Genomic DNA, 136931 nt, shown 5'->3' with positions numbered 1-136931 from the left:
TTTTACTTTACAATTCTGTATTGGTTTTGCCATACATTGACATGAATCCACCACGGGTGTACATGCGTTCCCAAACATGAACCCCCCTCCCACCCCCTTCCCCACAACATCTCTCTGGGTCATCCCCGTGTACTAGCCCCAAGCGTGCCGTATCCTGCATCGGACATAGACTGGCAATTCGATTCTTACATGATATTATACATGTTTCAATGCCATTCTCCCAAATCATCTCACCCTCTCCCTTTCCCTCTGAGTCCAAAAGTCCGCTATACACATCTGTGTCTTTTTTGCTATCCTGCATACAGGGTCATCATTGCCATCTTTCTAAATTCCATATATATGTGTTAGTATACTGTATTGGTGTTTTACTTTCTGGCTTACTTCACTCTGTATAATCGGCTCCAGTTTCATCCATCTCGTCAGAACTGATTCAAATGTATTCTTTTTAACAGCTGAGTAATACTCCATTGTGTATATGTACCACTGCTTTCTTATCCATTCATCTGCTGATGGACATCTAGGTTGTTTCCATGTCCTGGCTATTATAAACAGTGCTGCGATGAACATTGGGGTACATGTGTCTCTTTCAATTCTGGTTTCCTCAGTGTGTATGCCCAGCAGTGGGATTGCTGGGTCATATAGCTGTTCTATTTGCAATTTTTTAAGGAATCTCCACACTGTTCTCCATAGTGGCTGTACTAGTTTGCATTCCCACCAACAGTGTAGGAGGGTTCCCTTCTCTCCACACCCTCTCCAGCATTTATTGCTTGCAGATTTTTGGATCGCAGACATTCTGACTGGTGTGAAGTGGTACCTCATTGTGGTTTTGATTTGCATTTCTCTAATAATGAGTGATGTTGAGCATCTTTTCATGTGTTTGTTAGCCATCCGTATGTCTTCTTTGGAGAAATGTCTATTTAGTTCTTTGGCCCATTTTTTGATTGGGTCGTTTATTTTTCTGGAATTGAGCTGCAGGAGTTGCTTGTATATTTTTGAGATTAGTTGTTTGTCAGTTTCTTCATTTGTTATTATTTTCTCCCATTCGGAAGGCTGTCTTTTCACTTTGCTTATATTTTCCTTTGTTGTGTAGAAGCTTTTAATTTTAATTAGGTCCCATTTGTTTATTTTTGCTTTTATTTCCAGAATTCTGGGAGGTGGATCATAGAGGATCCTGCTGTGGTTTATGTCGGAGAGTGTTTTGCCTATGTTCTCCTCTAGGAGTTTTATAGTTTCTGGTCTTACATTTAGATCTTTAATCCATTTTGAGTTTATCTTTGTGTGTGGTGTTAGATGTATATAATCTTAACTGCTTTTTTCCAAGTAAACTCTCATTAGCAGGTTCCCCTGTCATAATAAATAATTTTTAAACACCCAAAAAGACAGCTAGTGATAGGTAAAGGTCATAAAAAGATAAATTCTTCTTTCTGAATTGATAGTAAGGGAAGAAATAGTGATAGTTAAAGCAACATTGCTATTTTAAGAGAGTAAAAGTCATAACATTAAATACAAGGAAATGGAGATTGTTATATGATGATAACTAGCTTATCATCTCAACCAATACAGAGTTTCCAAGGGAACTTTTTTCACTGGATATGTTTCCTCTGGTGCAGTATGTTGCATTTAATACAGAACTGGTGTGAAATAAGCCCCTTGTTTGAAGGTAGGAATAGGAAGTGTAACATTTCATTCTCTGTATTTTCAAGTTTGACAATGGAAAATGCATATACAACTACTATCTTTTGCTTGAGATGTTAGAAAAAAAACCCACTAAAACATGCTTGGGCTTCACATTTATAACGATTAAATGAACAAAAAATTCCAGTTCAATTCTTATTCAATGTCTTAGTCTGCTCAGGCTTCCAAAACAAAACAACATAGACAAGTTGGCTTAAACAACAAAAATTTATTTTCTCACAGATCTGGGGACAATAAGATTCAGATTAAGGTGCCAGCATAGGAGGTTTCTGGTGGAAACTCTCTTCCTATATTGTAGACATCTGCTTTCTCACTGTATGTCCTTAAATGGGAGAGAGAGACAGAGACAGAGACAGAGACAAGAAAGGGAGGGAGGGGGAAAGAGATATCCTTATGCTGTCTCTCCTTATAAAGGCACTAACTCCATCTTGAGAAATCTGTATGCAGGTCAGGAAGCAACAGTTAGAACTGGACATGCAACAACAGACTGGTTCCAAATAGGAAAAGGAATATGTGAAGGCTGTATATTGTCACCCTGCTTGTTTAACTTCTATGCAGAGTACATCATGAAAAACGCTGAGCTGGAAGAAACACAAGCTGGAATCAAGATTGCCGGGAGAAATATCAATAACCTCAGATATGCAGATGACACCACCCTTATGGCAGAAAGTGAAGAGGAACTAAAAAGCCTCTTGATGAAAGTGAAAAAGGAGAGTGAAAAAGTTGGCTTAAAGCTCAACATTCAGAAAATGAAGATCAGGGCATCCGGTCCCATCACTTCATGGGAAATAGATGGGGAAACAGTGGAAACAGTGTCAGACTTTCTTTTTTGGGCTAAAAAATCACTGCAGATGGTGACTGCAGCCATGAAATTAAAAGATGCTTACTCCTTGGAAGAAAAGTTATGACCAACCTAGATAGCATATTCAAAAGCAGAGACATTACTTTGCCGACTAAGGTCCATCTAGTCAAGGCTATGGTTTTTCCAGTAGTCATGTAAGGATGTCAGAGTTGGACTGTAAAGAAGGCTGAGCGCCGAAGAATTGATGCTTTTGAAGTGTGGTGTTGGAGAAGACTCTTGAGAGTCCCTTGGACTGCAAGGAGATCCAACCAGTCCATTCTGAAGGAGATCAGCCCTGGGATTTCTTTGGAAGGAATGATGCTAAAGCTGAAGCTCCAGTACTTTGGCCACCTTGTGTGAAGAGTTGACTCATTGGAAAAGACTCTGATGCTGGGAGGGATTGGGGCCAGGAGGAGAAGGGGATGACAGAGGATGAGATGGCTGGATGGCATCACGGACTCGATGGACGTGAGTCTGAGTGAACTCCGGGAGTTGGTGATGGACAGGGAGGCCTGGCATGCTGCAATTCATGGGGTCACAAAGAGTTGCACACAACTGAGCAACTGAACTGAACCCCATCATGAAGGCCCCACCATCATGACCTTTTGTAAACTTCTTTTCTAAAGGCCTCATCTCCAAATACCATCATATTGAGGTTGTTGTTGTTGGGAGAGGGGACACAATTCATTCCACAGCATTCAGGAATATAAAAATCACCAAGACATTAAAGAATTGGTTTGTCATTTGGCATTTATTGTTTGTTTTAGTATTTCTCATTTTGACCCCATTATAGAGTATGGGTTTATTGTTTATTGTTTTCCTCACAGGCATCCCTGAGAAAATGGGCCTGTATTTCCTGTGTGGTGTCTCTGGAGGCCTTATCTTTCTATTATGCATCTTTACTTCCAAAATGACCTTTGTCCAAGAAATGAAAGAAGTTTCCGGGTGTATAAATTCCAAGTTGGGCAAGAAAAAGCTACAGGACCAGGAAGAAGAAGAAAACCACAATGATGACAGTTCTTCTGGTTCCTCTTTCCATCACTTTATGCACACCTATCCATCCTTGAATAGCATAGTTTGCCCTGATCTGACTGCAGCTTTAGAGCATGCAGCTAAGGGAAGAAACCAAGAAAGAGATGAAATCTGGATAGCCAAAGAACCTAGTCCTTATGCTATTTACAAAATCAAAACTGTCACAAAATAAAATGAAACACAATGTGCGATTTACCTAGTTTCCAGATATAAAGACATGATTCTATACGTTAAATACAGAAATGCCCCAAAGTACTGGGTAATATGGATGGAAATGTATTATTGTTAATATATTAGTTTTCAATTGTCTCAATTAGACCATGAGTTTTCAGTTTACAGTAAGGCCCCAGAAGCTATGTTGCTGTTCAGGTAGTCAGTCACATCTGACATTTTGCAACCACATGGACAGCAGCACGTGAGGCTTCCCTGTCCTTCAGTATCTCCCAGAATTTGTTCAAACTCATGTCCATTGAGTTGATGATACCATTCAACCATCTAATCCTCTTTTGTCCTCTTCTCCTCCTGCCCTCCATCTTTCCTAACATCAGGATCTTTTCCAATGAGTTGGCTCTTCGCATCAGGTGGTCAAAGTATTGGATTTTTAGCTTCAACATCAGTCCTTCCAATGAATATTCAGTATTGATTTCCTTTAGGATAGACTGGTTTGATCTCCTTGCAGTCCAAGGGACTCTCAAGAGTCTTCTGCAACACCACAGTTTGAAAGCATCAATTCTTCCACACTCTCCTTCTTTAGGGTCCAACTCTCACATCTGTACATGACTACTGGAAAAACCCACAGCTTTGACTATACATAGGACCTTTGTCAGCAAAGTGATGTCTCTACTTTTTAATACACTGTCTAGGTGTGTCATAGCTTTTTGTCCAAGGAACAAGTGTCTTAATTTCATTGCTGTAGTCACCATCCACAGTGGAGCCCAAGAAAATAAAATCTGTCAATGTATCCATTGGTTCCCCATCTATTTGCATGAAATGATAGGACTAGGTGCCATGATCTTAGCTTTTTGAATGTTCAGTTTTAAGCCAGATTTTTCACTCTTCTCTTTCACTTTCATCAAGAGACTTTTTAATTTCTCTTCACTTTGTGCCATTAAAGTGGTATCATCTACATATCTGAAGTTGTTTATATTTCTCCTGGCAATCTTGATTCCAGCTTGTGACTTATCCGGCATGGCATTTTGCATGATGTACTCTGCATAGAAATTAAATAAGCAGGGTGAAAATATATAGCCTTGGCGTACTCCTTTTCCAATTTAGAACTAGTCCATTGTTCCACGTCCAGTACTAACTGCTGCTTCTTGTTCTGCATACAGGTTTCTCAGGAGGAAGGTCCAGTGGTCTGGTATTCCCATCTCTGTTAGAATTTTCCACAGTTTGTTGTGATCCATGCAGTCAAATGCTTTGGCATAGTCAATGAAGCAGAAGTAGATTTTTTCTTGGAATTCCCTCACTTTTTCTATGATCCAGTAGATGTTGGCAATTTGATCTCTGGTTCCTCTGCCTTTTCTAAATCCAGTTTGTACATCTGGAAACTCTTGGTTTGTGTACTGCTGAAGCCTAACTTGAAGGATTTTGAGCATAATCTTGCTAGCATGTGAAATGAGTGCAATTGTATGGTAATTTGAACATTCTTTGCCATTGCCCTTCTTTGGGATTGGAATAAAAACTGACCTTTTCCAGTCCTGTGACCACTGCTGAGTTTTCCAGGTTTGCTGGCATAGTAAGTGCAGCATGTTAACAGCATCATCCTTTAGGATTCGAAATAGTTCAACTGGAATTCCATCACCTCCACCAGCTTTGTTTGTAGTAATGCTCCCTAAGGCCTACTTGATTTCACAATCCAGGACACCTGGCTCTATCTGAGTGATCACACCATCGTGGTTATCCAGGTCATTAAGGCCTTTTTTGTAAAGTTCCTCTGTGTATTCTTGCCACCTCTTCTAAATCTCTTCTGCTTCTGTTAAGTCCATACAGTTTCTGTCCTTTATTGTGCCCATCTTTCCATGAAATATTCCCTTGGTATCTCTAATTTTCTTGAAGAGATCTCTAGTCTTTCCTGTTGTATTGTTTCCCTCTATTTCTTTGCACTGTTCACTTAAAAAGGCTTTCTTATCTCTTGCTGTTCTCTGGAACTCTGCATTCAGTTGGGTGTATCTTTCTCCTCCCTTTCCTTTTGCTTCTCTTCTTTTTCTCACCTATTTTTAGGGCCTTCTCTGACAACCACTTTGCCTTATTATGTTTCTTTTTTGGGGGGATGGTTTTGGTCACCACCTCCTGTACAATGTCATGAAGCTCTATGCATAGTTCTTCAGGCACTCTGTCTACCAGATCTAATTCCTCTCTATAATCATAAGGGATTTGATTTAGAGTTTTTTCCTACCCTCTTTATTATTGTTGTTATTATTATCTTGTGATGATGTTTAGCAGAAGATCTACCCTTTTAGTAAAATTTAAAGTATACAGTACCGTATTTTTAATTATAAGCTATATGCTCTATAGTAAATCTCAAGAACTAATGCATTTTGTATAGCTGAAACTCTGTATTTTTTGTCCTTTGAGACCCATATGATGTGAATGTTAGAACACCTGATGTTGCTCCAGGGTTCTTTTAAACTATCTTCATTTTATCAAATTCCTTTTTTCTCTGTTTCTCTTCAGTTAGATGATTTCCACTGCTATGCCTTCCAGCTCATAGATCCATTCCTCTGTTTCATCTACTCTTTTGTTGATTCCTTCTAGCATATTTTAATTAGGTTTTCCTGGTGGCTCCACTGGTAAAGAATCTGCCTGCAATCCAAGAGACCTGGGCTTGATTCCTGTGCTGGGAAGATCCCCTGGATAGGGATAGGCTACCACTCCAGTATTCTTGGGCTTCCCTGATGGCACAGCTGGTAAAGAATCTGCCTGCCATGTGGGAGACCTGAGACTCTGTATCATTTACTCTTCTGCTGATTCCTTCTAGAGTATTTTAACATTTCAGTTATGGTATTTTTCATCTTTATTTGGTTCTGCTTTATAGTTTTTAACTCTGTTAAAATTCTCACTATGTTCATTAATTCTTCTCTCAAACTCATTGAGCATCTTTATGATCATTACCTTGAAATCTTTACAGGATAGATTATGTCCAGTTTGTTTAGTTATTTTTCTGCTATTTTGTCTTGTTCTTCATGTGGAACACATTTATCTTTCTCTTCACTTTGCCTGAATCTCAGTGTTTACTTCTATGTATTAAGTAGGTCAGTTACATTTCCTGATCTTGGAGAAGTGCTCTCATGTAGGAGACACCTTATGGGCCCCAGCAGTACACTACCTACTAGTTATCAGTGATAAGAGGTATGGAGGTGTCCCTTATGTGTACTTCATGGATGTTTCTGTTGTAGCAAGGTGGATTACTGTGGGTATAATTGTAGGCTGGACTGTCCTGGGTTTAACTTCATAAAGGCTGTGTTGTACAGAGTGACTGCTAGCCCACTGATCAGTGGACCACATCCAGGAAGCTGGGAACAGGGCACATAGGGTTCCAGTGTCTTTCAAAAGAGGCTTCACTGAAAGTACTTACATGTATGATTCCATTGCTTGAAGTTCTAAAACAGGCAAAACCAACATGTGGTGAAAAACATAAGAACAGTGGTTGCCTCTAGGGCATGAGAACGAGGCTAATTGCGAAGAGACCTGAAAAACCTTTTCGTATGATCCAGTCGTCCAACTCCTGGGCATATACCTTAGAGAAATGAAACTTTATGTTCATATAAAAACTTATCCATGAATGTTCATATCTGCTTTATTCAACTTTGCCGAAAACCTGGAAACAACCAAAATGTCCTCCAATAGGCCGAGGTTTGAACAAACTGTGGTACGTCCACACAATGGAATACTACTCAACAATAGAACATAACTATTGAAACACACAACAATCTTGATGAACCTCAAAAGCAGTATGTTTAGTGATAGCAGCCAGCCTCAAAAGCTGACAGACTTAATGAATCTACTTACAAGACACATGGGAAAGGTAGTTTTTTAAGAGATGGAGACCAGAGCAGTGGTTGTCAAGGATTAGGTCTGAAGAAAGAGTTTGACAACTATTGAGAGTTTCAAGTACTCTATAATATTGTGTTCTTTTTGCAACCACAGGCCGGCCCCTCATTGATTGGGCGCACCTCTGTGACAGGTAGACCTCCTGAGGTCACTGTTTTCCCATGCCCCCCACCTTACCCCACCCCTCGCAGGCCTGGCTTGTGAAGAAATGGTGCTTGCAGAATCCTGCTCACCCTGCCCATTGGACCCTCTCTTTATTGGAACTCTCCCTTTCCACTGGATGGGACCTTTGTACAGAGAAGGCAGCAGACCACCCAGTGGCATCAAGTATACACTGGTGGTGCTGGGCCACCATCATCATTGTGTCTAGTTCCAAAACATTGGCACCACCACAAAGAGAAACCCCTGTACCAGCCAGGCAGTCACTCCCCACTGCCCCTCCTGCAGTTTCTCCCACCCTACCCTCATAAACCTCAGGCAATCTCTCATCAGCTTCCAGTCCATAGCCCTTTGCCTATTCTGGAGACTTCCCAGAGATGGAAGCATACAATAAAAGGCCTTCTGTGTCTGACTGCTGTCACTGAGCATAGAGTCCACACCCGTGGTAGCACAAATCAGTACTTCTTTCCTTTTCCTGGCTGAATAGTATTCCACTGTTTGGCTAGACAACTCATGTTTTGTATCCACTCAGCAGTGGATGGACATTTGGGTGCCTTCTCCCTTGTGCCTACTGTAGTGGACATTCTTCTATGGGGTTCTGTGTGAATGCCTGTTTTCAACTCTTTGGGATGTATGTCCATGAATAGATTTATGGGTTTATTTCCAGACTCTTAATTCTATTCCACTGGTCTATGTGTCTATCCTTATGCTAGTCCACACAGCTTTGATAGCTGTAGTTTTGGAATAAGTTTTGAAATCCAGAAGTAGGTGTCCATCATGTCTCAGTACACTGTCCCAAAATATATATTGTTAGTCTGTTTCCTGGCCTTCCTGAAAGAGACCTAGAGGTTTTTAGTGAGTGTGATTTTAAATTATGAGAATACCTTTTGGGGCCTATTGGACACTGGCTCTGATCTCACACTAATTCCAAGATGCCCCAAGTGTCACTATGGTCCATCAGTCATAGTAGGAGCTTATGGAGGTCAAGGGATCAATGAAATTTTAGCTTAGGCCCACCTCCATTGGGTCCAGTGTGAACCCAAACCAATCCTGTGCTTATCTGCACAGTTCTGGAATGCAAAATTAGGATAGACATATTCAGCAGCTGGCAGAGTCCACAACTCATTTGCTCCCTGACCTGCAGAGTGAGGGCTTTTTTGGCATGGATGGCGAAATGGAAGCAATTAGAATTGCCTCTATCTAGAAATATAGTAAACCAAATCGTTGCACATACCTGTGTGGATTTCAGCAATTTGCAGTACCATCAAGGGCTACAAACATGCAGAAGTGATGATTTCCTCCATATCCCCATTAAAGTAGCCTATTTGGCCCGTGCAGAAAACAGATGGTCTTGGAGAATGAGAGTGGGTTTTCATTAGCTTGACCAGGTGGTGATTTCAATTTTAGGTACTGTACCAATGTAGTTTCATTGCTTGAGCAAATTGACATCTCCAGTGCCATGCTACCTGCCCCCTTCATGGATCACAGCCTTGTCATGGTGAAAGTGCTTGCATAACTTAATGAAGCTATGAGCCATGCCATGCAGGCCCACTGAAGATGGATCAGTCATATTGGAGAGTTCTGACATATCATGGTCCACTGAAAGAGTAAATGGCAACCCAGTTCAGTATTCTGCCTTGAGAACTCCATGGACAATAGGAAAAGATAAAAAGATGACACTGAAAGATGAGCTCCCCAGGTTGGAAGGTGTCCAATATGCAACTGGCAAAGAGTGAAGGTCAATTCAGATACCATTATATCTACTATGTGGCCAAGAATCCCTTAGAAGAAATGGACTAGCCCTTATAGTCAACAAAAGAGACTAAAATGGAATTCTTGTGTCCAATCTCAAAAATGACAGAATGATTTCAGTCTGTTTCCAAGCAAACCATTCAACATCATAGTAATCCAAGTCTATGTCCCAACCACTGATGCCTAAGAAGCTGAAGTTGAACGGTTCTATGAAGACCTAAAACACCTTCTAGAACTAACACCCCCCCCAAAAAAGATGTCCTTTTCATCATAGGGGACTGGAATGCAAAAATAAGAAGTCAAGTGACACCCAAAATAACAGGCAAATTTGGCCTTGGAGTACAAGATGAAGCAGGGCAAAGGCTAACAGAGTTTTGCCAAGAGAATGCACTGGTCATAGCAAACACCTTCTTTCAACAACACAAGAGACAACTCTACATATGGACATCGTCAGATGATCAATGCCTAAATCAGATTGATTATATTTTCTGCAGCCAAAGATGCAGAAGTTCTATACAGACAGCAGAAACAAGATGTGGAGCTGACTGTGGCTCAGATCATGAGCTCTTGATTGCAAAATTCAGGCATACAGGTAGAATGGAAGGGAATAATGTAGGGAAATAATGGGAAAGAAGAATGTAGTGAATGAATATACAGGAAGAATGTAGGGAAAACCAATAGGTCATTCAGGTATAACCTAAATCAAATCCCTTATGATTATACACGGAGGTGATGAATAGATTCAAGTGATTAGATGTGGTAGACAGAGTGCCTGAAGGACTATGGATGGGGGTTCATAACATTGTACAGTAGGCAGTGACCTAAACAATCCCCCCAAAAGAGGAATGCAAGAAGGCAAAGTGGTTGTCTGAGGAGGTTTTACAAACAACTGAGCAAAGCAGAGAATCAAAAGGCAAACAGGAAAGGGAAAGATATACCCAAGTGAATGCAGAGTTCCAGAGAATAGCATGGAGAGATAAGGAAGACTTATTAAAAGAACAATGCAAATAAACAGAGGAAAACCACAGACTGTGTGGATCACAGCAAACTGTGGAAAATTCTTAAAGGGATGGGAAACCATATCAGACCACCTTACCTGTCTCCTGAGAAACCTGTATGCAGGTCAAGAAGCAACAGTTAGACTGGGACATGGAACAACATACTGGTTCCATATTCAGAAAGGAGTATGACAAGACTGTATATTGTCATCCTGCTTATTTATCTTGCAGAGTATCTTCATGCCAAGTGCTGAGCTGAATGAATCAAAAGCTGGAATCAAGATTGCTGATACCACTCTAATGTCAGAAAGTGAAGAGGAACTATGAGCCTCTTGAGGGTGAAAGAAGAGAGTGAAAGATCTGGCTTAAAACTCAACATTCAAAAACCTACATTAATGGCATCTGGTCCCATCACTTCATGGCAAATAGAAGGGGAAAATGTGGATGTAGTGATAGATTTTGTCTTCTGGGGCTCCAAAATCACTGCGTATGGTGACTGCAGCCATGAAATTAAAAGACGCTTGCTCCTTGGAAGAAAAGCTGATGACAAACCTAGACAGTGTGTTGAAAAGCAGAGAAATTGCTGACAAAGTTCTGTATAGTCAAGGCTATGGTCTTCCCAGTGCTCATGTACCGTGGTGAGATCTTTACTGTAAATTTGGCAGAACACCAAAGAATTGATGCCTTCAGACTGTGGTGGTGGAGAAGACTCCAGAAAGTCCCTTGGACAGCTAGATCAAACCAATAAGTCTTAAGGAAATCAATCCTGAATACTTGTTGGAAGAACTGATGCTGAAGCTCCAGTATTTTGGTCATCTGATGGAACAGTCAACTCATTGGAAAAGCCCCTGATGCTTGGAAAGATTGAGGGTAGAAGGAGAAGAAGGCATCAGAGGATGAGATGTCTGGATGGCATCACCAGTGCAATGGACATGAAATTGGGAAAACTTCAGGAGATGGTCAGGGACAGGGAGGCCTGTTGTGCTGCAATCCATGGGGATCACAGAGTCAGACATGACTGGGTGACTGAACAACACCACAATGGTAATTCTATGTTTCTTTTATTGAGGAACTGCCCACCTCACTGATTTCCACAGTGGTCTGCCATTTTTGCATTCCCAACAAGCAGTGAATAAGGGTCCCAGTTTGTCCACATCTTCTCCAAACTTGCTATTTTTTGTTTGTTTTGCTTGTAATAACCATTGTAGTGGGTGTGAAGTGGTATCTCATGGTGATTTTTATTTGCATTTCTTTAATGGCTAAATATCAATAACCTCAGATATGCAGATGACACCAGCCTTATGGCAGAAAGTGAAGAACTAAAGAGCCTCTTGATGAAAGTGAAAGAAAAGAGTGAAAAAGTTGGCTTAAAGCTCAACATTCAGAAAACTAAGATTATGGCATCTGGTCCCATCACTTCATGGCAAATATATGGGGAAACAGTGAAAACAATTGTTGACTCTTTTTTGGAGGGCTCCAAAATCACTGCAGATGGTGACTGCAGCCATGAAATTAAAAGACGCTTACTCCTTGGAAGAAAAGTTATGACCAAACTAGACAGCATATTAAAAAGAAGAGACATTACTTTGTCAACAAAGGTTCGTCTAGTCAAGGCTATGGTTTTTCCAGTGGTCATGTATGGATGTGAGAGTTAGACTATAAAGAAAGCTGAGTGCTCAAGAGTTGATGCTTTTGAAATGTGGTGTTGGAGAAGACTCTTGAGAGTCCCATGGACTGCAAGGAAATCCAACCAGTCCATTCTGAAGGAGATCAGTCCTGGGTGTTCATTGGAAGGACTGATGTTGAAGCTGAAACTCCAATACTTTGGCGACCTCATGTGAAGAGCTGACTCATTTGAAAAGACCCTGATGCTGGGAGGGATTGGGGGCAGGAGAAGAAGGGGATGACAGAGGATGAGATGGCTGGATGGCATCACTGACTCAATGGGCATGGGTTTGGGTGGACTCTGGGAGTTAGTGATGGACAGGGAGGCCTGGTGTGCTGTGGTTCATGGGGTCGCAAAGAGTTGGACATGACTGAGCGACTGAGCTGAACTGAATGGCTAAAGAATTTGAGCATCTTTTCTTGTGCTTCTTGGACATTTGCACATCTGCTTTGGAGGAATGCCTATTCAAGTCCTTTGCCTGTTGTTTAATTAGGTTGCTTATCTTTTTATTGTTAACTGGTAACGGTTCTTTATGCATTCTGGAAAGTACACTCTTATCAGATTTGCAAATGTTTCTCCCATCGTGTGGATTGTCTTTTCAATTTCTTTTATTTTTAAGTCAGACAGAAAGGAGAAATATTGTATGACATCCTTTATAGGTGAGATCTAAAATGACACAAACGAACTTACTTACAAAACAGAAAGAGACTCACAGACTTAGAAAATTAACTTATGGTTGCTGAGGGGAAGGGATAGTCAGGAACTTTGGGAAGGTAATGTACACACCACTATATTTAAAATGGATCAGCAACAAGGACCAACGGTGTAGCACAGGGAACTCTGCTCAATGTCATGTGGCAGCCTGGATAAGAGGGGAGTTTGGGGGAGAATGGATACATGTACATGTATGGCTGAATTCCTTTAATGTTCACCTGAAACTACCACACAATTGTTACTCAGTTATATACCAATACAAAGTAAAAAGTTTAAACTTTGGGAAAAAAAAAATGTTAAAAACAGATTTTTCTACTTTTCATACCCTCTCCTGATTTTCCCTCTTTTCCCCCCCAGTTTTTTCTATATCTACATTGTCAGTATATAGAGATATTACATACTACACACTATCTACTTTATAACCATAATTTAGCCTCAGTTCTTAATTGTAATTTTTTATTTATTTTTAATTGGAGGAGAATTGCTTTACAATGTTGTGTTGGCTTCTGCCATACATCAACATGAATCAGCCATAAGTATAGGTATGTCCCCTCCCTCTTGATCCTCTGATCGTCCTTCCCACTTCCCACTCCATCTCACCCCTCTAGGTTGTACAGAGCACCAGATTTGAGCTCCCTTTGATATACAGTAAATTTCCACTGGCTATCTGTTTTACATGTGGTAATGTATATATTTCTATGCTACTATCTCAATTCATCCCACCCTCTCCTTCCCCCACTGTGTACATAAGTCTGTTCTCTATGTTCGCATCTCCATTTGTCATTGTTCAGTCACTCAGTGGTGTCCCACTCTTTGCGACCCCATGAACTGCAGCACAACAGGCTTCTCTGTCCTTCACCATATCCTGGAGTTTGCTCCAACTCATGTCCAATGAGTCGGTGATGCCATCCAACCATCTCATCCTCTGTCATCCCCTTCTTCTCCTGCCTTCAATCTTTTCCAGCATCAGGGTCTTTTCCAATGAGTCAGCTCTTTGCATCAGGTGGCCAAAATACTGGAGCTTCAGCTTCAGCATCAGTGCTTCCACTGAATATTCAGGGTTCATTTCCTTTAGGATGGACTGGTTGGATCTCCTTGCAGTCCAAGTGACTCTCAAGAGTATTCTCTAACACCACAGTTCAAAGGCATCAATTCTTCGGTGCTCAGCTTTCTTTATAGTCCAACTCTCACATCCATACATGACTAATGGAAAAACCATAGATTGACTAGACAGAACTTTGTTGGCAAAGTAATGTCTCTGCTTTTTAATACACCACATAAGTTTGTCATAGATTTTCTTCCAAGGAGCAAGTCTTTTAATTTCATGGCTGCACCATGAAAATATAGCCATCACCATCTGCAGTGACTTTGGAGTCCAAGAAAATAAAGCCTGTCACTGTTTCCATTGTTTCCCCATCTATTTGCCATGAAGTGATGGGACTGGCTGCCATGATGTTAGTTTACTGAATGAAAAAAATGGAGATCCTCTGTCCCCACAGCAGGTCAATGCTGACTCATGCTTCTGCAGGAGACCCTGAGACACTCAAAGGAAGGTCTGGCTCAGTCTCTTGTGAGGGTCACTGCTCCTTTTCCTTAGTCCTGGTGCATCTTTATTGCTGCCCTGCAAATAGGTTCATCAGTACCATCTTTCTAGATTCCATATGCATGCATTAATATATAATATTGATTTTTTCTTTCTGATTTACTTCATTGTGTAATAGTCCCTAGGTTCATCCATCTCATTAGGACTGACTCAAATGTGTTCTTTTTAATGGCTGAGTAATATTCCATTGTATATATGTACCACAACTTCTTTATCCATTCATCTGTTAATAGACATCTAGGTTGCTTCCATGTCCTAGTTATTGCAAATAGTGCTGCAATTCACATTGGGTTACATGAATCTCTTTCAATTATGGTTCTCAATTTCTAGATAGAATTCTTTGATGCACAAAAGTTTTTGATTTGAATAGTGTCAAATTTTTCTTTTGTGCTTGTGTTTTTGCTGTCATATTTATGTAACCATTGCCTAATTCAAAGTCATGGAGATTTACATGTTTTATTACAAGCATTTTATAGTTTCAGCCCTTTACATTTCAGTCTGTGATCCATTTAGTGTTAATTTTCTTTTACATAATGTGAGATTAGGGATCTAAATTAATTCTTTTGTTTATGGATATCCTCTCATCTCACCAGCATTTCTTGAGGAGTTTAGTCATTCCTCCACTGAATGATCTTGGCATCCTTATAGAAAATCAACTATTTACAGACACATGGATTAATTTTTTATTTGAAATCCTGAAACATTGGCCTATATGACTGCCATTATGTCAGCACCACACTTTTTAGAATTGCTATAGTCTTGTTGGAAGTTCTTAAATTAGGAAGTGTGTGTTCTCCAACTTTGTTCTTCTTTCTCAAGATTGTTTTGGCTATCTGCCTTCCTTGCATTTCCATATGAATTTTAGGACCAGCTTTTCAGTTTTTACAAATAAGCCAGGTTAGATTCTAACAGGCATAGCACTGAATCTGTATATTGCCTGTGGAATTATGGCCATTTTAACAATATTATATGTTCAATCCACTTACATGGGATGGGTTTACATTTCCTTGGGGCCTCTTTCATTTCTTTCAGCAACATTTTGCAGTTCTTAGAGTACAAGACTTGCACATTTTCTGTTAAATTTATTTCTCAGTATTTTATTACTTTTGACAATACTGTAAAATGAATTACTTTCCTTAATTCATTTTTATTTGTTCATTGCTAGCATATAGAAAGAAGCATAATTGATTATTGCACATTGGTCTTGGATTCTGCAACTTTGCTGAGCTCATTGCATATTTGAATAGGTTTTTGTGGGTTTTTGGTGGATTCTTTATTGTTTTTAATATACAAATAGAGATAATTTTCCTCATTCCTTTCTAGTCCGGATCCCTTTATTTTTCCTGCCTAATTTCCCTGACTAGAGCTTTGAATACAATATTGAATAGAAGTGACAATAACAGACATCCTTGTCTTGTTCCTGATGCTAGAGGGAAGCCATCTACTCTTTTACCATTAAGTATGATGCTATTTGTGATTTTTCCATTAGGTGCTCTCTATCAGGTTGAGGAAATTCCCTTCTATTCCTATTTTGTTGAATTCATTTTTATGAAACGGGTGTTGAATTTTGCTGAATTCATTCTTATGCAACAGGTGTTGGATTTTGTCAAATGCCCTCCCTTCCCCCACATACATCTATGAGATGATCATGAGTGCCTTCTCCACATTCTATAAATATGGTGTATTACATTAATTGATTTCCATGTGTTGAACCAACATTATATTCAAGGAATAAATCTCACTTGATCATCATGTATGTGCTGTGCTTAGTCACTCAATTGTGCCCAAGTTTGTGCAACCCCATGGACTGTAGCCTGTCCAGCTCATAGGTCCATGGGGTTTCTCCAGGCAAGAATACTGGAATGGGTTGCCATGTGCTCCTCCAGGGTATCTTCCCAACCCAAGGATCGAACCCAGGTCTCCCGCATTGCAAGTGGATTCTTTGCCGTCTGAGCCGCCAATTCTGATTCTTTTCTTTCACCACCTGAGAAGTATCATGCCAGTTCCTTCTGGCCTCAGTGGTTTCTGATGTGAAATCCATGTAACTCTGTTTTCCTCATACGTGGAAGACATTGTTTCTCTCTTGCTGCTTTCAAGACTTTTTTCTAGGCCTTTAGTTTTCAGAAGTTTGACTTTAGTGTATCTTGATGTGGATTTCTTTGGGTTTATTCTATTTAGGATTCACTCAACTTCTTCAATCTGTAGGTTTATGTCTTTTGCTACACAGAAAATTTTCGGCCAGTTTTTCTTTGAATACTTTCCAGTCCCACCTTCTTTCTCCTGTCCTATAGCACACCAATGAGAAAAACCTCAACCCTTTTTTTATATGCCTACAGGTCCCCAAGGCTCTGTTTATTTTTCCCCTACTCATTTGTGTCCCAGACACATGTTGTGACTAGCCCTGTATGGTTTGTGGCCTCAATGTAGTTCTATTTTCAAAGACTTTGCAATGCTATTCAGTTTGGATTCTTTCCCATTATAGTTTATTGCAAGATATGGAATATAGTTCCCTGTGCAGTTAGTAAGCTCATATATGGTAGTATGTATCTTTATTCCTCCTCCCTTTCCCCTTTGGTAACCATAATTTTGTTTTCTATGTAAGTCTGTTTCTGTTTTGTAAATAAGTTCTTTCTTTTTTCTTTTTTTAAGATTCCTCATATAAGTGATATCATATACTTGTTCTGGAGAACAGAAAAATGGAATCCTTGCCAGCAGAGCAAAGTAGATACTCTACACTATTACTATTATAATGATTTAGACTAGATATCTTGTGAGTGGGGGACAGATTGTAACAGATGTGGAGGATTTCATAATTATAGTAAAGGGCTTCCCAGGTGGCACAGTGGTAAAGGATCCACTTGCCAGTGCAGGATACATAAGATACATGAGTTTGTTCCCTGGGTCAGGAAGATTCCCTGGAGGAGAGCATGGCAACCCACTCCAGTATTCCTGGAGAACCCCATGGACAGAGGAGCCTGGTGGGCTACAGTCCGTGGGGTTTCAAAGAGTCAGACACCACTTAGTGACTAAACAACAACAAATACTCTTTAATACATGAACTTAATCATCAATCCTTTGACCTAAGAGGAAAACACTTTTTATTGAAGACCCCTAAGGATTCCTATGTAGTACAATTAAAATGCAGAAATATTTGAGAACATAGTTTTGTGCCTTGGATGGGTCAAAAAAATAATGTATAAATTGTTAAATGTGAACTAAGAACTTTCTATAAGCATCAGATTGGCTCTATTCCCTGTCAGAGGATACTGACTTTGATTTGTAACTTCTATCCTCACTAATAATGCTTTTTTCCTCTTACATACATCCTGGCCTGGATTGTCTTACATCATTCTATAGCAGTCAATGTGGTTATTGAAAAACTTCATTTTCAATGAAAGCCAAGAGAAAATAAATCTCACACCTATCCTTCTGTCTGTTTTTCCCTCTCTCTCTCCACATATAAAGGAAAATCATTAAAAATAAAAAACAAAGAATACTTAACCCAGTCAAATCTTGGCAGTTGACATGTATAATATTTTAAGACAGAAAAAGAGAGCAGCAGAAATGGAGGAAAATATTGCATCCTAAATTCCTTCAAAAATTAAAATGCAAGTTTGGATAGTAATCTCCACTTACTGTGCTTTGTGTGCATGCACATGCATGTGTGTGTGTGTGTGTGCATGTGTGAATTATCATATGGAACCTCAGAAATCTCTAAAACCTTTGTACAATTATCCCTCACAGAATTACCAAACTGATGGGTTTGTTCCATAGGAACTATTGTGATTTCTTAGTTTTACTCCTCGAGAGATGATTTAGAAGAGATAATTCTTCTCACAAGATAAAATACTATGTATTCAGTTCCCACTTTATTATTGAGCTTGTGCTATGAAGCAATTCCTACAATATCTATAGTTCTAGGAGACCACAGAGAAAAATTTAAGGTTTCAGTTAAACCAAGGGGTCCCTAACCAGGCGAGGAACCAGGCCACATAACAGCAGGTGAGCAGTGGGTGAGTGAGCAAAACTTCCTAAGTATTTACAGCCTTTCCTCATTGCTGTACTTGAATTGTCTCCAAACCACACACCCCGACTCCCACCATCCTGGCCCAGTTCTTGGAAAAATTGTCTTCCATGAAACCAGCCCCTGGTGCCCAAAAGCTTGGGGACTGCTGCTCTGGGCCACTGGTTCTCAAAAGTATAAAGACACCTGGAGCAGTCCCTGAGATTCTTTTAGTGGGTCTATATATTATTAATAAAATAGTTTTAATAATATTAAGATGATATTGCCTTTTCCATTTAATTATCTAATGAATGTACAGAAGACTTTTCCAGAGGCTATATGACATGTGATGAAGTCATCTCTCTGATGGATGTATACTTTTTTATTCTTAAATTTTAAACATTTCTAAGTCTTCATATCTAATATAATTATTAGCAATAGATATAACCCACATCTAAGCACCTTTTGGTGTCCTCAATAACATTTACATGTTTGGATGTCTTAAGTCCAAAAAATGTTGCAAATTTCTGCTCTAGTTAGACTGTGTTATTCCTATAATGCTCTTCTTTCTGACAGATCCTGTTGAAACAAATTTTTACCTAGTGACTATTATTGATTCTCATCAATGTGATGATTATATTTCTGAAGAAGATAGACCAAAATTACATCAAAAGATCTAACAACCAAATGAGTCCATGTTGTAACCTGGGGAAGAGAGATTCCATATGAGATGGCCTATCTCTAAGGTTTTCCTTACTAGAAAAAGGGGAGGCTTTAGTTTCATGTGATGACATGAGGAGACAATTTGAAGTCGGTACTGACATATTATTCTGCTGATATGAAATGAAATTCTGATAGCCAGGGTGTCAGGTATGTTCATAATCTCAATGCCATCAATTTTAAGCCTGAAGGCCCAAGAGACGAGCAGTGTTTAATACATCATCCCTTGTTAAATAGCAGCCACAGAGTTGGCGGTAGCCTGTGAAGGATTCCCTGCCATGTAGGACACGCCAGTTGTCTATAAATAGGACCTGTGAACAGGGGGAAAAAAAGAGAGAGGAAAAATACTCAGAACAAGTGCGGACCACAGGAATCATAAATCAGAAGAGATCATTTAAAATAAAAACTTTAGGTTGTTCTCTGATTATATTAAATGAGATTTTTTTTTTCTTTTGAGATTAAGTAAAGATTTGACTCCAGTACTCTTGCCTAGAAAATTCCATGGATGGAGAAGCCTGGTGGGCTATAGTCCATGGAGTCACAAAGAGTCAGACACGACTGAGTGGCTTCACTTTCTTTCTTTCTTTAAACATTTGACAACTAGGAAGTACATAGCTCTGTATTAGGCTAAATGGAAATAACAAAGGCAACAGTAGGTAACAGGCCCTGTATCTGGAGAGGTTATATTTCTTGAGTAATTGTTCTTTTATCAAAGCAAACCAGATCATTGGTTTCTTTTGTTCTTTTCTCTCTCTCAAAGAGTTAAACTGTTTCACTGTCTTATGCTAAGCTAGAGATATTCTTTATCCAGAGGAAATATGAAGAGCAAAACAAAAGATGGACCCTTAGGGACTATCAAGTTCAACTCCTTCATCATACAAATAGAATCACTGATGGGTAGATACTCGGGGGAGCCTGCTTCTGGGTCATTCGGTTAGTGAGTGGTAGGACCAGGGCCAATACCCAGGACTCTCTTCTTTTTTTTCCTTTGTAACATTTTGACTCACATATTCAATAAGTCCTCATTCTTCACTGCTTAAGTGACATCTATTGAGCTTGGCACCCACCTTGCCAGGCTTGAGTTTGACCCAAAACTCATTCTCAGGTCTCCTCAACTCTCTGGTTAAAGTCCGGTGTGCTGTATACCAACGATGGACAACATCATAAGGTACAGTATTTATGACAGCCCGGTCATAGTTGTTGTACCTAAGGTGAAATTGTGAGAAAGAAAGATTTTCCCCAAAACATGTTAAAACATCTGTTGCTAATGGGGCAATTTTATATAAGGCTTTCCCTATATTCATTACTTGTCCCATGATGATGTGGCAATAATAAGCTAATGTTCTCTCAAGACTATAAGGTTTTAGAGAAGAGTTCCATTGCCTGTTGACCATATTTTTTTTTCCTTTGAAAAATCTGAGGGTAGGGGATAGAAGAAAGTTCTAGCTGGTTTCTACCATCTTAGAATATTATGTTTTGTTTGTTTTTATATATTTTTTGGCCATGCCACATGGCATGTCTCTCACCTCACCCAAGGATAACTGTTATACCATCATGACTTCTGCCACCACAGGTTAGTTTTGCTTATTTATAAAACTTTATATAAATGGAATACCATAGTATGTACTCTTCTGTGTCTGGCTTCTTTCATTTAATGTTATATTTAGAAGATTTATCATTATTGTACTTCATGTCAATAGTTCATTCATCCTTCATGTTGAACAGAATTTTATTGTGGGACTATACCACAATATATTCATCCATTCAAGGTTTCCCTTGTGGCTCAGCTAATAAAGAATCTGCCTGCAGTGTGAGAGACCTGGGTTTGATCCCTGGGTTGGGAAGATCCTCTGGAGAAGGGAACGGCTACTCACTCCAGTATTCTGGCCTGGAGAATTCCATGGGCTGTACAGTCCATGGGGTCACAAAGAGTTGGACACGACTGAGGGACTTTCGGACATAACTGAGGGGCTTTTACCCATTCATCCATTCTATTGATAGATGTGTAAGTAATTTCCAGTTTGTAACTATTACAAATACTGCTGGAGGTTCTGGTCCATGATAGAAACAAATCTACAGTTACACAGAGAACAATTTCCTATGAAAAAAAATCTGGAAACTGAGTGACTCCTACATATTGGTGAATGAGAAATAAAAAACATACCAAAATGGATAGGAAAGGCTGAGACAGCTCAATAATGAAAAGACAATCCAGTGACAAAGTGGGCAAAAGATCTAACTAGTTACTTAGCAAAAGAAGATATATGAATGGCCAATATGCACATGGAAATACGCTCAACATCATCAGTCACCAAAAAAAACACATTAGAACACCAAGGAGATATTCAATATAGTGGCTACAATTGATGACTGAAAACACCAAGTATTAGCAAAGATATGGAGAAGCTACAACTTTCGTATATTGTTGATAACTGTAAAATGGAACACATTAGTAATTGCTAATGAAACTAAAAAGTCACGTACATCTATGATCCAGCAGTTCCACTCTTAGGTATTTATATGTGTGAAATGAAAACACATATCTACAAAGATAGTTTTACATGAACATTGATGGCAGCTTTATTCGTAATAATCCCAAACAGGAAATAGCCCAGGTGTTTATTCATAAAAGAATAGATTTGTTCCAGGATGTGAATTTCTAGAACAGGCAAAACAAATCTATGGTGGTAAAAAATAAAAACAGATGTTTCCTCTGTGTGCGTGTGTAGGGTTGGGCTGACAAGGGGTATAAAGGTACTTTCTGTAGTGATGGTAATAGTCTATATCTTGACAGGCATTTGGGTTACATAGGTGTACGCAGTTTTAAAAACTTAGCAAGTGTATATTCAATATTTATACCAACATTGTATGTATATTTTATATCAAAATTAAACATCTGTAAACAAATAGTGAATTTTAGACTTAAAGTTATAAATGTTGAAGTATATTGGGAGACATATACCTTCAATGTTCTGTGCAATGTATCAAAAATAAGATTAATTTATAAACAGAAGGATAGAAAGATAGGTAACAAAGCAAGTATGTGCTGCACTGTGCTTAGTCACTCAGTCATGTCTGACTCTTTGCAACCCCATGGACTGTAGCCTGCCAGGTTCCTCTGTCCATGGGGATTCTCCAGGCAAGAATACTGGAGTGGGTAGCCTATCCCTCCTCTAGGGGATCTTCCCCACTCAGGAATCGAGCCGGGGTCTCCTGCATTGCAGGTGGATTCTTTATCAGCTGAGCTACCAGGGAAGCCCAAAGCAAGTATAGTAATATCTTAATGGTAGAATCTCGGTGGTAGGTATACAAGTTTTCCTTGTAAATGCTTTAAACTTTTTTGTATTTAAAAGTGGCCATAATAAAATGTTGGGGAAAATATTGAGCACCTACTCGTTCTAGGCAATTGAGATACAAGAGACGACAGAGGGAGAGTTTTCCAGTGGAGCTTATCCCAGGGAAGTGATTTAAGATTTATGTAGTTCCTAATACAATACAGGGGCAACAATTTATTTTTATCTTCACAATTGTGTGTGAAGGAGCCGGCTTGAAATGAGTGGAGATGACAAGTTCAGTTTTGGATATGATATGCTTTATGACTGTACAAGATACTAGGTGGCAATATACACAGGTCAGGAGAAATGCATAAATCTGGACAAGAGTCAAATTTTGTGGCTATCATGCCTTTAGGCACACTAGCTGCTTGATCACTGAGCACAATTTAATAACTGTTTTTGTTTGTTTGTTTTAAAAGTGTTTTCATTTTTAAATGTCACATGAAATATCTGCCCCTCTAATCTAGTGTTCCTTGGCTGTTGGCCTATTTATTATTCCATGGGAATTTTAATAAGAATAGAAATTGTATTAATAAAAAGTTATGGAATACCAATATTAAAATGTGACAGATATAGGATCTTAGGGATTTTCATTACATTAGAAAACTAATATCTGGCAAATATATTACATTGAGGGATAGTTCTTTGGTACTCACCTGATCAAATAGAGCTCTTTATTCCATGGGTAGATATTTAAGACTGGTCCAACCCCAATCATGTGGTTTTGACATTCTCCAACATTTTCAATATATTCATGCTTCAATGGCACTTTACTGAGGAGTTCAAATTCCTCAGGTGCCTTTTGAAGTACCTGTTCTGCTGCATAGAATCCATCAACTAGCAGTGTCCTGCCACCTGTTCCTTCATGCTTAAGACAGTGAAACACTTGAATGCTAAAGAAGGGAAAAATTAAATTACTCTGTTCGCTGGAGAAAAGAGAATACATCAAACTTTTAGAAAAAAATATATAAAATGATTACTGATTCTACTTGTGTCATTTTCTTTTCATTAAGGAATAAATAGCATTCCCAATTGTCTTCCAGTTGTACTTTTTTGTGTACTTTGCCATATTAATGCCACTAAGGGTTCCTTCTAAACATATTTAATATGTACTGAAACCTATATGTGTCAGACATGGGCAATACAGGCATGAATAAGATATAGTCTCTCTTTTAAAGAAGACCATAGTCTATCTAGAAGAATGAACCAAGTAAGTACTGATAAAATATGATAGGCACTGTAATAAAGTTGTATACAAGACAGTGGAGCCATAAAGAGAGGAAATTATTGTAGTGGGATGTTGTATAGATAAATTTTTTGAGATGTGGATGAGAATGATTTTGCTTAGTTTTAAAGAATGAGCAAGACTTGGGCTGGAATGAGATTGAGGTGAGGAGAGGACATTTCAGGCAGGAAAAATGACAATGTAGAACAGCAAGGTATATTCAAGGAAGAGAGTGATAAGTTCCTGTTGGCTTAGCACAGAGAATCACAGGATTTTAAACTAAGATGCAAGATTAACTGGTAAGAAGCAAGATGACAAAACCATGAAAAACAACATGGATAACTGCAACTGAAGAGAAAAATACTGAGAACTTGGGCTTACAGAAAAGAGGACACATCTAAGAAATAAATGATTATATGTGGAGGATGAAGAATAGGCAAAAATCTAGAATGACTGTAGGTTTTTCCTCCGGGGAACTTGACAAGTAATAATGCCCATTTGCCAAGAGAATGAGGCAGATGCATAATTGGATGGTAATAAGGGGCTGTGAAGGGTTGAGGAAGACATTCAGTTTAGGGACATTTTGAAATAACTAAGTTACATATGACTGAAAAATTAATAGGAAAAGGCAAGTCAATTATTAATGGACTAGAAACCTAAAGTAATAATTTCAAATTAACAAGGGAAAAATAAAATCAATAGTAATTTAGGAAAAAAAGCAAAAATAAGGAAAAGTAAACGACGAAGTAAAATAAGTGATAAACATAAATAAAGGTAGAAGGAATAAAATCAAGGAGAATGTAGGGTAAATACAATTAAAATGAGTAAGGTCAGTTCTGGCTATGTTGAGCTTTCTGCAAAATTTCTAGGTTAGGATTATTTAGTAGCCAGTTGAAGATGTTTATCTTAGAAGAGAGGGAGATTTTGTAGCTGTCTGTGAAGTGAAGTGAAGTCACTCAGTTGTGTCTGACTCTTTGTGACCCCATGGACTGTAGCCCACCAGGCTCCTCCGTCCATGGGATTTTCCAGGTAAGAGTATTGGAGTGAGTTGCTGTTTCCTTCTCTAGGAGATCTTCCTGACCTAGGGATTGAACCCAGGTCTCCTGCATTATAGGAAAATGCTTTACTGTCTGAGCCACCAGGGAAGTCCTATCTGTAGCTGTCTGTAGGTGACAGCTAAAGCCAAGAGCATAGCAGTCATTTGGAGAGATAATTTCAAGCAAGAAAAAGAGGAGAAAATTTTGAGGAACAACAATATTTATGACACAGACAAAAGAAAATAAGCCAGCATAGAAGACTGGGGAAAACTGACTATAGATGTAGAAGGAAAACTAGAAAAGAAAGGCTATTCAAGAAGAGGTAGAGGTAAATGGCCCCAGGATTCAAATAAGATAAAGACTGAAATGTACATACTAGGGATGGCAATAAGTTACTTGCTGGTGACTTTGGAGAGAGTAATTTTAATTGAGAGGGGGTTGGATAAAATAGCTGATTACAGGTTTGAAGAGTGAATAAGAAGTGAGAATGAAAAGATACCAAATGAAGATAATTATTTTAATAAGTCTAGCTGTGAGGGTGATGAATAAGGAATAAGTAGAGGAAGACAGAGTCAAAGGAAGTGTACAAAAGTAGAGGTTTAAGAACTGAGAAGTTGATAGGCAGGAGAAATCCCCAAGGAGGTTGGAAAGAATAAAATCCTGAGCAAAGGTAACTTTAGAAAGCATAACGCATAAAACAATGATAATGATGATGACAATGACTAAAATGATAAGAACAATAACTAGCATTTATTGAACACCTCATATGTTCCAGGAAGTATCCAAGTGCTTTAAATACATCATGTAACTTAATCCCTGCGTGTGTGCTAAGTCACTTCAGTGGTGTCTGACTCTTTGTGACCCCATGTGCTGTAGCCTGCCAGGCTTCCCTATCTATGGGATTCTCCAGGCAAGAATACTGGAATGGATTGCCATTCTTTCCTCCAGGGGATCTTCCTGACCCAGGGATCGAACCCATGGCTCTTATGTCTCCAGCATTGGCAGGTGAGTTCTTTACCACTAGGGCCATCTGGAAGCCCAACTTAATCCCTAAGCAATACTAATGGGCAGGTTTTATTACTAGTCCCATTCTACAGATGAAAAAACTGAGGTACTGAGAGGTTCTTTTCCAAGTTCACAAAGCTAATGTATGTTCCAGCTGGGATGCAAATCCAGGTCTGGTTGATGCCATAGCCTGAACTCAACCACTCTCACTGTACTGCTAATGTATTAGGCTCTCCCCATTGACTAGAAAGGGTTAAATTAAAGGCACAGCCAACTGTGTATCTACAGTAGTGGTCAGAGAGAAAAGAGCTAGTCAATATTTGAACCTCAACCCCTGTCCAACTGTTTCTCATCCCATTTCCTCGTATTCTTCCTTCTGTGTCCCAGAGAATGAGAATGCAGGGCTGTGGGTGGTTTTGTATATTGATAACATTGAGCCAGACATCTAAGAGATGTTTTATTCTTCCTTTTCTGAAGCAAACATTCTTAGGTTCCAATCCTCAAAGGAAATCAGAGTAACTACAATCAATTGGATATTATCATCCTCTCATATTGTCTTTATAAATTCATGCATGCGTGTGTGCTAAGTCATTTCAGTCCTGTCTGACTCTGTGCTACCCCATGGACTGTCGCCCACCAGGCTCCTCTGTCCATGGTATTTTCCAGGCAAGAATACTGGAGTGGGTTGCCATGCTCTACTCTGCTGGGAGCCAGTGTGAGGAACTCCGCCCGTGGCAAAGGTCTTGAGGAAGGAGGCTGGGCATACGCAAAGGTGGGATTGAGCCTCAGGAGACCCCCTGTTCTCAAGCATCTACCCCGAAAACCAGAGTCTGCCCACTTTACTGCTTTATGCTCTCACCTACACCTCTGACTTTATGGGGGGCTATCCCCCACCACCTCTCTCTGTAAAGGAGTTAACTTAGGACTCCAGATAATAAATCTCCTGGGCATGACAAGGGTGTCTCAGGTCAAACCTCTCTGCTGGCAGACTAGCTTGTGTGACAGGATTATCCACACTCTTGCTACTACGTACATGATTGTTTACAATCTCTCAATCATAAATAGCACAGAGAGTTTGGAGTATTTTGAAAGTCTTAGTTAGCATAGGGTTTTCCTAAAGATAAAAATCATGTTGGTGCAGGGTTTCATTGCTGAGTTAATGATTGCCGCCAGGCCTCCATATCCTTAGGCACCTGGGAGTATGTTAATCAATGTAATTGGAATGTAGAAAAAGAAATATAGTAGTTTTGATGTTAGCAATACTAGACTTTTCGAGTTAATGAATTTTCTCTTTTGTTATAGATCACTGTGCTCCTCTTTCTTTGTTATAAATCCTTGTGTTCTTGCTATGTAAGAATGTAACTTTACCACTATCTTAAGACTAAGTAGATCTTAAGGGGCAACAAGTTTTCTGATCGACTAACCTTTATCAATAGAAAGTAAGGTGGGGCCATAAAATGTTGATCGGTCTCCAGACCAGAAGATATTGTGAACAAATGTAAGACCCTTGTAAGAACAAAGATATGCTGATAAGGGTCAGAGCAGCTGACCCTGTGTGACTCTGTTTCTCACATTTATCTCTATGTATAACTAAAAGTATGAAAGTGGACCTGGGAAATAAAGAAATGGGATCAGTTCCTGGAAAGACTGATTCCCCCGTGTCGTTCTTTCTTGTTCTCCGTTTTTCTGGCTGAATCCCCATCTGGAGCGTGGAGGCTCGCCATGTATACTTACTTGCCTGGCTTCTAAGACCCACGTGAGAGGGAGCCCAAGGTGGGGCACCCTCCACTATTCAAGCGGGTGCCGGGGGCCTACGTAGGTGGTGCAAACTTCTTGTCTTGGAGTTTTATTGGCTTTCCACGTAAACCAAGTTATTCAGCATCTTTTCTCCACTTATTTTCCTACTACACTATTCTTTCCTAATCTCTCTTCATATCTATAATTAAATAGTTCTTTTCAGGACACCGACTACAGTCCCGCTTCGAATTCCCTGGATCCACCAGGGTTGAACCCAACACTACTCCAGGGCATCTTCCCAACCCAGGGATTGAAGTTGCATCTCTTATGTCTCCTACATTGGCAGGTGCGTTCTCTACCACTAGTGCCACCTGGAAAGCCCATATGAATTCATACTTATGCACATTTTACTCATATATTTGTGCCTTGGGTTCATTATCTATATGTAGAAGATGAACAAACAACAGCAATAGCAGCTACAAAATAACCACAGAGGCACCTCTAATAAGTGGCAAATGGTAGGACACTTAAGTATGGTATCTATCATATCAAGAAATTACCATTTCTTCTCTGTGATGAGAAAGATCTAGTCTCTCTTAGCTACTAGTGGTGATCATACTGCAGTACATAACTGTATCAAATCAACACAAGTACACCTCATATTTACAAAATGTTATACATGAAATATATCTCAATAAAGCTGGAAAAAAGTATGCTGTGTATTATCTTTGGGTCAATAGCCACTGAGTCCACAAAGGTTATTTTTCGACCTAGAATAAAAAAGAGTCAATATATAGTGAATAATGCAACAAATGAGATCAAAAACACTCTGGAGGGAACCAACAGTAGAATAATGGAGACAGAAGATAGGATAAACGAGGTAGAAAATAGAATAGTAGCAATAAATGAAGCAGAGACGAAAAAAGAAAAAAGAATTAAAAGAAATGAGAACAACCTCAGAGACCTCGGGGTCAATGTTAAATGCACCAATGTTCGAATCATACTTCTCTGGAGTCCCAGACGAAGAAGACAAAAAGAAAAACCATGAGAAAATACTTGAGGAGATAATAGTTGAAAACTTCCCTAACATGGGGAAGGAAATAGTCACCCAAGTCCAAGAAACCCAGAGAGTCCCAAACAGGATAAACCCAAGGCAAAACACCCCAAGACACATATTAAACACATTAACAAAGATCAAACACAAAGAACAGACATTAAAAGCAGCAAGGGAAAAACAACAAATAACACACAAGGGGATTCCCATAAGGATAACAGCTGATCTTTCAATAGAAACGCTTCAGGCCAGAAGGGAATGGCAGGACATACTTAAAGTGATGAAAGAGAAAAACCTACAACCCAGATTACTGTACCCAACAAGGATCTCATTCAAATATGAAGGAGAAATCAAAAGCTTTACAGACAAGCCAAAGCTTCGAGAGAATTCAGCACCACCAAACCAGCTCTCCAACAAATGCTAAAGGATCTTCTCTAGACAGGAAGCACAGACAGGGTTTTTAAACTCAAGCCCAAAACAACAAAGTAAATGGCAACGGGATCATACTTATCGATAATTGCCTTAAACATAAATGGGTTGAATGCCCCAACCAAAAGACAAAGACTGGATGAATGGACACAAAAACAAGACCCCTATATATGTTGTCTACAAGAGACCCACCTCAAAACAAGGGACACATACAGACTGAAAGTGAAGGACTAGAAAAAGATACTCCATGCAAATAGAGACCAAAAGAAAGCAGGAGTAGCAATACTCATATCAGATCAAATGGACTTTGAAATAAAGGCCATGAAAAGAGACAAAGAAGGACACTACATAATGATCAAAGGATCAATCCAAGAAGAAGATATAACAATTAAAATATATATGCACCGAACATAGGAGCACCACAATGTGTTAGGCAAATGCTAACAAGTATGAAAGGGGAAATTAACAATAACACAATAATAGTGGGAGACTTTAATACCCCACTCACACCTATGGATAGATCAACTATACAGAAAATTAACAAGGAAAAACAAACTTTAAATGATACAATAGACCAGTTATACCTAATTGATACCTATAGGACGTTTCAGCCCAAAACAATGAATTTCACCTTTTTCTCAACTGTACATGGAACCTTCTCCAGGATAGATCACATCCTGGGCCATCAATCTAGCCTTGGTAAATTCAAAAAAATTGAAATAATTCCAAGCATCTTTTCTGACCACAATGCAGTACGATTAGATGTCAATTATAGGACAAAAACTATTAAAAATTCCAACACATAGAGGCTGAACAACACACTGCTCAATAACCAACAAATCACAGAAGAAATCAAAATGTGCATAGAAACAAATGAAAATGAAAACACAACAACCCGAAACATATGGGACACTGTAAAAGCAGTGCTAAGGGGAAGGTTCATAGCAATACAAGCTTACCTCAAGAAACAAGAAAAAAGTCAAATAAATAACTCTACACCTAAAGCAACTAGAAAAGGAAGAAATGAAGAACCCCAGGGTTAGTAGAAGGAAAGAAATCTTAATTAACCTCCAATTAAAAATTTTATTTAAAAATATTAGGGCATAAATAAATGCAAAAGAAACAAAAGAGACCATAGCAAAAATCAACAAAGCCAAAAGCTGGTTCTTTGAGAAGATAAATAAAATTGACAAACCATTAGCCAGACTCATCAAGAAACAAAGGGAGAAGAATCAAATCAACAAAATTAGAAATGGAAATGGAGAGATCACAACAGACAACACAGAAATATGAAGGATCATAAGAGACTACTATCAGCAACTATATGCCAATAAAATGGACACCATGGAAGAAATGGACAAATTCTTAGAAAAGTACAACTTTCCAAAACTGAACCAAGGAGGAATGGAAAATCTTAACAGACCCATCACAAGCACGGAAATTGAAACTGTAATCAGAAATCTTCCAGCAAACAAAAGTCCAGGACCCGAGGCTTCACAGCTGACTTCTACCAAAAATTTAGAGAAGAGCTAAGACCTATCCTACCCAAACTCTTCCAGAAAATTGCAGAGGAAGGTAAACTTCCAAACTCATTCTATGAGGCTACCATCACCCTAATACCAAAACCAGACAAAGATGCCACCAAAAAAGAAAACTACAGGCCAGTATCACTGATGAACATAGACGCAAAAATCCTTAACAAAATTCTAGCAAACAGAATCCAACAACGTATTAAAAAGATCATACATCATGACCAAGTGGGCTTTATCCCAAGGATGCAAGGATTCTTCAATATCTGCCCACAAATCAATCAACGTAATACACCACTTTAACAAATTGAAAGATAAAAGCCATATGATTATCTCAATAGATACAGAGAAATTTGACAAAATTCAACATCCATTTATGATAAAAACCCTCCAGAAAGCAGGAATAAAAGCAACATAGCTCAACATAATAAAAGCTATATATGACAAACACACAGCAAACATTATCAATGGTGAAAAATTGACAGCATTTCCCCTAAAGTCAGGAACAAGACAAGGGTGTCCACTCTCACCACTACTGTTCAACATAGTTTTGGAAGTTTTGGCCACAGCAATCAGAACATAAAAAGAAATAAAAGGAATCCAGATGGAAAAGAAGTAGTAAAACTCTCACTGTTTGCAGATGACATGATCCTCTACACAGAAAACCCTGAAGACTCCACCAGAAAATTACTAGACCTAATCAATGAATATAGTAAAGTTGCAGGATATAAAATTAACACAGAGAAATCCCTTGCATTCCTATACACTAACAATGAGAAAACAGAAAGAGAAATTAATGAAACAATTCCATTCACCATTGCAACAAAAAGAATTAAATACTTAGGAATATATCTACCTAAAGAAAAGAAAAAGCCCTATATATAGAAAACTATAAAACACTGATGAAAGAAAGCAAAGGGGACACAAATAGATGGAGAAATATGCTATGTTCATGGATTGTAAGAATCAATATAGTGAAAATGAGTGTACTACCCAAAGCAATCTATAGATTCAATGCAATCCCTATCAAGCTACCAATGGTATTTCTCACAGAACTAGAACAAATAACCTCACAATTTGTATGGAAATACAAAAAGCCTCGAATAGCCAAAGCAATCTTGAGAAAGAAGAATGGAACTGGAGGAATCAACCTGCCTGACTTCAGGCTCTACTACAAAGCTACAGTCATCAAGACACTATGGTACTGGCACAAAGACAGAAATATAGATCAATGGAACAAAATACAAAGCCCAGAGATAAATCCACACACCTATGGACACCTTATCTTCGACAAAGGACGCAAGAATATACAATGGAGAAAAGACAATCTCTTTAACAAGTGGTGCTGAGAAAACTGGTCAACCACTTGTAAAAGAATGAAACTAGAACACTTTCTAACATCATCAGTTCAGTTCAGTCAGTTCTGTCACTCAGTCATGTCCGACTCTTTGCCACCCCATGAATCGCAGCACGCCAGGCCTCCCTGTCCATCACCAACTCCCGGAGTTCACTCAGACTCACGTCCATCGAGTCCGTGATGCCATCCAGCCATCTCATCCTCTGTCGTCCCCTTCTCCTCCTGCCCCCAATCCCTCCCAGCATCAGAGTCTTTTCCAGTGAGTCAGCTCTTCGTATGAGGTGGCCAAATTACTGGAGTTTCAGCTTTAGCATCATTCCTTCCAAGGAAATCCCAGGGTTGATCTCCTTCAGAGTGGACTGGTTGGATTTCCTTGCAGTCCAACACCATACACAAAAATAAACTCAAAATGGGTTAAAGATCTAAACATAAGACCAGAAACTATAAAACTCCTAGAGGAAAACATAAGCAGAACGCTCTCCAACATAAACCACAGCAGGATCCTCTATGACCCACCTCCCAGAGTAATGGAAATAAAGCAAAAATAAACAAATGGGACCTAAATAAACTTAAAACCTTTTGCACAACAAAGGAAACTATAAGCACGGTGAAAAGACAGCCTTCAGAATGGGAGAAAATAATAGCAAATGAAGCAACTGGCAAAGAATTAATCTCAAAAATATACAAGGAACTCCTGCAGCTCAATTCCAGAAAAATAAGCGACCCAATCAAAAAATGGGCCAAAGAACTAAACAGACATTTCTCCAAAGAAGACATAGAGATGGCTAACAAACACATGAAAAGATGCTCAACATCACTCATTATCAGAGAAATGCAAATCAAAACCACAATGAGGTGCCATTTCACGCAAGTCAGAATGGCTGCCATCCAAAAGTCTACAAACAATGAATGCTGGAGAGGGTGTGGAGAAAAGGGATCGCTCTTACACTGTTGGTGGAAATGCAAACTAGTACAGCCACTATGGAGAACAGTGTGGAGATTCCTTTAAAAACTGGAAATAGATCTGCCATATGACCCAGCAATCCCACTGTTAGTCATACAAACTGAGGAAACCAGAACTGAAAGAGACACGTGTACCTCAATGTTCATCGCAACACTGTTTATAATAGCCAGGATATGGAAGCAACCTAGATGTCCATCAGCAGATGAAAGGTTAAGAAAGCTGTGGTACATATACACAATGGAGTATTACTCAGCCATTAAAAAGAATACATCTGAATCAGTTCTAATGAGGTGGATGAAACTGGAGCCTATTATACAGAGTGAAGTAAACCAGAAGGAAAAAATCCAATACAGTATACTAACACATATATATGGAATTTAGAAAGATGGTAACTGTAACCCTGTATGCGAGACAGCAAAAGAGACACAGATGTATAGAACAGTCTTTTGGACTCTGTGGGAGAGGGTGAGGCTGGGATATTTTGGGAGAATGGCATTGAAACTTGCATATTATCATATGTGACACGAATGGGATGGGATAGTGAGGGAGGTGGGAGGGGTGGTCAGGATGGGAACACATGTACACCCGTGGCGAATTCATGTCAATGTATGGCAAAAACGCTACAATTTTTAAAGTAATTACCCTCTAACTAAAATAAATAAATTTATGTATTTGTTTTAAAAATGGTTCGTCTAGTCAATGCTCTGGTTTTCTAGTAGTCATATATGAATGTGAGAGTTGGACTATAAATAAAGCTGAGCATTGAAGAATTGATGCTTTAACTGTGGTGTTGGAGGAGACTCTTGAGAGTCCCTTGGACTACAAGGAGATCCAACCAGTCAATCCTAAAGGAAATCAGTCCTGAATATTCATTGGAAGGATCAATGCTGAAGCTGAAACTTCAATACTTTGTCCACCTGATGCAAAGAACCAACTCATTGAATAAGACCTTGATGTTCGAAAGATTGAGGGCAGGAGGAGAAGGCGATGACAGAGGATGAGATGGTTGGATGGCATCACTGACTCAATGGACATGAGTTTGATTAAGCTCTGGTAGTTCATGATGGACAGGGAAACCTGGCATGCTGCAGTCCATGGGGTTGCAAAGAGTCAGACACGACTGAGCAACTGAACTGAACTGATACTAGAAGTGGACACCTAGAAACTTGTGCCTGGTTCTTTCTGCACTCAGCCCTATGTACCTTTTCCCTTTGTTGATTTCAATCTGTATCCTTTAACTCTAATAAACCTTAACTGGACTATAACAGCTGTTTAAAAAAGAAAGAAAGCATACCATAGAAAGGTTTAAAAAAAAAACTGACTTTGCAAAATATTTGTAAAATATATGATTATATGTGTGTGTGTGTGTGTGTGTGTGTGTGTGTGTGTGTGTGTGTGTGTGTGTGTATAGTGCTATTAGTGTTCCAATAGAAAAATGTGAGAAAGAAGTGAACGATAATTAAACCACAAGTCAGGAAACATTCTGTAAAAGGCCAGCTAGTAAAGATTTTTAATCTTTTTTGAGTACACTGTATCTGCACAACGATTCAGTTCTTTGGTAGTAGTGTAGAAACAGCTATAGAAAATACGTACTACACAGCAGATGTTAGAAAAACAATTCTGGGCAGGTTTGGCCACTAGCTCAGTTTGGTAACCCTTGCATGTAAAAAATATAGATGTCTAACAAATGTTCTTCTTCATCTTAAATAACTTAAATTTATTATAATAAGATGAGTTTTATTTACCAAATTAGAAACAAAAACGTTTAAAAAATAAGAATACTCAATTTTGATGGGCATGCATATATGCATATATTGTTGGAGGGGATGAAAATCGGTAGACTTTCTAGAAAGTAATCTAGTTATATGTATCAAAACTTTTAAAAATTTGTGTCTTTGGATTTAACAATTCTACCTTCTGTGTGTCTATTTTAAGAAAATTATCAGAAAAATGGACAAGGATGATCACTATTAAATAATAGGGAAACTTTCCAAAAATACAACTACATGCCCTGGGAGAACAAACTGGTTAGGTAAATCTTGGTAGTCCATATTCTGAAAATTATAGAAATTAATTTTTTAAAGCCTTAATTTTTTAATGATAAAATTATTCTTAAAATTTAAGTGACAAAGGCAGGGTGCAAACTGATATATATTTTCACAATATGTTATGTAAAGTAAAAGTATGCATACAAAAAACTAGAAGGAATGATTTTTGCAAGCTGTAGATAGTGGTTTCATGTAGATAATCAAATAAGTTTATCTGACCTTTTCATTTCCTCATACTTTTTTATGCTTTCCAAATTCTTTATGATACTTTTACTATAATAGTGTAGAAATTTGAAAGAGAGAAACAGAGACAGAGAGGTAGAAAGAAAAGGAGAGAGAAAATGTCAGGATAACCTTTCACTCCTCTTGCTGTATCCTTTGCTTACTCATTTGCTTATCCTGAATATTTTCTAAAACATTTTAGGAGCTGGCTTTTTGACTTTTTGTAGAGCAGCGGGTGAAGTTATCATTTACTGATATCATATCATTAGACCAAACTGACCTAATTCATTTACAAGAGGGAGATCGAGGCCCTTTACTATGTAGCTAAGTTTCATAAACTTATTTACCTGCTGGGAAGATTTATTTGTTCATTTATTCACTTATTAATTTATACTACTCAACTGACAAATATTTCTGTCTCAGGAACATTCTAGGCATTCATTTGAATTTGGTCTCATAAACAATACATATGTGCTTGTGTGCTAAGTCACTTCAGTCATGTCCAACTCTTTGAGACTCCATGGACTGTAACACACCAGGCTCCTCTATCCATAGGATTCTCTAGGCAAGAATACTGGAGTGGGTTGCCATGCATTCCTCTAGGGGATCTTCCCAACCCAGGAATCGAACCTGCATCTCTTATGTCTCCTGTATTGGCAGGCAGTTTCTTTACCACTAGTGCTACCTGGGAAACCCCATAAACAATACCATACTGGGTAATTGGTTGCTGAAAATAATATTCTTAACCAGTAAATTATTGGCAGTATATATAATTATTATTTTAATACCTTTTTTTTTCCTAAAAAGGGCCAGATGGTCATGTGACTAGATATGATTTGGATTGGCTCGTGAAAAACAGCTATGAAGGGCAGAAACAAAAGGTCATCCAGCCTAGAATCTTATGGAATGCTGAAATCTACCAGAAAGCCCAAGTTCCAGCTGTAGATTTCCAGACGTTCTTAGAAACGAAGGAGGGACTGAAGAACTTTCTGCAGAGCTTTCTGCTCTATGGAATTGCTTTTGTGGAAAATGTCCCTCCTACTCAGAAACACACAGAGAAGGTGGCAGAAAGGATCAGCTTGATCAGGTGAGTCATTAGTTTTCTGATATGTGCAGAAGTTAATTTCCAGAGCATGAATATCAGTAAAATAAAATGACAGGTATAGTCACTCTTGTTTTTCCAGAATATTCTGTGGCCCGAATAAGGAGATTACCATTTATAGTGCTTTATCTGAAGCCCAGATTTCTAATCTCTAAAGACACTTACATGTTAAATATAATGACTTCAAAGTTGTTGTCTTTTCTCAAGCCCAGTGACACTCAAAGTAAGAGTTATTCATTGTATGCTAGGAAGAGCACTACTGAGTAAAGAGAGCCAGATTGTAGTCTCAGTTCTCCCATCAAGCAGTTGGATAAACATACATTCCTACCCACAATTGCTGTCCCTGTCACCTCTATTTTCCCATCTGATCAGTAAAAGGATTGAATAAGATGGTATCTAAAGATATCTACTTTTGACCTATTATTCCTAAGGCTTAATTCACACACTGGTTGTTAATAATACTGAGTCCAAAATGCAGTACTTGGATGCAATCTCAAAAACAACTGAATGATCTCTGTTCGTTTCCAAGGCAAACCATTTCAATATCACAGTAATCCAAGCCTATGCCCGAACCAGTAATGCTGAAGAAGCTGAAATTGAACAGTTCTATGAAGACCTACAAGACCTTTTAGAACTAACACCCAAAAAAGATGTCCTTTTTATTATATGGGATTGGAATGCAAAAGTAGGAAGTCAAGAAACACGTGGGGTAACAGGCAAATTTGGCCTTGGAATACGGAATGAAGCAGGGCAAAGGCTAATAGAGTTTTGTGAAGAGAACACACTGGTCATAGCAAACACCCTCTTCCAACAGCACAAGAGAAGACTCTACACATGGACATCACCAGATGGTCAACACTGAAATCAGATTGATTATATTCTTTGCAGCCAGAGATGGAAAAGCTCTATACAGTCAGCAAAAACAAGACCAGGAGTTGACTGTGGCTCAGACCATGAACTCCTTATTGCCAAATTCAGACTTAAATTGAAGAAAGTGGGGAAAACCACTAGACCATTCAGGTATGACCTAAATCAAATCCCTTACAGTGGAAGTGAGAAGTCGTTTTAAGGGACTAGATCTGATAGAGTGCCTGATGAACTATGGACGGAGGTTCGTGACATTGTATAGGAGATAGGGATCAAGACCATCCCCATGGAAAAGGAAAAAAAGAAAAATGGCAGTCTGGGAGGTCTTACAAATAGCTGTGAAAAGAAGAGAAGTGAAAAGCAAAGGAGAAAAGGAAAGATATAAGCATCTGAATGCAGAGTTCCAAAGAATAGCAAGGAGAGATAAGAAAGCCTTCCTCAGTGATCAATGCAAAGAAATAGAGGAAAAGAACAGAATGGGAAAGACTAGAGATCTCTTCAAGAAAATTAGAGATACCAAGGGAACATTTCATGCAAAGATCGGCTAAAGGACAGAAATGGTATGGACATAACAATTGCACACATCTCACACGCTAGTAAAGTAATGCTCAAAATTCTCCAAGCCAGGCTTCAGCAATACGTGAACCATGAACTTCCTGATGTTCAAGCTGGTTTTAGAAAAGGCAGAGGAACCAGAGATCAAATCGCCAACATCTGCTGAATCATCGAAAAAGCAAGAGAGTTCCAGAAAAACTTCTATTTCTGCTTTATTGACTATGCCAAAGCCTTTGACTGTGCAGATCAGAATAAACTGTGGAAAATTCTGAAAGAGATGGGAATACCAGACCACCTGACCTGCCTCTTGAGAAACCTGTATGCAGGTCAGGAAGCAACAGTTAGAACTGGACATGCAACAACAAACTGGTTCCAAATAGGAAAAGGAGTACGTCAAGGCTGTATATTGTCACTCTGCTTATTTAACTTCTATGCAGAGTACATCATTAGAAACGCTGGGCTGAAAGAAGCACAAGCTGGAATCAAGTTTGCCAAGAGAAATATCAATAACCTCAGATATGCAGATGACACTACCCTTATGGAAGAAAGTGAAGAGGAACTAAAGATCCTCTTGATGAAAGTGAAAGAGGAGAGTGAAAAAGTTGGCTTAAAGTTCAACATTCAGAAAACGAAGATCATGGCATCTGGTCCCATCACTTCATGGGAAATAGATGGGGAAACAGTGTCAGACTTTATTTTGGGGGGCTCCAAAATCACTGCAGATGGTGATTGCAGCCATGAAATTAAAAGACGCTTACTGCTTGGAAGAAAAGTTATGACCAACCTAGACAGCATATTAAAAAGCAGAGACATTACTTTGCCAACTAAGGTCCGTCTAGTCAAGGCTATGTTTTTTCCAGTGGTCATGTATGGATGTGAGAGTTGGACTGTGAAGAAGGCTCAGTGCTGAAAAATTGATGCTTTTGAAGTGTGGTGTTGGAGAAGACTCTTGAGAGTCCCATGGACTGCAAGGAGATCCAACCAGTCCATTCTAAAGGAGATCAGTTCTGGATGCTCATTGGAAGGACTGATGCTGAAGCTGAAACTCCAATACTTTGGTACCTCATGCGAAGAGTTGACTCATTTGAAAAGACCTTGATGCTGGGAGGGATTAGGGGCAGGAGGAGAAGGGGACGACAGAGCGTGAGATGGCTGGATGGCATCACCGACTCGATTGACATGAGTTTGAGTGAACTCCGGGAGTTTTTGGTGAACAGGGAGTCCTGGCATGCTGCGATTCATGGGGTTGCAAAGAGTCGGACACTTCTGAGCGACTGAACTGAACTGAACCAAACTGATACTGTACAGCATTTAACCAGCATATTCACATCAATGATTTCAATTGTTTAGTATAGTTGTCCTAATAAGCATGTATTTTATCTCCTGTTCTACTAATGAGGCACTCGAGGATCAGATGTGTTAAGTGCCTTGACCAGAATTGCTCTGCTAGTAAGCAGTAGAACTGGAATTCAAGAGAGCTCGGGTTTTCTGATCTTAAGTACAAAGTTCTTTCCATTGCATTTCTAGGTTTATCTTCTGTAGTATTACATGATTTGTAAACTGACTTTTTCATAGTTAATACTTTCCTTTTACTTCATAAGAAACAGATATAGCTGATTGTGTAGCAGATGGTATGCTGGGTCATTTGCCCATGATGTATATATCTCAAGGAGAGATACAGTGATACAGCAAGTCTCACTAAATACTTGCTAATATAAACTTTTCTTTTCTCTCTTTTTTATTCTTCCAAGTCTAAAAGGTGGCTGAAGATCTACATTAATCAGTTCTAAAAGCAGCTACCCAAAACCATCTTTTTTATGTGAGGAAGGTGAGTGCAGGACAGAAATGTGAACCTGAAAGCTGTTCAAAGCAGACACATAAACAGAGTGAGATGGTTCCCTATTTTCTGACTACATTATCCTTCCACTAATTCCCCGCAGCTTCCTAGAATATTACTCAGTGGCGGGATCATTAAGATGGGTGATAAGTTCAACTGATTTCTTTACTTTATAGTTTGATATCTGAACCAAAAAAATTGTTTTTATCTGTAAATAAAAAAAGTATTGGAAAGAGTCTTGAATGACAAGAATGAAAATTTCAAATAGCTAAAAGGTCTTCCTCTGCTACATTTGACAGAGAAACCATCTATGGAAGGATGTGGTTTTTCACTTCAGACTTCTCCAGAGGTGACACTGCATACACCAAGCTAGCTCTGGATCGGCACACTGACACCACCTATTTTCAAGAGCCCTGTGGGTAAGTGGATTAAAATTTTCCAAAGTGAGATCATTACATGTGATGGTCTTAAATAATTTCTTAATCATTTTCTGTTTTATTTGAACCAAGATCATATCTGCTGCTACTTACTTATATAATTATCTCTCTTCTCCTTAGAAATATGACCATTTTTAAAGACTCATAGGAATAAAAATTTTTCAAATGATTGAAAATCTACCTTACTACAGGAATGGATCTTAATTTTGTTTAATTTACATTTTTATCAAAGTGATTGCAAATAATTTACAAAAAATGTATTGATTAACCATTGGTTTGGGAATTTGTACAGTTTTTTGTGTTTAGTTATGATATTGCAAGTTCAGTTCAGTTCAGTCACTTAGTCGTGTCTGACTCCTTGTGATCCCATGGAGTGCAGCATGCCAGGCCTCCCTGTCCATCACAACTCCCAGAGTTTACTCAAACTCATGTCTATGAGTCTGTGATGCCAACCAACTATTTCATCCTCTGTCGTCCCCTTCTCCTCCCACCTTCAATCTTCCCCAGCATCAGGGTCTTTTCAAATGAGTCAGCTCTTAGCATCAGGTGGCCAAAGTATTGGAGTTCCAGCTTCAACCTCAGTTTTTCCAATGAATATTCAGGACTGATTCCCTTTACGATAGACTGGTTGGATCTCCTTGCTGTTGCAGGATCTCCTTGCAATTATATTCCAAAAGGGTCCATAGTCTAAACACAGCTGCTTTGGGTATGGTATTAAGAGGAATTTGAATCCAGTTTACAAGAAGTTGGAGGGAAAAACTGAATTAAAAATAACCTTTTTTAAATAAATTCATTCATTTTAATTGGAGGCTAACTATGTTAAAACATTGTAGTGGTTTTGCCATACATTGACATGAATTTGCCATGGGTGTACATGTATTCCCCATCCTGAAACCCCCTCACACCTCCCTCCCCAACACATTCCTCTGGGTCATCCCAGAGCACGAGCCCCAAGCACCCTATCCCATGCATCGAACCTGGACTGGTGATCCATCCCACATATGATAATACACACGTTTCAGAGCCATTCTCCCAAATCATCCCACCCTCGCCCTCTCCCACAGAGTCCAAAAGACTGTTCTATACATCTGTGTCTCTTTTGCTGTCTCACAAATAGGATTACTGTTACCATCTTTCTAAATTCCATATATATGCGTTAGTATACTGTATTGGTGTTTTTCCTTCTGGCTTACTTCACTCTGTATAATAGGCTCCAGTTTCATCCACCTCATTAGAACTGATTCAGATGTATTCTTTTTAATGGCTGAATAATATTCCATTGTGTATATGTACCACAGCTTTCTTAACCTTTCATCTGCTGATGGACATCTAGGTTGCTTCCATATCCTGGCTATTATAAACAGTGTTGCGATGAACATTGAGGTACACGTGTCTCTTTCAGTTCTGGTTTCCTCAGTTTGTATGACTAACAGTGGGATTGCTGGGTCATATGGCAGATCTATTTCCAGTTTTTAAAGGAATCTCCACACTGTTCTCCATAGTGGCTGTACTAGTTTGCATTTCCACCAACAGTGTAAGAGCGATCCCTTTTCTCCACACCCTCTCCAGCATTCATTGTTTGTAGACTTTTGGATGGCAGCCATTCTGACTTGCGTGAAATGGCACCTCATTGTGGTTTTGATTTGCATTTCTCTGATAATGAGTGATGTTGAGCATCTTTTCATGTGTTTGTTAGCCATCTCTATGTCTTCTTTGGAGAAATGTCTGTTTAGTTCTTTGGCCCATTTTTTGATTGGGTCGCTTATTTTTCTGGAATTGAGCTGCAGGAGTTCCTTGTATATTTTTGAGATTAATTCTTTGCCAGTTGCTTCATTTGCTATTATTTTCTCCCATTCTGAAGGCTGTCTTTTCACCGTGCTTATAGTTTCCTTTGTTGTGCAAAAGGTTTTAAGTTTATTTAGGTCCCATTTGTTTATTTTTGCTTTATTTCCATTACTCTGGGAGGTGGGTCATAGAGGATCCTGCTGTGGTTTATGTTGGAGAGCGTTCTGCTTATGTTTTCCTCTAGGAGTTTTATAGTTTCTGGTCTTATGTTTAGATCTTTAACCCATTTTGAGTTTATTTTTGTGTATGGTGTTGGACTGCAAGGAAATCCAACCAGTCCACTCTGAAGGAGATCAACCCTGGGATTTCCTTGGAAGGAATGATGCTAAAGCTGAAACTCCAGTAATTTGGCCACCTCATACGAAGAGCTGACTCACTGGAAAAGACTCTGATGCTGGGAGGGATTGGGGGCAGGAGGAGAAGGGGACGACAGAGGATGAGATGGCTGGATGGCATCACGGACTCGATGGACGTGAGTCTGAGTGAACTCCGGGAGTTGGTGATGGACAGGGAGGCCTGGCGTGCTGCGATTCATGGGGTGGCAAAGAGTCGGACATGACTGAGTGACAGAACTGACTGAACTGAACTGATGATGTTAGAAAGTGTTCTAGTTTCATTCTTTTACAAGTGGTTGACCAGTTTTCTCAGCACCACTTGTTAAAGAGATTGTCTTTTCTCCATTGTATATTCTTGCGTCCTTTGTCGAAGATAAGGTGTCCATAGGTGTGTGGATTTATCTCTGGGCTTTGTATTTTGTTCCATTGATCTATATTTCTGTCTTTGTGCCAGTACCATAGTGTCTTGATGACTGTAGCTTTGTAGTAGAGCCTGAAGTCAGGCAGGTTGATTCCTCCAGTTCCATTCTTCTTTCTCAAGATTGCTTTGGCTATTCGAGGCTTTTTGTATTTCCATACAAATTGTGAGGTTATTTGTTCTAGTTCTGTGAGAAATACCATTGGTAGCTTGATAGGGATTGCATTGAATCTATAGATTGCTTTGGGTAGTACACTCATTTTCACTATATTGATTCTTACAATCCATGAACATAGCATATTTCTCCATCTATTTGTGTCCCCTTTGCTTTCTTTCATCAGTGTTTTATAGTTTTCTATATATAGGGCTTTTTCTTTTCTTTAGGTAGATATATTCCTAAGTATTTAATTCTTTTTGTTGCAATGGTGAATGGAATTGTTTCATTAATTTCTCTTTCTGTTTTCTCATTGTTAGTGTATAGGAATGCAAGGGATTTCTCTGTGTTAATTTTATATCCTGCAACTTTACTATATTCATTGATTAGGTCTAGTAATTTTCTGGTGGAGTCTTCAGGGTTTTCTGTGTAGAGGATCATGTCATCTGCAAACAGTGAGAGTTTTACTACTTCTTTTCCATCTGGATTCCTTTTATTTCTTTTTATGTTCTGATTGCTGTGGCCAAAACTTCCAAAACTATGTTGAACAGTAGTGGTGAGAGTGGACACCCTTGTCTTGTTCCTGACTTTAGGGGAAATGCTGTCAATTTTTCACCATTGATAATGTTTGCTGTGTGTTTGTCATATATAGCTTTTATTATGTTGAGCTATGTTGCTTTTATTCCTGCTTTCTGGAGGGTTTTTATCATAAATGGATGTTGAATTTTGTCAAATTTCTCTGTATCTATTGAGATAATCATATGGCTTTTATCTTTCAATTTGTTAAAGTGGTGTATTACGTTGATTGATTTGTGGGCAGATATTGAAGAATCCTTGCATCCTTGGGATAAAGCCCACTTGGTCATGATGTATGATCTTTTTAATACGTTGTTGGATTCTGTTTGCTAGAATTTTGTTAAGGATTTTTGCGTCTATGTTCATCAGTGATACTGGCCTGTAGTTTTCTTTTTTGGTGGCATCTTTGTCTGGTTTTGGTATTAGGGTGATGGTAGCCTCATAGAATGAGTTTGGAAGTTTACCTTCCTCTGCAATTTTCTGGAAGAGTTTGGGTAGGATAGGTCTTAGCTCTTCTCTAAATTTTTGGTAGAAGTCAGCTGTGAAGCCTCGGGTCCTGGACTTTTGTTTGCTGGAAGATTTCTGATTACAGTTTCAATTTCCGTGCTTGTGATGGGTCTGTTAAGATTTTCCATTCCTCCTTGGTTCAGTTTTGGAAAGTTGTACTTTTCTAAGAATTTGTCCATTTCTTCCATGGTGTCCATTTTATTGGCATATAGTTGCTGATAGTAGTCTCTTATGATCCTTCATATTTCTGTGTTGTCTGTTGTGATCTCTCCATTTCCATTTCTAATTTTGTTGATTTGATTCTTCTCCCTTTGTTTCTTGATGAGTCTGGCTAATGGTTTGTCAATTTTATTTATCTTCTCAAAGAACCAGCTTTTGGCTTTGTTGATTTTTGCTATGGTCTCTTTTGTTTCTTTTGCATTTATTTATGCCCTAATATTTTTAAATAAAATTTTTAATTGGAGGTTAATTAAGATTTCTTTCCTTCTACTAACCCTGGGGTTCTTCATTTCTTCCTTTTCTAGTTGCTTTAGGTGTAGAGTTATTTATTTGACTTTTTTCTTGTTTCTTGAGGTAAGCTTGTATTGCTATGAACCTTCCCCTTAGCACTGCTTTTACAGTGTCCCATATGTTTCGGGTTGTTGTGTTTTCATTTTCATTTGTTTCTATGCACATTTTGATTTCTTCTGTGATTTGTTGGTTATTGAGCAGTGTGTTGTTCAGCCTCTATGTGTTGGAATTTTTAATAGTTTTTGTCCTATAATTGACATCTAATCGTACTGCATTGTGGTCAGAAAAGATGCTTGGAATTATTTCAATTTTTTTGAATTTACCAAGGCTAGATTGATGGCCCAGGATGTGATCTATCCTGGAGAAGGTTCCATGTACAGTTGAGAAAAAGGTGAAATTCATTGTTTTGGGCTGAAACGTCCTATAGGTATCAATTAGGTATAACTGGTCTATTGTATCATTTAAAGTTTGTTTTTCCTTGTTAATTTTCTGTATAGTTGATCTATCCATAGGTGTGAGTGGGGTATTAAAGTCTCCCACTATTATTGTGTTATTGTTAATTTCCCCTTTCATACTTGTTAGCATTTGCCTAACACATTGTGGTGCTCCTATGTTCGGTGCATATATATTTTAATTGTTATATCTTCTTCTTGGATTGATCCTTTGATCATTATGTAGTGTCCTTCTTTGTCTCTTTTCATGGCCTTTATTTCAAAGTCCATTTGATCTGATATGAGTATTGCTACTCCTGCTTTCTTTTGGTCTCTATTTGCATGGAGTATCTTTTTCTAGTCCTTCACTTTCAGTCTGTATGTGTCCCTTGTTTTGAGGTGGGTCTCTTGTAGACAACATATATAGGGGTCTTGTTTTTGTGTCCATTCATCCAGTCTTTGTCTTTTGGTTGGGGCATTCAACCCATTTATGTTTAAGGCAATTATCGATAAGTATGATCCCGTTGCCATTTACTTTGTTGTTTTGGGCTTGAGTTTAAAAACCCTGTCTGTGCTTCCTGTCTAGAGAAGATCCTTTAGCATTTGTTGGAGAGCTGGTTTGGTGGTGCTGAATTCTCTCGAAGCTTTGGCTTGTCTGTAAAGCTTTTGATTTCTCCTTCATATTTGAATGAGATCCTTGTTGGGTACAGTAATCTGGGTTGTAGGTTTTTCTCTTTCATCACTTTAAGTATGTCCTGCCATTCCCTTCTGGCCTGAAGCGTTTCTATTGAAAGATCAGCTGTTATCCTTATGGGAATCCCCTTGTGTGTTATTTGTTGTTTTTCCCTTGCTGCTTTTAATGTCTGTTCTTTGTGTTTGATCTTTGTTAATGTGTTTAATATGTGTCTTGGGGTGTTTTGCCTTGGGTTTATCCTGTTTGGGACTCTCTGGGTTTCTTGGACTTGGGTGACTATTTCCTTCCCCATGTTAGGGAAGTTTTCAACTATTATCTCCTCAAGTATTTTCTCATGGTTTTTCTTTTTGTCTTCTTCGTCTGGGACTCCAGAGAAGTATGATTCGAACATTGGTGCATTTAACATTGACCCCGAGGTCTCTGAGGTTGTTGTCATTTCTTTTAATTCTTTTTTCTTTTTTCCTCTCTGCTTCATTTATTGCTACCATTCTATTTTTTACCTCGTTTATCCTATCTTCTGTCTCCGTTATTCTACTGTTGGTTCCCTCCAGAGTGTTTTTGATCTCATTTGTTGCATTATTCACTATATACTGACTCTTTTTTTAATTTCTTCTAGGTCCTTGTTAAACATTTCTTGCATCCTCTCAATCCTTGTCTCCAGGCTATTTATCTGTACCTCTATTTTTTTTTTCACGATTTTGGATCAGTTTTACTATCATTATTCAGAATTCTTTATCTGGTAGATTCCCTATCTCTTCCTCTTTTTTTTTTTTTTTTTGTTTGGTGGGCATTCATCCTGTTCCTTTATCTACTGAGTATTTCTCTGCCTTTTCATCTTGTTTATATTGCTGTGTTGGGGTGGAGTTTCTGTATTTTGGCAGTTTGTGGTTCTTCTTTATTGTGGAGGTTCCTCGCTGTGGGTGGGGTTGGACGGGTGCCTTGTAGAGGTTTCCTGGTTAGGGAAGCTTGTGTGAGTGTTCTGGTGGGTGGAGCTGGATTACTTTTCTCTGGAGTGGAAGGAAGTGTGCAGTAGTGAGTTTTGAGATGTCAGTGGGTTTGGTGTGACTTTGGGCAGTCTGTATATTGAAGCTCAGGGCTATGTTCCTGTGTTGCTGGAGAATTTGCATGGTATGTCTTGCTCTGGAACTTGTTGGCTCTTGGGTGGTGATTGGTTTCAGTGTAGGTATGGAGCCTTCTGATGAGTTCCTGTTGATTAATGTTCCCTGGAGTCAGGAGTTCTCTGGTGTTCTCAGGTTTTGGACTTAAACCTCCTGCCTCTGGTTTTCAGTGTTATTCTTACAGTAGCATCAAGACTTCTCCGCCTATACAGCCCTGATGATAAAACATCTTGGTTAATAATGAAAAGTTTCTCCACAGTGAGGGACACCCAGAGAAGTTCACAGAGTTATATGGAGAAGAGAAGAGGGAGGAGGGAGATAGAGGTGACCAGAGGAGAAGAGGGGGAATCAAAAGGGGAGAGAGTAAGCTAGCCAGTAATCACTTCCCAATGTGCTCTCCACAGTCTGGACCCCTCAAAGATGTTCATGGAGTTACACAGAGAAGAGAAGAGGAAGGAGACAGAGGTGGCCAGTAGGATAAAAGGGGGAATCAAAAGGAGAGAAACAGATCCAGCCAGTAATCAGTTTCCTAAGTGTTCTCCACAGCCCAGAACACACAAAGAGATTCACAGAGTTGGGTAGAGAAGAGAAGGGCAAAGGAGGAGATGGAGGTGACCTGGTGAAGAAAAAGGAGAGTCAAAAGTGAGAGACAGCAATCAAGCCAGTAATCTCACTCCCAAGAAAAAATGGGTACTGAAGATTGGGTTCTTAAAGGTACAAAATTGATAATAAATACCAAAAAAGCAAAGATTAAAAATCTAGCATAGAGGTTAGATTCTCAAAAGTACAACGTTAAAAAAACAAAACAAAGTCACAAAAATTATAAAATATATATATGAAGTTTGCTTTAAAAATAGGGTCTTTCTTTTGTAAAGTAATGATAGGTTATAAAAATGAAAATTAAAGGAGTAATAGATGACAAAATTAAAAAAATTAAAAATTAAAAAAAAATGATAATAGTAAAATGTATCTAGGACTTTCTCTGGAGTTGTTGTGGATAGTGTGGGGTCAGTTCATTTTCAGATAGTTTCTTGAGCTGGTTTATACTTCTCAAGATCTATAGTCCACTTCCTATGTAGTCGGTGCTAAGTACAGTGTCTTAATCTATTGCACCTGTCACTTCCAAAGCAGTTCCCTCTGTTTATATTAGCTTCTTCTGTTTCCTGGTCTCTTCAGTGTCTGATTTCTGCCCTGACACAAGGGGGTGCTGGTGGTCACTTTTTTAGGCTCACTTGTTCAGTAGTGCTGTGGGGAGTGAGGAACACTGCAACCAAATATTACTGGCATGTGTGGGGAGTGCTCACAATGTTTCAGCCACACTGGATTTGCCCCTGCTCACAGCGTGTGTACTTTCCCAGTCTACACCGCTCAGACTCTAGGTTCCTCTGCTGGGAACTGTCTGATGCGGGCCCTGGTTTGCCTGCACTTCCCAGGTCTAAGCCCCTCAGGTTCAGGTCCTCTGATACTCCACAAAGGCGCAGATTTCTTTGGGCCTGTGTTTTGTGCCATCCCAGGTCTGAGCAGCTCAGGTGACCAGGTGCTTGGCGCATGTAGTCACCCCCAGTTGAAGGCTGCAACTTATCCCTTCCCCTGTCCCAGCCGCTGGGTTTTCTGGGTGTGTCTCTTCTGGGGAGGTGATCTCTGGCTGCGACCCTCCTGGCAGATGTCGACTGTCCAGAAACCCAAAAAGTCTTGGTTAGCAATGAAGCCTGCTTGCAGTTTAGTAGAGGATGCCTCTCTGGGGCCGCAATTGCCCCCTTCCGGCTCTGGCTGCTCTTGCCTGCCTGTCTCCTGCAGGGGATGGGCCGGTCCGCAGCCGGCTAGCTCTGCTCAGTCCTTTGCTCTGTGAGCAGGCCCGACAGTGTCTTAGGTTAGGGCTTTTCATGGGATAGCGAAAAAGTCTGGGTTGCTATCTCAAGGCAGCTCCCTTAGATTGCCCTTGGGGGATTCAGGCTCGGTCCTTACCATAAGCAATGCAGCCTGTGCCTCCCTGTCCAGCCCCCTCTTGCTAGTGGTGGATGCAAGTGTCTGGGCTGCTTCTCTGCTGGGAGTTGCGATTAGGCATGTAATCTGTGGGTTTTATTTATTTATTTTTCCTCCCAGTTATGTTGCCCTCTGAGATGCCAAGACTCGCCACTGACCTGCCAGTGAGAGTGTTTCCTAGTGTTTGGAAACTTCTCTCTTTTTAAGACTCCCTTCCTGGGATGGATCTCCATCCCTACCTCTTTTGTCTCTCTTTTCATCTTTTATATTTTTTCCTACCTCCTTTCAAAGACAATGGGCTGCCTTTCTGGGTACCTGATGTCCTCTGCCAGCATTCAGAAGTTTTTTTGTGGAATTTGCTCAGTGTTCAAATGTTCTTTCAATGAATTTGTGGGGGAGAATGTGGTCTCCCCATCCTATTCCTCCACCATCTTAGGACTGCCCCTCTAGATGAACCTTTGTTGACAAAGTAATGTGTCTGCTTTTTAATATGATGTCTAGGTTAGTCATAGCTTTTTCTCCAAGGAGCAAGCATTTTTTAATTTCATGGCTGCAATCACCATCTGCAGTGATTTTGGAGACCCCCAAAATAAAGTCTCTCACTGTTTCCATTGTTCCCCCATCTATTTGTCATGAAGTGATGGGACCAGATGCCATGATCTTGGTTTTCTGAATGTTGAGATTTAAGCCAACTTTTTCACTCTCCTCTTTCACTTTCATCAAGAGGCTCTTTAGTTCTTCTTTGCTTTGTTCTATAAGGGTAGTGTCATCTGCATATCTGAGGTTATTGATATTTCTCCCAGTAATCTTGATTCTAGCTTGTGCTTCCTCCAGCCCAGTGTTTCTCATGATGTACCCTGTATATAAGTTAAATAAGCAGGGTGACAATATACAGCCTTGATGTACTCCCTTCCCTATTTGGAACCAGTCTGTTGTTCCATGTCCAGTTCTAAGTCTTGCTTTTTGACCTGCATACATATTTCTCAGAAGGCAGGTTACCTGGTCTGGTATTCCTATCTCTTGAAGAATTTTCAACAGTTTGTGGTGATCACACAATCAAAGGCTTTGGCATAGTCAACGAAACAGAAGTAGATGATTTTCTCTCTTGCTTTTTCGATGATCCAATGGATGTTGGCAATTTGATCTCTGGTTCCCTGCCTTTTCTAAATCTAGCTTGAACATCTGGAAGTTCACAGCTGATATACTGTTGAAGCCTGGCTTGTATAATTTTGAGTATTACTTTGCTAGTGTGTGAGATGAGTGAAATTGTGCAGTAGTTTGAACATTCTTAAGCATTCACTTTCTTTGGGATTGGAATGAAAACTGACCTTTTCTAGTCCTGTGGCCACTGCTGAGTTTTCCAAATTTGCTGGCATATTGAGTACAGTACTTTAACAGCATCATCTTCCAGTATACTTGCTGGAAAAGTTAAGTGTTATTTATGGTATGTTTTTTTTTCATTGTAGAAAAATCAGTAGTAAAATGTACTCAAATAAATATTTCTTCTTCAAATACTGTTTTGTTATTTTGAAATACAGATTCACAGAAAGTCACAAAGAAATATATAAAAGAGGTCTCATACACCCTTCCCTGAGCCTTCTCCAATGTTTAACATCTTGTACAACCACAGTACAATATCAAAACCTAGAAAGTGATATTGATACAATCCATAGAGCTCATTCAGATCTCGTGAGTTATATACATAATTATTTCTGTGTGTGTGCGTGTGTGTACTCAATGCAGTGTTATTACATGTGCAGCTTTATGTAACCACAACTATAGTCAAAATATTCCAATGTGTCATTACCACAAGACTCCTTCATGTTACCTCTTTAAAGCCACACCATTCTTCCTCTCTTCCTGGCAACTGCTAATCTGTTCACTATCTCTATAATTCTGTTATTTCATGAATGTTACATAAATGGAATCATGCAGTTATGTTTTTCCTTCACTGTTATTCCTTTGTGCTTTCCCCAAGTTATCATGCATATCAATCTTTCATTCTTTTTTAATTACTGAATAGTTTTTCATTATGTGGATGATTTGTTTAACACTTCACACATTGGAGGATATTAAAGTAGTTTCCAGTTCTTGGCTGTTACAAATAAGGCTGCTGTGAACATTAATGTACACGTTTTTGTGTGAACATAAGTTTTCATTTCTCTGGAATAAATGCCTATCAATTCAATTGCTGGTTGTATAGTACATGCTTCCCAGGAGGCTTCCCAGGTGGCTCAGTGATAAAGAATCTGCCTGTGAATGCAGGAGACCCAGGTTCAATCCCTGGGTCAAGAAGATCCCCTGGAATAGGAAATGGTAACCCACTCCAGTATTCTTGCCTGAGAAATTCTATGGACAGAGGAGCCTGGCAGGCTACAGTCCATAGGGTCACAAAGAGTCAGACACAAATTGAGTGACTGAGCACACACACATGGTTACTTGCATGTTTAGTCTTTTTTTTTTTTTTTAATAAGCGGGCAAACTGTTTTCCAGAGTGTGTGTGTGTGTGAAAGTTGTTCAGTCGTGTCCAACTCCTTGTGACCCCATGGACTATACAGTCCATGGAATTCTCTAGGCCAGAATACTGGAGTGGGTAGCCGTGTCCTTCTCCAGGGGATCTTCCCATCCCAGAGATCGAACCCAGGTCTACTGCATTGAAGGCAGATTCCTTACCAACTGAGCCATCAGGGAAGCCTAAAGTAGCCATACCATTTTATACTCTCAGCAGCAGTGTATAACTGATAGAATTTTTCCAAATCTTTTATAGCATTTTGTGTTATCACGATTTTTTTTTAAAATTTTAGTCATTCTGCTAGGTATATAGTGAAATTTTACTGTGCTAATAACTTTTGTTTCTCTAATGGCTTATAATGCTGAACATATTTGCAAATGTTTATCTGCCATTTGTACATCCCGTTCAGTGAAACGTCTGTGCATGTCTTTTATTCATTGTCTAATTGTATTGTTTTTCTTATATTGAGTTTTGAAAGTTAATTAGTTCTAGTGCCAGTCACTACCTAGGTCAAGGCTTTGAAGATGTTCTCCTATATTCTTCTCTAGAAGTTTTGTAGCTTTATGTTTACATTTAAGTCCATGATCTATTTTGAGTTAATTTTTGTATAAAGTGTGAAATTTTGGTTGAAGTTATTTTTTTTTACTTTTGCCTATGAGTGTCCAATTATCTCAGCATCATTACTTAAAAAGATTATCCTCCTTCATTGACTGGCTCTTGCACCTTTGTCAAAGATCAGTTTACTATATTTGTGTGATTCTATTTCTCAGTTTCTTTTTCTGTTCTATTGGTCTACATATCTATCCCTCCATCAAAATCACAAATATATAGTTTTATTTCTTTCATTCTAATATATATGAATTTTATTTCTTTTCTTGCCTTATTGTAATGACTAGAAGTTCCAGAACTGTGTTAAATAAGAATGAAAGTGAAATGTTAAATGTGTTCAGCCTCACCATTATAGATGATGCTAGTTGAAAAGATGCTAAATATCTCTAATTGTCAGGGAAATGCAAATCAGAGATACCACCTCCAATCTGTCAGAATGGCTATTATCAAAAAGACAACATAGGCAGAAATTAACACAACATTTAATTATCTTCAAATTAAAAATAAAGAAAAAAATAAACTCAAATGTCACTACCCTCCTCAAAAAAAGAAAGACAACATACAACAAATGTTGGTGAGGGTGTGGAGAGAAGAGACTTCTCCTATACTGTTGATGGGAGTTTAAATTGGTGTAGCCACTTTGGAAAAAAATTAAAAATGAAAGAACCATATCATCCAACAATCCCTCTTCTGAGCATATATCCAAAGGAAACAAAATCAATGTTTCAAAAAGATACATGCACCCTAATGTTCATAGCTGCACAATTTATAATAGCCAAGATGTGGAAACAACCTAAGTGTTCATTGATGCATAAATAGACAAATAAAATGTGGTATATGAATACAGTGGAATATTATTTAGCCATAAAATGAAGGCATTCCTGCAATTTGCAACAACATTGATAGATAGACCTTGAGTGTATTACATAAAGTAAGTCAGACAGAGAAAGATAAATACTGTCTACAGAGAGTAGATTGATGGTTGCCTGAGGCTATGGGTTTGAAGAAATGGGAGATGTTCATCAATGCTACAATTTTCATGTTATAAGAGGAATAAGTTCTGGAGATCTAATGTATAGCACAGTGATATACTTAACAATACTGTATTGTATACTTGCAAGTTACTAAGATAGTAAATTGTTAATACTCTAGCCACACATGCAAATGTGCTAATTATGTGAGGTGATGAATGTGTAAACTAAGCTTATTGTGGTCATCATTTCACAATATATACAGATATGTCAAATATATCTCAATAAAGGTGGAAAAATATTTTTCAAAACTATGATGTTAGTTGTAGATTATAACAATTTAATTTAAGAAGAAAAATAGAAGGTGCACAAAAGAAATGCTGCCAAAGAAAGGAAAAAGGAAGAGTAAATAAAAGAATATCCTACTTTGTAAAGGGGCAAACCATTTTTTATAAAACAATTGTTCTTTAAAGAAGTACCCAAAGAAGACCATGTCTCCTGTCCACTCACAAGTGAAAAAGAGTGTGGTCTCATCCAGATGAATGGTCTTTGGCTGGATACATAAATCCACGCTGGCAGTGTCTAGGCTGCGCTGGTGAGTCTTAGAGTTGTAGCAAGACGCTGAGCGGCAGTGGTCTCGAAGCCAGACATAATCAAAGCGCATCACATTGTTAGCATATTGCAGTTCTAGGGAAAAGATCATATTCTTTTATTAGCATTTATTATATTATTTATTCTATAAAAATGAATAAAATATTTAGGAAAACTAAAAAATCTGGATTCAGAAAACTCCATTCAAAAATTCTTCTACCAACAAATGAACGAGAGCAATGTGAGGAATACTGGCCCCCTACTATTAAAATACAGCATGGAACTTCTACAATTAAAATAGTGTGATGTTGGTATAGGAATAGGCAGACAAAACAACAGAAGAGTATAAAAAGTCAAAAAATATACATGAATGCACATAGAAATTTGGTTAGTAAAAACTGACACACATCATCACTGTGGAAAATATGACTTTTTAAGTAAATGGTGTTGGGACAACTGATAATCATTCAGAAAACTATAAAATCGAGTCCATACCTTATATTGTCACCAGGTTTCCAAGATAAACTCAAAACAGATTAGAGTTCTAAATTTGGAAAATGAACATGGCTGGAGGATATAAAGGAGGTCCTTGTACTATACTTACAACTTTCCTGTTAGCTTGAAGATGTATCGAAAGAAAAAGTTACCAAAAAATATCAAACATTTTATCAGATTATTCATTTAGACAGGGTAAATTAAAATGAGTTCAAATTTATAACAGGAATAAAAACTATAAAGTATCTGGAAATAAATGAAAATGTAAAAGATAACTATGGAGAAATTCTGAAGGACTTGAAGGAAACTTGAATGGAAAAATATGCTCACAGTTGGGCAGATTCAAAAATGAAAAGACAGAAATTCTTCCATAAATTAATACACAAAACTCCATGTACTTCCAACCCAAATCCCCGTGAAAATTTTCATGTACTGGACAGACTAATTCCAAGAATTAACAAAGTAATAATTTTGACAAGAAAAAGAAAGGCTTGGAAGGGAAGTCTTACTAGGTATAAAAATATATTATAATGCTATAGTCATTTAAAAAGTATGATATTCATGCAGAATGGACTAAGAAATCAAGGGAACAGAATAGTCCCAAAATAGACCTAAGTGTATATGGAAATATGGTATACATTAAAGGTGGCATTTTGCAATAGTGGTAAAATGATAGATTTTTTCGATCATTAGTTTTAGAAAAATGAATATTTGAAAAAATTGATTCTAGATTCACATCAGCTTCAACAGTAAATTATGGATACAGTAAAATATAAAACATAAAACTATTATATATTGACAAATTTGAAGAAGAAAAAGTATTTTAATATGACACACAAAGCATAAAAGATAATTTGTGTATGTGAAAATAAAAAACTTCTGTTTTGCAAAGTGTAAACAAGTTAAAATACAACAGGAAAAATATTTTAACATAAAAGGATTAATACCCAGTATATTGAATAAATCCTTATAATCATTAGGATAAAAACTGAGTAGAAAAACAACTGAAGGATATCAATAGGAAAGTCACCAGTGGTGAACAGTAAATGCATGCACTCCTCTAACTTTAGGAGTAATAAGAGAAATGGGTATTAAGATATCATTTTTTATTCATCAGAGTAACAAATTTTTTAAAGTTTGATTAAAACATGTGTTTTCAAATGATGTGGGGAAATGCATGCTCTCAAACATTGGTAATGTGAATATAAATTGATGATGACTCACTGAATGGTAATCTGGAAGTTTCTATGAAAATAATAAAAAAAATATGTATATTACTTTCTTGACTGAGAAATTCACATCTCAGTACTTACCTTATGAAAACTGTCACATGCAAGGAGGTATGCACAAGGATATTCATAATAGTTTTGTTTACAATAGCAAAATAGAAAATAAGATTGTCTATCAGTGGGGCAGTGAAGGAACAGCTAAATAAACTGTGGTATATCCTTACTGAGAAACTAATCAACAGTTTAAAAATGCAGTATATCTATACTCCTCAAATTGACTTTGTACAATGTTGCAATTCTCTTTTTAAGGAACAGAAACTAAAGCTCAGAGATGTTAAATTAATTTGTAAGATCATATAATGATTAGGTGTGGAGGTAGGACAAGAATTCAAGTTGTCCAACCCCAAAGTCCTATGCTAGTGTTACTCAAAATGTAGTCTTAGGAATCTGAGGTTGAGACTTCAGAAAAGGCAGGGTAAGGAGCTTAGAAAATCTTCTGCCCCAATAACAATGATAAAACTGGGCAAAATTATCAATAACAACCATTTTTGGACCCTGGAAATTGACCAAAGGCCTCCAGCAAATTAAAAAGCATTTAGTCAAGAAAGATGATTGAATCTTGGGTAAGAACAGTAGGGATCTGAGTGCTTTAGCTTGAGGTGTTTTTACCCCTACTTTACCCCCAGCAGCTCCATCAGCATTAGGTGTAGCAGGACAGGAAAACCAGGAAAGCCAGCTGGCATACTGGTTAGGGCAAGGAATAGACCAGCAGAACAATCAAGAATCTATGAAGGGGATCAGCTATAGTGGTCCTGGGAAAGCCCCCTCACACGCCCAGTGTTCAGCAAGGCTGTATACACATGTAGGGCTGTGTGCATACTTAGGAGAGACTGGAACAGGCCTTAGTTATCTACATGTCCCTGGAGGAATGTAAGGCCCTCTGCCAGCACAATGGAAACATATAATGTGTGGCAGAAACTGAAAGCCAAGGCAAACTTATGAAAAGCCTAAACTTTGTGTGCCCCAATCCACATACAGTTGCAATGGCAAAGGGTGGAAACCTCATTGACTAAAGGTTTTTAGCTTAACCTCTGTCCAATTGTTAGAAGTGAAGTCGCTCAGTCGTGTCCAACTCTGCGACCCCGTGGACTGTAGCCTACCAGGCTCCTCCCTCCATGGGATTCTCCAGGCAAGAGTACTGGAGTGGGTTGCCATTTCCTTCTCCAGGGGATCTTCCCGACCCAGGGATCGAACCTGGGTCTCCTGGATTCCAGGCAGACACTTTAACCTCTGAGCCACCAGGGAAGTCACTAACCACCCATTCATGGATCATAGCCTTGTTGAGGTGAAGGGGCTTGTCTAACTCAATGAGCTATGCTGTGCAAGGCCACCCAAGATGGACAGGTCATAGTGGAGAATTCTGACAAAATGTGGTCCACTGGAGGAGGACATGGCAAACCACTCCAGTATTCTTGCCTCAAGAACTCCATGGACAATATGATAAGGCAAAAAGATATGACACTGAATGATGAGCCCCCCAGGTCAGGAGCTGTCCAACAAGCTACTGGGGAAGAGTAGAGGGCAATTACTAATAGCTCCAGAAAGAATGAAGAGGTTGGGCCAAACCAGAAATGATGCTCAGTTGTGGATGTGTCTGGTGGTGAAAGTAAAGTCCGATGCTGTAAATAACAATATTGCATAGGAACCAGGAAGGTTAGGTCTATGAATCAAGGTAAATTGAATGTGGTCAAGCAGGAGATGGCAGGCACATCAAAATCTTAGGAATCAGTGAACTAAAATGGACAGGAATGGGCAAATTTAACTCAGATGACCATTGTATCTTCTACTGTGGGCAAGAATCCCTTAGAAGAAATGGAGTAGCCATCATAGTCAACAAAAGAGTTTGAAATGCAGTACTTGGGTACAATCTCATAAATGACAGAATGATTTCAGTCTGTTTCCAAGACAAACCATTCAACATCACAGTGATCCAAGTCTATGCCTCAACCACTAATGCCAAAGAAGCTGAAGCTGACTGGTTCTATGAAGACCTACAAAACCTTCTAGAACTAACACCCCCATAAAATGTATTTTTCATCAAAGGGGATTGGAATGTAAAATTAGGAAGTCAAGAGATACTTGGAATCACAGGCAAGTTGGACCTTCGAGTTCAAAATGAAGCAGTGCAAAGGCTAAGAGAGTTTTGCCAAGAGAATGCACTGCCCATAGCAAACACCCTCTGCCAACAACACAGGAGACCACTCCGTACATAGACATAATTGGAGATCAATACCAAACTCAGATGATTATGTTCTTTGCAGTCAAAGATAGAGAAGCTCTATAGAGTCAGTAAAAACAAGACGTGGAGCTGACTGTAGCTCAGATCATGAGATCCTTATTACAAAATTGAGGCTTAAACTGAAGAAAGTAAGGAAAACCACCAGACCATTTAGGTATGACCTTAATCAAACCCTTATTATTATACAATGGAGGTGAGGAATAGATTCAACAGATTAAATCTGTTAGACAGAGTGCCTGAAGAACTATGGACAGAGGTTTGTAACTATGTATGAGAGTCAGTGACCGAAACCATCACAAAGAAAAAGTAATGCAACAAGTCAAAATGGTTGTCTGAGGAGGCTTTACAAATAGCTGAGGAAAGAAGAAAAGCAAAAGGCAAAGGAGAAAGGGAAAAATATACCCAACTTAATTTAGAGTTCCAGAGAGCAACAAGGAGAGATAAGAAAGCCTTCTTAAGTGAATAATGCAAAGAAATAGAAGAAAACAATAGAATGAGAAAGACTAGAGATCTCTTCATGAAAATTAGAGATACCAAGGGAATATTTAACATAAGGATAACATGATTAAAGGACAGAAAGAGGTAAGGACCTAACAGAAGCAGAAGATATTAAGAAGAGGTGCCAAGAATACATAGAAGAACTATACAAAAAAGGTCTTAATGACCCAGATAACCAGGGTGGTGTGGTCACTCACTTAGAGCCAGACATCCTGGAGTGTGAAGCCAAGTGGGCCTTATGAAGCATTACTACAAACAAAGCTAGTGGAGGTGATGGAATGCCAGCTGAGCTCTTGCAAATCCTTAAGATAATGCTGTTAAAGTGCTGCACTCAATATGCCAGCAAATACGGAACACTCAGCAGTGGCCACAGGACTGGAAAAGGTCAGTTTTCATTCCAATCCCAAAGAAGGGCAATGCCAAAGAATGTTCAAACTACCACATAATTTCACTCATTTCACATGTTAGCAAGGTAATGCTCAAAATTCTTCAAGCTAGGCTTCAGCAGAACTCCCAGATGTACAAACTGGGTTTAGAAAAGGCAGGGGAACCAGAGGTCAAATTACCAACATGCTTTGGACCATGGAGAAAACAAAGGAGTTCCAGAAAAACATCTACTTCTGCTTCATTGACTATGCTAAAGCCTTTGACTGTATGAATCACAAAAAATTGTGGAAAATCCTTAAAGAGATGAGAATACCAGATCACTTTACCTGCCTCCTGAGAAACCTGTATGCAGGTCAAGAAGCAACAGCTGGAACCTTACGTGAAACAACGGATTGGTTCAAAATTGGGAAAGGAGAGTGTCAAGGCTGTATACTGTCACCCTGCTTATTTAACTTATATACATATTACATTGTGTGAAATGCCGAGCTGGACGAATCACAAGCTGGAATCAAGATTTCTGGGAGAAACATCAACAACCTCAGATATGCAGATGATACCACTCTAATGGCAGAAAGGGAAGAGGAACTAAAGAGGCTTTTGATGCAGGTGAAAGAGGAGAGTGAAAAAGCTGGCTTGAAACTCAACATTCAAAAACCTAAGATCATGGCATCCAGTCCCATCACTTCATAGCAAATGAAAGGGGAAAAAGAGGAAGCAGTGATAGATTTTATTTTCATGGGCTCCAAAATCACTGTGGACAGTGACTGCAGCCATGAAATTAAAAAACACTTCCTCCAAGGAAGAAAAGCTATGACAAACATTCACATCACTTTGCCTACAAAGGTCCATATAGTCAAAACTATGGTTTTTCCAGTAGTCATATACAGATGTGAGAGTTGGACCATAAAGAAGGCTAAGCACTGAAGAACTGATGCTTTCAAACTGTGGTATTGGGGAAGACCCTTGAGAGTCCCTCAGATTGCTAGGAGGTCAAACCAGTCAATCCTAAAGGAAATCAACCCTCATTATTGGTTGGAAGGACTGATGCTGTAGCTGAAGCTCCAATACTTTGACCACATGATGCGGAGAGCTGACTCTTTGGAAAAAACCCTGATGCTGGGAAAGATTGAAGTTGGGAGGAGAAGGGCGCAACAGAGGATGAGATTGTTGGAAGGCATCACTGACTCAATGAAAATGAGTTTAAGCAAATTCTGGGAGATAGTGAAGGACAGGCAAGCCTGGTGTGCTGCAGTCCATGGGGTCACTAAGAGTCTGACATGACACAGCAAGTGAACAACAAATAAGAAATGATACAACAACTGCTGATACTTTGAAATGGGGCTATTGTTTGGTAGTAACCTGAAGTTGGAATACTTAGGATCCATGGAATGATATGTAAACCTGTGTGTGTGTATGTGTGTGTGTGTGTGTGTGTGTAGTTCTGCATTTCTGGATGGAATCTGTAGCTTGTAACAAAATTTCTATGGGATTCATAAATTAAAATACTGAGAACCATTTCCTTGGAGTGATAAAAGTGATTCAGTACCACCTGTAGCCAATATGACATCTCTGTATCCTTCAAGCTGTTGTACATGCAGTTCCATTTGAATGGAACATTCATCCGTACCTTCTCCCCATTTTTGCCTTGCCTAATTCATATTTAATATTCATGACTCTGCAAAGATTCTGTAAGCAGTCATTTGTAACTCTTTAGTTTGGGTTAGGTACCTCTCCTCTTTGTTCTTACAGCACCCTATATGTTGTCTAAAAGCATTTATCACATTGTCTTATAATTGTCCATGTGTTTTTGCTATAGACAGTACCTTAATGATAGGGAACATGTCTTTTTCATCACTGTGTGCTTGGCACTTATCACAATGTCTGGCTTCTGGTACATGCTCGTTAAATGCTTGTTGAGTAAATCAATGAGCAGTGGTGAAGATATCCTATTGGTGAGTCCAACATAGGTCACACATCAGAAATGAGAATGATCTTCTCATCAAAACTATAGATGATCTTCTCCTGTCCTATTAGATATCTGGGTTAGAAGTTTCTACTCTTGCCATTTTTCTGCCTGAAATTATAGTCTCCTGTAATTAAGTGACCATCTTTTCTTTCAAAATCTAGCTAAAAATTAAACTAATGCAAAGAAGTTTCCTTGACTAACTCTGCTTTTTTTTTTTGAAATTAATTATTTGGTAAGTATCAACTTAATTTGCATATGGCATAAGCTATTTATACTTGTTATATTTACTCATTTTATATTTAATGGATACTACATCTTACATTAAGTTATGGACTAACATCTCTAGCTCTCTAGAAGTTCTCAGTTCTGTGTAAAGTTGGCACTGAGCTAATGTTTATTAATTAGGCCTGGCCAAAATACAGAATGAAGCAGGGCAAAGACTAATAGTGTTTTGCCAAGAGAACACATTGGTCATAGAAAATACCCTCTTCCAACAACACAAGAGAAGACTCTACACATGGACATCACCAGATGGTCAACACCAAAATCAGATTGATTACATTCTTTGTAGCTAAAGATGGAGAAGCTCTATGCAGTCAGCAAAAAAAAAAAAAAAAAGACCGGGAGCTGACTGTGGCTCAGATCATGAACTCCTTATTGCCAAATTCAGACTTAAATTGAAGAAAGTAGGGAAAACCACTAGACCATTCAGGTATGACCTAAATAAAATCCCTTATGATTATACAGTGAAAGTGAGAAATAGATTTAAGGGACTAGATCTGATAGACAGAGTGCCTGATGAACTATGGACAGAGATTGGTGACACTGTACAGGAGACAGGGATCAAGACCATCCCCATGGAAAAGAAATGCAAAAAAGGCAAAATGGCTGTCTGAGGAGACCTTACAAATAGCTGTAAAAAGAAGAAAAGTGAAGAGAAAAGGAGAAAAGGAAAGATATAAGCATCTGAATGCAGAGTTCCAAAGAATAGCAAGGAGAGATAAGAAAGCCTTCTTCATCGATCAATGCAAAGAAATACAGGAAAACAACAGAATAGGAAAGACTAAAGATCTCTTCAAGAAAATTAGACGTACCAAGGGAACATTTCATGCAAAGATGGGCTTGATGAAGGACAGAACAAGGGAACATTTCATGCAAAGATGGGCTAAAGGACAGAAATGGTATGGACCTAACAGAAGCAGAAGATATTAAGAAGAGGTGGCAAGAATACACAGAGCTGTACAAAAAAGAGCTTCATGACCCAGATGATCACGATGGTGTGATCACTCACCTAGAGCCAGACATCCTGGAGTGTGAAGTCAAGTGGGCCTTGGAAAGCATCACTACAACAAAGCTAGTGGAGGGGATGGGATTCCAGTTGAGCTATTTCAAATCCTGAAAGATGATGCTGTGAAAGTGCTGCCTTCAATATGCCAGCAAATTTGGAAAACTCAGCAGTGGCCACAGGACTGGAAAAGGTCAGTTTTCATTCCAATCCCAAAGAAAGGCAGTGCCAAAGCATGCTCAAACTACTGCACAATTGCACTCATCTCACATGCTAGTGACGTAATGCACAAAATTCTCCAAGCCAGGCTTCAGCAATACGTGAACCGTGAACTTCCAGATATTCAAGCTGGCTTTAGAAAAGGCAGAGCAACCAGAGATCAAATTGCCAACATCGGCTGGATCATTGAAAAAGCAAGAGCGTTCCAGAAAAACACCTATTTCTGCTTTATTGACTATGCCAAAGCCTTTGACTGTGTGGCTCACAATAAACTGTGGAAAATTCTGAAAGAGATGGGAATACCAGACCACCTGACCTGCCTCTTGAGAAACCTGTATGCAGGCTGGGAAGAAACAGTTAGAACTGGACATGGAACAACAGACTGGTTCCAAATAGGAAAAGGAGTACGTCAAGGCTGTATACTGTCACCCTGCTTATTTAACTTCTATGCAGAGTACATCAGGAGAAATGCTGGGCTGGATGAAGCACAAGCTGGAATCAAGATTGCCGGGAGAAATATCAATAACCTCAGATATGCAGATGACACCAGCCTTATGGCAGAAAGTGAAGAGGAGCTAAAGAGCCTCTTGATGAAAGTGAAAGAGGAGAGTGAAAAAGTTGGCTTAAAGCTCAACATTCAGAAAACGAAGATCATGGCATCTGGTCCCATCACCTCATGGGAAATAGATTGGGAAACAGTGTCAGACTTTATTTTTTGGGGCTCCAAAATCACTGCAGATGGTGATTGAAGCCATGAAATTAAAAGATGCTTACTCCTTGCAAGGAAAGTTATGACCAACCGAGATAGTATATCCAAAAGCAGAGACATTACTTTGCCAACAAAGGTCCGTCTAATCAAGGCTATGGTTTTTCCAGTGGTCATGTATGGATGTGAGAGTTGGGACTGTGAAGAAAGCTGAATGCCAAAGAATTGATGCTTTTGAACTGTGGTGTTGGAGAAGACTGTTGAGAGTCCCTTGGACTGCAAGAAGATCCAACCAGTCCATTCTAAAGGAGATCAGTCCTGGGTGTTCATTGGAAGGACTGATGCTGAAGCTGAAACTCCAATACTTTGGCCACCTCATGTGAAGAGTTGACTCATTGGAAAAGATCCTGATGCTGGGAGGGATTGGGGGCAGGAGGAGAAGGGGACAACAGAGGATGAGATGGCTGGATGGCATCACCGACTCAATGGACATGAGTTTGAGTGATCTGGGAATTGTTGATAGACAGGGAGGCCTGGCATGCTGCAATTTATGTGGTCGCAAAGAGCTGGGCACGACTGAGTGACTGAACTGAACTGAACCAGGTAAACATTGTTAGAGAAAAAAATTTAAACTTTGTTGGTTTCTTTCATTTCAAAATCACCAAAAATACCGAGTACTCAACACTGCCAGTCTTTGCATAACTTTTTAGTATAATCACTCACTCACTCTCTGAGAACACTATTATACATTGTCTCTTCTCTCCTCAAACTGTCAATACCACCTCTCCCTTCCCACTTTCAACTGATGACCTTGCTTTTGAATATGGAAGTAATTAGAAGACAATCTCCACAAATCCATGGTCCACATACAACTTACATATATTTGTACACATATATTCCGCCTTCCTTCTTGTTAGTATGGTTTAAATATCTGTGCACTTAAGGCCAACACTCTTATTTATGAATCAAATTTCCTCCTCCTACTGGATCATTCTCATCAGTGAAGTGTTGTAATATCTTCCATCTTAATATTCCTCTGGTTTTCAGGTTTCCACTACCTTCTCCAATTCCCTCTCTCTTAATAAGCTTGTTTTTAATTTTATAATGGTGTTAGGATATAGAAAAGGTGCAAATACAAAGAATTCACATATAGCACTTGCCCGGTTTCCCCTATTAGTATTATCATACAATAGTGTAACGAATTTTTGACAATGAATGAATATTGATATATTATTTATTAAATTCCCAAATTTATTTGAATCATTTGTTGTTGTTCAGTCATTCAGTCAAATCTGACCCTTTGCAACCACATGGACTGCAGCATGCCAGGATTCCCTGTCCTTCACTGTCTCCTGGAGTTTGCTCAAATTCATGTCCATTGAGTTGGTGATGCCATCCAGCCATCTCATGCTCTGTTGTCCCCTTCTACTCCTGCCCTCAATCTTTCCCAACATCAGGGTCTTTTCCAATGAGTCCACTCTTTGCATCAGGTGATCAAAATAGTGAAGCTTCAGCTTTAGCATAAGTCCTTTCAATGAATATTCAGGGTTGATTTTCTTTAGGACTGACTGGTTGGATCTCCTTGCTGTCCAAGGGATTCTCAAGAGTCTTCTCTAGCAGCATAGTTCGACAACATCAACTCTTCCATGCTCAGCTTTCTTTATAGTCCAACTCTCACATCCATACATGACTACTGGAAAAATTGTAGCTTTGACTAGATGGAGCTTTGTTGGCAAAGTGATGTCTCTGCTTTTTAATTTGCTGTGAAGCTTTGTCATAGCTTTTTTTCCCCCAAGGAGCAAGCATCTTTTAATTTCATGGCTGCAGTCAATGTCCACAGTGATTTTGGAGTCCAAGAAAATACAGTCTGTCACTGTTTCCATTTTGTCCCCTTCTATTTGCCATGAATGATGGGACTGGATGCTATGATCTTCATGTTTTGAATGTTGAGTTTTAAGCCAGCTATTTCACTCTCCTCTTTCATAAAGAGGCTCTTTAGATCCTCTTCCCTTTCTACCATTAGTGTTATCATCTGTGTATCTGAGGTTATTGATATTTCTCCCTGCAATCTTGATTCCAGCTTGTGCTTCATCCAGCCCAGCATTTCGCATGATGCACTCTGCATATAAGTTAAATAAGCAGGGTGACAATATACAGCTTTGATGTACTGCTTTCCTAATTTTTGAATCTCATTAGTTTTCCCCTAATTTAATTTTTCTGTCACAGCGTCCCATCCAGGGCCCAGGTTACATTTAGTCATGTATCTTTAGGCTACTCTGGACTGTGACTGTAACTTTCCTTGGCTGTGGTGATCTTGATAGCTTTGAGAGGTACTAGTCAGGCATTTTGTTAGAGTGCTCCACAATTTGGGTTTATCTGATACTTTTATTGTGTTTAAATTGGGGTTTTAAGTTTGGGGGAGATAGCCACAGAAGTGAGGGGCCCTTCTTACCGAATTCTATCACTGGTATATGCTATCAGAGGTAATGTTTGCTAGGTTTTTCTTCTTAAGAGTTACTCTCCCCCACTCCTTCTACACTCTATTCTTCGGCAGCAAATCACTAAGTACAGCCTGCCTTCCAGGACAGAGGAGTTAAGATCCACCTCCATTGTTGGGGGAGGAGGAATATCTATATAAGTTATTTGAAATTCTTTTGTATGGGAGATTTCTATCTACTCTCCCCATTATTCAATCATTTATTTATATCAGCATGGATTCATGGATATTTATATTTTGTGTTATAATCCAATATTACATCATTTATTTTCTTGCTCAAGCTGTTCCAGGTTTGGCCATTAGAAGTTCTTTCAGTTAGCTCCTGTGTCCCTTGAACATTGCCTCATCATTTTTTTTTTTTTTGAGCTTTCTTACTTTCTGAAACTACAAGATGCTCCAGGCTCATCTTGTATCTTCCCTGGCCCAGCCCTAGAATCATCCAATCTCCAAAGGGTTGGTTCCTTTCGCTAGAGAATGGTATTAGAAACCAAGATCTGGGTGTGCTCATTGCTACTGCGGTGTCATTATTCCCCAGGATCTCTTAGTGGGTAGAGCTAGAAAATATACTAATCTATGTGTAAAAACATATCTATACAGTTGACCCTTTAACAACACAGCGTTGAACTACACAGGTCCGCTGATAAGCAGAATTTTTCTCAATAGTTCAGGTCAGTTGCTCAGTCGTGTCCGACTCTTTGCGACCCCATGAATTGCAGCATGCCAGGCCTCCCTGTCCATCACCAACTCCCGGAGTTCACTCAGACTCACGTCCATCGAGGCAGTGATGCCATCCAGCCATCTCATCCTCTGTCGTCCCCTTCTCCTGCCCCCAATCCCTCCCAGCATCAGAGTCTTTACCAATGAGTCAACTTTTCGCATGAGGTGGCCAAAGTACTAGAGTTTCAGCTTTAGCATCATTCCTTTCAAAGAAATCCCACGGTTGATCTCCTTCAGAATGGACTGGTTGTACATACTACTTATTATACAATCTGTGGTTGGTTCAGTTCGAGAAAGCAGAAATGTGGATAGAGGGGAACCACATATACAGAGGGCAATGTACAAGTTAAATGCACATTTTTAACTGCACAGAGGATTGGCACACATAGCTCCTGCATTGTTCAAGGGCCAATTGGAGTTATTTCTGTATCTTCACATCTCTCTATATGAGGATAAACATGAGTTTACTGATGTCTCCCAAATATAATGCAATACATTGATTCATTCTAGCAATTCCTCTATACTTATCTTTAACTGATTTGTTTTTTGTCCCTATAGTTTTGCCTTTAATAGATTTTATGTCATTCCTTTTTATTCCATTGCATGGATGTACTATAGTTTACTAATTGACCTGTTGAAGGGTATTTTGATAGCTTCCCACTTTTGACAATTATGAATAAAGTGGTTATTCACATGCAGGTTTTTGCTGTGGCCATAAGTTTACAAATCAGTTGGGTAAATACCTAGAAATGCAACTATTGGCAAGTCCACGTTTATAAGAAACTACCAAACTTTATTCTAGAATGGCTGTACCATTTTTGCATTAACACCAACAATGAACAGGAGTTCCTATTGCTCTGCATGCTTGTCAGCATTTAGTATTGCCAGTTTTCTTGGATTGTAGTAATTCTAACAGGTGTTTAGTGGCATCTCATTGTGGGTTTATTTTGCATTTACTAATTTGAAACGATGTTGAGCATGTTTCATGTCTATTTGCCATGCTTTTCTCTTGTGGTGAGATGTCTGTTCAGCTCTTTATACCCTTTTAAAAACTGGGTTGTTTTCAACTTTTAAGAGGTCTTTTCAAAATTTTTTCTCAGGTATGTTGTTTGCAAATATTTCTTCCAAGTCTGTGTGGCTTTTCTTTTCATTCTCTTAACAGTCTTTTTAACAGAGAATGTTTTGAATTTTGTGACTGCAGCCATAAAATTAAAAGATACTTACTCCTTGGAAGAAAACCTATGTCAAACCTAGACAGCTTATTAAAAAGCAGAGACATTACTTTGCCAACAAAGGTCCGTCTAGTCAAAGCTATGGTTTCTCTAGTAGTCATGTATGGGTGTGAGAGTTGGACCATAAAGAAAGCTGAGCACTGAAGAATTGCTGCTTTTGAACTGTGCTGCTAGAGGACTCTTGAGAGTCCCTTGGACTGCAAAGAGATCCTTGAAAAATGTGGCTTTGAATGATTTGGGTCCACTTATATGCAAAATTTTTCAATAGTAAATACTACAGTACTACATGATTTGCAGTTGATCTGTGGATGTATAACCACATATATGAACAAACTGAATATATAAAGAGGACCAACTATAAATTACAATCAGATTTCTGACTGCTAAAAATGTTGGTACCCCTAACCCCTGCATTGTTTAAGGGTCAACCATATTATGGAAATTTAAGTATTTTTACTTATTTTTTTCCAGAAGTGCATTGGCTACTCTGATATCTTTGTCTTTCCACATACATTTTAGAATCAGTTTGTTAATATGTATAAAAAATGTCTGCTGGGATTTAGAGTGGGATTGCACTGAATCTGTAGAATATACTGAGAATTCACATCTTAACAATATTGAGTCTTCTAATCTATGGTTATGGAATGTGTTTTCAGTTATTTATGTTCTTTCATTTTTAATCAGTGTTTTATAGCTTTTTTGCACAGATTCTGTGTGTGTATTTATTGCCATACATCTCCCTCCAACTACTGTTTTAGTAGCTTACCACAGATTTTGATAAGTTGTATATTCATTTTCATTTAGACTGAGGGGCCTAGAGGAGCTATCCCACGTTGAAGGTCAGGAAGGGCGGCGGTAAGGAGATACCCCTTGTCCACGGTAAGGAGCAGCGGCTGTGCTTTGTTGGAGCAGCCGTGAAGAGATACCCCACGCTCAAGGTAAGAGAAACCCAAGTAAGATGGTAGGTGTTGCAAGAGGGCATCAGAGGGCAGACACACTGAAACCATACTCACAGAAAAATAATCAATCCAATCACACTAGGACCACAGCCTTGTCTAACTCAATGAAACCAAGCCATGCCCGCGGGGCAATCCAAGATGGGCGGGTCATGGTGGAGAGGTCTGACAGAATGTGGTCCACTGGAGAAGGGAATGGCAAACCACTTCAGTATTCTTGCCTTGAGAACCCCATGAACAGTATGAAAAGGCAAAATGACAGGATACTGAAAGAGGAACTCCCCAGGTCAGTAGGTGCCCAATACGCTACTGGAGATCAGTGGAGAAATAACTCCAGAAAGAATGAAGGGATGAGGGTAAAGCAAAAACAATACCCAGCTGTGGATGTGACTGGTGATAGAAGCAAGGTCCAATGCTGTAAACAGCAATATTGCATAGGAACCTGGAATGTCAGGTCCATGAGTCAAGGCAAATTGGAACTGGTCAAACAAGAGATGGCAAGAGTGAATGTTGACATTCTAGGAATCAGCGAACTAAAATGGACTGGAATGGGTGAATTTAACTCAGATGACCATTATATCTACTACTGTGGGCAGGAATCCCTCAGAAGAAATGGAGTAGCCATCATGGTCAACAAAAGAGTCCGAAATGCAGAACATGGATGCAATCTCAAAAAGGACAGAATGATCTCTGTTCGTCTCCAAGGCAAACCATTCAATATCACAGTAATCCAAGTCTATGCCCCAACCAGTAATGCTGAAGAAGCCAAAGTTGAACGGTTTTATGAAGACCTACAAGACCTTTTAGAACTAACACCCCCAAAACATGTCCTTTTCATTATAGGGGATTGGAATCCAAAAGTAGGAAGTCAAGAAACACCTGGGGTAACAGGCAAATTTGGCCTTGGAATGTGGAATGAAGCAGGGCAAACACTAATAGAGTTTTGCAAGAAAATGCACTGGTCATAGCAAACACCCTCTTCCAACAACATAAGAGAAGACTCTACACATGGACATCACCAGATGGTCAACACCGAAATCAGACTGATTATATTCTTTGGAGCCAGAGATGGAGAAGCTCTGTACAGTCAACAAAATAAAGACCAGGAGCTGACTGTGGCTCAGATCATGAACTCCTTATTACCAAATTCAGACTCAAATTGAAGAAAGTAGGGAAAACCACTAGACCATTCAGGTATGACCTAAATCAAATCCCTTATGATTATACAGTGAAAGTGAGAAATATATTTAAGGGCTTAGATCTGATAGATAGAGTGCCTGGTGAACTATGGAATGAGGTTCGTGACATTGTACAGGAGACGGATCAAGACCATCCCCATGGAAAAGAAATGCAAAAAAGCAAAATGGCTGTCTGGGGAGGTCTTACAAATAGCTGTAAAAAGAAGAGAGGCGAAAAGCAAAGGAGAAAAGGAAAGTTATAAGCATCTGAATGCAGAATTCTAAAGAATAGCAAGAAGAGATAAGAAAGCCTTCTTCAGCAATCAAGGCAAAGAAATAGAGGAAAAGAACAGAATGAGATAGACTAGAGATCACTTCAAGAAAATTAGAGATGCCAAGGGAACATTTCAAGCAAAGATGGGCTCGATAAAGGACAGAAATGGTCTGGATCTAACAGAAGCAGAAGATATTAAGAAGAGGTGGCAAGAATACACAGAAGAACTGTACAACAAAAGAGCTTCACGACCCAGATAATCATGATGGTGTGATCACTCACCTAGAGCCAAACATCCTGGAGTGTGAAGTCAAGTGGGCCTTGGAAAGCATCATTACGAACAAAGCTAGTGGAGGTGATGGAATTCCAGTTGAGCTGTTTCAAATCCTGAAAGATGATGCTGTGAAACTGCTGCACTCAATATGCCAGCAAATTTGGAAAACTCAGCAGTGGCCACAGGACTGGAAAAGGTCAGTTTTCATTCCAATCCCAAAGAAAGGCAATGCCAAAGAAAGCTCAAACTACCACACAATTGCACTCATCTCACAAGCTAGTAACATAATGCTCAAAATTCTCCAAGCCAGGCTTCAGCAATATGTGAACCGTGAACTTCCTGATGTTCAAGCTGGTTTTAGAAAAGGCAGAGCAACCAGAGATCAAATTGCCAACATCCGCTGGATCATCGAAAAAGCAAAAGAGTTCCAGAAAAACATCTATTTCTGCTTTATTGATTATGCCAAGGCCTTTGACTGTGTGGATCACAATAAAGTGTGGAAAATTCTGAAAGAGATGGGAATACCAGACCACCTGACCTGCCTCTTGAGAAATCTGTATGCAAGTGAGGAAGCAACAGTTAGAACTGGACATGGAACAACAGACCGTTTCCCAATAGGAAAAGGAGTCCGTCAAGGCTGTATATTGTCACTCTGCTTATTTAACTTCTATGCAGAGTACATCATTAGAAACGCTGGACTGGAAGAAACACAAGCTGGAATCAAGATTGCCGGGAGAAATATCAATAACCTCAGATATGCAGATGACATCACCCTTATAGCAGAAGGTGAAGAGGAACTAAAAAGCCTCTTGATGAAAGTGAAAGTGGAGAGTGAAAAAGTTGGCCTAAAGCTCAACATTCAGAAAACGAAGATCATGGCATCTGGTCCCATCACTTCATGGGAAATAGATGGGGAAACAGTGGAAACAGTGTCAGACTTTATTTTTTTGGGCTCCAAAATCACTGCAGATGGTGATTGCAGCCAAAAAATTAAAAGACGCTTACTCCTTGGAAGAAAAGTTATGACCAACCCAGATAGTATATTCAAAAGCAGAGACATTACTTTGCCAACTAAGGTCCGGCTAGTCAAGGCTATGGTTTTTCCTGTGGTCATGTATGGTGTGAGAGTTGGACTGTGAAGAAGGCTGAGCACTGAAGAATTGATGCTTTTGAAGTGTGGTGTTGGAGAAGACTCTTGAGAGTCCCTTGGACTGCAAGGAGATCCAACCAGTCCATTCTGAAGATCAGCCCTGGGATTTCTTTGGAAGGAATGATACTAAAGCTGAAACTCCAGTACTTTGGCCACCTCATGCGAAGAGTTGCCTCTTTGGAAAAGACTCTGATGCTGGGAGGGATTGGGGGCATGAGGAGAAGGGGACGACAGAGGATGAGATGGCTGGATGGCATCACTGCCTCGATGGACGTGAGTCTGAGTGAACTCCAGGAGTTGGTGATGGACAGGGAGGCCTGGCATGCTGGGATTCATGGGGTCGCAAAGAGTCGGACATGACTGAGCGACTGAACTGAACTGAACTGAGACTTCTTATACATTTAAAGGTAGTGTATAACTTAAGTTCCAAATATTTGTGACTTCTCTATCTTTCTGTTATTGATTTCTAGTTTTTTTTTTTTTCCCCATTACGGTCTCTATATGTTTAAATTTTGAGCTTTTGGCTCCAAATGTGGTCTACCTTTATGAATGTTTCATCTACACTTTAGAACAATGTGAACTTTACTGTTGTTGGATGGATTGTTGTATAAATGCCAACTGGATGAAGTTGGTTCATGGTACTTAGTTAATATATCGGTTATTGTGTGTATGTATGCGTGTTAGTTGCTCAGTTATGTCCGACTCTTTGTGACTTGAGGGACTGTAGCTCACTAGGCTCCTCTGTCTATGGAATTCTCCAGGCAAGAATACTGTAGTGGGCTGCCATTCTCTTCTCCAGAGGATCTTTCCAACCCAGGGATCGAACTGCACTGCAGGCAGATTCTTTACTGTCTGAGCCACCTGGGAAGCCCATCAGTTACTGAGAGATGTATTAAAACCTCCAAATGCAATTGTGGATTTATTTCTATTTTTATCTCTCTTTCAGAATTTTCTACAGTTTGTTGTGATCCACACAAAGGCTTTGGTGTAGTCAATAAAGCAGAAGTAGATGTTCTTCTGGAACTCTCTTGCTTTTTCTATGATCCAGTAAATGTTGGCAATTTGATCTCTGGTTCCCCTGCCTTTTCTAAATCGAGCTTGAACACCTGAACATTCTCGGTTTATGTACTGTTGAAGCCTTGCTTTGACAATTTTGAGCATTACTTTGCTAATGTGTGAGATGAATGCAATTGTGAGGTAGTTTGAACAATCTTTGGCATTGCCCTTCTTTGGGACTGGAATGAAAACTGACCTTTTCCAATCCTGTGGCCACTGCTGAGTTTTCCAAATTTGCTGGCATATTGAGTGCAGTACTTTGACAGAATTGGTCTTTTAGGATCTAAAATAGCTCAGTGGGAATTCCATTACCTCAACTAATTTGTTTGTAATGATGCTTCCTAAGGCCCACTTGATTTTGGACTCCAGGATGTCTGGCTCTAGCCTTTGATTGTGTGGATCACAACAAACTGTGGAAAATTCTGAAAGAGATGGGAATACCAGACCACCTTAACTGCCTCCTGCAAAATCTGTATGCTGGTCAAGAAGCAACAGTTAGAACAGGAAATGGAACAACGGACTGGTTCCAAATTGGGAAAGGAGTACACCAAGGCTACATATTGTCACCTTGCTTATTTAACTTATATGCAGAATACATCATGCAAAGGGCCAAGCTGGATGAAGCACAAGCTGGAATCAAGATTTCAGGGGAAAATATCAATAATCTCAGGTATGTAGATGACACCACCCTTATGGCAGAAAACAAAGAGGAACTAAAAAGCCTCTTGCTGAAAGTGAAAGAGGAGTGAAAAAGCTGGCTTAAAACTCAACATTTAAAAAACAAAGATCATGTCATCCGGTCCCATCACTTCATGGCAAATAGACGGGTAAACAATGGAAACAGTGAAAAACTTTCTTGTCTTGGGTTCCAAAATCACTGTGGATGGTCACTGCAGCCATGAAATTAAAAGACACTTTCTCCTTGGAAGAAAAGCTCTGACCAACCTAGACAGAATATTAAAAAGTAGAGATATTACTTTGCTGACAAAGGTCTGCTAGTCAAAGCTATGGTTTTTCCAGTAGCCATGTATGGATGTGAGAGTTGGACTATAAAGAAAGCTGAGCACTGAAGAAATGATGCTTTTGAACTGTAGTGTTGGATGAACTGTGGTGTTGGAGAAGACTCTTGAGTGTCCCTTGTACTGCACGGAGATCAAACCAGTCAATCCTAAAGGAAGTCAACCCTGAATATTCACTGGATGGGCTGATACTGAAGCTGAAGCTCTAATACTTTGGCCACCTGGTGGGAAGAGCTGACTCACTGGATAAGACCCTGATGCTGGGAAAGATTGAAGGCAGGAGGAGAAGACAATGACAGAGGACAAGATGGTTGGATGGCATCATTGACTTGACTCAGTGGACGGGAGTTGGAGCAAGCTCCAGGATATGGTGATGGTAAAGGACAGGGGAAACCTGGTGTGCTGTAGTTCATGGGGTTGCAAAGAGTCAGACATGATTGAGCAACTGAACAACAAAAACTTAAGTTAAAGAAAAATATTTAAGTAGACTATAATTTTTTAGAGTAGTTTTAGGTTCACAGCAAAACTGAGACAAAGGTTCAGAGAGATCCATATAACCTCTGTCCCCACCTCATCCTTTAACTTTTATCCTGAGTCTTTACATTTAAAGCGTGTTTCTTGTAGATAATATATAGGTGAATAACTTTTGATTCATTTTGACAATTTTTGTATTTTGACAATTTATATTTGAAGAGATTACCAATGTAGTTGACTTTAAATCTGCCTTCTTGCTGCTTTCTATAGTTGTATTTATTCCTTACTTCCTTTCTTTTTTCTTCTCTGTCTTTCTGATTTTCATTGTATATTTATGATTCCACTGATTTATTATTCACACTATTTTAAAAAACATTTTAAAATTATTCTTCCAAATGTTTACAATGTACATTTTAAATAATCTAAGCCCACTTTTAGATAAATCTAAAGTGTCACTCAAAGTTGTATAGTACTTTGCATACCACTAGCTATGAAAAACAGTTCTGATTCCTCATCATCCTAGTTAGAACTTGGCATTATAAATAGAATATTCCTAATTTCTCCCTCCTATCCTGTCATATTATTTTCACTTATTTCACTTTTATATGTGCTATGAACACCAAACACATTGCTGCTACTGCTACTGCTAAGTGGCTTCAGTCGTGTCCGACTCTGTGCAACCCCATAGATGGCAGCCCATCAGGCTCCCCCGTCCCTGGGATTCTCCAGGCAAGCACACTGGAGTGGGTTGCCATTTCTTTCTCCAATGCATGAAAGTGAAGAGTGAAAGTGAAGTCACTCAGTCGTGTCCAACTCTTAGTGACGCCATGGACTGCAGCCTACCAGGCTCCTCCGTCAATGGGGTTTTCCAGGCAAGAGTACTGGAGTGGGGTGCCATTGCCTTCTCCAAACACATTGCTATTACCATTTAAATAGTTAAAATTTCATGTAATTCAGAAGGAGAAAAGTTTGTTTATCTTCATTCCTTTCTAACACTCTTTATTTTTATGTAGATCCAAGTTTGTTACCTATATCATTTTTCTTATGCCAGAAGAAATTCTTTTACAATATTTTGAGAAGTTAGATGAGAAAGTCTATTTCTCTATCACTTTTGAAGGATTGCTGGATATAGAATCATAGGTGGCAGTTTTTTTTTTCTCCCTTTAATGTCTTAAAATTGTCATTCCATTGTGTTCCTGCTTGTATAGCTTCTCATGAGAAGTTTACATAATTCTCATCTGTCTTTCTCTGTAGGTAAAGTGTTTTTCTCTCCTCTGACTGCCTTCAAGATTTGCTCTTTGTTTTTGCTCTTTTGCCTAAGTGTGGGGTTGTGTTTGTGTATGCATGGGTTTTTAAAACGTATCCTAAGCTTCTTGGATATGTGGTTTGGTGTTTGTCAGCATTTTGGAAAGCTTTCAGAAATTATTTCATCAAATATTTCTTCTGCTTAGTTCTTTCTTTCTTCTTTCAGTATTCCATTCATGTATATTATATAACTTCTGATATCATTCCACATTTCCTGAATACTCTATTATGTTTTGTTTGTTTCCACTCTCATTTTCTCTGTGCATTTCAGTTTAGGTAATTTCTAATGACCTATTTTTACATTCACTGATTCTATTCATGGGTGTGTCTAATAAGCCCCACAAAGTCATTCTTCATTCCTGTTACTATGCTTTTGATTTCCTTTTGATTCTTTCTTGTATTTTTCTATCACTCTGCTTACAGTATCCATCTGGTCTTCCACTTTGTCTACCTCTTCCATTTAGAATCTTTAAAATATTAACCAGTTATTTTAAATTTCCTGACTGAAAATTTCAATACATATGTCACATGTGAGTCTATTTCTGATGGCGCCTTTTCTCTTCAACTTGTGTTATTTCTTGCCTTTTAGCATGTATGTTTTGTAATTTTGTGCTTGTTGTTGACAGCCAGACATACTGTATAGAGCAGTAGATACTGAAGTAAATAGGGCTTTATGGTGACTATTTATATCAATCTGGCCAAGAGTTGCACTGTGTCTGATGTTTGCTCTGTCTATGGGTACCAGAGGCTTTAAATCCCCTTAGCGATCTTGTTTTTACCTCCCTTCTTGGCCTTGCCCCTTTTCTTGGTGCTTCAGGTCCAAGACAGTGTTTGTAGCTGTCATCCACTGCTATTTTAACAAAGACTAATTAGCTTGCTGGAGTCGGGGGAGGAAAGGGAATTCTCTGATCTTGGGATTAAGTCTAAGTCTTTGGAGTGCATTGTGGGTCTGTGTCTTGGGAGTATGGTCCTCACAGTTGTTTTTGGCCCTTTCCAGAGTATTGTGAGTTGAACTGTATTCCCCCAAAAGATATGTTGAAGTTCTCACCTCTAATACCTGTGAATGAGACCTCATTTGGAAATAGCATCTTTGAAGATAATCAAGACAGGATGAGGTCATACTGGATTTGGGTGGGCCCTCAATCCACCGAAGGAGCCCTTATAAGGAGAGAGAAATTGGAACACACAGAAGAAACCCAGTAAAGAAGGTTATGTAATGATGGAGGCAAACAGTGGAGTGATGTTGACGAAAGCCAAAGAACACCAAGGAGAGGGAAGAAAGAATTCTCTCCTAGAGCCTTCAGAGAGGACATGGCCCTGCCAACAACTTCATTTCAGATCTTCTACCTCTAGAACTGTGAAAGAATAAATTTTTCTGCTGTTCTCTGCTGACTAATTCATGGTAAATTTATCATAGCAGTGCCAGGAAACTAAAACACAGGAGTAAAGCTTTTGGCCCCTCTGCCACCTAATACCTTCCCTGGCTGTAGAATTTCCAGTCTATGTCTTTGAAATTTTCTCCCCTGTATAGTACACTCAAGATCAGTCATTCAATCATGTCCACCTCTCTGTGACACCTGCCAGGCTCCTCTGTCCATGGGATTTCTCAGGCAAGTGGTTTGCCATTTCCTCCTTCTACAGTGGTTTGCCATTTCCTCCTTCAAGGCATCTTCTCGACCCAGGGATTGAACCCATGTCTCCTGCATTGTCAGGTGGATTCTTTACCACTGAGCCACCAGGGAAGCTCCCTCCCCTGTATACTGAGGCTTTGATTTTTTCTTTCCTTTTTCCTTAGATGATCTGGGGGGACAAAGTGGGGTGGACCATGGCAGAGCTCCCTTCCGCTAGCTGGGATGAGATTTTACTATTACCCCATATTATTTCTGTCTTTTTCACAACCTGTAAAAGAATCCTGGAAATACACGGTTAGAAGTTGTCACAACTCCAGAGAAAGTATTTTCAGTCCACATGAAAAGTATGTCATTGCATGACGATGTAAATATACTTTACACTTACTGAAGTTTACACTTAAAATGGTTAAGATGATATATTTTATGTTACTTTTTTATCACAATTAAAAATAAAGTATCTGTCTCTACACGTCTTACCAAAATGATCTTCATGTTGCTGCCAAACACAATTCAGAGACTTGGAGGCTGTATGGTGCCAATAGATGGCTAGTGGAAATAAGCTTTTGAAGTTGGACTGTTGAAGGGCCCAATGTGTGACCCGTCCCCTCAGCAGGTCCTGGAGCCTGCTTTGTAGGTGGGACAACCTATGACACCACATCCTAGAAAATTCAACAACGAGAGTGTTAGTAACAATATAAAACAAGGTTTATAAGGCTATAGGAATAACACTACATATGTAACTATGTAAAATAATTGATTTTCTTATCTCAACCACAGAGCATTAAAGGAGAAATTCTGAAAAGCTAACCATAAGTGGTTGATAACCATTACTTCTATTTTCTTACCAGCCACTCGTATTATGCACTGTAATCTTGCTTCCATCCCGTATCTAACTGAAGTGGTTCTTTAGAAAATCACTAATTCTAATCTTCCAACCACATATAAGGGTTGCCTTTTAGATCTTGTCCTTCTGGGACTCATCACTGTGACACTACTGATCATCCTCATCTTGATGCCTTGAAACTTTCTTTTCTACTGATTATGTTTAATTGTGAGAGTTTCTTAAACTTTCAGTGACTCTGTTTCCTGTTCTGTAAAATGAGTATAACAATAATACTTATCTCATGGGTTTAGTGTACTTAGAACTGTGTACATAGTAAGACCTATATATGTCAGCTACTATCATTCTAATCATCCTCATCATTATTGTTATTAGGGATAAACTATATCTATTGGGAAAAGTAACTTTCTCGGAGTTGATGACAACCTGAGTGTGATGCTTTCATAAATACTAAAAAAAAAAAACCACCATTTGCATATGATCTTAAAAGGAATTCATTCATCTTGTGGGAAAAAAAGAAGGTCATGCCAGAGAAGCTATATGGAGCTTGATGTGAACCTTCTCAATAACTCCTTGCAAAAATGCTTGCTTTGAGTGGATGTGTACATGTTACTATGTGGTAAAAGTTGATAAAGGAACTGAATTTCATGCTGAAGGGGGATGAAACCAATCACATATACCAAGTCCATAGCTAGAGATATAAGATAATTTGCTGATGACTGAGGGAGGTTTCTGAAATAGGTTAGAGTCTTCACCCCTGGAGGAGGGCATGGCAACCCACACCAGTATTCTTGCCTGGAAAATCCCATGGACAGAGGAGCCTGGCAGGCTGCAGTCCATGGGGGTCACAAAGAGTTGGACATGACTGAGCAACTAAGCACAAGGTCTTCAGGGAAAAGTCCAATTTAGTTATCATATTAGGTAATGCCTCCAATTACCTGATCCTAAGCCACCTCTCAGCCTGACTTCCTATTATTTACTTCCTTGTACTTATTTGTTCATAGTTTCCCAGACTCACTATAAATTTTGAGAAACTCTTGTTCATGCTCTTTGTTCCTCTAAAGTGGAAGCCCTTCCTATTCTCTTCTATTCATCTTTTAAGAATCAGTGGAGATATCATCTCATCTAGGAAATCGTCCCTAGATTCTCAGAATGAACTAGCAGCTTTCTTTAGTTCTCTCATAACAGTCTGTTTATGCCTCTGTCTTCCTTCTCAATATATTTTGTTGAAATTGTATGCATTCCTATTATGACATTGTTAATTGGCTATACTCCGATATAAACAAAAAGAAGTCAGACACAAAAGGCCATATGCTATATGATCCCATTTATATGAAATGTCCAGAAAAGGCAAATTCAAAGAGATAAAAGGTAGATTAGTGCTTGTCTCCAGCTGGAACAGTGGGTAGGGAGGAATTGGGGAATGACAGCTAATATGTGTGCAGTTTCTTTTTGCAGGGATGTAGATGCTCTAAAATTAAATGATGATTGCAAAAATTAAAAAAAAAGAAATTATATGTTTTTATGCTTTCCTACCAGTAAGACCTGGATACATCTCAACAGGAAACCTATGGGTCATTTATGTTTGTACCCTAACATCTAGCATGGTTCCTCGTACTTAGGAGAATTTCATAAACATTTGTGGACACTGGATTGAATTAATTTTCTTTGAGGTTCATAGCATCTTTAAATCTGGTAAGGTGTCTGCTCTAAATCTTCACTTAAGTAATGAAAGTGTTGATGAAATCAAGCCAAAGGTAGGGTTTGCAATAGGCCATCTCAAACTCTTCCATTGCTTATGGTCTGCAATCAGCGCTCTTTGAGTATGGTTATCAATATATAATTGTATTAATTATATAACCTACCAATATGGATTCATAATTCTTGTTCCCAAGGGTATCATAAAAGACTTGTTAAAATCTTGCTGAAATTGCATTCATTCAATGTACATGTTATAGCTGTCATATTTTCATAAACACCTCTGATAAAATTAGATCTGTGTGGAATGTCTTTGATGATAACTTTGCAATTTTCTAGGTATTTGTTTACTTGAAAATCTGTTCTAGAAGCTAACCAAGGACATATTTAGCTCATTGATTAGTAGATTGAAAACTTCCTTCTTCTTTGTTAGGAGTGGTAGTATACTTATATAAATTAAGTGTTAAAGCATCTTCCCTTATTCTTATTAATTCTTTTGATCATTGGGAATTGTTAAACAATATCAAGTTATAACTTATCCAACCCAGGACACATGTACTTTTTCCTTCTGAGAACATAGTTAACATTGTTCTGCCTTTGCAAATACGTGTTTATACAAGCCCAAGGTAATTTTGGGCCTTAATCTTTCCAAATACTAATCCTTTAGGCACGTGCCATCTGCTATATTCATCCTTCTTTTTGATGTTTATTCATTATTCTTTAAAAAGAAAAACAGCACCTATGAGGTCATTGTAAAAATTCCCCTGCAACCCATGGCTACCCTCATTTCTCCTTTAATAGGATAATTTGCTGTTCCATGGTCAAAATGATATTTTTGAGAGCTTCCCAATCTTTAGAGTTTAACTCCATCTTAATGTAAATTAAGGTCCATGAAGTAACAATCATCCTAAGAGAAACTTTTGGAGAACAGCAATTGCTAGAAATTCTAGTCAGAGTAAGCGATTACATAATAGGTCAATCTGAACCTTTGCATGGTTATTGCTAAGGAAGAAGCATTCCCTCTTAAAAGGCTTAAAGCCGAGTCCATTTAGCCTCTGTCAATTTTTCCTTTCAAATGTCTCTCAGATTTGTTCTCTTTCCATTCCTATAGATACTTTCATCAGCTCATACCTGGACTACTGCCATAGACTAGATGGTTTCCTTGCCTCCATTCTATCCATATTCCAATCCACCTTCCATACTACTGCCAGATTAATTTTCTTAAAACAATTTCAGCATATCACTCTCCTGCCTGAGACCTAGCTCAAATGTCACCTTTGTAAAATCTTCCTAACCCCCCTAGGAAGAGTTAGGAGCTGCCTACTCAGTGTTCTCACAGCACTTTGTGCATACCCTTATGAGCTTACAACATATCCAATAATTACCCATTTAATTACTTCTCTCTTCCATTCGCTGAGAGCTCCATGAGGGCAGACAAAACTATTGACGCATCTCTTGGCCCCATCTATCTTGCCCCGTGCCTCAGTGCCTTTACATATGTGGTTTCCTCTGCCTACTGTATTTCTCCCTCTGCCTACTGTATTTCTCCCTCTCATTATTCCTGCTCAATTCATTTAACACATATTTATTGGGGGTCAACTTTGTGCCAGAAACTATTTTAGGCACTTGGGATTTATCAGGGAACAAAACAAACAAAATGCCTGCTTTCATGGAGCTTATGTTCTAGTGGAAGGACAAAGATAAATATAATCAATAAATATTAGAAGGCAGTCAGGGCGATGCAGCAGGATAAAGGGGTGTGCTGAAGGAAGTAGGACTTTTAAACATGGTGATCAGGGTAGATTTTATTGAGAAAAATGACATTTGAACAAAAAGGGAATTGTTCATGATGATATTTTTCTGGTTTAAAGGAGGTCAAAGTAAAAGCTCTAAGCTGAGATTGTATCTGTCATACATATCTTTGTCTGGGTTTAACTAGTGCAAGAATATATTGGACTGCATGAGTTAAGAGGATGCTCCTTTACATTGAGGTCTCAAAATTAAATGCCCACAGGGTCTAGGCAAGAAACATAAATAGGTGAAGCATAAGAGACAATAGGGGACTGTGGTGAGAGGGGTGAATCGAAGAATGCTTGATCTGTCCAAAAATCCTAGCCACTACTCAGGTCTAGCTAATTATTGCCAGAGAGTCTTAATGTTGCCATATTTGAGAGGAGCCAGAAATGTATATTCTATGAGAAATATCCCAATGTGTAACGTTGACAACTGCATTAGGCCAGGTCCTTCGAAAAGGAGGTGCCATGACAGGCACAGATTGTGCAAGTGGTTTATCTGGGGAAACGTTTGACAGAAAATAGAGACAGAGTCTGAAGAGTCCAGGAGAGTTGTTGTGTCATGATGTAGGTCTAATTTCTGTGGAAGAGGGTAAATGTAAATCAAAACCACAATGAGATACCACTGCCTATCTGTCATAATGGCTATTATAAAAAACCCAACAAGTAACAAGTATTGGCAAGGAGGTAGAGAAAAGGGAACCCTCCAACACTGTTGATGGGAATATAAATCAGTACAGTCACTATGGAAAACAGTACGGGGGTTGCTTAAAAAATTAAAACCAGAGATACCATATGATCCAGCAATAACACTCCTGGGCATGTACCTTAAAAACCAAAAACACTAACTTGAAAACATATATGCACCTGTGTGTTTCAATGCAGCGTTATTTTTTTTTAATGATTCTGATCATTAGTTGTGACCCTCAGAAAACATTTCCATGTGAATTGAATTCATAAGCTAGAGCTATGCTTTCTAAAATCCTCCCTTCCGTCTTCTCTGGTTCTCACACATCCTGCCACAGCCATAGGGATGCTCACACTCCATGCTAAGTTGCTTCAGTCCTGTCTGACTCTGTGCAACACCATGGACTGTAGCCCACCAGGCTCCTCTGTCCATGGGATTCTCCAGGCAAGAATACTGGAGCGGGTTGCCATGCCCTCCTCCAGGGGCATCTTCCCGGCTGAGAGATCGAACCCACGTCTCTCACATCGCCTGCACTGGAGGCAGATTCTTTACCACTAGCACCACCTGTGCTGACCGTGGGAATGAGCCAATACATCCACAATTCTTGGGGGTGTCAGGCAGCTGGGGACCACCAGCGGCCCACCAGGGAGGCCTGGCATGGGATATAGTAACACCTTAAATCTGTAGGGACTAGATGATGCGCTGGCTGACCCCAAAGTTCTCCAGGGAGCAGCCTTGAGAGATTCTGAACACCAATAACCTGAGGCAGGTATCTGTCCCAGGGCCAGGTGGGCTTGGTGACAAAGGGAGTGGTTCTGAGCCACTTTTATTAAACCAACAGGTGGCACAGCTAAGTGCAAAACTTCACATTCCAAACTGTGGGGGACAGGAAGGGGAGTTGTTGGGTCCTTCCCCGCCCCCCCCACCCCACTCTCAAGCATGTTACAACACACTCTAAAGCCTGGAGGGCCTACCTGATGGGTGACAGCTTAGGAGTCGGGTTGGGGAGGACCCTAGCACCCTCTCATTAGCACTCTGTCTCTGCAAAAGGTCTGGGGAAGGAGTGAAAGCTCCCCAAGCATGCCCCCAGCCTCAACTGCTCCTCTGTAACAATGGGCCCTCCTCCATCAGGGGAAACACATGTCCCTTTCCGAGCAACAGAGTATGATCATAGCCAGCTGTTCCTGAGTCCAGGCTCAGAAGATGAAGTCTCAGCGAGTGTCAGTTCAACCATGAGCTCAACAGGTTGGCCGCCCACCTTAGCAGCTGGGCCCCACGCTTCTGCAAAGGGAGGACCCCTGGGCCTTGGTGGAACAGGACCCTCAGACACTGATGCTGCTTATAGCTCCCTGGGTAACCCTGGGCGCCACCCCCAGCCTTCCCTTCCCACCTTTTCAGCATCTGCTGAGTCTGTAACCAAGCCCATTCCTTCCCCACCATCCTTGAGGATCACACGCCTGCCAGCCATGACCCCTAAGTGGGCAAAGACCTGCCCCCTAAAATATATCACCATGTCCCCTCTAGAAAACACAAATCCTGAGATCTCACCTGGTGGTCACTGCTTAAGACTCTGCACTCTCACTACAGGAGGCAGGGGTCTGATCCGTGGTCAGGGAGAACTAAGGTAGATTTCCCAGGTGGTGAGGTGGTAAAGAATCTGCCTGCCAATGTAGGAGATGCAAGATAGGGTTCGATCTCTGGGTGGGGAAGATCCCCTGGAGAGGGAAATGGCCACCCACTCCAGGATTCTTGCCTGGACAATCCCATGGACAGAGGAGCTTGGTAGGCTGCAGTCCACGGGGTCAGAAAGAGATGGACACGACTTAGCAATTGAGTGCACAGGCACAGGCAACTGAGATCCCACCAGCTGCACAGTCCAAAAAGAAACCCACCATCAAACCCCAAAGACAATAGACCTGTAACTACAGGTTGGAGGGATCAGATGGGTGGGTGTGTGGTCAGGGCAAAGGGAACTGGAATGACTTTTTCCTGGGAGCCCAGGGCCAAATGCAGAACCCGTTTGCTCAGCTGGGCCAGAAAGTTCTAGAGAATGCAAGAGGAAGGTCAAGAGAACCAAAGTCTCCCAAAGCAAGCAGGCCTTAGGGGAAAGCTCCATGGTTTCCCAGCACACTGAGGCCTTCCCAGGTGTTGGGCATCCAGTGGGGGGGTCAGAGATGGTCACTCTACTGGGTTCAAAGGGTTCCCCACTCCCACCCCGCTGCCAGCGCCCACACCAGAAGCCCTCCTGGATTGCTCACAGCCAGCTCACCCACTTGGATGGGTAAGGGGCACCATTCTCTCTTGCCTGCCCTGGGGCTGCAAGGAGGTGACAGGGCTCAGAGCTCGGGCCTCTGGCACATTTGCATGAGAACACAGCCCAGCCTGGAGAACTGGACTGGGGTGGCACGGGCTTTCCTCTGGGGCTGGTTGTGCTTGCACATGTGTGTGCAAGGATCTGGAGCAGCGCTGTCCCGTGGAACCTCCGGCCATGGAGGCAAGGTGGCCTCTCTGCGCTGCCCAGTAAGGCGGCTGGCACCTCCACAGTGGTGGTTCCTAAGATGCAGCTGATATGATGGGGGAACCGACTGTCTCCCTTGGGTTCAAGTCTGAATCACAATTGCCAGCGGCTGCCGCAGCAGATGGCATAAAATGGTGCTCTTGGGTCCAGGGGACTCGCCATGCCCCCCTGAGCAGGACTGATGTCTCCGTCCATCACCAGCCCAGAACGCTGCCCTGTCCACTTACGGAGATGACCACCGCCCGCCAGGGCCCCCACATCACAAGGCAAATGGGTACCCAAGGGCCTGGCACGTCTCCCCAGGGGCCCAGTGGGGTAAGGCACGGGAGTCCTACTCTGCACTTGCACGGTGTCCAGCAAGACTTTCCCAGGGGCCAGCTGCCTCAAGAGTGGACACTGAAGGTCCTTTCTCCAAATGTCCCCCAATTCAACATTGCTTACAAAATCCAAAAGATGAAAACAACCTAAGTGTTCATTGATGGAGGAATGGACAAAGAAAAGGTGATATGTACATATGATGGCATATTACTCAGCCATAAAGAAGGATGAAATCTTGCCATCTTCAATAACACTGATGGGCCTAGAGAGTACTGTGCTGAATGAGATAAGTCAAAGAGAGAAAGAAATACCATATGATTTCAGGTATGTGTCAGATGTAAAAAACAATACAAATGAATAAATAAAACAGAAACAGGCTCATAGATACAAAAAACAAACTGGCCATTGCCAGAGAAGAGGGAAGTAATGGGGGATGAAAGAAACAGATAAGGGATCATAAGAGGTACAAACTTCTGGATACAAAATAAATTAGCTGTGTGGGCATAATGTATACATAGGGAATATAGCCAATAACATTATAATATCTTTGTATGGTGATAGGTGGTAACTGGACTTATCATGGTGATAATTTCATAATGTATAGAAATATCAAATCACTATATTGCACACCTGGAAGTAATATGGTATTGTAGGTCATACTTCACCTTAAAAAATAGGTGGCTTTAGACCGCCCACCTCACACCACACACACAAAAGAAGTCAAAATGGATTAGAAATAAATGTAAGATTAAACTATAAAACCTTCAGAAGAACATATAGGAGAAAATCTTCATGACCTTGGATTAAGCAAAGAGTTCTTAGATACAACACGAAAAAGCACAATTTGCAAAAGAAAAATGATAACTTGAGCTTAACCAGAATTCAAAACCTTTGCTTTTCAAAAGGCATCATTAAAAAATGAAAAAACTAAAAATATTTAAACAATGAAAAGACAAGTCACAGATAGGAAAAAAAATTTCAAATGATATACCTGATAAAGCACTTGTATCCTAACTATATTTTTAAAATCTTACATCTCAATAATAGGAAGGGAAATAACCTAATTGAAAAAATTGGCAAAATATTAGATAGGCATTTCTTCAAAGAACATTTACAAATGGACAAGACAGATGAAAGGATGTTCAATATTTTTACATTAAGGAAATGTACATCAAATCTAAAATGAGATATTACTTTACATCCACAAGGGCAGCTATACAATGTCTGAAAGGAAAAATGACAAAATATTGGTGAGGATGTAGAGAAATTAGAACTTTTATATGGTGCTGGTGGTGCATGTGAATGTAAACAATGTAAAATGATGTGGGTTAGTGGTTGTTAAGAGGGTTGGGGTGGTAATGGGGACTAAGTGCACATGGGCAAGAGAGCGATGCTACTGAGGTGATAGAAATAGCTAACATTGGATGCAGTGATGGTTGCACCACTTGATAAATTTACTAAAAATCCTTGAAGGTACAAGTAAAAGGAGTCAAATTTATGGTGTGTAAATTATATCTCAATACCAAATTTTAAAAACACTTTGGGAAGGAGAGAAAAACAGAAAGTTCGTGTGTTTGATTATTCATTAGGGGTCATACACGCCTCATTGAGCTGCTGTATGTTGTTGATGTTGCTATTGTGGTTATGGCAGGAGTGGAGATTTTCCCATAAGGACTGAGGGTCAAGCAAAGACTTGGATCCTTTAATATAGTTTTGTAATTAACAGAAAAGGAAAGAGTGTTGCTGGGTTGAAATTCTGAGTAACAGGAGGAAAGAGAAGTGAGTGGGTTTACAAAAAAAATGTTCAGGAGGCAGAAGTGGCAAGATTTTGCACTGACCAGATATTAGGAATGAGAAAGAGTGAGGATGCCTTGGACTTAGCATGTTTCAAGTTGAATTCCTGTTGTCTCAAACTTACTGTCCTCCTGTGCTGCTCATCTCAGAGTGGATCAGCATCCTGGCACAGAGGAAGTATTCATTGATTGTCTTCAGAGTGACAGTGTGAATGAACAGAGGAAGAATATGGCCAAAGCCTCTACAGGGTCCTGCCAGTCAGTCAGTCCTATGCTCACCCACGAGGTCGGCTCAGCAGATGTCTAGCAGAAGTTCCCTCTCACCCAGTTGATCACTTGGGAAATCATCAGGTCCCCCATCCTAAAGGACACTCGCATTCATACCCAGCAGCCACTCCTTGTTTAAACCCTGCGGGCGTGGCAGAGACCAGATTTTGCCCAAAGCCTGTAAATTGTCCAGCAAATTATTTACATGTGGGCAACAGCAGGTGCATGTACAGCCCATATGAGCACGGGCGACATGTGGTGTTGTAGAGAGAGGGTCACAATGGTGCTCAGCTTGTGGATCCGTGTTCACTTTGGCTCCAAGCAGAAAGAGACTCTTCCCATCAGAAGGGGTGTATTCACCCAGGGCCTGCGTCCGCCCCACCCCACCTCATCCTGGCAGGCAGAAAACACAGCTGCCAGAAACACTGCAGAGAGTGAGTGATCAGTCTGGATATTTTACTGCTGTCTCCAAAGTTGACAAGCAGAGATACAGAGCTGTTTGTGGTTCCTCATACAGATACTAAAACCAGAAAGTGATCCCTCACAGTCCACCATTCTTCTCAGAAACAGGGGGACATGCAAAAGACACCCCCAGACTCAACTCACCCTTTGAACATTCCCTTCATCATACTGGTTATGAGATAAAGTATAACATCTTTAAGTATCACGACAGATAAACACATTTACCTCTTGTGGTTGTCAAGATTACAGTGTTTTGCATAATATATGGTTGCTATTATCATTGTCACTAGTTCCTTAATGAGAAGGAATTAGAGGGACAGCATCATGTCCCTCCATAGTGTTTCTAATTCTTTGCCCTTATGCTGCTGCTGTAGCTTCAGTCGTGTTTGACTCTGTGCAACCCCACAGACGACAGCCCACCAGGCTCCACCGTCTCTGGGATTCTCCAGGCAAGAACACTGGAGTGGGTTGCCATTTCCTTCTCCAATGCATGAAAGTGAAGTCGCTCAGTCGTGTCCAACTCTTCGCAACCCCATGGACTGCAGCCTACCAGGCTCCTCCGTCCATGGGATTTTCCAGGCAAGAGTAGTGGAGTGAGTTGCCATTGCCTTCTCCTTTGCCCTTATAGTTAATGCAAAATCAAGTGGAATTTTTAATACAGTGTTTCCTGAAAATACCAAGCTAAGAGGCAACCCTAAAAGACAACTCTATGGGAATGGCATATGAAAGCATTCCTCCATATGAGAGCTCAGGTCTGTCTTGCAGTGTTTGATTACACAGCTAAGTCACACAAATCTTTCTGATTAGACTTTTTGCCAGACCGTGTACAATGCTCATTCAACCCATAAGGTTTTGGACAATGATTTATCATCTGGTTAAACTCTTTAATGGTAAAGCATTCAGAAGGACATTCTTTAGAGTTAACATTAAACCAAAGCATTGAATTAATGTTTCCAGTTTTCCCGGCAGGTGGTAAAGTAAGTAAGCCTCCTTGGGCTTTGCAGAATTGTTTGCATAACAGAGAGAGATCTCCTGCCTAACTTCCCCAATGCCCTGCCCTGCCTCTTGTTAGGTTTCCTGCTCCCGAGGGGCCGAGAAGGGTACCATCTGGGCAGAAAACATTAGCAAGAAAGAGTCAGTGCTGCAAGGTCCTGCAGACAACCGAATTCCAGCTTGCACTGCACTGCCCAGCCAGGCGAAGCATGGAGATGGGAGGGATTCGCTGAAAGCTGGACACAGTGAAGGACAGACCCAGGGCGGGGAAGTCTGCTCGAGTTTGAGGCTATGTCCTGTGGGCAGCAGTCCCAAAGCAAGGCTGCTACAGCTCTGCAAGCTGTTCCCAAGCACTGGGTCCAGCAGACCACGCGCTGATCTCCGGGCTCCGGGTCGCGCAAGTGCCACCCACCGTGTAACGGAAGCCCTGCAGCAAGGCACAAGTGGCCTTCTCCTGTGCCAGGGTGAAGGTAAGTACCACCGCCCCGGGGCCCAAGCAGCCAGGGTGGGGGCGGCCACTCTCTCACCTCCCCGGGCCTGCAAGCCAGCGCCTCGGCCACGCCACTCATCGAACCCACCCAGAACACCCCTTTCCCGCTCCATGGGGCGGGACCCACCTGTGCCAGAGGTCACGACTCCCAATTCAGCCAAGTGGACGAATCGCAAGCGAGGAGAGCCTCGGAAGGCAGCCCTGCGCCCGCCCTTTCGCTTTTGGCCCCCAAACCGGCAGCCCCACGCTCCCCCCTCCCCCGGCGCTAGGCCCAGTGCCCTGCCTGGAGGCCCCGCCCCGCTCCTTCCGGCCGGGGGGCGGGGCGTCGCGCCGGGCACGCAACTGATGGCCGCGCGCGCTGGATCTTTGGAATTCGCAGGATGGAGACGGGTCGCTGAGGTCGATTCCTAGCAGATTGGGAACCATCAGTTGCAGACAGCAAAATAGATGGACCCATAAAACGATGCGTGTAAGACCCAGGTCGCCTTGCTTGCCTTTTCAGGACTCCGCCTCGGATGCTCCTATTTCCGGTAGTTTTATTGAGGTTCACTGAATTTACCTTCTTCCAGTAGACTCCGCCGCTCTCTTGAGCTTACGTGAACACAGCACTCACTACTGGCCTCCCACCAACTCGTTGTTGTTCAGGCGCTCGGTCGTGTTCTATCCTTTGCGACCCCGTGGACTGCGGCACGCCAGGCTTCCCCCCAATTTAGTTGAGCACTTTGAATCCAAGTTCCAGGTACAGTGTTAAGTACAGTAAGCACTAGAATGGAACGAATCATTAGGAACACACATCTTAGGCACGCAAACATGGAAGAACAGTATACATATGACAAAGAAGGACAAATTAAGCTCACTGAAATACTATGTGTGATGGAAATTCAGGACAAAGGGAAGAACTGAGAGCAACACATAACAAATGTCATGTATAGACATTGAAAATGGGAGACTGAGCAGTCTCGTAGTTATTGGACGTGCAAATTGATATTCAAAATGGTAATAGAAAAGGAAAAGGTTTGTAGAAGTCAGGACCAACAAAGGAAAAAAAAAAAAACCTTCATACTTTTACCCTGGAATTCTTTCTGCCAAATGCTTTATCCCTAATTGTCTATTTTCAAAATTGCTACTCATTATTTTTGACTCAATTGAGATATTACCTCCTCTATGAATCCTTCCTTTTCTTTCCTAAGTAAGTGTATATTCTGGTTTTTCATGAGTCCAATGTGACCAATGGTCTCAAGCACACGCCTCAAGTATACCACTTAATCATTCTGGATTATAGTTTCTCCGTTTGCTTGCCTGTGTCCCTCCATGAGCAGGTGGCTTCTTGAAAGCTGGAAATTCATATTTTTCAAACTTATTTTCAGAGTCCCTAGCCCAGAACCTAACAAATCTTGTGTGTAATGTGAGCATTATCTAGAACCAGTGAGTATAAAGAAAAAAGGCTATAGCTAGGATGTGAATTAATGTACAGAAGAATCACTGAAAAAGGTGAGATGATAGACTCAGACTCGTGTTTACTCATGCAGCAAACATTAATGAGTGTCAACCAAACTCCAGGTGCAGTATTAACCACTGAGTGTAAGACAGTAAACAAAAACTGGAGAGAGTTCATGCCCTATGGAGTTTAAAGAGCAAATAGGAATTAGCCAGGCAAACAGGAAAAGAAACATTCCAGATGGAAGGAACAGTATGACCAAAGGTCCTGTAATAGGAAAGAGCGTGACGATAGCAACTAGAGTGACAAGATCGATAAGGGGGAGTCGAAATCAACAGGTAGAAAGTACCCAGAAAGAGGCCAGAGGTTAATAGATAAAGCCTGTTTAAAAGCTGGGGAAAAAGAAACCATTTGCCTTAATAATAGTAACCAACATTTATTAAATTTGCCACCATAGGCCAAAGGCTGAACTAAGTATTTATAACACTTAAGTTAGATAATATTATTATCCTTGCTTTAAGGATAAGAATATCTTTGCTTTAAGGATAAGGACACTGGGGCTCAGAGAAATTAAGCAGTTTTACAAGGATCACACAGTAGTTAAGTGTCAGAGCTGACACTAAAACCTGGGTAATCAGGCTCCATGGAAACAATGAGAATTTATTTTCTTGGGCTGCAAAGTCAATGCAGATGGTGACTGCAGCCATAAAATTAAAAGATGCTTGCTCCTTGGAATAAAAGCTATGACCAATCTAGATAGCATATTAAAAAGCAGAGACATTACTTTGCCAACAAAGGTCTGTCTAGTCAAAGCTATGGTTTTTCCAGTAGTCATGCATGGATGTGAGAGTTGGACCATAAAGAAAGCTGAGTGCCAAAGATTTGATGCTTTTGAGCTGGGATGTTGGAGAAGACTCTTGAGAGTCCTTTGGACAGCAAGGAGATCCAACCAGTCCATCCTAAAGGAAATAGGTCCTGAATAGTCATTGGAAGGACTGATGCTGAAGCTGAAGCTCCAATACTTTGGCCACCTGATGTGAAGAGCTGACTCATTTGAAAAGACCCTGATGTTGGGCAAGATTGAAGGTGGGACGAAAAGGGGACAACAGAGGATGAGATGGTTGGATGGCATCATCAACTCGATGGACATGAGTTTGAGAAAGCTCCAGGAGATAGTGAAGGACAGGGAAGTGTGGTGTGCTACAGTCGATGGGGTCACAAAGAGTCAGACAAGACTGAGCACAGTGTTAGTTAGTTATGATTCTGTTATAATTGCTTAACTGTTGTTTTCCCTTTTTATGATATGTGTATCTTTATGTGAAGCAGCTAACATAGTGTCTAGGACAGAGTGGGAACTTAAAGAACATTTGTTGAATGAGTGAGTTAATGTCTGATTAGTAAGCAATGGTTGTAAATTGCTACAAAATAAGAAAAGGAAAAACCAGTGGTAATATCTGGGTTATTTTATGTTTTAACCACCCTGGCCTGCCTTCCCTTATGCTGCTAGAACTCACCAGGCTTGTTCCTTCTCTGACTCAAAAAATATAATCTGCTCATCTATTTATCTCCACTTGTACTGCTAATATTTAAGGCCAAGTGTTGGCAATTTTTTTCAAAGGGTCAGATAGTAAATATTTTAGGCTTTGTGGGGCACATGCAGTCTCTGTCTGCCACCATTTAAATCCACATTCATTGACCAAAAGCAGCCATAGGTAATATTTAGATGATGAATGTGGATATATTCCCATTAACATTTATTTATGAAAATAGACAGGAGGCAGAATTAGGCCTGTAGGCCCTAATTTGGCAGTTTAGCTTCCCACGTGGCACAGTGGTAAAGAATCCACCTGCAATGCAGGAGACACAGGGGATGTAAGTTCAATCCCTGGGTCAGGAAGATCTCCTGGAGGAGGAAATGGCAACTCATTCTAGTATTCTTGTCTGGGATATCCCATGGACAGAGGAGCCTGGCAGGCTACAGTCCATGGGTTTCCACAGAGTCAGACATGGCTTAGTGATTGAGCATGCATGCACGCTCTAGCCTAAAATGGGCTGTTGTATAAGAATGATGTATGGGAGCCATCATCTTTGGTCAACATCTACATCTTGGTTTTATCAGCATTTTAGTGAAGTCTTCATGCTTTCTAATGCTGTTCATAACCTTGAGAATTGTTGAAAAGTGATTCAAAGTGTGTATTGCAATTTTGAATTTTTGTTCATCAAAATGATCTCTAAAAGAATCAACCAAATCTTTGAAATTTCTAATCTTTGAAAGGTTAGAAAAGAAAGAAAATGAAGATTCATAATAAAAGTAACTTTTATTATGTAACTTAAAGTGACTTTAGCCAGAAAATAAATATTCTGTACACAGTGCAATGTTGAATTTGGTTGAGACTTTGGTCTATAACATTAATTCTAGCCTATATACACAAACACATGAATCCTAAAGGTTTTCAGAAGAAATCGTTTAGGCCATACAAAATTTCCCTCATCTACTGATGGATAGAAATTGGGTAAAAGCTGAAAATTAGATTAATTTTGTATATGAGAATATGAACAGGATATGGACATTTCTGACTCTCATCAGGAATATGGTTCAGCACAAACAGTAGCCTGTACAGTAAGTTTTGCACTGTAAAGGCATTTTAGTAGTTTAAAGTCACACATGGGATTCTCCAATGAGAATGCTGCAGTAGGTTGTCATGCCCTCCTCCAGGGGATCTTCCTGACCCAGGGATCAAACTCTGGTCTCCTGCATCTCCTGCACTGCAGACAGATTCTTTATTGCTGAGCCTCCTATATATACATGTTTTTAAACTTTGATGTCCTCCTCTTAAATCTGCCTTATGTTGATTTAATTCTTTGTCCAGCCAGAAGAACCCAGAAGGGTAGAAGAAAATCTGTTCCTCCCTGATAAGGACACATAGTGATATTGTGCAGGGCCCTGTGGGGTTCCGGGGCACAAAGACTGTGTCCTCCATTTCTTTGATGATAGGAAACAGCCTTCACTCACCCTCCTTGACCCACTGTGATTTCCATTGGGCAGATTCAAGTAGTTCTTAATTAGGGAAGGGAGGGGATGCCAGACCAGGGAGAAACAGTCAAGAGCAGCCTTGGGATAGGGTCCTGGTTCACCCCAAATGGATCCACACAACAATATCTTTGATTTGCTTTACAGATATTGAAACTCTCAATGTGGGAGCAGTTAGCAATTAACAATTGTATGCTGCCCACAAGCATGTAGACCCCAGGCCAATTGGACCTGAAGGTTGATGATGCTGGCTCCCACTTATTTCACCATCAACCCATCAGAAGAATGTCCACTAGCTGATCACAACCTCCTCTTTGAATAATTACTGTAAAACTTCTCACTGTCTCTCCGAAGTGAAGACACATGGTTTTGGGGGCAGCAGCCCACTATGTCTCTCTTTGCCTGGCAAAGCAATAAAATTATTCTTTTCTAAAAAAAAAAAAAAGCACAAAAACCTACCTGCAACTAACTTAAGTGAAAGAGAAAAATTTATGAAAAGATAATGGGCTGTCTCACAAAAAGGTAGGAGTGGAACATTCAGAACTTGGAAAGGACAAGGTACAGTTAGGACTCAAGAATGATCAAAACCAAGGGTGCAAATGTTATTAAGATTCTCTATCATTCTTTAATCTATTCTTCCTCATACATTTATTTGTACATTCTCTTTCTCTCTCTCCTCCTCTCTTTTTCTCTCCCTTTCTCTACCCCTCTGCCCCTTCTGCCAAAGTTCCTTTTGTTTCTCAAGTCCATGCAACAGGAAATATGATTACTGACACCTCCCTAAATTTTCAGCCTACAGCTTCAATCACTGGTTGGATCATCAGAGTGATGGTAGCCTCATAGAATGACCTTGGGAGTGTTCCTCCCTCTACAAATTTTCGAAAGAGTTTCAGAAGTCTTCTCTAAATGTCTGATCGAATTTGCCTGTCGAGCCATGTGGTCCTGAACTTTTGTTTGTTGGAAGATTTTTATTAACTGTTTTTCAATTTCATTACTTGTGGTTGGTCTGTTTCTACTTTATATTTCTTCCTGGTTCAGTCTTGGGAGATTGTACCTTTCTAAGAATTTGTCCATTTCTTCCAGGTTGTCCATTTTACTGGCATATAGTTGCTTGAAATAGTCTCTTGTAATCCTTTGTATTTCTGCAGTATCAGTTGTAACTTCTCCTTTTTAATTTCTAATTTGATTGATTTGAACCATCTCCCTTTTTTTCTGGATGAGTCTGAAAATTTGTTGTAAATCCTACAAAGTTTGCCTAGGTATTCAACTAGCACAATTGGCTATATAATACTGTACTATAATAGGTTTATAATACTTTTCACACAAATAATATATTATTTCATTCTTTTTTATGACTAGGTAGTATTCCATTGTCTATATGAAATACATGCACATCTTCTTTATCCATTCATCTCTTGATGGTAGGATATCCCTGTTCTAAAGTAATACACATTGAAGTATTTAAGGGGAAAAGAGGCATGAGGTCAGTAACTTACTCTCAGATGGTTTAGAAAGTAATAATAATATCAAAAATTAAATATATACACACAAATATATCTTTGTAAATATAAATATATACAGAAACATGTATAAATATTTACATAAAGAGAGGAAGAGAGAGGGATAAAGGAATAAAGCAAGTATTTGCAAAATGTTAACAATTAGTAAATCTGAGTGAAAGATGTACCCAAGACCCTCATACTGTTTAGTTTCCTAAATGAAACTTACCTTTAAATGTAAATTATTTCAAAGTAAAAAGTTTAAATATAATCAAAAAGAAGTATATGAAAATATTAGTATAAATAATGATTCTTCAAGTGTGGTACTGGACTTCTAGGTCCTTATCTATTAGAAAGTTGTTAGAAATGCAAAGTCTCCCATCCTACCCCAGACCTATTGAATAAGAACTCTGGTGTTGGAACTCAGCAACCTGTGTTGTAACCGCTCTCCAGGAATTCTGATATATGGTAAAGTTTGAAAACCACTGGAATAAAGATATCATTAGAATAAAAATGAAACCTTTCTAATTAGCAAAATATATATCCAAAAGTAAAGTGAAATATTTTATGTGCATAATACACACTCACATACACACATGTATTCATATGCCAAAATTGAGACCCTCCTCCCAAAGTTACTATTTATACTAGGAACAAAAATTACAAGATATATTAAAATAAATCCTATAAAAGATGTAATGTTTTTAGGAAAAGAATTATAAAACTTTAGAAAAATTTAAAAGACCTAGGTGAATATAAGTTATAATATGTTCATAAGGGAAGATTCATTGTCATAAACTTAGTTACTTTTTTCAAATTATTCTACACATTAAATGAAAATACAATCAAGATATCAATAGAATTTTATTCTTATAGAACTTGACATGCTGATACTAAAATTCATATTATAATTCATGTAGAAGAGAAAATAGATAAAAGAGTCATGAAACTTTTTAAGAATAAATATAAAGAACTTATATTAGTAGATAACAAAATTTACTACAAATCCATAATAAAGAAACAGTATAGTATTAAGGCACACATGAATAGACAAATAACTGATGGAGAAAATAATGAACTTATAAGCAGAACTATGTATAAATGTAATCTTATTATATGACACATAGAGAACAATAAGTCAGTGGGTGAAATGATTGACTCTTCAATAAACAGAATTAGGATCTTAGGGAAACAGATAAATGTAGATCAATACCTCACACCACTCACAGACATTTAAGAATTTAATTTCTGAGTTAAATCTTAAGAAAAAGCATATATATGTATACACACACACAAACACACATATATATAGTTAAAGTGAATGGACTAGATCTATTTTTAACAATATAGATACATCATAGAAACACAAAATTAAGTGAAAAAAGTAACTTTTAAAATGTGTGTCCAATATGAAACCATTTATATATACATGAAGTTTATATATACATTATATATTATATAAGTCTCCTACATATGAATGAGTTCTGTTCCGAGAGCATGTTCATAAGTCCAATTTGTAAGTCCAATAAAGTTAACCTAGGTTCCCAATTAACGCAATCAGCTATATAGTACTGAACTGTAATAGGTTTTTAATACTTTTCACACTAATAATACGTAAAATGTAAACAAGCAAAAAAAAATAAAGGGAACATTTTTAATCTATAACACAGCACCTTGAAAAGTGCAGTAGTGCAGTACAACAGCTGACATCCAGGAGCTGGCTTCCAGTGAACAGGCAAGAAGGGTTACTGACTAGAGGAGGGAGATGAAGTGGGAGATAGTAGAGCTGGAAAGTCAAGAGCAGTTAGAGACAGAGGGCGAGCTGCAATGTCACTCATGCCTGCATTGATGGCACAGTGTCTGGATCCTTGCTGGACTCAATTCTATCCACCCTCTTGAAGAAACAATCCAGTGATGTCTGGGTAGTTACTCTTGATTTCTTGCCATAGATGACACAGTAGCAGTGGATTGCATTCTGCACACCTGCTGCAACATTCATGTACCATTCTAGGTTCAGGTTCTGGGCTTCAAAAGCTAACAATGCCTCCTCAGATAAAGAAAATTCCCTTGCCATTTGCTGTCTTATAAACCTCACTGGTTCTTCACTTACTTCTTCCTCTGGTCTTTCTGGTCTTTCTCTGGTCTCTCTGTGGCCTCCAGTTCTAATAAGTTGAAAGGAAGTATAAATTCAGTTTAGTTCAGTTGCTCAGTCGTGTCTGACTCTTTGTGACCCCAGGACTGTAGCACACTAGGCTTCTCTGTTGATCACCAACTCCCAGAGCTTGCTCAAACTCATGTTCATCGAATTGGTGATGCCATCAACCATCCTCAAGAGGCTTCTCCAACACCACAGTCCAAAAGCATCAATTACTTGGCCCTCAGCTTTCTTTATGGTCCAACTCTCACATCCATACATGACTACTGGAAAAACCATAGCTTTGACTAGACGGACCATTGTTAGCAAAGTAATGTCTCTGTTTTTAATATGCTGTCTAGGTTGGTCATAACTTTTCTTCCAAGGAGCAAGCGTCTTTTAATTTCATTGCTGCAGTGACCATCTGCAGTGATTTTTGGAGCCTGAAATAATAAAGTCTGTCACTATTTCCATTGTTTCCCCATCTATTTGCTATGAGATGATGGGACTAGAAGCTATGATCTTAGTTTTTTGAACGTTGAGTTTTAAGCCAACATTTTCACTCTCCCCTTTCACTTTCATCAAGAGGCTCTTTAGTTCTTCTTCTATTTCTGCCATAAGGGTGGTGTCATCTGCATATATGAGGTTATTGATATGTCTCTTGGAAATCTTGATTCCAACTTGTGCTTCATCCAATCCAGCGTTTCACATGATGTACTCTGAATATAAGTTAAATAAGCAGGGAGACGATATACAGCCTTCACGTCAAGGCTGTAAGGACGTGTAAGGTTAGTGGCAAGAAAATGAGGGAACTCCTATCTATCTGGTGGCTTTTGTTGCCCCAGTAAAAGAGGTAAATTTGTCTGCTGGGATGATGGTGGTATGTGATATGTATGTGTTATTTCTGTTCATCAAGAGATACTATTAATAGGGAAAGGAAATCCACAAAGTACAAGATAATTGTAATACGTATAAACCATATGGCAATATGGCAAACCACCCCAGTATACTTGCCATGAGAACCTCATGAACTGTATAAAAAGACCAAAAGGTATGACATCGAAAGATGACTGCCCCAGTTCAGAAGGTAGCTAGTTTACTACTGGGGAAGAGTGGAGGACAGTTACTAATAGCCCCAGAAAGAATGAAGTAGCTGGGCCAAATAGAAAATGATGTTCAGTTGTGTATGTGTCTGGTGGTGAAAGTAAAATTCAATGCTTCAAAGAACAGAATTGCATAGGAACCTAGAATGTTAGGTCCATGAATCAAGGTAAATTGGATTTGGTCAAGCAGAAGATGGCAAGAGTTAACACTGACATCTTAGGAATCAGTGAACTAAAATGTATGGGAGTGGGCAAATTTAATTCAGATAACCATTATATCTACTACTGTGGGCAAGAATCTCATGGAAAAAATGGAGTAGCCCTCATAGTCAACAAAAGAGTCTGAAATGCAGTACTTGGATGCAACCTCAAAAATGACAGAAGGATCTCAGTTTGTCTCTAAGGCAAGCCATTCAACATCACAGTAATTCAAGTCTATGCCCCTACTACTGATGCTAAAGAAGCTGAAGTTGATTAGTTCTATTAAGACATAGATCTCCTAGAACCAACACCAAAAAGGATGTTCTATTTACCACTGGGGACCAGGATGCAAAAATAAGAAGTCAAGAGATACGTGGAGTAACAGGCAAGTTTGGCCTTGGAGAAAAAAATGAAGTAGGATAAAGTTTCACTGAATTCTGCCGACAGAATGCACAGTTCAGTTTAGTTCAGCTGCTCAGTCATTTCCGACTATTTGTGACTCCATGAATTGCAGCACGCCAGGCCGCCCTGTCCATCACCAACTCTTGAGTTCACTCAAATTCATGTCTGTCGAGTCGGTGATGCCATCCAGTCATCTCATCCTCTGTCGTCCCCTTCTCCTCCTGCCCCCAATCCCTCCCAACATCAGAGTCTTTTCCAATGAGTCAACTCTTTGCATGACGTGGCTAAAGTACTGGAGTTTCAACATTAGCATCATTCCTTCCAAAGAACACCCAGGGCTGATCTCCTTTAGAATGGACTGGTTGGATCTCCTTGCAGTCCAAGGGACTCTCAAGAGTCTTCTCCAACACTACACTTCAAAAGCATCAATTCTTCGGCACTCAGCTTTCTTCACAGTCCAACTCTCACATCCATACATGACCATTGGAAAAACCATAGCCTTGACTAGACGGACCTTTGTTGGCAAAGTAATGTCTCTGCTTTTCAATACGTTATCCAGGTTGGTCATAACTTTCCTTCCAAGGAGTAAGTGTCTTTTAATTTCATGGCTACAGTCACCATCTGCAGTGATTTTGGAGCCCCCCAAAATAAAGTCTGACACTGTTCCCACTGTTTCCCCATCTATTTAGCATGAAGTGATGGGACCAGATGCCATGATCTTCGTTTTCTGAATGTTGAGCTTTAAGCCAACTTTTTTACTCTCTTCTTTCACCTTCCTCAAGAGGCTTTTTAGTTATTCTTCACTTTCTGCCATAAGGGTGGTGTCATCTGCATATGTGAGGTTATTGATATTTCTCCCAGCAATCTTGATTCCAACTTGTGCTTCTTCCAGCCCAGCGTTTCTCTTGATGTACTCTGCATAGAAGTTAAATAAGCAGGGTGACAATATACAGCCTTGACATACTCCTTTTCCTATTTGGAACCAGTCTGTTGGTCCATGTCCAGTTCTAACTGTTGCTTCCTGACCTGCATATAGGTTTCTCAAGAGGCAGGTCAGGTGGTCTGGTATTCCCATCTCTTTCAGCATTTTCCATGGTTTATTGTGATCCAGACAGTCAAAGGCTTTGGCATAGTCAATAAAGCAGAAATAAATATTTTTCTGGAACTCTCTTGCTTTTTCCATGATCCAGCGGATGTTGGCAATTTGATCACTGGATCCTGTGCCTTTTCTAAATCCAGCTTGAACATCAGGAAATTCATGGTTCACGTATTGCTGAAGCCTGGCTTGGAGAATTTTGATCATTACTTTACTAGCGTGTGAGATGAGTGCAATTGTGCAGTAGTTTGAGCATTCTTTGGCATTGCCTTTCTTTAGGATTGGAATGAAAACTGACCTTTTCCAGTCCTGTGGCCACTGCTGAGTTTTCCAAATTTGCTGGCTTATTGAGTGCAGCACTTCCACAGCATCATCTTTCAGGATTTGAAAGAGCTCAATTGGAATTCCATCCCCTCCACTAGCTTTGTTGATAGTGATGCTTTCTAAGACCCACTTGACTTCACATTCCAGTATGTCTGGCTCTAGGTGAGTGATCACACCATCATGATTATCTGGGTAGTGAAGCTCTTTTTTGTACAATTCTGTGTATTCTTGCCACATCTTGTTAATATCTTCTGCTTCTGTTAGGTCTATACCATTTCTGTCCTTTATTGAGCCCATCTTTGCATGAAATGTTCCCTTGGTATCTCTAATTTTCTTGAAGAGGTCTCTAGTCTTTCCCATTCTGTTGTTTTCCTCTATTTCTTTGCATTGATCGCTGAGGAAGGCTTTCTTAGCTCTTCTTGCTATTCTTTGGAACTCTGCATTCAGATGCTTATATCTTTCCTTTTCTCCTTTGTTTTTCACTTGTCTTCTTTTCACAGTTATTTGTAAGGCCTCCCCAGATTGGCAATTTGCCCTTTCCATTTCTTTTTTTTTTCAGGAAGAAGATGCTCAAATATATATATATATATATATATATATATGATAGCTTTATTTTATTAAAATTTTTTTTTATTTTTTTACTTTACAATACTGTATTGGTTTTGCCATACATTGACATGAATCCGCCACAGGTGTACATGAGTTCCCAATCCTGAACCCTCCTCCCACCTCCCTCCCCATATCATCTCTCTGGGTCATCCCAGTGCACCAGCCCCAAGCATCCTGTATCCTGTATCGAACCTAGACTAGCAATTCGTTTCTTACATGATAGTATACATGTTTTAATGCCATTCTCCCAAGTCATCCCACCCTCTCCCTCTCCCACAGAGTCCAAAAGTCTGTTCTTTACATCTGTGTCTCTTTTGCTGTCTTGCATACAGGGTTATCATTACCATCTTTCTAAATTCCATATATATGTGTTAGTATACTGTATTGGTGTTTTACTTTCTGGCTTACTTCACTCTGTATAATCGACTCCAGTTTCATCCACCTCATTAGAACTGATTTAATTGTATTCTTTTTAATGGCTGAGTAATACTCCATTGTGTATATGTACCACAGCTTTCTTATCCATTCGTCTGCTGATGGACATCTAGGTTGCTTCCATGTCCTGGCTATTATAAACGGTGTTGCGATGAACATTGGGGTACACGTGTCTCTTTCAATTCTGGTTTCCTCGGTGTGTATGCCCAGCAGTGGGATTGCTGGGTCATAAGGCAGTTCTATTTGCAGTTTTTTAAGGAATCTCCACACTGTTCCCCAAAGTGGCTGCACTAGTTTGCATTTCCACCAACAGTGTAAGAGGGTTCCCCTTTCTCCAACCCTCTCCAGCATTTATTTCTTGTAGACTTTTGGATCACAGCCATTCTGACTGGTGTGAAATGGTACCTCATTGTGGTCTTGATTTGCATTTCTCTGATAATGAGTGATGTTGAGCATCTTTTCATGTGTTTGTTAGCCATCCGTATGTCTTCTTTGGAGAAATGTCTATTTAGTTCTTTGGCCCATTTTTTGATTGAGTCATTTATTTTTCTGGAATTGAGCTGCACAAGTTGCTTGTATATTTTTGAGATTAGTTGTTTATCAGTTGCTTCATTTGCTATTATTTTCTCCCATTCTGAAGGCTGTCTTTTCACCTTGCTTATAGTTTCTTTTGTTGTGCAGAAGCTTTTAATTAGATCCCATTTGTTTATTTTTGCTTTTATTTCCAGTATTCTGGGAGGTGGATCATAGAGGATCCTGCTGTGATGTATGTCGCAGAGTGTTTTGCCTATGTGCTCCTCTAGGAGTTTTATAGTTTCTGGTCTTACATTTAGATCTTTAATCCATTTTGAGTTTATTTTTGTGAATGGTGTTAGAAACTGTTCCAGTTTCATTCTTTTACAAGTGGTTGACCAGTTTCCCCAGCACCACTTGTTAAAGAGATTGTCTTTTCTCCATTGTATATTCTTGCCTCCTTTGTCGAAGATAAGGTGTCCATAGGTGCATGGATTTATCTCTAGGCTTTCTATTTTGTTCCACTGATCTATATTTCTGTCTTTGTGCCAGTACCATACTGTCTTGATGACTGTGGCTTTGTAGTAGAGCCTGAAGTCAGGCAGGTTGATTCCTCCAGTTCCATTCTTCTTTCTCAAGATTGCTTTGGCTATTCAAGGTTTTTTGTATTTCCATACAAATTGTGAAATTATTTGTTCTAGCTCTGTGAAGAATACTGCTGGTAGCTTGATAGGGATTGCATTGAATCTGTAGATTGCTTTGGGGGTAGTATACTCATCTTCACTATATTGATTCTTCTGATCCATGAACATGGTATATTTCTCCATCTATTTGTGTCCTCTTTGCTTTCTTTCATCAGTGTTTTATAGTTTTCTATATATAGGTCTTTAGTTTCTTTAGGTAGATATATTCCCAAGTATTTTATTCTTTTCATTGCAATGGTGAATGGAATTGTTTCCTTAATTTCTTTTTCTACTTTCTCATTATTAGTGTATAGGAATGCAAGGGATTTCTGTGTGTTGATTTTATATCTCACAACTTTTCTATATTCATTGATTAGCTCTAGTAATTTTCTGGTCGAGTCTTTAGGGTTTTCTATGTAGAGGATCATGTCATCTGCAAACAGTGAGAGTTTTACTTCTTCTTTTCCAATTTGGATTCCTTTTATTTCTTTTTCTGCTCTGATTGCTTTGGCCAAAACTTCCAAAACTATGTTGAATAGTAGTGGTGAAAGTGGGCACCCTTGTCTTGTTCCTGACTTTAGGGGAAATATTTTCAATTTTTCACCATTGAGGATAATGTTTGCTGTGGGTTTGAGTCATATATAGCTTTTATTATGTTGATGTATGTTCCTTCTATTCCTGCTTTCTGGAGAGTTTTTATCATAAATGGATGTTGAATTTTGTCAAAGGCTTTCTCTGCATCTATTGAGATAATCATATGGCTTTTATTTTTCAATTTGTTAATGTGGTGAATTACATTGATTGATTTGTGGATATTGAGGAATCCTTGCATCCCTGGGATAAAGCCCATTTGGTCATGGTGTATGATCTTTTTAATGTGTTGTTGGATTCTCATTGCTAGAATTTTATTAAGGATTTTTGCATCTATGTTCATCAGTGATATCGACCTGTAGTTTTTTTTTTTTTTTTTTTGAATCTTTGTCAGGTTTTGGTATTAGGGTGATGGTGGCCTCATAGAATGAGTTTGGAAGTTTACCTTTCTCTGCAATTTTCTGGAAGAGTTTGAGTAGGATAGGTGTTAGCTCTTGAAATTTTTGGTAGAATTCAGCTGTGAAGCCTTCTGGACCTGGGCTTTTGTTTGCTGGAAGATTTCTGATTACAGTTTCAATTTCTGTGCTTGTGATGGGTCTGTTAAGATTTTCTATTTCTTCCTGGTTCAGTTTTGGAAAGTTGTACTTTTCTAAGAATTTGTCCATTTCTTCCTAGTTGTCCATTTTATTGGCATATAATTGCTGATAGTAGTCTCTTATGATTCTTTGTATTTCTGTGTTGTCTGTTGTGATCTCTCCAATTTCATTTCTAATTTTATTGATTTGATTTTTCTCCCTTCTTTTTCATGAGGATGGTCTTGATCCCTGTCTTCTGTACAATGTCACAAACCTCAGTCCATAGTTCATCAGGCACTCTATCTATCAGATCTAGTCCCTTAAATCTATTTCTCACTTCCACTGTGCATGGGTCATAGCAAATACCCTTTTTTAGCAACACAAGAGACGACTTTACACATGGACATCACCAAATGATCAATACTGCAACCAAATTGATCACATTCTTTGTAGCCAATGATGAAAGTGAAAACCTGGCTTAAAATTCAACATTTGAAAAATGAAAATCATGGCATCTGGTCCCATCACTTCATGGCAAGTAGACGGAGAAACAATGGAAACCATGACAGACTTTATTTTCTTGGGCTCCAAAATCATTGCAGATGATGACTGCAGCCATGAAATCAAAAGGCTTTTGCCCCTTGTGAGAAAAGCTGTGACCAACCTAGACAGCAGATTAAAAAGCAGAAATATTGCCAACAAAGATCCATCTAGTGAAATCTATGTTTTTTCCAATAGTCATGTATAGATGTGAGAGTTGGACCATAAAGAAAGCTGATGGCTTTGAGCTGTGGTATTAGAGAAGACTCTTGAGCGTCATTTGGACTGAAAGGGGATCAAACCAGTCAATCCTAAAGGAAATCAGTCCTGAGTCTTCATTGGAAGACTGATGCTGAAGCTGAAACTCCAATACTTTGGCCACCTGATGCAAAGAGCTGACTCCTTGGAAAAGACCCTGATGCTGGGAAAGATTGAAGGCAGGAGGAGAAAGGGATGACAGAGGATGAGATGGTTGGATGGCATCACCGACTTGATGGACATGAGTTTGAGCAAGCTCCAGGAGTTGGTGATGGACAGGGAAGCGTGATGTACTGAACTCCACGGGGTTGCAAAGAGTCAGACGTGACTGAATGACTGAACTGATCTGAACTGAGCCAAAGATGGAAAAGCTCTAGTCAGCAAAAACAAAACTTGGAGCTGACTTTGGCTCAAATCATCAGCTTCTCATAGCAAAATTCAGGCTTAAACTAAAGAAAGCAGGGTAAACCACTAGTCCAGCCAGGTATAACTTGAATCAAATCTCCTATGAATATGCAATGGAGGTGATGAATAGATTCAAAGGATTATATCTAGTTAAAAGTGTGCCTGAAGAACTATGATGGAGGTCCATGATATTGTACAGGAGGCAGTGAAAAAACCATCCCAGAGGAAAAGAAAAGAAAGAAGGCAAAGTGTTTAATCTGAGGAGGCTTTACAAATAGCTGAATAAAGAAAAGTGAAAAGCAAGGGAGAAAGGGAAAGGTACATCCAACTAAATGCAGAGTTCCAAGAAATAGCAGGGAGAGATAAGAAGGCCTTCTTCAAAGAACAGTGCATAAAAGTAGAGGAAAACAACAGAAGGGTAAAGGCTAGAAATCTCTTTAGGAAAACTGGAACTATCAAGGGAACATTTTTTCCCAAAGATGGCCAAAATAAAAGACAGAAATAGTAGAGATCTAGTAGATGCTGAAGAGATCAAGAAGAGATGGCAAGAATACACAGAAGAACTGTACAAAATAGATCTTAATGAACCAGATAACAATGGTGTGGTCAGTCAGCCAGAGCCAGACATTATGGAGTGTGAAGTCAAGTAGGCCTTAGGAAGCACTGCTGTTAACAGTGCTAGTGGATGTAATGTTAAAATATTAAAACTAAATATTCCAGTAGAGCTATTCAAAACCTAAAGGATGTTGCTATCAAAGTGTTGCACTCAATATGTCAGCAAATCTGGAAGATCCAGCAGTTACCATGGGATTATTCCTAATTCCCAAGAAGGGTAGTACTAAAGACTGTACCATCGGACAATTGCACTCATCTCCCATGCCAGTAAGGTCATGTTTAAAATCTTGCATGCTAGGGTTCAGCATTATGTGAACCAAGAAATTCCAGATGTCCATGCTGAGTTTAAAAAAGGCAGAGGAGCCAAAGATCAAATTTCCAGCATTTGCTGGATCATAGAGAAAGCAAGGGAATTTCAGAAAAATTTCCACCTCTGTTTCATCAACTACACTAAAGCCTTTGACTGTATGGATAATAACAAACTGTGGAAAGCTTTTAAAGAGATGGGAACACCAGATCATCTTACCAGTCTCCTGAGAAACCTGTATGCAGGTCAAGAAGCTACATTTAGAATGCTGTATAGAACCACTGATTGGTTCAGGATTGAGAAAGGAGTATGACAGGGCTGTCTGCTGTCACCCTGTTTATTTAACCTATATGCTGAGCACATCACGAGAAATGCCAGGCTGAATGAGTTACAAGCTGGAATCAAGATAGGCAGGAGAAACATCTCAGATATGTGGATGATACCACTCTAATGGTAGAAGGTGAAGAGGAACTAAAGAGGCTCTTGATGAGGGTGAAGCAAGAGAGTGAAAAAGCTGGCTTAAAACTAGATATTAAAAAAAGTAAGATCATGGCATCAGGTCCATTACTTCATGGCAAATAGGGAAAATGTGGACATAGTGGCAGATTTCCTCTTCTGGGGCTCTAAAAATCACTGTGGATGGTGACTGCAGCCATGAAATCAGAAGACGTTTGCTTCTTGGCAAGAAAGCTATGACAAACCTAGAGTGTGCATTGAAAAGCAGACACAGTACTCTGCCAACAAAGGTCCTTGTAGTCAAGGGTATGGTCTTTCCAGTGGTCATGTACGGTTGTAAGAGCTGGACTTTAAAGAAGGCAGAACGCCAAAGAATTGATGCCTTCTAACTGTGGTGCTGGAGAAGACTCCTGACAGTCCCTTGGACAGCAAGGAGATCAGTCAATCTTAAGGGAAATCAACCCTGAATATTCACTGCAAGGACTGATGCTAAAGCTGAAGCTCCAGTATTTTGGTCACCTGATGTGATCAGCTGACTTGTTGGAAAGGTCTCTGATTTTGTGAAAGATTGTGGGCAGAAGGAGAAGAGAACATCAGAGGATGACATGGCTGGATGACATCACTGATGGAATGGACATTAACTTGGGCAAACTTTGGGAGATGGTGAGGAACAGGGAGGTCTGGCATGTTGCAGTCCCTGGGGTCACAAAGAGTCTGACAAGACTTGGCAACTGAACAGCAACAACATCAACAAGAAGATAATTATAATACATATATACGACAAAGGTCTCCTGTTCAGAATATATGGACACTTAGAAATCAACTAAAAAAGATAATAGCCCAATTAAAATGTGGGAAAGCCCTGATCAGATACATATCAAAAGAAGATACCCAAATAACCAATAAACATATTAAAAAGATGCTTAACATCAAGAAATGCATATTAAACAACTAAACAATGTGTCTGCTGTTCATCCACCAAAATGGCTTAAACAGTAGATAATATCAATAAGTGTTAACAAGTTTGTTGAACAGCTGGACTCTTATACATTACTGGTGAGGGTATACAGTGAAATAACTTCTTTAAAAATATTTGACAATATCTACTAAAGCTGAGGTCTTCCCTGGTGGTTCAGTGGTAAAGAATCTGCCTGCAATGCAGGAGACACAAGAGATGCCAATTCGATCCCTGGGTCAGAAAGACCCCTGGAGGAGGGCATGGCAACCCATTCAGTATTATTGCTGGGAACATAGAGAGAGGAGCCTGGTGGGCTACAGTCCATGGGGTCGCAGAGTCAGACATGACTGAAGCAACAGTGCACTAAAGCTGAAAGTATGACTAAATAGCGATTTCACTCCTAAATATGTACCCAACAGAAAGGAACTGTGGGCTTCTCTGGTGGTCTAGTGTTTAAGAGTCTGTCTTGCAATTCATGGGACACCAGTTTGATCCCAGACCTGGGAGGTTCCCACCTGTGCTGAGCAGCTAAGCCCATGCACCACAACTACTGAGCCAGGGCTCTAGAGCCCATGAGCGGCAACTACTGAGCCCATGTGCTACAACTACCTGCCCTAGAGTCCATGCTCTGCAACAAGAGAGGCCACTGCAATGAGAAACCTGTGCACTGCAAATAGAGACTAGCCCCCAATCTCCACAACTAGAGAAAAGCACACATGCAGCAACCAAGACTCAGCACAATCAAAAATAAATGAATCTTAAAAAAAGAAATTATGTATGTTTACCCCAAAACATGTATATGACTGATGGGAAAAGCATCATTTTTAATAGCCCCCAAAGGGCTGGAAACCACCCAAAAGTCCATCAATGATACCATGAATAAAACTTACTTGAAAACCATTACCCGGCAGCTCAGCGGTAAGGAATCTGCCTGCAATGCAGGAATCACAGGTTTGATCCCTGGGTTGGGAAGATCCTCTGGAGGAAGAAATGGCCACCCATTCCAATATTCTTGCCTGGAAAATTCCATAAACAGAGGAGCCTGGCAGGCTACAGTCCATGGGGTCAAAAAGTCAGTCAGTCAGTTCAGTCGCTCAGTCGTGTCCGACTCTTTGTGACCCCATGAACTGCAGCATGCCAGGCTTCCCTATCAATCATCAACTCTTGGAGCTTGCTCAAACTCATGTCCATAGAGTTGGTGATGCCATTCAACCTTCTCATCCTCTGTTGTCCCCTTGGCAAATAATGTCTCTGCTTTTTAATATGCTGTCTAGTTCGGTCATAGCTTTTCTTCCAAGGAGCAAGCATCTTTTAATTTCATGGCAGCAGTCACCATCTGCAGTGATTTTGGAGCCCAAGAAAATAAACTCTGTCATGGTTTCCATTGTTTCCCCATCTATCTCCCATGAAGTGATGGGACCGGATGCCGTGATCTTCAGTTTTTGAATGTTGAGTTTTAAGCCAGCTTTTTCACTCTCCTCTTTCACTTTCATCAAGAGACTCTTTATTTCCTCTTCACTTTCTGCCATGGGGTCGCAAAGTTCAGTTCAGTTCAGTTGCTCAGTTGTGTCCCTTTGTGACCTGATGAACTGCAGCACACCAGGCCTCCCTGTCCATCACCAACTCCCAGAGTTTACCCAAACTCATGTCCATTGAGTCGGTGATGCCATTTAACCATTCTCATCCTCTGTCATCCCCTTCTCCTCCTGCCTTCAATCTTTTCCAACATCAGGGTCTTTTCACTTTCATCAAGAGACTTTTTAGTTCCTCTTCGCTTTCTGCCATGGGGTCGCAAAGAGTCAGAGACAGTTGAAGTGACTGAGCACAGCACACAAGCTACTGACACATATGAATGAGTATGAAAAATAGTTTACCGAGAAAAAGAGCCAGACACAAAAGAGTACATACTGTTTTATTCCAAGTATATCAATTTTTAGAAAAGGCAAATCTAATCTATAATGGGCTTCCCAGGTGGTTCATTGGTGAAGAATCTGCCTGCCAAGCAGGAGACATGGGTTTGATCCCTGGGTCAGTCAGAAAGATTCCCTGGAGAAGAAAATGGCAACCCACTCCAGTATTCTTACCTGTAGAATCCCAAGGACAGAAGAGCCTGGCAGGCTACAGTTCATGGGATTGCAAAAAGAGTTGGACATGACTTAGTGACTAAACAACAACAACAAAATCTATAATAATAAAAAGTCTGAATAGGGGAATTCCTCCTGGAAGGAGAAATGGAATACAGAATCAGAAAGGACCAGAGGGAACTTTCTTGAGAGTTAGATGTGTTCTATATCTTTATAGGAGTTACACAGACATATATACATATGTGTAATTTTATTTAGTAACACACAAGATTATTGCTTTTTATATAGTTCATAAATGTTGTATCTTGATAAAAAATTTTAACATCCTGTGGTAATTCTTATATTAAACATCTCCCCTTTCTTTTGTTTTCAATCTCTTATTAAGAAAAGTTCTACCCTCAGTTGATTTTTATTTATTTATTTATGTTTGGCTCTGCTGGGTCTTTGTTGCTGTGGGTGGGTTTTCTCTAGTTTGGTGAGTGGGGACTACTCTCTAGTTATGGAGTACAGGATTGAAGGTACTCAAAGGCATAGGAGTTTCAGTAGTTGCAGCGTATGGGCACAGTAGTTCTGGTGTACAGGCTTCATTGCTACTTGGCATGTGGAATCTTCCTGGACTGGGAATCGAACCCATGTCCTCTGCCTTGGCAGGTGGGTTCTTATCTTCTGTGCCATCAAGGAAGTCCCTTCAGTCTATTCTTTAAACCATGATACTCAACATTATCCTGAGGCTTCCAGAGTAACTACTTCTCTTTGGGCCCCATATTGTCCCTTTGTCTTCTTTGTTTTATGGCTGAAACTGTTCTTTGCCTTTTGCTTCAGTTCAGTTCAGTAAGTTCAGTCACTCAGTCTTATCCAACTCTTTGCAACCCCATGAATCGCAGCATGCCAAGCCTCCCTGTCCATCACCAACTCCTGGAGTTTACCCAAACTCATGTCCATCAAGTCGGTGATGCCATCCAGCCATCTCATCCTCTGTCGTCCCCTTCTCCTTCTGCCCCCAATCCCTCCCAGCATCAGGGTCTTTTCCAATGAGTCAACTTTTCATATGAGGTGGCCAAAGTATTGGAGTTTCAGCTTCAGCATCAGTCCTTCCAATGAACACCCAGGACTGATCTCCTTTAGGATGGACTAGTTGGATCTCCTTGCAGTCCAAGGGACTCTCAAGAGTCTTCTCCAACACCACACTTCAAAAGCATAAATTCTTCGGTGCTCAGCTTTCTTCACAGTCCAACTCTCACATCCATACATGACCACAGGAAAAACCATAAGCTTGATTAGAGGGACCTTTGTTGGCAAAGTAATGTCTCTGCCTTTTAAGATGCTATCTAGGTTGGTCATAACTTTCCTTCCAAGGAGTAAGCATCTTTTGATTTCAGGCTGTAAACACCATCTGCAGTGATTTTGGAGCCCCCCAAAATAAAGTCAGACACTGTTTCCACTGTTTCCACATCTATTTCCCATGAAGTGATGGGACCAGATGCCATGATCTTAGTTTTCTGAATGTTGAGCTTTAAGCCAACTCTTTCACTCTCCTCTTTCACTTTCATCAAGAGGCTTTTTAGTTCCTCTTCATTTTCTGCCATAAGGGTGGTGTCATCTGCATATCTGAGGTTATTGACATTTCTTCTGGCAATCTTGATTCCAGCTTGTGCTTCATCCAGCCCAGCGTTTCTCATGATGTGCTTACTCAGCATATAAGTTAAATAAGCAGGGTGACAATATACAGCCTTGCTGTACTCCTTTTCTTATTTGGAACCAGTCTGTTGTTCCATGTCCAGTTCTAACTGTTGCTTCCTGACCTGCACACAGATTTCTCAAGAGCCAGGTCAGGTGGTCTGGTATTCCCATCTCTTTCAGAATTTTCCACAGTTTATTGTGATCCACACAGTCAAAGGCTTTGGCATAGTCAATAAAGCAGAAATCTTTTGCTTAGGTCAATGTTAGCTCTAGGGTATTCTATTTTTACCCTCTTCCATGTTCCATGATTTAGGATTGTCCATGTTATAAAGGTCCAGGAGCCCAGGCAGACTTATGAAGAATTTGTTCTTTAAGTGTCTTTCAAATACAAAAAGTAGGGCATCATAAACAGTGAGCTATTAGGAACCCTAATGCAATATTGGCTCCATTCCAATGATTTGCTTTTGGAGATAAACAACCTCAATCATACAAATAATAAAGCGATTCTTTTGGGGCTTTAAGTACCCACTGAATAATTTCTAATGTGTCTCTAAATAATCATCAATGGCTTTTATAGAGTTGTTGTTGTTCAGTAGCCCAGTCGTGTCCAACTCTTTGTGACCACATGGACAGCAGCATGCCAGGCCTCTCTGTCCCTCACCATCTCCTGAAGTTTGACCAAGTTCATGTCCATTGCATTATGGAGTTACCTTTAGCTAATTTGCTTTTGTCTTCTTTTCTCATCCTTTCTCTATTTTTATTTCTATTCCTTCACATAATGCAATCCATTTTAAATACTTATACTATTATATTCCTCAGTGATCATCCACAAAACCTTTAAAATTTTTTCCAAAACCCTCCCACTCCTGATATTCTAAACATTGAACTATTTAAGATGTGCAATTTTTGTAAATCAAGTTATTCTTCTATGTTTTTACCTGTATCTTAAGAAACTGACTTTAAACTCACACCTGCCAGAAAGATGAATCATAAGTGTATTTATAATCCCTATGCTGATACATAGGAAAAGAAATACAAAAAAGCAAAATGGCTGTCTGAGGAGGCCTTACAAATAGCTGTAAAAAGAAGAGAAGCAAAAAGCAAAGGAAAAAAGGAAAGATATAAGCATCTGAATGCAGAGTTCCAAAGAATAGCAAGGAGAGATAAGAAAGCCTTCCTCAGCGATCAATGCAAGGAAATAGAGGAAAAGAACAGAATGGGAAAGACTAGAGATCTCTTCAAGAAAATTAGAGATACCAAGGGAACATCTCATGCAAAGATGGGCTCAGTGAAGGACAGAAATGGTATAGACCTAACAGAAGTAGAAGATATTAAGAAGAGGTGGCAAGAATACACAGAAGAACTGTACAAAAAAGAGCTTCACGACCCAGATAATCATGATGGTGTGATTACTCACCTAGAGCCAGACATCCTGGAATGTGAAGTCAAGTGGGCCTTAGAAAGCATCACTATGAACAAAGCTAGTGGAGGTGATGGAATTCCAGTTGAGCTGTTTCAAATCCTGAAAGATGATGCTGTGAAAGTGCTGCACTCAATATGCCAGGCAGTTCAGTGGCAGTTCAGTGGTAAATAATCTGCATGCCAATCTAGGAGACACAGTTTCAATCCCTGTGTCAGGAAGATCCCCTGGAGGAGGAGATGGCAACCCACTCCAGTATTCTTTTTTTTTTTTTCACTCCAGTATTCTTGCCTGAGAAATCCCATGGACAGAGAAGCCTGGTGGGATACAGTCCATGGTGTTGCAAAGAGTTGGACACTACTGAGTGAGCATGCTCATGGGTGCCACATGCACTGATCATCCTCAAATAAGAGTTCCCTGAGGCAAGCTGTACCAATTACTAGTCCATGATCTTTGCTTAAAACATCTTGAGGAAGCTTCCATAAGCTACTTATCCTTATCCATCAGAGAGCAGACTGAATGAAAAACCACAATCACAAAAAACTAGTCACACTGATCACATGGACCACAGCTTTGTCTAACTAAATGAAACTATGAGCCATGCCACATAGAGCCACCCAAGATGGACAGGTCATAGTGGAGAGTTCTGATAAAACGTGGTCCATTGGAAAAGGAATGGCAAACCTGGTGAGCATTTTTGCCTTGAGAACCCCATAAACAGTATGAAAAGGCAAAAAGGTATGATACTGAAAGATGAACTCCCCAGGTTGGTCAGTGCCCAATATGCTACTGGAAAAGAGTGGAGAAATAACTCCAGAAAGAATGAAGAGACGGAGCCAAAGCGAAAACAATGCCCAATTGTGGATGTGACTGGTGATGGAAGTCAAGTTTGATCCTGTAAAGAACAATATTGCATAGGAACCTGGAGTGTTAGGTCCATGAATCAAGGCAAATTGGAAGTGGTCAAACAGGAGATGGCAAGAGTGAACATCGACATTTTAGGAATCAGTGAACTAAAATGGACTGGAATGGATGAATTTAATTCAGATGAACATTATATCTACTGCTGTGGGCAAGAATCTCTTAGAAAAAATGGAATAGCCCTCATAGTCAACAAAAGAGTCTGAAATGCAGTACTTGGGTGCAGTCTCAAAAATGATAGAATGATTTCTATTTGTTTCCAAGGCAAACCATTCAATATCATAGTAATCCATGTCTATGCCCCAACCACTAATGCCAAAGAAGCTGAAGTTGAACGGTTCTGTGAAGACCTACAAGACCTTCTGGAACTAATACCATAAAAAGGTGTTCTTTTCATCTTAGGGGACTGGAATGAAAAAGTAGGAAGTCAGAAGATACCTGGAGTAACAGGCAGGTTTGGCCTTGAAGTACAAAATGAATCAGGGCAAAGGCTAACAGAGTTTTGCCAAGATAATTCACTGTTCATAGCAAACACCCTCTTCCAACAACATAAGAGACAACTCTATACATGGACATCACCAGATGATCAATACCAAAGTAAGAATGATTATATTCTTTGTAGCCAAAGATGGAGAAGCTCCATAAAGTCAGCAAAAACAAGACCAGGAGCTGACTGTGGCTCTGATCATAAACTGCTTATTGCCAAATTCAGACTTAAATAGAAGAAAGTAGGGAAAACCACTAGACAATTCAGGTATGACCTAAATCAAATCCCTTATGATTATACAGTGGAAGTAACAAATAGATTCAGGGGATTAGATCTGACATACAGAATGCCTGAAGAACTATGGATGGAGGATGATGACATTGTACAGGAGGCAGAGATAACAACAAATTGTGGAAAATTCTTAAAGAATAGGAATACCAAATCACCTTACCTGCCTTCTAAGAAATCTGTATGCAGCTCAAGAAGCAACAGTTAAAACCAGACATGGAACAACAGACTGGTTCTATATTGGGAAAGAAGTACGTCAAGGTTGTATATTGTCACCTTGCTTGTTTAACTTATATGCAGAGTACATCATGCAAAATGCTGGGCTGGGTGAAGCACAAGCTAGAATCAAGATTGCTGGGAGAAAAGTTAATAACCTCTGGTATACAGATGACACTGGAAATCACAGTTCATGGCAAATAGATGGGGAAATGATGGAAAAAGTGACAGACTTTTCTTGGGCTCCCAAATCAATGCAGATGGTGACTGTGGCCATGAAATTAAAAGACACTTGCTCCTTGGAAGAAAAGGTATGACCAACCTAGACAACATATTAAAAAGCAGAGGTATTACTTTGCCAACAAAGGTTCACCTAGTCAAAGCTATGGTTTTTCCAGTAGTCATGTATGGATGTGAGAATTGGACCAGAAAGAAAGCTAGCACCAAAGAACTGATGCTTTTGAACTGTGGTGTTGGAGAAGACTCTTGAGAGTCTCTTGGACTGCAAAGAGATCCAACCAGTCAATCCTAAAATAGATCAGTCCTGAATGTTATTGGAAGGACTGATGCTGAAGCTAAAGCTCCAATACTTCAGCCACCTGATGCGAAGAACTGACTCACTGGAAAAGACCCTGATGCTGGGCAAGATTTAGGGCAGGAGGAGCAGGAGATGACAGAAGATGAGACGGTTGGATGGCATAACCGACTTGATGGACTTGAGTTTGAGCAAGCTCCAGGAGTTGGTGATGGACAGAGAAGCATGACGTGGTACAGTCCATGGAGTCACAAAGAGTCAGACATGACAGAGCGACTGAACTGAACTGAACTGATCTTTCCTTCCATAGCAACCTTTTCCTTTCATATAACACACTTGACACACTCCATGCCATTTAACTCCATCTTCTTGCTGAACCACCATGTTCCCACCTTCTGCGTCCTTGGAAGCTGCAGAGATAACCTGCTGAGTGTGATACTTTAAAGGTAATGAGGAAGCTGGGGGCTTTGGAATGTCGAATTAAGACACATAGAGGAATGATGGGCTGGGAAGAGGAAGACAGTTGCTTATTTCAAATGGTTTTCACTCCAGGCTGCTCATAATTTAAGCAGTAATATTATAGCCTGATAAAGTTTTTGTTAATCACTCTCTCCCCTGAGTCATTCTGATCCCTGAGGCAGGGAGCCAGTTTCTTCCGCAGAAAGGTTATTGCTTCTCTTAATATTCTGGGGGGATGGGGATATCTTGAGGGTTGGTGAGGGAGAAGGAAGAGCATGCCAAAGAAAGAAAGTGAAAGTGAAGTCGCTCAGTCGTGTCCGACTCTTTGCGACCCCATGGACTGTAGCCTACTAGGCTCCTCCCTCCATGGGATTCTCCAGCCAAGAGTACTGGAGTGGGTTGCCATTTCCTTCTCCAGGGGATCTTCCCAACTCAGGGATCAAACCCAGGTCTCCCACATTCCAGGCAGATGCTTTAACCTCTAAGCACCAGGGAAGCCCAGAGCATGCCAGAGGCTAGGACAAATAATTCTCTATCTTCTAATGGGTGTCATTTCCAAGTCTTAACAATTTTCCAACAATTTAATTCAAACGTTTGTTTTGAGCAGATATCCAGCGTCCCTATACATCTGCCTATCTATATCTATGTCTCTATCTATCTATTATCAGTCTACCTATCCTGCTGTATTCTGTTAGACCATAGAATGCAAATACGAAACCTCAAGACAGTTTCTTTCCTTAAGGACCTCGTGTCATGAGCACAAAACATGACGATGAATATGATGTGTTTTCAAACTACTGCCTGTATAAAACTCTGTTTTCTTCTTTGCTCATTACATATGAAGTCGATTTGAAAAGATATTGGTATTGCTTTTGTGAAAAGCATTTGTTGGTTTTAGTAAATTCTGCATCGTATTTTCCAAAGGGAACATTGCAGTGGGAGAGGTTTCTGGCCGAAGTTTGTCAGAAGTGCTGCCAAAGTGTGAAATCAGCCAAGGTTTCTTTGGTGCCCTTCCAACCTCCCTTACTACTGGCTCTCAAATGTTCAGTGCCTTCAAATTGTCCCCCATCTTTCCAAGCCTTCTTCCAATTGCATCTCACCCAGATATGCCTTACTTAGGAGGTTCTTGGTTGGAGTTTTCCTATTTAGTCTTTTGCTGGTCAAAATGTATCTATACTCTTTTTCAGAAGACTTGGAGAGACTAACAGTCTGGAGATACACACTGATTCAAGATACATTTAAGTAGAGGGAAGCTCTATTTGCCTCTGTTTAATTCTACTATCCATGCATAAAGGATGGGGTTTCTTCTCCTTGCACCAGATCATTAGAAAAGTAGTCTATCCCACTGGTTTTCTTTACCATCTTTCTCTAAGTCCAATTCCATAGTAGTTATGTTTATTAATACTTTGCTTCAAGTTTCTATAGATGCTTTACTCTCTGTTATTTTAGGTGCTGTAATTTAGAAAGAACACTGGACTCATTTCTAGTGACAACTCTAATAATGACCTACACAATTTGTTTATCATAGTTGAAAGGAAACCAGAGTTCATGTTGTACAGTAGTTACTAATTTTGTTTTGCATCATGATACAAATAGAAGATAATATTTGTATATCTGACTGGGACATACAGGTAAGTCTTCTTGCAGCTAGAAGGAACAAAAGCCATGTCTGATCACCTTGAAAGTTGAAGGAATTCATGTCTTATTACATGCCTATAGTCTATTTGTGAAGAACCAGTGTTGCAAAAACAACACACCAATTGGGAGTTTCCAAGATTTCCAAGTAGATTTTATATTCTCTTAATATGTCCACTGTTGGGCAACTCAATGCCCCTCAAGGAAGGAAGTCTGTGTATGTAGTTCCACTTGTTATAAAGCTAAAATTTGCCTCTCAGAACACATCCCTTCAGGTGAGATTTGATCAGAGCAAATTTAACTAGAATTTTTACACCTCCCTATGTATTCCCATCCTTTTATTAAAGAAGACTGAAATTTTACCAGCTTTTAAAAATTAACTACAAACTACTGACTCATAGACTTAATTTCAACTGAATCCCCTAAGTCTTTTTTTTTTTTCACATATGAAGCTCTTAAGTCTGATCCATCCTGTGTATTTGAAGGATTTTTCTATTGATCATTATCACATTTCATTTTTAAAAAATATTGGGCCTATTTCAGCTCTCCTCATCCCTATAATGGTCATCAGCAAAATTTTCTGAATAAGCCAAAAACTACATATCTCCCTATATTTGATACATTTTATCCCTTAATTAACTTTTCTTGAACACTTTTTATGTACTGAACAAACAAAACATCTACAGTTTCCATCCTCATGGATCTCATGATAAACCCTTAAGCAGAACTATTTTGGTATGATTGTTCAATTAGTCTTGATCTCATCTAATTGTTGGAGAAGGCAATGGCATCCCACTCCAGTACTCTTGCCTGGAATATCCCATGGACAGAGGAGCCTGGTGGGCTGCAGTCCGTGGGGGCTGCTAAGAGTCAGACATGACTGAGCAACTTCACTTTCACTTTTCACCTTCATGCATTGGAGAAGGAAATGGCAACCCATTCCAGTAGTCTTGCTTGGAGAATCCCGGGGATGGGGGAGCCTGTGGGCTGCCGTCTATGGGGTCACACAGAATCATGACTGAAGCAACTTAGCAGCAGCAGCAGCAGCATCTAATTGTGTTATTACCTTCCTGTTGTTTTCATAAGTATATCACATGAAATTTTGTCAAGGATGTATTGTTCAATACAGATATACTATTACTATGAATACAGCATTCATCTTATATAGTAACCTAATAACCCTAGGAAAGAAGTGCAACAAGTGTGTAAGTATGCATGGAACTGTAACTTGGAAGCCTGTCACTTACCAGTAAGTACACAGGAAGATTTACTGAAGATGTGTCTCTGGCTTGCTTGAGGAGAAGGGCTTAAAGGGAAACCTGAAATATGTTTCTGCATGGGAATAGAGGAGGAAAATGAGGTGGGGTGTGTGTGTCCTAGAATGAGAAGGGAGATGTATCAGAGTAATTGAGAATGATTAACACATAGCTTAAAGATATGCTAGTAACTCCAGAAGTAACAAGTAATCAATTGAGGCACACCAAGGTGGGAAGGGTAAGACTTTAAAAGGCATTAGGAGACAGAGCAAAGATCGTGGTTCCCAAACAGCAATATTTTCTACAACTTTGGTCATTATCAGTGAGACAAGTGCTGTGGTAGTCGTTCAGTCATGTCTGGCTTTTTGCAACTCCATTGACTGTAGCCCACCAGACTCCTCTGTCCAAGGGATTCTCCAGGCAAGAATACTGGAGTGGGTTGCCATGCACTTCTCCAGGGGATCAACAAATGATGTACAAAAGACTATGAATTAGGCAATGTGGGAAAGGTGTGACTGGCCAACTATATATGCCAGTTACTGACAATATTGTTATATATTGTTTTTTGTTAATTGAGCTTCTTAATGTAATATTGTGGCCAAGGGGGCACACCATGCAAATTATGATGTTTGGGGAAAAGAAAGCTGCTTGTCATGGTGCATCAGATATTGCTAGCCGTAGCATATGCTACCAAATAGAGTATTCATAGTAACTTAGGCCTTTTGTTCGATCAAAAATCAGCATGGAGTTTTCATTAGGAAATTTGAATATTCTGTCTTCTGGTAATATATGTTGAGTTTCTAATGATCACTTGTTTTCCCTTGTCATCAATATATCGTTTTGATTCTTGTTGCTGTTCAGTTGCTCAGTCATGTCTGACTCTTTGCAACCCCATGGACTGTAGCACACCAGGCTTCCCTGTCCTTCACCATCACCCAGAGCTTTCTAAAACTCATGTCCATTGAGTCTGTGATGCCATCCAACCATCTCATCCTCTGTCGTCCCCTTCTCCTCCCACCTTCAATCTTTCCCAGCATCAGGGTCTTTTCCAATGACTCAGCTCTTCTCATCAGGTGGCCAAAGTACTGGAGCTTCAGCTTCAGGATCAGTACTTCCAATGAATATTCACGACTGATTTCCCTCAGGATTGATTGGTTTGATCTCCTTGAAGTCCAAGTGACTCTCAAGAATCTTCTCCTACACCACTGTTCAAAAGCACCAGTTCTTTGGTGCTCAGCCTTCATTATGGTCCAACTCTCACATCCATACATGACTGTTGGAAAAATCATAGCTTTGGCTAGATGGACCTTTGCTGGCATCTTTTTGGTAATCAGTTCTAAAGCCCTGACTAAACTTTACATTGAGATCACATTTTGTAGGTTCTGAAATTTCCCCTTATTCTGTTGAAACTAAGGAGTATATTTCCTAGCCTCTGTTTTGAATAGGCTTTATTTTTAAAGGCAGTTTTAGTTCCATAGCAAAATTGAATATTAAGTATAGAGATGTATTTTTCCTATATAGCCCCTGACCCTACACTTGTATAACCTCCCCATTATCAACACCCTTGACCAGAGTGGAACATTTGTTACAATTCATTAGACAGTATTGATATGTTCTTACTGAAGTCTATAGCTTACATTAGTGTCCAGTCTTGGGTTGTACATTTGATGGGTTTGAACACAAGCCCTATGACATGTGTCTGTCATTATAGTGTCATACAGTGTAGTCTCACTGCCCTTCAGTTCAGTTCAGTCACTCAGTCGTGTCCAACTCTTTGTGACCCCATGAATCGCAGCACGCCAGGCCTCCCTGTCCATCACCATCTCCCGGAGTTCACTCAGACTCACGTCCATCGAGTCCGTGATGCCATCCAGCCATCTCATCCTCTGTCGTCCCCTTCTCCTCCTGCCCCCAATCCCTCCCAGCATCAGAGTCTTTTCCAATGAGTCAACTCTTCACACAAGGTGGCCAAAGTACTGGAGCTTCAGCTTTAGCATTATTCCTTGCAAAGAAATCCCAGGGTTAATCTCCTTCAGAATGGACTGGTTGGATCTCCTTGCAGTCCAAGGGACTCTCAAGAGTCTTCTCCAACACCACACTTCAAAAGCATCAATTCTTTGGTGCTCAGCCTTCTTCACAGTCCAACTCTCACATCCATACATGACCACAGGAAAAACCATAGCCTTGACTAGACGGACCTTAGTCGGCAAAGTAATGTCTCTGCTTTTGAATATGCTATCTAGGTTGGACTTAACTTTCCTTCCAAGGAGTAAGCGTCTTTTAATTTCCTGGCTGCAGTCACCATCTGCAGTGATTTTAGAGCCCAAAAAAATAAAGTCTGACACTGTTTCCACTGTTTCCCCATCTATTTCCCATGAAGTGATGGGACCAGATGCCATGATCTTCGTTTTCTGAGTGTTGAGCTTTAAGCCAACTTTTTCACTCTCCTCTTTCACTTTCATCCAGAGGCTTTTTAGCTCCTCTTCACTTTCTGCCATAAGGGTGGTGTCATCTGCATATCTGAGGTTATTGATATTTCTCCCGGCAGTCTTGATTCCAGCTTGTGTTTTGTCCAGTCCAGCGTTTCTCATGATGTACTCTGCATATAAGTTAAATAAGCAGGGTGACAATATACAACCTTGATGTACTCCTTTTCCTATTGGGAAACGGTCTGTTGTTCCATGTCCAGTTCTAACTGTTGCTTCCTGACCTGCATACAGATGTCTCAAGAGGCAGGTTAGGGTGCCACATATTCATCCCTCCCTCCCCTTCCTAAGCCCCTGGCAACCACTGATGCCTTTACTGTCTCCATAGTTTTGTCTTTTCCAGAATGCCTTAAAGCCAGAATCCTACAGTGTATAGCAGCCCTTCAGGTTGGTTTCTTTCACTTAGTCATATGCATTAGGCTTTAGGCTTCTTGCATATCTTTTTATAGCTTGATAGATCATTTCTTTTTAGCAGTGAATATTATTCCATTGTCCAGATGGACTACAGTTTATTTCTCCATTTGCTTACCAACAGCATCTTGGTCACTTCCAAGTTTAGGTAATTATGAATAAAACTGCTCTAAGCATTTGTGTGCAGTTTTTGTGTGGACCTGAGTTTTCACCTCCTTTGGGTAAATACCAAGGAGCATAATTGCTGGATTGTATGGTAAGAATGTGTTTAGTTTTGTAAGAACCTGACAAAACTGTCTTCCAAAGTGACTGTACCATTTTGCATTCCCTCCAGCAATGAATGAGAGCTCCTGTTTGCCTCATCTTCAATGAATTTTCATCATTCTCATAGGTGTGTAGTAGTAGCTCACTGCAGTTTTGTATTTCCCTGATGACATGTGAGGAGCATCTTTTCATATGCTCATTTGCCATCTATATATCCTTGATTAGGAGTCTTTTCAGATCTTTTGCCCATTAAAAAAAATCAAGATGAGAACACTTAACATGAGATCTACACTCAACAAAATTTTGAAGTGTGTAATACAGGACTGTTAACTCTAGGCACTATGTTGTACAGCAGATCTCTAGAACTTATCCATCTTGTAGCATTGAAACTTTACAGTCATTGAACACCATCTCCCCATTTTCCTCTCTCTTCAGCCCCTGGCAACCACCATTCCACTCTCTGATTCAGTGAACTTGACTATTTTAAATACCTCATGTAAGTGGAATCATGCAGTATTTATCCTTCTGTGACTGGCTTATTTCATTTAGCACAATATCCTTCAGGTATATCCATGTTGTCACATATGGCAAGATTTCCTTCTATTTAAGGCAGAATAGTATTCCAATGTGTGTATATATGACAGTTTCTTTGTCTATTCATCTGCTAATGGACATTTAGGTTGTTTCCATGTCTTGGATATTGCAAATAATACTGCAATGAAGATGTGAGTGCAGATACATCTTCATGATCCTGATTTCAATCCTTTTGTATATATACCCAGAGTGGTAATCATATGGTGACTTTATTTGTAAGTTTTGAGGACCCCCCATATGTTTTCCATAGCGACTATATCATTTTACATTCCCATCAACAGTGTACAAGGGTTCCGATTTTTCCACATTCTCTAAGCACTTGTTATCTTTTGATAATATCTATCCTATCAGGTGTGAGGTGAGAGCTTATTATACTTGAGATATGCATTTCTCTGACGATTAGTGATGTCGACCACCTTTTAGAATTCCTCTTCCATTTTCCATAAGTCTTTAAAGATCACCAAAAAAGGTCTCATCCATAACTTTTCTCAGTATAATTATGAATTATCTGGCCAGGAGACTTGACCTATTGCATGAACTACATACTTTCCTCTGTTTCATCACCTATATTGGGCTTAAAATGTTCCTTTTCAAACTTTTAATATGTCCAGTATAAAAATCATTGTCTTTGACAGAAAGGATGGTGGCAAAATGATAGGTTATAAATTCTGATCTTTTTTTAAATCACATGTTAATGTAACATATGGCCCAAGCATTTTCCCCATATTAATTAGCATATGTGAGGGATGGTCAAAGGATAAAGGTGGGATATCTTGTAGTGAGATCAAAAGACTTGAATAAACCAATACAATATTGTAAAGTAATTAGCCTCCAATTAAAATAAATAAATTTATATTAAAAAAAAAACCAAAAGACTTGAATTTTAAACCCACTTCCGTCCCTGTGCTTACATTTGCTTTTGTGATTTTTGGCAAGTGCTTCCCTTCTATGAACCCTAGTGTCAAATGACTTGAGACAAATGATGCCAATTATCTTCTACAGATTCTGTAATTCCAAGGGTCCATTAGATATGAAACTTCTGTAGTTTTGGATGCCCACTGCTTTTATGTTATCCATTGTCCCTACAGATATCTTGGACCCCTTTTGTGTTCTTCCCATGTTTTCCTTTTATTTTGTTCATTTCTAGATGGGCTTTAGCCAATTCAGATCAGTAATTATAGATGTTAATTGAATCATAGACTTGTATATTTGCATCTTCCACAGCATGTTCACAGTGAGAAACACCAACAAAATATAAAGACTCATTTGCAAAGATACCATAAAGTTGCTAGTAGCATCATGTTAAAAATGAACACTCATCAATAAAATACTGATGCAAAGTTTGGAAATATCTAATTATCTGTAGACATAGATTTTTAGAACATTCAATTTTGCAGGTGAAAAACTGATGTTCTAAAAGGTGAAGACCAAATTTTCCATTCTCCTATGGTTTCCATGAGGAAAGATTTTTCCCTACACTCTCTAGGAATCTGTTTATTCTCTCATCTACTAATTCTGGTGACTCACTTCACTGAGAGCCTGAACTGATCATTTGTAACTGAGCTTCTTCCTTCTCCTGTTCCCTTGGTTGCCACTGCCTACAAGAAACCTACGTTTTTCCCCACTTCTTTATTCTTTGCATTTTATATGGACAGTCTTTCACATAAGGTTATATAGTATTGCCTGTAAATGGATTGTGCAATATTAAGGAAGCCACATTCTCCAACATTCGCTTTATCAGTAATAAAGATGACATTTTGATCTTCCTGTGCACGACTTCTCCATCTTTCAATTGGTTTCAAACTTAGGAAAGAAAAGGGGAGCTATATTCCAGTCCCCTAAAGCCCTTATAATTAGAAAGAAGAACTCCTATAAATCTAGAAGTCACATGCAGCCTCTGGGAACTTCATCATGCTCCATTGTGTATCTAGGGAGTCATTCCAATAAATGTCTTATCAGAGCAAAAATGTTGTTTGTTTTCCTGGCCAATAATTTGTGGATCTCTTAATGGTAGACTCCTGTATTACTCCCATTAACAGACTGAAATGCCTACTGAATGACTTCTTTCTTCTGGCTAATCCAGTAGCTTTGGGAAACTCCCACCAGAAAGATAACGCACAAGATCTGGTTCTTTGAAAAAACCTTATACTTATGGCTTGGCTATACTGGTACCTTTCATATAAGCCTGTAAGCTTTTTGAACAGGCAAAGGAAGATATCCCTGGGAATCAGGGATCTCTCAGCACTGCCACATTGGATGAAATGGCCTGGATTGACATGTGAGGATTCCTGCAGACTCCAGTGAACTTTACTTCTGGGCTGAATGAGCTTGTTATCATATGGGACTTCCCCTAGTGTAGCAGAATTTCTTCTCTCCTTACCTTTATTGGGGCTTCTCAGATGGTGCTAGTGATAAAGAATCCACCTGCCAATGCAGGAGATGGAAGAGAAACGGGTTCAATCCCTGGTTCAGGAAGATCCCCTGGAAGAGGAAATGGCAACCCATTCCAGTATTCTTGCCAGGAAAATTCCATGGACAGAGAAGCCTGGTGGGCTTCAGTCCATGGGGTCGCAAAGAGTTGTACACAACTGATCACAGTGTTTGTTAGTTACCTTTATTGTATGTGCTCTTAATTTAGGAGAAAATCATTCTACTTCCAACCTTCTAAAATGTAGAAGAAAATTCCTATAAATCTTATTTCAAGAGAGAGAGAGAGAGAAAAAAAAAAACCTTTGACAACTGCAATAGAATGACTCTAGTATCCTTCAGCAGGGAGAGGAAAAACCATGCTGAGTAAGATACTGGCCTGTCTACTTGTGATTCTATTATGTTAATCTATAAAGTATCCACTTCTAATGTCCTATTTTTCTGGCTGGAGAAATCCCTTAGCAAATACTTAGCAAATTAACAGTCTGTGTTTCTTTGCCAGCGCTTCCAAAACAGCCCTTTCCCTTAGAGCAAAAAAAGAGGACCAAAAGTGGAAGAGGAGAAAATTACACTATTAAATAATTGAAAAGAGTGGCTTTTGGATGATGTTTTTATTTCTTTATTTTTATTTTTTTGGATGATTTTCTAAGATACTTTGTTGAAGCAAGGGAAAGAAATAGGAAATTGTGATACCTTTCAAACTGGATGAACCAAGTCACTCTAAGCTAGATTTTATTTAAAGACTTTGAAATTTATAATCTATATATCACTTATTATATGTTTTATTTTTCCTTATTTTCTTAGCAAAGTTTAATTTTGGAAATTCTGTTTTCAACTGAAATAATAGTGTAGTGAGTTTTTTCACGCTCTAATCAATATTGAGATAGGATGGATTCAGTACACAAATGAATAAAATGAGTTCCTACTCTGTGTCAGGCACATATAAGGCAATAAAGTTTTCATTATGAGCAAACAACAGATATGGTCCCTATTTTAGCTGAGCTTTCAAATATGAAGGGGGATATTTATGAAATAGTCACATAATAGTAGCCTGTATAGCATTTATAAAGAAAAATTACAGAGAACTGTAAGAGCATATACAGCTGAACTTGTGTGAGCTGAATAATTTGCAAAAATTTACCTATGAATGGGATATTTACACTGAAAGCTAAAAGGTAGATAAAAATGAGGTAAGCATTTGTATGTGAAAGGAGCAGAGAGATATTTAGGGCAATGGGAACAGCATATGAGGAGGCCCAGAGTTATTAGTATCTAGAGCTAATGAATAATTGAAAGGAAGACAGTGTAGTTAGAAGGTAAAAACCAAGCAAGAATACCAAAAAGTGAGACCAAAATGGTAAACATGGGACAGATCTTGCAGGGTTCATAAACTATGTTAAAGACTGGACTTTAAGGGCAGTGGGGAACCACTGAAAGGTCTTAAGTGATACCGGCATGTGTATGTATGTGGTAGGAGAGGGAGGGAAAGTCACATTTGTATTGTATAGAGTGACTATTCTGGTTCTAGTATGGAGACTAGAATATAAGGGATTTATAAAGAGAACAAGGAGACCAGTCTAGAGACTATCAAAATCACCACGTGAGAAATGATGGTGACTGAGTTAGAGCGAGGTGAAAGTGAAAGTGCAAGTCTCTCAGTTGTGTTAGACTCTTTGCAACCTCATGGACTATACCATCCATGGAGTTCTCCAGGCAAGAATACTGGAGTGGGTAAGTAGCCTATCCCTTCTCCAGGGGATCTTCCCAACCCAGGAATTGAACCCAGGTCTCCCGCTTTGCAGGCAGATTCTTTACCAGCTGAGCCACCAGGGAAGCCCAAGAATACTGGAGTGGGTAGCCTATCCCTTCTCCAACTAATCTTCCCGACCCAGGAAGTGAACTGGAGTCTCCTGCATTGCAGGCAGATTCTTTACCAACTGAGCTATCAGAGTTAGAGTAGAAATGGTAAATTGTGGAGATGGGAAAAACAGTCAAATTTCAGGTGTTTTGGTCACTTAGTGCTAGGTTGGACACAGGATTTGGGGATTCCCCAATATCATTCTGCAATGTTTTCACTTGCCAGACTGTATGAATGGAAGGATCATTTACTGAAAGATAAAATACTGGAAGAATATAGTTTGCTTATTTGGGGTAGAAGAGAGAAGATATTTAGTTCGAGACACCTGTGAAATATCCAAATAGCAATAGTAAAGTAGCAGTTGGCTATATAGATATGGCTCAGAAGAGAGGACGGAACCAGAGCTATACATTAAGGACAATGAGAATGGATGACATGATCCAGGAAGAGTCCATGGAAGGAGGTGAGAAGGCCATGTGGGACAGGAACCAGGACAAGACCAGCTCTTCAGGGCAGAGTCTTGGAGGACAAGAAGGGTGAGGAGCATCCTATGGGCTTCCAGGGTGCCAGCCCAGAAGGGTTTCTGCAGGAGGGCTTCAGCCTGGCATGGCCAGCTAAGTTGAGAGACAAGGAGGGCCCACAGGTAACCCTGGGGCGCTGACCTCATGAAGGTCCCAGGCTGGGGACCTTGGCGACAGGTTGTCCTGCTGGGCTGACGGAGGCCCAGGCAGAGTGGAGATCGGGAGACAGAGAGACCAGGAGGGAAGTCTATGCGAGGAGGAAAAAGTCAGCATATGCAACTCTGGAGGGGCCTGGGAGGAGAGGAAAGGAGTGGACAGAGGCCAGCGACCAGCTGGGGACGTGATTCCCAAAGAGGCCCTTTCCTCCTGTGCCTTTGGAAAACAGAGAATGTTGACAATAGAGGACCAAGAGTGAGACAGAGTGAGCTATTCCAAGAACCCCGAGCAGGGTGGGGAGCTGGGCGCCCAGCTCACAGCAGGAGAAGGGAGGGCTGCCTGGCCTTTTAAAGGGGTAAGAGCCTTCTCCATCATTGCAGGAGAAAAGAGGGCAGGGTGGCGGGGACTCAAATGCATGGGGACCTCAGGGGTTAGGAGGCTCCTCTGTCAGCACGGGAGTTGGGTGAAGCCCTCTCCAGCAGGGGCTCTGAAGACCCCTCCACACCGCCAGGGAGGGAACAAAGCCAAGAGCTTCCAGTTGCAGTGGCCTTTCCTCCTTCACCTGCCAGGAGCTGATCCCCCTCTCGTGCCAGGTGGGTGGCCGCAGGTCTTCACCTTTCTGTTCTCCCATCCCTTCCTCCCCAGCGAATGGGGGAGATCAGGTCATGAGAAGGCCTGGGGTCGTCCAGGAGCTCACTGCCCTTGAAGTTGGCCTCGTACACATCTGTCCTGCCTCCAGGCCCCCTTCACATTGTGGCCCTGATCATCACTGTGGGTGTCACCTGGATCGTAGTCAGCATCCTCCTCGGTGGCCTTGGCAGTGGCTTTCCTCGGGTCCAGCACCTCTTGCCAGTGAGTGTGGGACTTTCCCTCACCCTGCTACAAGGGTTGCCGGCGGCAGGCACCCAGACCTCTGGGCTGAGGCTCTCAGGATGGGTCTGGCAGTGGTCTGGTTTGTCTGTTTCCTCCTGGCAGGACACCAGGAGCTGTCCTCACTGGTCTGCCTCTTGGTGTCTGGCACAGTCTGACCCTTACCATCCAGTTGTTTTGGCTGGACACACCAATCCCCACTCATTAGAATTCATTCAGTTCAGTTGGAGTCACTGGGACCTGAGTGGGGGGCAGGGGGTCTTCAGCTGAATCTTGGGGATGATGCCCTCGTTGGTCCCTGGAGGCTTTCCACTGGGTTCTGAGATGGGGAGGGAACTCGGCCCCTCCTTGCTGGGGACACCTCACCTACGTACTTTTATTTTTGAATGAATGAAGTCGCTCAGTCGTGTCCAACTTTTTGCAACCCCATGGACTGTAGCCTACCAGGCTCCTCTGTCCCTGGGATTCTCCAGGCAAGAGTACTGGAGTGGGTTGCCATTTCCTTCTCCAGGGGATCTTCCTGACCCAGGCTTCGAACCTGCATCTCCTGCATTGCAGGAACTGGTATGTAAACTGGTATGTAAATCATTGACTTCTTTCACTTAGCATAATGCCTTTGAGAATCGGTCAAGCTTTTCTGTTGTATCAATAGTTGTTATTTTATATTAAGTAATATTTCACTGTATGAATGTATTACCATTTATCAGTTCACTCACTGAGGAACATTTGAATTATTTAGCTCTTATGGACAGAATATATTTGAGTCATGTTTTCTTCTATCCAACTTGATAATCTCTCTCTTAATTGGTGTGTTTAGCTTATTTACATTTAGTGTGATTATTGAGATGTTTGGATTTAAGTCTACTATTTTATGTTTCTTTTATTTTGAACATGTTTCTTGTATTCCATTATAACTTATTCATAGTGTTTTTGAGTATTTCTCTTTATACATTATCTTTAGTGGTTGCTGTAGGGATTAACACACATATACTTTTCACAAACTATTTAGAATTAATGTATCTATTTCAGATCAATATCTTACTATTCAACTGAAATGTAGACACCCTATTGCCATATAAATACCTTTACTTTCCACATAGTTATGCTATAGGTATCATATATTATATCTATGTGCATTGAAAAGTCTATCAAAGATCATTATATTTTTTGCTTTCAACCATCAAATATGCTATAAAGAACTCAATAGGAGAGAAGTCTACTATATTTACCTAGATATTTACTATTTCTCTTGACTTTTTTTTTTTATTCCCAATGATGTAACTTTTCTTCTGGTATCATTTATTTTCTATCCTAAGAAATTTTTTAGTAGTTCTTTTAGAGCAAGTTTCTGGTTTAAAATAGTTTTAGTTTTTCTTCATCTGAGAATGCATTTATTTCACCTTCATTATGAATGATATTTTTGCTGGATTTAGAATTCTGGATTGACAATTCTTTTTTTTTTTTTCAGTACTTAGAAAATAGTATGTACTTCCTTCTTGATCCCGTGGCTTTTGATATGAAAGTTGTTTTCCCCTAATATATTATTTGTCCTTGGCTGATTTCAAGACCTTTTCTTTCTGTTTAGCTTTCAGCATTTGATTATGATATATCTAGGCATGGATTCCTTTGTGTATATCCTGTATAGGGTTTGTTCATCTTCTTGAATCTGTAGACTTATGGTTTTTCCCTAAAACTTGGGGTATTTTCAGTCATCAGTTTTTCAATACAGCACTCTTCCTGCTCTCCTTCTTGGATTCCATTGATTTGATTTTTAGAATTTGTGTTATTGACCCATGGGTTTCCAAGGCTCTGTTCATGTTTTTTGCAATCTCTTTCCTCTCTGTTCAGATTGAATAATTTCTAGCATCCTATCTTCAAGTTCACTTATTCTTTCCTACATCATCTCTATTTTACCATTGAGTCCATCTGAAGAGATTTTTTCCTGACTGATTCAGTTCTAAAATATTTATTTGGTTCTTCTTTATATCTTTTATTTCTTTGCTGATGCTTTCTATTTTAATATTTGTTTAAATAGTATTGACAATTGTCCAATAGAGACTTTTTATAATAGCTGCTTTAAAGTTCTCATCAAATTGCTGTCCTCTCATTGTTGCTACTATTGATTGTCATCTAGCAAGTTGAGATTTTCCTGCTTATTTTTATGCCAAGTATATTTTGGTTTGTATCCTGGACATATTGAATACTACGTCATGAGAGTCTCAGTTTTGTTTACATCCTAGGAAAACGCTGATATTTTTGCTTTAATCTTTGGTGAGCTGTGGTTTCGTATGTCAGTTCATTTTTCAGGTTTTGCAGTACTAATTGCACCTGTCCAGCATATACACCATCCTGTGGTCAGCCTGACACCTGAGTGAAGATCTACCTGTTAGCTCAATTCTTAAAATCTTTCGTATATAAATTACTGTCAAATACATGCATGAGTGTGTCACACTGGTTCAGGAGTTCATAAACAACTTTATGGGGGGTCACTCTTCCAAAATCCCCCCTCTCTCTCTATTATCTCCAAAATGTTTTTTAGCTCCCAAGTCTCTTCTTTTCATTCTTCCACCCAAAACTGCCCACTTCTGTGATTACACCATGGCCAAAGTCAAACAGAAAGAAGACCAAAAAAAGGGGGGGGGGGACAATGGGATATGCTCCTGCCCTCTTGGAGTGATGACTCGATTCAATGGAGGGAAATGTTACCCTCTCTGAGTTTTGGCTCCCACATGCCTTTGACTGTGTGGATCACAACAAACTAGAAAATTCTTAAAGAGATGGGAATACAAGACCACCAGACCTGCCTCTTGAGAACTCTGTATGCAGGTTAAGAAACAACAGTTAAAACCAGGCATGGAACAACAGACTGCTTCAAAATTTGGAAAGGAGTATGTCAAGGCTGTATATTGTCACCCTGCTTATTTAACTTATATGTAGAAAATGTCATGGGAAATGCTGAGCTGGATGAAGCACAAGCTCAAATCAAGTTTGCCAGGAGAAATACCAATAACCTCAGATATGCAGATGACACCACCCTTATGGCAGAAAGCAAAGAGGAACAAAAGATTTGTTGATGAAAGTGAAAGAGGAGAGTGAAAAAGCTGGCTTAAAAATCAACATTAAAAAAGCTAAGATCATGGCATCTGGTCCCATCACTTCATGGCAAATAGATGGGGAAACAATGGAAACAGTGACAGACTTTCTTTTCTTGGGCTTCAAAATCACTGCAGATGGTGACTGAAGCCACAAAATTAAAAGACGCTTGCTCCTTAGAAGAAAAGCTAAAACCAACCTAGACAACATATTTAAAAGCAGAGACATTAATTTCCTGACAAAGGTCCGTCTAGTCAAGGCTATGGTTTTTCCAATAGTCATGTATGGATATCAATAGAGTTGGACCATAAAGAAAGTTGAGTGCCAAATAATTGATGCTTTTGAACTGGGGTATTGGAGAAGACTCCTAAGAGTTCCTTGGACTGCAAGGAGATCAAACCAGTCAACCCTAAAGGATATTGAATCCTGAATATTCATTGGAAAGACTGATGCTGAAGCTCCAATACTTTGTCCACCTGGTGCAAAGAACTAACTCATAGGAAAAGACCCTGATGCTGGGAAAGATTGAAATTAGGAGGATAAGGGAATGACAGAGGATTAGATGGTTGAATGGCATCACTGACTCGATGGACATGAGTTTGAGCAAGCTCTGGGAGATGGTGAATAACAAGGACGCCTGATGTTCTGCAGTTCATGGGGTTGCAAAGACTTGGACATAACTGAGCAACTGAACAACAAACAACAAATAACTCCATTGCCAGCCAGTATTGCTGCCACAGGATTGTTTGGAGGTTGGAGCACAAGAAAATGAAGATAATGGAGAAAAATGAGAGATTCCCCACACATGACCTTTAGGTTTTACCTTATCTTTAGGTTGAAATCTAAAGAAAACTATGGACAGAGGTTTGTAGCATTGTACAGAAAGCTGTGATCAAAACCATCACCAAGAAAAAGAAATGCAAAAAGGCAAAATGGTTGTTTGAGGAGGCCTTACAAATAGCTGAGAAAAGATAAGCTAAAGGTAAAGGAGAAAAGGAAAGACATACCCATCTGTATGCAGAGTTCCAAAGAATAACAAGGAGAGAGAAGAAAGCCTTCCTCAGTGATCACTGCAAAAAAAAAAATAGAGGAAAACAGTAGAATGGGAAAGATTAGAGATCTCTTCAGAAAATCTCCTCAAGGAAACATTTCATGCAAAGATGGGCACAATAAAAGAGTAATGGTATGGATCTAACAGAAGTAGAAAATATTAAGAAGAGGTGACAAGAATACACAGAAGAACTATACAAAAAAGATCTTCATGGCCCAGATAATCATGATGGTGTGATCACTCACCTAGAGCCAGACATCCTGAAATGCAGAGTCAAGTGGGCCTTAGGAAGCATCACTATGAATAAAGCTAATGGAGGTGATGGAATTCCAGAAATCCTAAAAGGTGATTCTGTTAAGGTGCTACATTCAATATCCCAGCAAATTTGGAAAGCTCAGCAGTGGCCACAGCACTGGAAAAGGTCGGTTTTCATCCCAATCCCCAATAAAGGGAATGCCTAAGAATGTTTATACTACTGCACAGTTGCACTCATCTCACACACTAGCAAAGTAATGCTCAAATCTCCAAGCTAAATTTCAGCAACCAATAACTTCCAGATGTTCAAGCTGGATTTAGAAAAGTCACAGGAATCAGAGATTAAATTGCCAATATCTGTTGGATCATAGAAAAAGCAAGATAATTTCAGAAAAACATCTACTTCTGCTTTATTGATTATGCCAAAGTCTTTGACTGTTTGGATCACAACAAGATCCAATCTTTTGGATCACAATCAAGAGATGGGAATAACAGACCACCTGACCTGCCTCCTGAGAAATCTATTCAGGTCAAGAAGCAACAGTTAGAACTGGACATGGAACAACAGACTGGTTCCAAATTGGAAAAGGAGTATGTCAAGGTTGTATATAGTCACCCTGCTGATTTAACTTATATGGTAAGTACTTCATGTGAAATGCTGGGCTGGATGAAGCACAAGCTGGAATCAAGATTGCAGGGGAAAATATCAATAACTTCAGATATGCAGATGACACCACCCTTATGGCAGAAAACAGAGAAGAACTAAAGAGCCTTTTGATGAAAGAGAAAGAGGAGAGTAAAACTGCTAGCTTAAAACTCAACATTCAGAAAACAAATATCATGGCATTTGGCCCCATCATTTCATGGCAAATAGTTGGGAAAACAGTGACAGTCTTTCTTTTCTTGGCTCAAAATCACTGCAGATGCTGACTGCCACCATAAAATTAAAAGATGTTTACTCCTTGGAAGAAAAGCTATGACCAACCTAGACAGCATATGTACACCCATGGCTGATTCATGTCAATGTATGGCAAAAACCACTACAATATAACTAGCCTCCAATTAAAATAAATAAATTGATTTAAAAATAAGCAGAGACATTACTTTGCCATCAAAGGTCTGACTAGTCAAAGCTATGGTTTTTCCCATAGTCATGTGAGAGTTGGACTATAAAGAAAGCTGAACGCTGAAGAATTGATGCTTTTGAATTGTGGTGTTGGAGAAGACTCTTGAGTCCCTTGGACTGCAAGGAGATCTAACCAGTCCATCCTAAAGGAAATCAGTCCTGAATATTCATTGAAAGGACTGATGTTGAAGCTGAAACTCCAATACTTTGGCCATCTGATGCGAAGAGTGAACTCATTTGAAAAGACCCTATGCTGGGAAAGATTGAGGGCAGGAGGAGAAGGGGTTGACAGAGGATGAGGTGGGTGGATGGCATCACCGACTCAGTGGACATAGGTTTGGGTAGACTCTGGCAGTTGGTGATGGACAGGGAGGCCTGGTGTGCTGTGGTTCATGGGGGTCACAAAGAGTCGGACACAACTGAGCGACTGAACTGAACTGAGTTGAAGCCAGGATATACCAAAATGAAAAACATGGTACTTCTTTGGGGTACTTCAAGTTATGGTGTTCTTCCATTATATATTTTCAATTCAACAGCATTTCTAAATTGATCAAGGAATGTTCCAAATTAAACCTGGCTTAGACTCTGAGTCTGTGACCCACTTGCCTTTCATTTATCAATGTAGACCAGGCTGACTTGCAGTCAGTATACCTCCATACTAAAAGAAATAATTCTTGACTGATATTTCAGTTAAGACTTATATTTGCAATTGGTGAGAATTTCAATCTAAATCAGCTTTATAAAAAGGGCAGTTTGCTGGCTCACTAACAGAATAGTCCAGGGACAGATCTAGTTTTAGATAATATGACCTAATCCAGGACTTCAGAATATCATCAAGACATGAACTCTCCATTTCTCAGCTGTGCTTTCCTCAGTATTATATGTATTTTCATATAGTTTCTTACCGTATTATGACAATATAGCTATCAATAACTCCTGATTTACAACTTCATAATAAGTCCAAGAGAAAATAGAGAACACCTTTTTATTGCTCTAACAAGATTCCTGGTATTATCTCTGATTGGATCAAAATGTTTTACTTGAATCATCTGCCCATATCCTAATCATATATTATGGCCTAGTAGTGACCAGACCTGTGTTACATGTATATTCTTGGAACCAGAGATAGAGTCAACTTTACTCAAAGCACATAAACAAAGCACGTTTCTGATCATCAGTGATGGTCTTCCCAAAGTAAAATCACAGTGGTGCTACCAGATAAAGAGGCAATGTATGATGGGAGAAAGAATTAACAAATGTATAGTAAAGTAATGCTCAAAATTCTCCAAGCCAGGCTTCAGCAATACATGAACCGTGAAATTCCTGATGTTCAAGCTGGTTTTAGAAAAGGCAGAGCAACCAGAGATCAAATTGCCAACATCTGCTGGATCATGGAAAAAGCAAGAGAGTTCCAGAAAACCATCTATTTCTGCTTTATTGACTATGCCAAAGCCTTTGACTGTGTGGATCACAATAAACTGTGGAAAGTTCTGAAAGAGATGGGAATACCAGACCACCTGACCTGCCTCTTGAGAAATCTGTATGCAAGTGAGGAAGCAGCAGTTAGAACTGGACATGGAACACCAGACTGGTTCCAAATAGGAAAAGGAGTATGTCAAGGCTGTATATTGTCACCCTGCTTATTTAACTTCTATGCAGAGTACATCATGAGAAACGCTGGACTGGAAGAAACACAAGCTGGAATCAAGATTGCTGGGAGAAATATCAATAACCTCAGATATGCAGATGACACCACCCTTATAGCAGAAAGTGAAGAGAAACTAAAAAGCCTCTTGATGAAAGTGAAAGAGGAGAGCGAAAAAGTTGGCTTAAAGCTCAACATTCAGAAAATGAAGATCATGGCATCCGGTCCCATCACTTCATGCGAAATAGATGGGGAAACAGTGGGAACAGTGTCAGACTTTATTTTGGGGGGCTCCAAAATCACTGCAGATGGTGACTGCAGCCATGAAATTAAAAGATGCTTACTCCTTGGAAGAAAAGTTATGACCAACCTAGATAGCATATTAAAAAGCAGAGACATTACTTTGCTGACTAAGGTCCATCTAGTCAAGGCTATGGATTTTCCTGTGGTCATGTATGGATGTGAGAGTTGGACTGTGAAGAAGGCTGAGCGCTGAAGAATTGATGCTTTTGAAGTGTGGTGTTGGAGAAGACTCTTGAGAGTCCCTTGGACTGCAAGGAGATCCAACCAGTCCATTCTGAAGGAGATCAGCCCTGAGATTTCTTTGGAAGGAATGATGCTAAAGCTGAAACTCCAGTACTTTGGCCACCTCATGCGAAGAGTTGACTCATTGGAAAAGACTCTGATGCTGGGAGGGATTGGGGGCAGGAGGAGAAGGGGACGACAGAGGATGAGATGGCTGGATGGCATCACTGACTCGATGGACGTGAGTCTGAGTGAACTCCGGGAGTTGGTGATGGACAGGGAGGCCTGGTGTGCTGCAATTCATGGGGTCGCAAAGAGTCGGACATGACTGAGCAACTGAACTGAACTGATACTATACTGACAGAACTCAATAACTTCCATTAGGGAAACACTTAAGTATAGATCTAATAAATTATGTCCAGTGTCACTATGCTGACAACTACAAAGCACTGTTAAGAGAAATCAAAGACCTAAATAAATGGAGAGATATACTATGTTCATAGACTGAAGATTCAATATTGTTAAGATGTAAGTTCTCTTCAATTTGATCTTTAGATTCAATGCAATAAGGCTTTGTTTGAAGATATTAATATTAAATTTAATCTCTAAAATTTACAGGGAAAGCAAAGAAACCATGACAACCAAAACAATTTTGGAAAAAAGACAAAGTTGGGAGACCCACACTATCTGATTTCAAGACTTACTGTAATGCTACAATAACTAAGATAGTGTGATATTTATGAACGAATAGACCTGTAGCTCAATGAAACAGAATAGAGAGCCCAGAAATAAATTCACATAAATATAGGAACATGATCTTTGAAAAAAAGTGAAAAGATATTTCAAAGGAGAAATTAGAGCCTGTTCCAGAAAATGGTGCTGAAACACCATGGTGCAAAAAAAAAAAATGTGTTCTATAACTCATGCCTTATAAAAATGCATTTGACAGGTTAATCAATAGGTGAATGGATAAAGGAAATGTGATATATACCTACAATGGAATATTACTCTGCCTTAAAAGGAAGGAACTCCTGTTACATGCTACAAATAGATGAATCTTGAGGGTATTATGCTAAGTGAAATGAATCAAGTGCAGAAAAACAAATACTGCATGATTTCATTTATATGAAGTATCTAAAACAGTCAAGATGGATGGGCCATGCTGGAGAGTTCTGACAAAACATGGTCCACTGCAGAAGGGAATGGCAAACCACTTCAGTATTCTTGCCTTTAAACCCCATGAATAGCATGAAAAGGCAAAAAGATAGGACACTGAAAGATGAACTCCCCAGGTCTGTAGGTGCCCAATATGCTACTGGAGATCAGTGGAGAAATAACTCCAGAAAGAATGACGAGATGGAGCCAAGGCAAAAACAGCACTCAGTTGTGGATGTGACTGGTGATGGAAATAATGTCCAATGCTGTAAAGAGCAATATTGCATAGGAACCTGGAATGTTAGGTCCATGGATCAAGGCAAATTGGAAGTGGTTAAACAGGAGATGGCAAGAGTGAACATCGACATTTTAGGAATGAGCGAACTAAAATGGACTGGAATAGGTGAATTTAACTCAGATGACCATTTTATCTACTACTGTGGGATAGAATCCCTTAGAAGAAATGTAGTAGCCATCATAGTCAACAAAAGAGTCCGAAATGCAGTACTTGAATGCAATCTCAAAACGACAGAAGGATCTCTGTTCGTTTCCAAGGCAAAGCATTCAATATCACAGTAATCCAAGTCCATTCCCTGACCAGGAGTGAGAAGAAGCTGAAGTTAAACAGTTCTATGAAGAACTACAAGATCTTCTAGAATTAATACTCCCAAAAGATGTCCTTTTCATTATAGGGGACTGGAATGCAAAAGTAGGAAGTCAAGAGATAACTGGAGTAACAGGAAAATTGGCCTTGGAGTACAGAATGAAGCAGGGCAAAGGCTAATAGAGTTTTTCCATAGCAAACACCCTAATCCAACAACACAAGAGAAAACTCTACACAGGGACATCAGCTGATGGTCAATACGAAATCAGATTGATTATATTCTTTGCAGCCAAAGATGGAGAAGCCTATATAGTCAGCAAAAACAAGACCAGGAGCTGACTGTGGCTCAGATCATGAACTCCTTATTGCCAAATTCAAACTTAAATTTAAGAAAGTAGGGAAAACCACTAGACCATTCAGGTATGACCTTAATCAAATCCCTTAGAATTATACAGTGGAAGTGAAAAATAGATTCAAGTGATTAGATCTGATAGAGTGCTTGAAGAGCTATGGACAGAGGTTCGTGACACTGTGCAAGAGGCATTGATCAAACCATTCCCCCCAAAAAGAAATGCTAAAAGGCAAAATGGGTGTCTGAGGAGGCCTTACAAATAGCTGAGAAAAGAAGGTAAGCTAAAGGCAAAGGAGAAAAGGAAAGAATAGCAAGGAGAGACAAGAAAGCCTGCCTCAGTGATCAATGCAAAGAAATAGAGGAAAATAATAGAATGGGAAAGACTAGAGATCTCTTGAAGAAAATTAGAGATACCAAGGGAACATTTCATGTAAAGATGGGCACAA

The 136931-nt window shown here is 39.7% G+C and overlaps 1 protein-coding gene across 1 annotated transcript; it reads right to left on the bottom strand.

The window, feature by feature from the left end:
* Window positions 1–17536: 17536 nt before the first annotated feature.
* Window positions 17537–88245, bottom strand: TMLHE (trimethyllysine hydroxylase, epsilon). Its single transcript, XM_040265298.1, has 6 exons — window positions 88066–88245; window positions 76555–76736; window positions 52986–53326; window positions 23228–23547; window positions 20304–20442; window positions 17537–19547 (listed from the first exon to the last, which is right to left on the bottom strand). The coding sequence occupies exons 2-6, from the start codon at window positions 76733–76735 to the stop codon at window positions 19416–19418; spliced, it is 1113 nt and encodes a 370-aa protein (XP_040121232.1). The 5' UTR covers window position 76736; window positions 88066–88245; the 3' UTR covers window positions 17537–19415.
* Window positions 88246–136931: the final 48686 nt, after the last annotated feature.

This window comes from Oryx dammah, unplaced genomic scaffold (genome assembly GCF_014754425.2).
Source record: "Oryx dammah isolate SB20612 unplaced genomic scaffold, SCBI_Odam_1.1 HiC_scaffold_23, whole genome shotgun sequence".
Lineage (NCBI taxonomy): Eukaryota > Metazoa > Chordata > Mammalia > Artiodactyla > Bovidae > Oryx > Oryx dammah.
The sequence above is the reverse complement of the archived record's forward strand: the minus strand, read 5'-3'. Positions and strand labels throughout refer to the sequence as shown.

What these genes read in the sequence shown, in the direction of transcription:
- TMLHE (XM_040265298.1), bottom strand. Translation starts at nt 76,735, where the DNA reads ATGTGGTGTCATAGGTTGTCCCACCTACAAAGCAGGCTCCAGGACCTG. An exon ending in GCAACATGAAGATCATTTTG is followed by an intron (nt 53,327 to 76,554) that starts GTAAGACGTGTA and finishes TCTTTTCCCTAG; the next exon opens with AACTGCAATATGCTAACAAT. An exon ending in TCAAACTCAAGCCTGGCAAG is followed by an intron (nt 19,548 to 20,303) that starts GTGGGTGCCAAG and finishes CCCTGTTCACAG; the next exon opens with GTCCTATTTATAGACAACTG.